Source organism: Pristiophorus japonicus, chromosome 7 (assembly GCF_044704955.1).
Source record: "Pristiophorus japonicus isolate sPriJap1 chromosome 7, sPriJap1.hap1, whole genome shotgun sequence".
Taxonomy (NCBI): domain Eukaryota; kingdom Metazoa; phylum Chordata; class Chondrichthyes; family Pristiophoridae; genus Pristiophorus; species Pristiophorus japonicus.
Window position 1 is genome coordinate 136,535,171 of NC_091983.1, and position 144,179 is coordinate 136,679,349.

Sequence of the window (144,179 nt, forward strand, 5' to 3'; positions counted from 1 at the left end):
ATTCTACTAATGGTAGGTACAGCAGGATGCAGAACAGGTCTGAGAGTCAATACAGAGCAGACAGAGCTACAGAACTGGCTCCGCAAGTTTAACTGGCACAAACATCGAAACTTGATTGGCCATGGAAATGTGTATCCATAGTGCCCGGGGAGGTTCCATGCTTTCTATTTCTCTGTGCTGCTGACAGCAGGAGTACTACGTACCAGCTGTCAATAGCACTCTCAGGAGAGAAATGCCTGGATGCTCATAAATAAAAGGACCAGGATTGTTATGAGTTTCTTTTGGATATTAGTTATACTAGTAGCAATGAACTTTAAATATATCAAGCACAATAGAATTTTGTTTTGAAGGGTAAAGGCTTCTCATAAAACAGTTAAGCATTCACAAGGCATCTTCTCGTGTTTACACTACTAAATCCCATCTATGATTTTGCTGCCAAGATAAAGGAGCTAAATTTAATAGTACTGTTTATTGATAGCGATCTGCTGAAATCTGATCTTAATAAACACTGGTAGAAAAACAGCTGTATTGAGAGAGAGAAAACTTGCACTCCTATAGTGCATCCAAAAGCACTTCATATATAATGTGCCTGAAATTCAGAGGCTTTTTTGGTGCAAAAGTGGTGTAGTTCCGGCATAATGGACCAGAATATGGGGCAAAAGTCAGATGTGCCTGAGTTACACCCATTCTAAAATACATGCTGAAAATGGCCACTGCCAGAAGATGCACCCAACCTCAAAGCTGTTGTCCCAGAAATATCACCGTTCACAGCAGAATTGAACCTGACTTGCATTAAGCTTGTAGAAAAGAGGCATAAATTATCTGCATGATTTGTCAAACCAGGAAGTAGTTGAGCTCACAGGCTATGAATGGCCACAATCTTTCTGAAACATCAGCTTTGATTGAAGCAATTGCAAAAATATTTTCTTCGATATGCTGTTAAGAAAGGATTTTTAACACAGGACACCAATTGTGGTCTTGCCGCTGGCCTCATTAGACCAGAGTTAGAGCTGCATGGCCTAGAATTTCTGATCGTGATGCCGACAGCAACCCACTTATAATTAATGGGTTACCATTGGAATTACAATCTGAAAACCTAGACCATGGTCTACAGGCAGTGCGATGACATGGTTCATAGTAAATTCCTTTTTTTTTTAAATCAAGACTGGAAATAGCCCATCTTGATTGTTATAGAAAGCTCTGTTTTACAACTTCTAGTTCTTCAGAGACCATAAAAGTGAAAGCAGATATTATGAGAGAGTTTTATGTAATGGTCAAGAGTGTACAATATTTATGGCAACATTTATTGTGCTGTGAATGTAACATTACAATCTTAAAAAATAGTCAGAACATAGTGCCTGAAGCTACTGTGTTTTATTTTAAAAACTAAAAAGGAACAACTACAGAACATGCTTAGTGTTTAAAAATTAGATGCTGTAAATTTGTCAGCCATACAAATTTTAATGTGAAACGAAATAGTAGTGTATTACATTTTAAAGAGTAAAGATGATAATATATATACCTCGAGTATGACTTCAGTCATCATGCTGCACATAGGACATTGAAACAAAATCAATACTTGGTGATAGAACTAGTTGCCACAGTGAATTAAAACATTGTTTTAAGAGGGACCTGGGTTACATCCTGCCTGAACTGTTAAGATACACATTTCTTCTCTCTACCAACTGTAGGGGTCATGAAAGGAATTTGAACTGACTCATCGCAGATCCACAACATGAGCATGATCCACAAAACAGAATTTCCCACAATTAATGTATATACATTTTGGAACTCATACCTGAAAAGTTTTATTGAATCATTGCTCACTCCTTGGCCCAAAAGTGACTGAATTTACAATCTATTGAACAAAACACAGATTAGCAGAATGGGATCAGCTCACTTTAAATGCAAGGCATTTGGCACTTGAACAAAAACTGTCACCATTTTTATTTTAAAGATATACTACCACAGAACTAGTAACTCTGGACAGCCCACTACATATTTTCTTATGATGAGAGACTGGAAGCTGTGGAGAAATAAATAAATTATGAAAAAATTAATAGAATGTTAGCCTTTATCTTAAGGAGATTGAAATTCAAAAGTGAGAAAGTGATGATTCAATTGTACAGAGCCTTGGTCAGATCCCATCTGGAGTTCTGTGCTAATTTGTTTGGCACTGAACCTGAGGAAAGATATTTTGGCTTTGGAACAGGTACAGTGCAGGTTCACCAAAATTGTACCAGGGCTTAAAGGGCTAAATTGTGAAGACAGGTTGCATAAACTTGGTTTGTATTCCCTTGAGTTTAGAAGGTTGAGGGGAGATCTAATTGAGGAATTTAAAATGGCTCAGGGATTCAATAGTGTAAGTACAAAGAAAATGGGGCAGGAATCCCAGTCTCCCCAGGTCCGTATGGAGTGTGTACAGACCCGGGAAAGCATTGCAAAAGCCAGTTTTCGGCGCGCGATGTGCATGCACCAAAAAACAGCTTTTCCGATCTGTCAAGCTCTTACCCATCTCTTGCCCAGCGAATGTCTTGCAAGCAGGCATATAGCTTACTTTTACCAGTGTAAGAGTTTTAAAACATACAAAAATATCTAAAAATAACATTTTTAAAACACTTTAATTAAAAAACTTTTTTAAAATATTTTTTTTTCTAAGACATTTATTAACTTTAATTTAAATTAATGTTAAATATGTGATGTATTTTTTCTATTTTTTATTTGTGTTTGGATGTTTGAGGGGATGTTTCTCAATCATAATAATGAGAACTCCCACTTACGGAGTTCCCATTATTATGAATGAGAAAATACTTTACCTGGATTGGCTGCCCAGTGCCATGTGACTCCAGCTCCAGCACACGTCCGTCCAGACGTGCACGCGCTCCGATGCGCAGGGAGAGGAGACCTTAGGACTGGGATCGCTTGTGGGCGCAGCAGGAAAAAGCATCGTTTTAACCATTTTCTGTCGAGCGCCCACGGGAAGCAGAGGGGCGGGATTTCAGGGCCATTATTTCCTCTGGTGGGTGCATCCATAACAAGAGGGCATAATCTTAAAATTAGAGCTAGATCATTCAGGATTGAAATCAGGAAGCACTGCTTCACACAAAGGGTAGTGGAAATCTGGAATTATCGAGCCCCTAAATAGATGATCCTTTAGGCCTCTTCCCCAGTTCCCCACCGTCATGGATACCAGTGCCAGGCCAATTCAGTCATTGGATGGCAAGTCAATTAAAATTTTCAAAACTGAGATTGATCCAAGAGAGAGGAGGTTTTACTCATTTGCATATTTGGCTGCTTATTGGGCAGATCTCCAGTAGGGTGTAGTGTAATACGTGTGTCTGATTGGCTAGTGCAAGTGACGTAACCCGACAGCCAGGAAATGCCTCCTGTTTCACCTCAATGCTATCTGAGAAACACCAGCATAACTTTGTGACAACTGTCCAACGTATGTGTAGATTGTAAAACTATTTTTGAGTTCTCTTCAAATTGGAATGTTTAGTCGAAGAGTGGGAGGAGATGGTTTCCTTTTTAAGGTACGCGGGGTCTTTTGGTTGTACCCAGTGTTGTACCCAGGAATGAAAGTCTCTAGTTATGAAGAAAGGCTTGAAAAATTGTTTTTTTTCCAGTGGAACAGAGAAGGATAAAGTGGGCAGTGATCAAGTAGAGGTTTTATAATAATGAAAGGTTTCGAGTTAGTAACAAGGGGCTCAGACTGATGGTTATTCCTAGTAGAACGAAGGGGGTTGTTAGAAGATTTGCTTTCATACAAAGGATTAATAAATGCTGAAAGCACACACATGGACAGATTAAGGGGGAGGCAGATGGGGTGGTTGCCCGGGGCCAAGCCTAGAGTGGACCCATACAGGGTCGGATTAAGGGTAAGAGTGAACAGTATTGACATAAGTGACGTAGCAAGAGCGGGGCAAAGCCATGAGGGTTCAGGCGCATGTTATTCTCGACTTGATGTAAACAGACTCTAGACGTCTGCAGTGCCTGGCAGGGCGCCAGTCAACGCTGTGTTGTTCTGTAATGACATGATCTAATCTAACACTAATGTTTGTAGAATTATCTAATAAAGCTTTTGTCATTATTTTGTATTGTTATTATCACTGCTTCAGATGCTTTTGTTTACCTATTGGTGAAGAAAGTACATATTACATACATAAGAGGTACGAGCTTAAAGGTCTGGTCCCAGTTCTTGTAGTTAGCATGCTATCTGAGCACCAGAACAAGCGCTGGACTTTCAAGATGAGTAAATTAGTAAAATACGAGTGGGAAATACATTGGTGTCCAAACTATCATCAAAGAGCAATGCCCATATGCGACATTTATACCATGCGCAGCGCACTCACTCAACCTTGTGGGAAGAAACAGGGCCGAATGCAGCCCAGTGATTGTCAGTTTTTTTTGACATTGTACAAAAGTTGTACACTTTTCTCTCTACATTGACATTTCGTTGGTGACTGCTTTATGAAAAACTAAAGCCTTTAAGACTGTCTGTCGTCAAACAGCTTTCTGCCACTCAATGGTCAACAAAGTTTGAAGCAGTGTCAGCCCTGCTCACAGGTTACACTCCCATATGCAAAGTGTTGGAATTCCTGGCAACTGACATGGAACAGAAAGTTGATCAACTAATCAGTACCTTGAAACACCGCCTTGAAGCATATAAGGAAATCAGCTGTAAGTTGTATTCCTGTCCAAGCTAGCCGCTCTCTCGACTCATGAGATCAAGCAAGCTGCAACGAATCTTGCCCGCTCCTATCCCAAAGATCTGGAACCTCTGATTAAAAGTGAATTCATCCAGTTTTCTAGCTTGGTAGCATCCTCAACAGAGCTTCAAACCCCAATTTGTGTCAAACAAACAAAGTCAGTAGAGCTAAGAATGTACCAATTCCTCCATACACACACCCTCACCCAAACCTTTTCTAACATTGAAATAGCTCTTCGGATATATCTGTCAATGATGGTATCAAATTGCAGTGGTGAGCGGTCCTTCTCAAAACTAAAATGCATCAAGGATGAGGTCAGGAAACGAATGGGACAAGATCGACTTAATAGTCTTTCAATCATGAGCATCGAGAGCAAAGTATTGAGAGGACTTGACTTCTCGAAAATCATTGACGAGGTTAACCAACAAAAAGTCTAGGAAACGACCATTGTAATGTTCTACTTGTAGTTGCCTCTGTGGAGAAAATGGAATGCAAATGACAAATGATGGTCTTCCAAAAAAATTGCGCTGTCTTGTTCTAAATTGTTGTCATTGTCGGTTTCATTTCAAAATGTAAGGATTTAAAAAAATTAAAGCGTTGTTCATCAAGGTATCAGTTGGATTGTTTGGAAACATAATAAAATATTACATGAGTGTTGCTATGCTATCAATGCGAACAGAACCTGAGATGTAGACCATACCTGACCTTGACCTGATGCATACTCGGTATAGTACCCTGTAACTTAGCTCACTAGTGTCATTTACTGCAGGATGTGAATGGACCATGGCTATGGTACTGCCTGGGGCCCTGAGGCACCCTTAATCCATCCCTGAGCACACAGTAGGACAGTCAACATCTGTGAAGAGCAGATAGGACAAGGTCTGAGGCAGAGCTCCCTCCCTTCATGTGTAACTCTCAGCTCTTCAAATGCACCTTTGGTCCTCTTCCTCAACCTCACTCCCACTTCCTGCCTCATTATTCCCAGAGTCCCTTGTATAGTGCGAATGAAGTCACTGTTATAAGAGAGGAGGTAAATCAGAAAGTTGTCATTAGGTGATGCTAAGTTTTAATCCTACAGATTTTTGGAGGAGAGGAAGACTGAGGAAGGTAATGAATTTGACAGTTTTGAGATCCTGAGAGAAAATTAGTTAGTATACAATGTTTAACTGCTTTCTTGTTCCTTTTCGTTTCATTGCTTTAAACATCAGATTACACACACACACAGTTGTAGTAGTACAGGATCAGTTCTTTATTGAAACCTCATACTATCCACAACCAGTATGAGTGCACAAGGCTTTTCATACTACACAAAACCAGTATGAGAGCTGCTGAGACATCACACTATCCATGATTCTAGTGTGAGCTAGCTACTAAACAGTGTTCCCCTACATTTCTTATACTGAATTTTACCTGGATGGTGGTGGATGGGGACTGGTTGGGCCTCTGTTCAATGAAGAAGCGGAGTGCCCTCAGGCCATCCTAGTGGGGGATGGAAGTGTAGAGGGATTGGATGTCCATAGTGAAAAGGAGACGATTGGGGCCAAGAAACTGGAAACTGTTAAAGTGGCGGAGGACATCGGAAGAGACTGGTGGAAAGAGACTGGACAAGGGGAGAAAAAATAGAGGTGAGATAGGAAGAAATCAGTTCCATGGGACAAGAACAGGCTGAAACATTGGATCTACCAGGGCACCTTTCACCCCACTAGCCTCTACATTCAACAGATCATCCTTCGCCATTTCCGCCACCTCCAGCGTGATCCCACCACCAAACACCTTCCCCTCCCCTTTCAGCATTCCGAAGGGACCGTTCCCTCCGTGACACCCTGGTCCACTCCTCAATCACCCCCAGCACCCCGTCCCCTTCCCATGGCACGGGAACACCTGCCCTTTTACCTCCTCCCCACTATCGTGGGCCCGAAACATTTCTTCCAGGTGAAACAACGATTTACTTGCACTTCTTTCAATTTTGTATACTGTATTTGCTGCTCACGATGTGGTCTCCTCTACATTGGGGAGACCAAGCGCAGATTGGGTGACCACTTTACAGAACCCCCTCCTTCAGTCCATAAGCGTGAGCCTGAGCTTCCAGTCACTGTTACTTTAATTCTCCACTCCACTCCCACTCTGACCTCTCTGTCCTCGGCCTCCTACACTGATCCAATAAAGCTCGAGGAACAGCACCTCATCTGTCGTTTAGACACTTTACAGCCTTCTGAACTCAACATCGAGTTCAACAATTTCAAACCATAACCTCGGCCCCTATTCTTTTTGGGTTTTTTTCTCCTTCCCTCGGCAGCTATTGATGATTCTGTCATCTCCATTTACACCCTATCTGGACTCATCTTTTGTTTCTTAACTTGTCACATTACCATGTCCTTTTGCCTTGCAAAATAATCCCTTTTATCTTTTAATCTCTTCTGCCTTCGACCCTATCACAGACCTTCCTTTTTGTTCTTTTTTCCCCTCCCCCTTTTCTCAGCCCCTACACTTGCTTAAAAACCTGTTACATCTCTAACATTTTCAGTTCTGACAAAGGGGTCATCGACATGAAACGTTTCTCTCTCCACAGATGTTGCCTGATCTGCTGATTATTTCCAATATTTTCTGTTTTTATCTCAACTCTTCGAATTGATTTACTCTAGCAGTAAAACCTTCCCCTCCTCTAAACAAAGTTATCAGGATGACACATTCAGATATGGCTGAATAACTTTTACACATCCTACTGTGTCAGCTGTGGTAGCACACTCGCCTCGGAGTCATAGAAGCATGCAAATATAGAAAATAGGTGCAGGAGTAGGCCATTCGGCCCTTCAAGCCTGCACCACCATTCAATAAGATCATGGCTGATCATTCACCTCAGTACTCCTTTCCTGCTTTCTCTCCATATCCCTTGATCCCTTTAGCCGTAAGGGCCATATCTAACTCCCTCTTGATTATATCCAACAAACAGGCATCAACAACTCTCTGCGCTAGGGAATTCCACAGGTTAACAACTCTCTGAGTGAAGAAGTTTCTCCTCATCTCAGTCCTAAATGGCTTACCCCTTATCCTAAGACTGTGTCCCCTGGTTCTGGACTTCCCCAACATCGGGAACATTCTTCCGACATCTAACCTGTCCAGTCCCATCAGAATTTTATATGTTTCTATGAGATCCCCTCTCATCCTTCTAAACTCCAGAGAATAAAGGCCCAGTCGATCTAGTCTCTCCTCATATGTCAGTCCTGCCATCCCAGGAATCAGTCTGGTGAACTTTCGCTGCACTCCCTCCCTCAATAGCAAGAACGGCCTTCCTCAGATTAGGAGACCAAAACTGAACACAATATTCCAGGTGAGCCCTTACCAAGGCCGTGTACAACTGCAGTAAGACCTCCCTGCTCCTATACTCAAATCCCCTAGCTATGAAGGCCAACATACCATTTGCCTTCTTCACCGCCTGCTGTACCTGCATGCCCACTTTCAATGACTGATGTACCATGACACCCAGGTCTCATTGCACCTCCTTTTCCTAATCTGCCACCATTCAGATAATATTTTGCCTTCCTGTTTTTGCCCCCTCACATTTATCCACAATATACTGCATCTGTCATGCATTTGCCCACTCACCTAATCTGCCCAAATATCCCTGCAGCCTCTTAGCATCCTCCTCACAGCTCACACCGCCACCCAGTTTAGTGTCATCTGCAAACTTGGAGATATTATACTCAATTCCTTCATCTAAATCATTAATGTATATTGTAAATAGCTGGGGTCCCAGCACTGAGCCCTGCGGCACCCCACTAGTCACTGCCTGCCATTCTAAAAAGGATCCGTTTATCCCAGCTCTCTGCTTCCTGTCTGCCAACCAGTTCTCTATCCACGTCAGTACATTACCCCCAATACCATGTGCTTTAATTTTGCACACCAATCTCTTATGTGGGACCTTGTCAAAAGCCTTTTGAAAGTCCAAATGCACCACATCCACTGGTTCTCGCTTTTAGATTGGTTTAATTGGCAGCGAACTTCTAAGTAGCTGTTTGGTGTTGAAGTAAATTTTAGTAAGTAAATTAATTTAAGGGTTAAGTCATGGCAGGAGAGCTCGGACCCGTGTCATGCTCCTCCTGTGCTATGTGGGAAGTCAGGGACGCTTCCAGTGTCCCTGACTACTATGTGTGTGGAAAGTCAGTCCAGTTGCAGCTCCTGACAGACCGCATGACGGCACTGGAGCTGCGGATGGACTCACTCTGGAGCATGCGCGATGCTGAGAATGTTGTGGATAGCACATTTAGTGAGTTGGTCACACCGCAGGTAAGGGTTAGGACAGATCGTGAATGGGTGACCAAGAGACAAGGCAAGAGCAGGAAGGTAGTGCAGGAGTCCGCTACGGTCATCTCCCTCCAAAACAGATATACCGTTTTGGATACTGTTGGGGGAGATGACTTACCAGGGGAAGGCACCAGCAGCCAGGTTCATGGCACCGTGGGTGGTTCTGCTGCACAGAAGGGCGGGAAAAAGAGTGGGAGAGCTATAGTGATAGAGGACTCTATTGTAAGGGGAATAGATAGGAGTTTCTGCGGCCGCAACCGAGACTCCAGGATGGTATGTTGCCTCCTTGGTGCAAAGGTCAAGAATGTCTCACAGCGGCTGCAGAGCATTCTGGAGAGGGAGGGTGAACAGCCAGTTGTCGTGGTACATGTGGGTACCAACGATATAGGTAAGAAGCGGGAAGAGGTCCTACAAGCTGAATTTAGGGAGCTAGGAGTTAAATTAAAAAGTAGGATCTCAAAGTTAGTAATCTCTGGATTGCTACCAGTGCCACGTGCTAATCAGAGTAGAGGGAGCAGGATAGTTAGAATAAATATGTGGCTGGAGCAGTGGTGCAAGAGGGAGGGATTCAAATTCCTGGGACATTGGAACCAGTTCTGGGGGAAGTGGGACCTGTACAAAAGGGACGGTTTGCACTTGGGCAGGACTGGAACTGATGTCCTGGGGGTAACATTTGCTAATGCAGTTCGGGAGTGTTTAAACTAATATGGCAGAGGGATGGGAACCGATGCAGCGAGATAGGGCGAAGTAATATGGAGTCAGAAACAGATGGTAGAAAGGTAAAAAGGAATAGTGGAAGGCCGAGTAAACAAAGGCAAGAAATAAAAATGGCCACACTACATCATTCTAAAAGGACAAAGAGTGTTAAAAAACAAGCCTGAAGGCTTTGTGTCTTAATGCAAGGAGTATCCGTAATAAGGTGGATGAATTAACTGTGCAAATAGATGTTAACAGATATGATGTGATTGGGATTACAGAGACGTGGCTCCAGGATGATCAGGGCTGGGAACTCAACATCCAGGGGTATTCAACATTTAGGAAGGATAGAATAAAAGGAAAAGGAGGTGGGGTAGCATTGCTGGTGAAAGAGGAGATTAATGCAATAGATAGGAAGGACATTAGCTTGGATGATGTGGAATCTATATGGGTAGAGCTGCAGAACACCAAAGGACAAAAAACGTCAGTGGGAGTTGTGTACAGACCTCCAAACAGTAGTAGTGATGTTGGGGAGGGCATCAAACAGGAAATTAGGGGTGCATGCAATAAAGGTGCAGCAGTTATCATGGGTGACTTTAATATGCATATAGATTGGGCTAACCAAACTGGAAGCAATACGGTGGAGGAGGATTTCCTGGAATGCATAAGGGATGGTTTTCTAGACCAATATGTCGAGGAACCAACCAGGGGGGAGGCCATCTTAGACTGGGTGTTGTGTAATGAGAGAGGATTAATTAGCAATCTCATTGTGCAAGGCCCCTTGGGAAAGAGTGACCATAATATGGTGGAATTCTACATTAGGATGGAGAATGAAACAGTTAATTCAGAGACCATGGTCCAGAACTTAAAGAAGGGTAACTTTGAAGGTATGAGGCGTGAATTGGCTAGGATAGATTGGCGAATGATACTTAAGGGGTTGACTGTGGATGAGCAATGGCAGTCATTTAGAGACCGCATGGATGAACTACAACAATTGTACATCCCTGTCTGGCATAAAAATAAAAAAGGGAAGGTGGCTCAACCATGGCTATCAAGGGGAATCAGGGATAGTATTAAAGCCAAGGAAGTGGCATACAAATTGGCCAGAAATAGCAGTGAACCTGGGGACTGGGAGACATTTAGAACTCAGCAGAGGAGGACAAAGGGTTTGATTAGGGCAGGGAAAATAGAGTACGAGAGGAAGCTTGCAGGGAACATTAAGATGGACTGCAAAAGTTTCTATAGATATGTAAAGAGAAAAAGGTTAGTAAAGACAAACGTAGGTCCTCTGCAGTCAGAATCAGGGGAAGTCATAACGGGGAACAAAGAAATGGCAGACCAATTGAACAAGTACTTTGGTTCGGTACTCAGTAAGGAGGACACAAACAACCTTCCGGATATAAAAGGGGTCAGAGGGTCTAGTAAGAAGGAGGAACTGAGGGAAATCCTTATTAGTCGGGAAATTGTGTTGGGGAAATTGATGGGATTGAAGGCCGATAAATCCCCAGGGCCTGATGGACTGCATCCCAGAGTACTTAAGGAGGTGGCCTTGGAAATAGCGGATGCATTGACAGTCATTTTCCAACATTCCATAGACTCTGGATCAGCTCCTATGGAGTGGAGGGTAGCCAATGTAACCCCACTTTTTAAAAAAGGAGGGAGAGAGAAAACAGGGAATTATAGACCGGTCAGCCTGACATCGGTAGTGGGTAAAATGATGGAATCAATTATTAAGGATATCATCGCAGCGCATTTGGAAAGAGGTGACATGATAGGTCCAAGTCATGTGAGGTTATCCACTTTGGTGGTAAAAACAGAGAGACAGACGATTATCTGAATGGTGACAGATTAGGAAAAGGGGAGGTGCAAAGAGACCTGGGTGTCATGGTACATCAGTCATTGAAGGTTGGCATGCAGGTACAGCAGGCGGTTAAGAAAGCAAATGGCATGTTGGCCTTCATAGCAAGGGGATTTGAGTACAGGGGCAGGGAGGTGTTACTACAGTTGTACAGGGCCTTGGTGAGGCCACACCTGGAGTATTGTGTACAGTTTTGGTCTCCTAACTTGAGGAAGGACATTCTTGCTATTGAGGGAGTGCAGCGAAGATTCACCAGACTGATTCCCGGAATGATATCAAGAAAGACTGGATCAACTGGGCTTGTATTCACTGGAGTTCAGAAGAATGAGAGGGGATCTCATAAAAACGTTTAAAATTCTGATGGGTTTAGACAGGTTAGATGCAGGAAGAATGTTCCCAATGTTGGGGAAGTCCAGAACCAGGGGTCACAGTCTAAGGATAAGGGGTAAGCCATTTAGGACCGAGATGAGGAGGAACTTCTTCACCCAGAGAGTGGTGAACCTGTGGAATTCTCTACCACAGAAAGTTGTTGAGGCCAATTCACTAAATATATTCAAAAAGGAGTTAGATGTAGTCCTTACTACTAGGGGGATCAATGGGTATGGCGAGAAAGCAGGAATGGGGTACTGAAGTTGCATGTTTAGCCATGAACTCATTGAATGGCGGTGCAGGCTCGAAGGGCCGAATGGCCTATTCCTGCACCTATTTTCTATGTTTCTATGTTTCTATGTACAGCTAAGGATTTTCCATCCAATTCCCGGTGCTCCCAGCAATCACAGGGTACACATCCAGTAAATGAGAGGTGCTGCTCACAGTTCAGGAGGTACACTCTCTGTGAGCACCACTGTCTGCTGGGATCGATGAAGCAGCTCTTACATTTCTTCTTTTTTTTTTTAAAAGAACGCTATGGCCTCAGATTATAACATTTACCAACATTAACCTCATATTTCGTTCAGGCACTTTGCAGCCTTCTGGACTCAACATCAAGTTCAGAAATTTCAGACCATAACCTCTGCCCATATTTGGCTCCCTTCCCTCCCCCCATCCCCACGATCGTATGTAATTTTTTTCTCCCCATCTCCCATGAAGCTGGTAATTATTCTGCAATTCACACCCTATCTAGACTAACATTTTTCTAATTTCTGCCATTACCATTTCAGTCGGCCCATCATCCCTTTTGTCTCTCCTGTCTTCCATCCTATCACAGACCTTCCCATTTGTTTTTTCTTCCTCTCCCCCTTTCAGTGCCCCTTAAGAATCTGTTCATTTCAAGCATTCGCCAGTTCTGATGAAGGGTCGTCGACCTGAAATGTTAACTCTGTTTATCTCTCCACAAATGCTGCCTGACCCGCTGAGATTTCCAGCATTTTCTGTTTTTATTTATTATTGATATCAATGCTTAAAAAAATGGTATTTGTATTTTCCCAAATCCCTGTAAATTCCAGGGCATCTAGAAATGTAGCAATAATGTTACATGTTTCTTTATCCCTGGATTTTAATGCTTTTAAAAAGTACAATTACAGTGCATGTGGGGTTTCATTGAGAGTGCTGGATCCCAAAATCAGCCTCCTAGAACAATGTGCAGCCTCGTACGTTGTCATGTTTGCCCGACAGCAAATTTCAATGCCAGTTACCATTCTCCAGATTTTATTTCTTCCATGTAGGCACTATTTCATGTTCAGTTAATATTAATTAGTTCTGAATTGCCCTGGAGTTCTGCTTGTCAGTGTGTACTAATGTGTTTCCTGATAATACCTTGAATACTTCGTACCAGCAATTCCTCCTCCCTAAAGGAATTGAAGGCATTGTACTGCCCAGATGAAATGGTGCCAGAGAATGTCATGAGTCACACTGTGCAACCGCATTCTTTCAGTATTTTTAGCAAGAAAATGTTAACCAGATAAAATTAAATGAGATAGACTGGGAATACAATTTTGACCCACTCGAGAGGAAGGAAGTAAGATGTGGTAGGTTATGTGTATGAGTTTGCAGTTAGGGCTAGTAGGCAACATTGTAGAAGCTAAGTTGCTCACCTGGCCTTGGCAAAATGTCCCCGTATTGCAGACTAGGGAGTTAGTAAGCATGCTTAACCAGAGTGTAGTGTGAAGGGTTAGCTTGTGAGTGTTGCTTTAAGAGGATGAAAAGTGTGTGATGCCAAGCCTGCACTATTGCTACAAACCTCCCCTAATACATAAAAGCTGCCTTGCACATTCCGAAAACATCTTCCTTCACTTGAAGATGTTTACACATCTCTCATTTCATCTCTCCCATCACACTTGCTGCACACTTATCCACTGGCAACATTACTCTATTTACTTACGTCGTTGCAGGAGAAACTGATGCACTACTGTAGTCAGAGGCAGGCCACTGGAGGGAAACATCCCAAAATTGTGCCCCTAACCAGGAGAAGAATATATAAGATATACCTGCAGCCATTTGTTCCATGGTCCCATCAAAAAGAATTGTGGGTTTAGATATAACCTTGTTAGCTACTTAGTCTATTAAGATTGATTCAGATAGCTACCATATCAGTATTATCAGCTGCTGCAATATCAGTGATAGATGACAAATTGATTCGGGATCCATGAATGTTTCCACAACAAAAGCTTGTTATCTACAGAAACAGTTCCCTCTTCGAAATAAATGCAGTCACACATGTCAGAGGCCAATGCCAAGGTTTTGTCTTAAATATAACTTTTAAGCATAAATGCATAGAACGCAACCATGGACCCAAGTGCTGAATGCCAGAGGACAGGCAGTATTCAACCAAGAAGAACATCATTGCAGGAGTTCTTCAAGGCAGCTTTCTCGGCCAAACTATCTGCAGCTGCTTAATGGTGGGCCCTCCCTCCATCGTAAGGCCAGGGTGTGTTTGCTGATAATTTCAATGCAGTCAGAACTCCTCTGGTAATAAAGCAGCCCCTGTCTGCCTACAGCAGACTTGGACAACATCCAGACTTGGATTACATTGTCTGAAACTGCTGCTGCTCTGACTCAAATTAAACACATTTGCAAGATCATTGGTTGCACTTCACTAAATAGTGCTTATCAAAAATACTGTACTTTCAAAGGGGGCATAAGCTGCATAACAGTATTTTTTCTAACAGATGTAATAAAGCAAAAATATGGGCGTTTTCCTGGATTTTTAACATCTATATACTCCAAGCAAGGATAATGATCTGAAAATATGGTCTGGGCAATAGGTATGGATGTCCTTGGCTTTTCTTTCTGAAATTCCACTCTCACCATTTTACAGCAGGTGTTAATACCCGCTTTAAAATAGTGAAGAGAGCAATTTGAGACAAGTACATTAAACATTTGTGCCACAGTATTCCACAGTATCATTTTAAAATTATTGTACAGTAATAAATATGTATCAATATCATCATTTCAATTTTAAAATTACACCATAACATATATCTTTATTAAAAGTGCAAACACAAATTAATTAGAGATTCTACAAAATTTTATGTTCATCACGACAAAGTACATTATTTAAAACAAGATTTATGCAGCACATCAGTTTTGCAGGTTTGCAAACCAATCAATCTATTCATCCTTGAATGTTTTTAGTTTACTTGCAGAAAATGAAAGATGCAATTGGAGGATTCTGCAAAATATACCTATTAAATTCATACTAACAATATCAATGTTACTGAAGTAAGACTGGACCATAAAGAGTTGTGGTGAATGGTGCTATTGTATCTTAAGATGCATCTGCCATACATAAACATTGGTCATTTTAATTTGGTTCACAAGTTAGCAGAGTGGTAGTAGAAAGCTGAAGTTTTGAGTTAACACATAGCAATAAAACATTTTTAAAGTATTTTAAAACTGACATTTCAGGGAACCTAATGACATGATCAGTATTTTTGAATGAAATATACTGAACTGATCTGGAAAATCAAACTTTCTTGTCACATCGATGAGTATTGTTTTTTCCTGAATTGAGAATTTCAAAATGCATTTATATTTATGATATTAATATTCACAGTAGAGAAAATGAGATTATGTGAGATAAATTATTAGTGTAGCTATATAATATCAGATGATCCTTCCTCACATAGAAACTCAAAAGTGAATCCATAATTTATCAATATTTATTCTGTGCCCTTGTTATAAAGATACAGACCATTAAATACATTGTGTTATTCAATAGTGTCTCATTTACAAAATTGATTTGGATTCAAGTGTGCGGATGAACTTTCAGCTGCACCAATTCTCCAAGACTGACTCAGCCAATGTTGCAAGATTATAAATTTGTCTCTCTAATAATCTCAATTTATATTGCTGTGATTATTAACACTGTAAATATGAACATATTTTAAAATTCTTAGTTTAGGAAAGGACTGAAAAGGGAATTTTTCACAAGTTAGCAGCAAAGCTGCTGTCAAGCACCGAGAAAATGTATTTGCGTTGTTGTAATGTTAAGTTTCAAACCATCAGAGAACTACACTTCATAGAATTTGAACGAAAGCAACTTCACATCATGCTGAAGATATTAAAAGCCTCTTCCGTGTTTGTAATAACAGAAAATACAATTCATATGTTAAGAATCCAATAAAATGTATACTTATTATATTTTATAGCATTTGTCGTATACTTGGTATACTTCAGAATATGGAATTTAACTTGTTCATGAGCCCTCAGCAAAACAGCATGAGCACATCAGATATAAAAGCTGCTCATTAAGTGATACTTTGATTTATTAATCTATCCTTTCCTGCATGCCTGTATAATTTTTATAAGTAAATTTTATTTCCTGATCAAAAATCCTTTATTATCATTCAAAATGTCTTGCAGTGAAGGATTAACAACTCAAAACTCTGCCTATATCAATGGATTTGTTCAGTGAATCAGAAATCCTGAGAAGGATGATTGCATTTTATTGGAGGAATATAAACCATTAAATTGTTCTGAAGGCAACTGTAAATATATTGTATCTATTTCCTGTAGCTGTAATACAGCACTCCCTGAGGCTTGATCAATCTTTTTTTCCTTGTAGTCATCATACGTGTATAGAACCGGGTTACCATTTTTATACAATGCAATTTGAATACTTCTGCCTTTGACATGGACATGATATGAGAAATAATAGATGCCTGATACTTGACATGTAAAAATTCCAGTTTCTGGATCATAAATATTGGCTTGATTGTACAGTATTGTGTCAAAAACTATTGGTAATCCTGCTGTAGAATATGGTGTAGAGAGAATGGCTTTAAAAGCTTGACCAGTATTTGACATTCCTGATATTTGTCGTAATTTAGTGTAAGTACTGTATCTGTTTGACTGCATTACAGTTTCTCCTGGTGGACCTGTTGGACCTGGTGGACCTGGTGGGCCAGGGATGCCAGGAAGTCCTGATGATCCCTGTGGTTCTGCATCAATAGATATGTTCATAGCTCCCCTCAACAGAGTTCCAAATACGAAAGAGTTGGATCGGCCTGGTTGACCTGGTTGTCCTGGATCTCCTCTGATTCCTTTATGTCCTGGAGGACCTTGAGGCCCAAATGGACCTCGTTGTCCAACTGCTCCAGCAGGTCCTATCGCTCCATTATTGCCTCGAATCCCGAAGGGCCCTCGAATACCAAAAGAACCTGGTATACCAGCTTCACCATGTGTACCTATGGGTCCTTTATCACCTTGTGGACCAGGTGGTCCTTGTTTTCCTTGTGAACCTGGGATACCTTCCTCTCCTACAATTCCTGATTTTCCTGGAGGACCTGTTGCGCCTTCTTCACCTTGTAATCCAGGAAATCCAGGCAGCCCTATTGCACCAGGTTCTCCTGCAGATCCTGGATTGCCATTTTCACCTAAAAAACCTGATACACCTGCTAGTCCAATTGGTCCTGGTGATCCTTTGGGTCCTGCAGCACCAAATTCGCCATCTATTCCTGGATCTCCTTTCTCCCCAGCATAGCCGTAAAAGCCTCTGGGACCAGTTTCACCTTTAAGGCCTGGCAAACCTGGTTTTCCAACAGCTGGTGGGCCAGGTTTACCCGGCACACCTTTTGCACCCGGAGGACCCTTGATACCAGGAAACCCTGCAAGACCTTGTTTACCATCTACTCCTGGCATTGAAATTGCTATGCCAGATGGACCTTGTGATCCTCTTTCACCAGGTAGACCTGAAGTTCCAGGTATACCAGATTGTCCCATTTCACCTTTCTCTCCCAATGTGCCGAAAATACCAGGAACTCCTGGTAGACCTGAAATTACTTCTCCAGGAGGTCCTGGATTACCTTGTGACCCTGGATAACCCTTTTCTCCTGCAAATCCAGGAAGACCAATTTCAACTTCACCTTTTACCCCACGCAGACCCGGACTTCCTGGTTCTCCGTTTGTTCCATATTCACCTTTTGGCCCTGGGGAACCTGGTGGTCCTTGGGAACCCCACTCACCACTTTCAGATATTGAATTGGCTCCAGGAGCACCTCGAGGTCCTGGAGGTCCTTTTAGTCCCTGTAGCCCATGAGGTCCTATGTCACCATATGGTCCACAAAGTCCTCTTTCACCCTTTTTTCCAGGTATTCCTGGTATTCCTGGTTCTCCCACATAGGATATTCCTGATATTCCTGGCAGTCCAGGTGATCCACACATTCCTGGGGGACCTCTCTTCAAAACACAATTTGCTCCTGGTGGGCCTCTTGGTCCAGGTAATCCCTGTGGACCTCTGATACCTAGGAAAATAAATAAGTACAGTTTACCTTATGGCACCAAGAATATGTATTCCACATGATGCTATATAAATACAAGATGTTGTTGTTGTTTCGTAACAGTATTCTCCTAAAACTTTACTAATTAATCTCTCATTGTATTAAATCCAATAAAGAAATCAGGAGAAACGTCTTGACCCAGATTGTGGTTAGAACCACAAGGAGTAGTTGAGGCGAATAGCATAGATACATTTAAGGGGAAGCTAGATAAACACGAGGGAGAAAGGAATAGAAGGTTATGCTGATAGTGTTCGATGATCTGTTTCTGTGTTGTAAATTCTATGTAATTATATGAAAGAAAAAATTTTTTTAATTGAAATTGAGCAGCTGACACCTTAAACTGGGCTTGCTCATATATTAAATTAGAGATATCCAAGGACCCTGGACTTGACCAGTACCACGCTTGCAACTTAGTTAAATGACGTCAATGGAAAGTACAATCGGGCAGAGTGTAAAACATGTGGCTGATCCGATCCTGTCAATTTCCCACTGAGTGGGTTAAGTTAAAATTACTCCATTATGTTTGTAATAGTTACATTATAGAATCAAACATTAGGATTATAGTGCGTTATAAAATTAGCAAAGCTCCTTATTGCTTCAAACCATAAATAATTTGTATTGTATAATTTTGTATTAAGATTTTAGATCAGACATTGTCAATCTTTGTTGGCTGCTTTCTGCAAGTTCTTTTTCTAGGAGCAAGTGAGACAATACACCCATCTGCCTAGATAGGAGGTGGTGTGGCAGTATTGGTTAAGGAGAATATAACGGTGTTGGAGAGGGAGGGTGTCTTGGAGGGCTCAAGGACAGAATCTATGGGCCCAAATTTCCCCAACCCCTTTTTCTGGCGCACTCTCCTGAGATGTGGCGACTTTGTGCACTCAAAACGGCGCCAAAAAACTTACTAACAATTCTGGCCGCTCTGCTGTGTGTCCCGGGTCCTGGCACGCCATTTCTCATGGAGTGGGGGGCGGAGCTACAGCCCTGCGCCAAAAACAGTGCGGGCAGCTGTCTACATGCGCAGTAGAGCGTTCGCACTTGTGCAGTAGCTCCTCCCATGATGATGATGATGTTGCCTGCAGCATGGAACCCAACGCGTCCCGCCCCTATCCCGAGCCGAGTGGCCTGCCACACAAGCCGGCCACTGCCTTCCCGTGCTGAGGGCTGCAAGAAACAGGTTGGTGGGGGGGAAGAGTTTTAATCGGGGTGGGGGCAGGGGGGGGGAAGAGTTTTGATCGGGTGTGGGGGGGAAGAGTTTTGATGGGGGGTGGAGAGGAAAGAGATTTGATCGGGAGGGGTGGGGGAAGAGTTTTGATCGGGGTGGGGGGGAAGAGTTTTGATCAGGCAGGGAGGGGGGGAAGAAGAATCTTCAAAGATTTTTCAGTACTTTAATATCTAGCTATCTTTACTAAAAATTCCCTATCTGCAGTATTTTACAGCTCACCCACTACTGCATAGAATTCTAAAATATTACTAATTATCAGAGTCACACTACGCAATGCTGAGCACCAAAATTTAAGTTTACATTTTGACATGCTTTTTTTGTTAAGTTTACGTTTTAAACTTCTAAACCTAGTCAGGGCAATTCTTTGGTGCTGCAGAAGTCAAAATCCAATATGGTGTGATGCCGCACACGAATCCATTAGGCGAGAGCTCTTTTTATTATTTACAAAGAAAACCCTCCCATTGCTTAAGTGGCCCCTATACTTCAGCTTTCATTACAAGATCATTTTTATTCTTGTAAAAATCTCACACTCAGTTTAATCAGGCTGATAGCACCTGCACCCTGTCCAGTCTCGCTGCTTGGGATTTAAAAAAAAACTAGCATTCCTATCATAACACTGTCATTTGGAGGCTACCTGCGCTGATTTCTTAATTCTCCGCAAGGGTTTTCTGTGCCACATACGCTGGCCTAAGTTAGTTTGGAGCAACTATTAGCTGTCCAAAGTGGCTTAAATGGCCAAAACAGGTGTAGGTGGCTGGTAACACCCCTTTGGTCCCTATATGGCTAGTGTTAAAAAAATAATAGAGGTGCCATTGCACTACTAGGTGTATTCCATAGACCACCAAATAGTGGGAAACATATGGAGGAGCAAATTTGCAGAGAAATTACAGAGAGGTGCAAGAACTATCGAGTAGTAATAATGGGGTACTTCAACTATCCTAATATAGGCTGGGATCATAGTAGTGTAAAGGGCAAAGAAGGGGAAGAACTTTTTGAAGCGTTCTAAGGAGAACTTTCTTGAGCAGTATGTTTCCAGCCCGATGAGGGAGGAGGCATTGCTGGATCTGATTTTGGGGAATGAGGTAGGTCAAGTGGAGTAAGTATTAGTAGGTGAACATTTAAGGAACAGTAATCATAGTATCATAAGGATTAGATTAACTATGGAAAAGGACAAGGAACAATCTAAAGTAAAAATGTTTAACTGGGGAAAGGCCAATTTCAGTAAGATGTGAACTGATCTGGCCTGGGTAAACTGGAATCAAAGATTGGCAGGCAAAACTGTAGTGGATCAATGGGCTACCTTTAAAGAGGAAATAGTTCGGGTACAGTCGAGGTACATTCTCATGAATGGGAAAGACAGGACAACTAAAGTCAAAGCTCCCTGGATGACGAAACAGATAGAGAATATGATGAAGCAGAAAAAGAGTGTGTATTACAGAGGTCAGGTTGCAAATACATCTGAGAATCAGACTATATATGTAGAAAGGTCAGTGAAAATGAAAATGAAAATAAGAGGGGTGAAGAAAGAGTATGAGAATAGAATGGCAGCCAACTTAAAAGGTAATCCAAAAGTCTTCTATAGGCATATAAATAGTATTCTTCTTCTTAGGTCGTCCCTTGGAGTCGAGGATGACTTGCTTCCACACTAATATGAGTTCTTAGGTGTCTGATGAGTCCAATGCGAGACCTATAGCCTCTGTCACAGGTGAGGAAGACAGTGGTTGAAGGAAAGGGTGGGTGGGGTGCTTGGGTTGTTGTGCAATCCTTCTGCTGTTTGTAAAAGTAAGTAGTAAAACGTAAGTAAGAGGAGGGGTGGGGCCGATTAGGGACCAAAAAGGAGACCTACGCATGGAAGCAGAGGTTATGGCTGAGGTACTAAATGAGTATTTTGCATCTGTCTTCACCAAGGAAGAGGATGCTGCCATAGACATGGTGAAGTTGGAGGTAGTGGAGACACTTGATAGGATAAAAATTGATGAAGAAGAGGTATTAGAAAGGCTGGCTGTATTTAAAGTACATAAATCACCAGATGCAGATGGGTTGCATCTGTGGATGCTGAGGGAATTGAGGGCGGAAATCGCAGACGTACTGGCCATAATATTCTATTCCTCCATAGATATAGGGGTGGTGCCAGAGGACTGGAGAATTGCAAATGTTACAACATTATTCAAAAAAAAGAGTAAAATAAACCCAGCAACCTCATGCCAGTCAGTTTAACCTCGGTAGTGGGGAAGCTTTTAGAAATAGTAATCAGGGACAAAATTAATAGTCACTTGGATAGGTGAGGATTAATTAAGGAAAGCCAGCATGGATTCGTTAAAGACAAATCGTGTTTAACCAACTTGATCTAGTTTTTGGATGAGGTAACAGAGAGCGATGATGAGCGTAATGCGGTTGATGTAGTGTACATGGATTTCCAAATGGTGTTCGACACATAATAGGCTTGCCAGCAAGATTGAAGCCCATGGGATAAAAGGGAAAGGGGCAGCCTGGATACAAAATTGGCCAGGTCACAGGAAACAGAGTGTAGTGGTGAACGGTTGTTTTTCGGACTGGAGCAAGGTATACAGTGGTGTTCCCCAGGAGTCGGTTCTAGGACCACTGCTTTTCATTATATATATTAATAACTTGGATATGGGTGTACAGGGCAACATTTCAAAATTTGTAGGTGACACAAAATTTGGAAGTATAATAAACAGTGAGGAGGAGAGTGATAGACTTCAGAAAGACATAGACAAGCTGGTGAAATGGGAGAGCACATGGCAGATGAAGTTTAACGCAGAAATGTGTGAAGTGATACATTTTGATGGAAAGAATGAGGAGAGGACATATAAACTCAATGATACAATCCTAAAGCAGGTGCATGAACAGAGAGGTTTGTGTGCACAAATTGATGAGCATGGCAGGGCAGGTTAAGAAAGCAGTTAAAAAGGCTTATGGGATCCTGGTATAGAGGTATAGAGTACAAAAGTGTGAAAATTATGATGAACCTTATAAAACACTGGTTTGGCCTCAACTGGAGTATTGTGTCCAATTCTGGGCACCACACTAGGAAGGATGTGAAGACCTTAGAGAGGGTGCAGAATAGATTTAAGAGAATGATTCCAGGAATGAGGGACTTCAGTTACATTGATAGACTGGAGAAGCTGGGGATGTTCTCCTTGGAGCAGAGAAGATTTGATAGAGGTCTTCAAAATTATGAGTAGATAGAGAGAAACTGTTCCCATTGCAGAAGTGTTGAGAACCAGAGGACACAGATTTAAGGTGATTGGCAAAAGAACCAAAGGCGATGTAAGAAAAAACTTTTTTATGCAGCAAGTGGTTAAGATCTGGAATGCACTGCCTGAAAGGGTGATGGAGGCAGATTCAATTTTATCTTTCAAAATGGAGTTGGATAAGTATCTGAAGGGAAAAAATTTCAGGGCTACAGGGAAAGAACAGGTAAATGGGACTAGCTGAGAGTTGGCATGGGTTCGACGGGGCAAATGGCTTTCTTCCGTGCTGTGACCAGTCTATGATTCTATGATTCTTTGATAGCTCTCAGTTTAGAGGGTCAGGCCAGCAATTTTCTGATGTGCATTCATGTCACGTGAGGTAAATCACCAAGTGTGAGGACTCAGAAATTCTATCCTCACCATTAAACATTTAAGAGTTAGTCTTGATTTAATGGTAGCATTCTCACCACTGTCTCAAAAGATTGATAGTTCAAATCCCATTCAAGAGATCACCTGTGACTGTAACTGTGGTGTATTTTCCCTCCTTGTCCACCTTGACCTCTCTGTAGTCTTCGACGCAGTCAACCACATCATTTTCCTCCAACACCTTTCCTCCATTGTCCAGCTTAGTAGGACCACCCTCATTTACCTCCATTCTTACCTATCCAATAATAACCAGAGAATCTCCAACAATGGCTTTCCTGCCCACTCCCAAGGATCTATCCTTGGCCCCCTCCTGTTCCTCATCAACATCCCGCTCCTTGGCAACATTATCTAAATGCAGTATCCACATGTATGATGACAACACCCAAGTCTACCTCTCCACCACATCTCTCAACCTCACACACCATCTGTGTGGTCAAGCTTGTCTGATACCCAGTCGTGATGAGCTACAATTTACTCCAGTTAAACATTGGGTAGATCAAAGCCGTTGTCTTCAGCCCCCACCACAAATACCTGTAGATTTACCACTGATTCCATCATCCTTCCAGCTACTGTATCAGGTTGAACTAGATTATCACTAAATCAACATCCTATCTGACCCTGAGCTGAGCTTCTGACCCCATAGCCTCTCCATCATAAAGAACACCTATCTTCACCTTCATAATATTGCGTGGTTCTGCCCCTGCATCAATCCATTTGCTGCTGATATACTCATCCATCATATACTCATGCCTGTCACATCCAGACTCAGCTGTTTCAATGCTCTCTTGGCCAGCCTCCCATTCTCCAAACTTTTGTAAACTTCAGCTCATCCAAAACTCTGCTGCTCATATCCAATCCCGCAACCAAATTTTGCTCACCCAGTCCTTGTTTATCTCTTTTGACTTCCCATCCCCACCACATTTGATTTAAAATTCTTATCATTGTGTTTAAATTTCTTCAAAGCCTTGTCTTCCTGTCTCTGTAACCTCCTCCAGACCTACAACCCCCTCCCATGAACACTGACTCTAGCCTCTTGTATGTTCCCCCTTTCTTACACCCCACTATTGCCATTGGTGGCTTCAGCTGTTTGAGCACCAAAGTCTGGAATTCCTTCTCTATGCATCTCCACTTCTTCTTCTCCCTCTCTTCCTTTAAGACCCTCCTTAAAATTTTTGACCAGGTTTTGGTCACTTCTCCTAATGTCTCCTTCTTTGGCTCAATATCTATTTTTGCTTCATTACTGCAACAATAACAAAAATTGCATTTATATGGTGTCTTTAAGACAGCTAAATGTCCCAAGGTGCTTTACAGGAGAGCCTCACACAAAATTTGTGGGAGACACTCCTAACCTGGATTTTCAGGTATAAAAGGGGAAGCTCCACCCACCTTCATCACTTGAGGTCTTGGTAATAAAGGTAACTGGTCACAGAGTGACCTTCTCTCAAGTATGGGCCTCGTGTGCATTTATATTGTATAGTAAGGACATATCAACCACCCTCACCAAGATGGTGCCCAGCGCAGACGCCATTTTGTCACAAAACAGCACCCGTAGCACTGGAAAATCAGGCGCTACAGAGCCAAATTTCGAGCCCACAGAGTCTAAAACTGGAAGTAAAAAACAGGAAATCGAATTTAGATTTAAATCACGTACAAGAAGTGAAATAAAGATTGTGAAATTCAGATAGTATTAAGGGAGAGCGATTAAAGAGACAAACATGAAAAGTAAAAAAAACTTTTTAAAAATCTGCCACATTCATTTTCTTCTGAGGCAATGAGATACCACGCTTATACTTACTCCTAAATTTACCAGCACTAACTTTTTCAGCCGTTTTTAGTGCGGAAATAATGGGTAAGTAGCACCAGTTCACACCATTGCATTCAATAAGTCGAGCTGCGAAGGCTGCAACAGCAGACCCTGTGGAGGAGCAGAGTATCTCTGATAGCAACTTCTGGATTTCCGTGTTTAACAGCACACGTCCAGATGCCAGAAGTTACTGCCAGATTTACCCTGCTGTAATGGTGAGCGCTGATAGCCTCACCGTTATTAATACAGCCACATGTAGGCCAATATCTCCTTCTTCGGCGAATATCAATTTTTTTGTCTGATTACACTCCTGTGAGGCACCTTGGGATGTTTTACTGTATTAAAGGTGCTATATAAATGTAATTTGCTGTTGTTGTTCAATATGCTAAATATATAAAAATTGATATATTATATTTCCTTCAAAATTTTAGAAGGTGCAATGATGTCAATATTCTTGAATGTTTTTATGATTATATTTGCTTGGATCGAACAACACTAAAGGCATGGGAGTGAGCAGGAGAGTGGGATTGGATTATGTGGTCCATGTGGGCACCAACACAGGCACAGACTTGTTGGGCTAAATGGCCTGCTATTTTCTGCAACATTCTAAGTATGATTCCTTTTCTGATATAGATTTTGAAAGCGCAACAAAAATCAGAAATTGAAAAATAGAGATGTCAAAAATGCAAAAATTAGAGCAAAAACCAAATCATACAAACATAAGAACATAAGAAATAGAGCAAGAGTAGAATATTCAGTCCCTCGAGCCTGCTCCGCCATTCAATAACCTCAACTCCACTTTCCTGCACTATCCCCATATCCCTTGATTCCCTTAATATCGAAAAATCTATCGATCTCTGTCTTGAATATACAAAGACTGAGCATCCATAGCCCTTTGAAGTAGAGAATTCCAAAGATATACCACCCTCTGAGTGAAGAAATTTCTTCTCATCGTCCTAAATGGCCGACCCCATATTCTGAGATTATGATGCCTGGTTCTAGACTCCCCAGCCAGGGGAAACATCCTCCCTGCATCTACCCTGTCAAGCTCTGTAAGAATTCTGTATGTTTCAATGAGATTACCTCTCATTCTTCTAAACTTTACCGAATATAGGCCTAGTCAATTCAATCTCTCCTCATAGTATAATCCACCCATCGAGGAATCACTGTGATGAACCTTCGTTTCACTCCTTCTATGACAAGTATATTTTTCCTTAGGTAAGGAGACCAAAACTGTACACAATACTCCAGGTGTGGTCTCACCAGAGCCCTATATAATTGTAGTAAGACGTCATTACTCTTATACTCAAATTGTCTTATAATAATGGCCAACATACCATTTGCATTTCTATCTGCATGTTAAATTTCAGTGATTTGTGTACATGGACACCCAGGTCCCTCTGAACACCAACATTTCCCAGCCTCTCACCATTTAAAAAATAATCTACTTTTCTATTTTTCCTACCAAAGTGAATAACTTCAGATTTCTCCACATTATATTCCATTTACCATGTTCTTGCCCACTCACTTAGCCTGTCTATATCCCCTTGAAGCCTATTTGCATCCTCCTCACAACTTACATTCCCACCTAGCTTTGCATCATCAGCAAACATGGATATATTACATTTAGTCCCCTCATCCAAATCATTGATATAGATTGTGAATAGCTGAGACCCAATCACTGATCCTACTGGTACCCCACTAGTTACAGCCCGCCAACCCAAACATTATCCGTTTATTCCTTCTCTCTGTTTTCTGTCTGTTAACCCTCAATCCATGCTAGTATATTACCCCAATCCCATGAGCCCTAATTTTGTTTAATAATCTCTTGTGTGGCACCTTATTGAATGCCTTCTGAAAATCCAAATACACCACAGCTACTGGTTCCCCTTATCTATTCTGTTAGTTACAACCACAAAAAACTGTAACAGATTTGCCAAACATGATTTCCCTTTCTTAAATCCTTGTTGACTCTGCCCAATCCTGTCATTATTTTTAAGTGCCCTGTTACCATGTCCTTAACAATACATTCTAGCATTTTCCCTACCACTGATGTCAGGCTAACTGGTCTGTAGTTCCCCGTTTTCTCTCTCCCTCCTTTCTTAAATAACAGGGTTACATTAGCTACCTTACAATCCGCAGGAACCGTTCCAGAATCTATGGAATTTTTGAAGATGATAACCAATGCATCTACTATTTCTATAGCCACCTCTTTCAAAATCCTAGGATGTAGGCCATCAGGTCCAGGGGATTTATCGGCTTTCAGTCCCATTAATTTTTCCAATAATATTATTTTACTAATACTAATTTCTTTCAGTTCCTCATTCTTGCTAGACCTTTGGTTCCTTACTATTTTCAGGATGTTTTTTGCATCTTCTTCCACGAGGATAGACAGTATTTGTTTAATTTCTCTGCCATTTCCTTATTCCTCATTATAATTTCTCCTGTCTCAGCCTGTGAGGGACCCACATTTATTTTCGCGAATCTTTTCCTTTTACATACCTATAGAAGCATTTATAGTCTGTTTTTATATCTCTTGCTAGTTTACTCTCATATTCTATCACCCTTTTTTTTAATCAATTTCTTGGTCCTCCTTTGTTGAATTCTAAAATCATCCCAATCCTCAGACTGACTACTCTTTTTGGCAACATTATGAGCCTCTTCCTTTGATCTAATGCTTTGATCTAATATAACATTTCTCGTTAGCCATGGTTGGACCACCTCTCCTATGGGGTTTTTGTGTCTTCAAGGAATGTATGTTTGTTGTAAATTATGTATTAATTCTTCAAATGCTAGCCATTGCTTGTCTATCGTCATACCTTTTAATGTAATTTCCCAATCTACCTTAGCCAACTCACCCCTCATACCTACGTAGTTTGCTTTGGTTAGATTTAAGACCCTAGTTTTGAATTCAATAAATCACTTTCAAACTCAATGTAATATTCTATCATATTATGGTCACTCTTCCCTAAAAGCCCCTTTACTACAAGGTTATTAATGAACCCTTTCTCATTGCACAATACTGCTTTGAAAATAGCCTGTTCCCTAGTTGGTTCTTCAACATCTGATCGAGAAAACTGCCGTGTATACATTCCATGAATTCATCCTCCACACTATTACTGCAAATTTGGTTTGTCCAGTCTATATGTAGATTAAAATTTCCCATGATTACTGTATTACCCTTGTTACATGCATTTCTAATTTCCTGATTTATACATTACAACTACTGTTTGGAAGCCAATAAACAACTCCCACCAATGTTTTCTTCTCCTTGCTGTTTCTTAGCTCCACCCAAACTGATTCTACTTCACGATTTTCAGAGCTTAGATCCTTTCTCTCAACTGTCTTAATCCCATCCTTTATTATCAGGGCTACCCCTCCTCCTTTTCCATTTTCCCTCTCTCTTCTAAAAGTTAAATATCCTGGAATATTTAGTTCCCAACCTTGGACACTTTGCAACCATGTCTCCATAATGGCTATTCGATCAAACCTATTAATTTCTATCTGCGCTATTAATTCATCTATTTTGTTGCAAATGCCTTGCGCATTCAGATATAATGCCTATAGCTTTGACATATTTCTATTTTTCCCTGATGTCACCTTAAGTCACTGATACATTACCCATGTTACTCTCTCTGTCCCTTCCTGACCCACACGTCTTATTTTTACTCAAAAAACTCTACTTTGCTCTAGAGCCTTGACCTTTCTCTTGCTTCTTTTAAATTTACTCTTTCCTCAATCCGCTTCCCCCCACCCCCCCGCCCCCCGCCAACCACTGTCCACCCCTTCAGTGGTTTAAAGCTCTGTCCACTGCCCTAGTTATTTAGTTCACCAGGACACTGGTACCAGCCGGTTTAAGTGGAGCCCGTCCCAAAGGAACAGCTCCCTCTTTCTCCAATACTGGTGCCAGTGCCCCATGAACTGAAACCCCTTCCTCCCACACCACTCTTTGAGCCTTGCATTTAAATCTCTAATCTGTTTGTCCCTATGCTAATTTGCGTGTGGCTCAAGTAACAATCCAGAGATTATTACCTTTGAGGTTTTGCTTTTTAAATTGGATATTAGCTCCTCAAATTCCCTCAGTAGTACCTCATTCCTAGTTCTACCTATGTCGTTGGTTCCTACGTGAACCACGACATCTGAATCCTCCCCCCACCCCCGCCACTCCAAATTCTTCTCCAGCTGTGAGGCTGTAGCCTTAACCCTGACACTAGGCAGGCAACACAGCCTTCGGAACACCTGGCTGTGGCTGCAGCAAACAGTATCTATCCCCCTGACTATACTGTCCCCTACCACTACAACATTCCTTTTCACTGCCACCCGCCACCTCCCCCTCCCTCCCTCCCTCCCCCCCCACCCCACCTCCCCCTCCCTCCCTCCCTCCCCCCCCCCCCCCCCCCCCCCGCCATTTGAATGATTTCCTGTACCTCGGTGCCCCCCCCCCCCCCCCGCCATTTGAATGATTTCCTGTACCTCGGTGCCATGCTCAGTTTGCTCATCCAGCCTTGTGCTGCAATGGAAGCTGAGACATCAGCCAGCAGATACTGCATCAAGGTTGGGCCCACAAGTGCGCTAATGGAGTTGCCCATCACTTCCGTGCTGGAAATCATGGGCTCCAAGCTCTGTGCAAGGTTGGTGCCTGACTCCTCCATGCTCCTTGACATTGCACTCAGGTTTTCTAGCAGGCCTGCCAATGCACCAAGCATTTCATTATGCACACCCATCAGCCTACTTCTGTGGGTCGCACCCCCCCCCCATTGAAGTCCTCATCTGAGTCCTCTGCAGCAGATTTCATGTGCGACCTCGCCTTCCGGGGAGCTGGTACCTGCGCTACCCTTTCCCCCTGTGCTGGCTGTAGGCCAATTGTGCCTGGTGTCTCACCACATACAGATTCCGCCTCTAACCTATCCTCTTAACAACACGGAGTTTCAGCATCTGAGCTGGTGGCTGCGAGTGTGAAATGAGTGATGGTGCTGTGTCTTTATCAGTGCCTTGGTGTTCTTCTATTTCCTGCTCCTCCAGCAGTGCCTGGCCAGGTATCAGTTCTTGGCCATCTGAAAGGGGAAAGGCACAAGGGTAAGGTTGTGGTGTGGGGAGCGGGAAAAGCAAGAAGTGCACTCTTATATCATGTGCAGCTTGTAAGTCAGAGGATATTGTGGGATGAGGGCAAAGTGGGATGTGAGAAGGAGGATTATGTATGACATTTTGTAGGGCATTATACATTCTTTTAGTCCTGCCGCTGTCCATGGGCTCAGCGATGCCGCTTTAAATAATGGCCAGCAGCGTCTCCTCCACTGGGGTCAGGTTATGCAGGCACGCCTGTCACCCACAGTTAAGTCCTACTTGCGCTGGTTGTGAGCTACCTTTTCCTGCAAGAGAAAGGGAAGTGTATCAATGAATGTGGTGCAATGTGTTTGGATGATATACCTATCACGGTTGAATAGCTGACAGTGTGTGCAAGCTGTGAGATGTGGGTATGAAGCTTGAAGCAATTGTAAGTGTGTGAGGATGAGGTGAAGCTATGACTGTGAGGTATGAATCATGTTTCGTCGAGATTGTTGGTAGGTGAGTGATGGGGTTGTGGTGCATTGAGCAGTGTGTGGTGCAGATAGTGGGATATGGCATTTGAAGACGAATTCACTGACCTTGACCACTCGTGAGGTCATTAAACTTTTTCCTGCATTGTTTCTAGGTCCTTGGGGCTATAATGCTGGCATTCATCACGACGGCTATTTGGTCCCATTGCATTTGCCTGGAGGGCCTCTTGGCCCCCTATGGGAATAGGACCTCTCTCCTCATATTGACCTACTGCACCAAGGCCTCCAGTGCTGCATCAGAGAACCTTGTAGCATGCTCTCCCTGCTGTTGTGGTTCTTTGCTACTCTAACTCTCTTCCCCAGCCAGTTGAATGAGCTGCTGCAAGCCGCATGCAACTCCCCTTTAAGAGGGGCAGACTGCCTTTAAGAAGTGTAGGCTAGCTTTAATTGGTGCTCACCTTGCATGAACTTGTGTGACTAAGCATTTAGTCACTCAGCAGCACATTCAGCACTGAGCTGAATGCCACAATCATGTTAATCAGCAGGTTGCATTCAGTTTGCATGCTGCCTCCATTCCTTTCAACGGGCCAAGGGTGATCATGCATCGCGTTCCCTGCGTCAGTTTTCAGAGACAAATACATATTTAGCCCTGCTTGTCTCAATCCCTGTTGCTTGACCTGTTCACAGATGCCACGGTTCCCCTGTAGAGGGTGCCATGCTGAAATAGCCCGCGGATTAGTGGAAATGCCCACTGACAAGCTGCGGAAAGTCTGCAGGAATTTGTACACTAGGTGAATAGTAAGCGTGTTCCTTTGTCGCTGAGAGCAAAATCCAGGCTAGAAGGACAGGTGACCAAAACCTTGGTTCAAGAGGTAGGTTTTAAGGAGTGCCTTAAAGGAGGAGATAGAGGCAGAGAGGTTTGAGGAGGGAATTCTAGAGCTTAGGGCCTAAGCAGCTGAAGGCACGGCCGCCAATGGTGGAGCGAAGGAAGTCAGGGATGTCTAATTTCTAGATGTCCTAAGAAATCCCAGCCATCCCATTAAAATGGTTCTTCAAGTGAACTCCAATTAAAAAGACAGAATAAAGAAAAATTCAGGTCCAAGCACACCTTGTGACCAATAATATGAGGATATTGTGTGCTCTGACCTGAATTGGGGCACTTTTTCTAGTCGCTCCCCAGAAAATTGGGCATGGAGGCAGAGGTCCATAACATGTCAATGGTGTTTAGCATAGGTCAATGCGGGCAACCCTGGCCTTCTGACACCAGTGGCACATTGTCTAGTCCAGTGTCCTCTGTGACCCATCAACATCGGGAACATTCTTCTTGCATCTAACCTGTCCAGTCCCGTCAGAATCTTATACGTTTCTATGAGATCCCCTCTCATCCTTCTAAACTCCAGTGAATTGGGCCTTTATACACTGGAGTTTAGAAGGATGAGAGGGGACCTCATAGAAACGTATAAAATTCTGACGGGACTGGACAGGTTAGATGCGGGAAGAATGTTCCCGATGTTGGGGAAGTCCAGAACCAGGGGACATAGTCTTCGGATAAGTGGTAGGCCATTTAGGACTGAGATGAGGAGAAACTTCTTCGCTCAGAGAGTTGTTAACCTGTGGAATTCCCTGCCGCAGAGATTTGTTGATGCCAGTTCATTGGATATATTCAAGAAGGAGTTAGATATGGCCCTTACGGCTAAGGGGATCAAGGGGTATGGAGAGAAAGCAGGAAAGGGGTACTGAGGGAATATCAGCCATGATCTTATTGAATGGCGGTGCAGGCTCGAAGGGCCGAATGGCCTACTCCTGCACCTATTTTCTATGTTTCTATGTTTCTAACCCCATGCCCCTTTCCCACACTCCCTTGCACTCATACCCCAACTACACCCCAACACTATCCCTGGAAAGTACTAATGTACAGGCTTGGGAGGCACCAACTCTTCAATGGTTGCTGGTGCCTCCCCATGCAGCCTGGGATTCCAGGCATATCATGAGAGGGGTACCGTCATCACCATTAAATTATGCATTAAAACCAAAGCAAAATATTGCAGATGCTGGAAATATAAAATAAAAACTGAAAATGGTGGAAACAGCTTTAAATTGTGCATTATCTGGTGAGGTCTTCTATTGTCACAGTCTCTGCTCAATTTGTCAGCCCCATTGAGTATTGCAGCTAGTTCTGGTCACTGAGACACAAAGTGCACATTCAAGCTCTCGCACCTGTCACAAAGTAGCCACAAGGTTGATCTGCAATGCCAGAGGACTGGGTTACGAGGAAGGACTGGAGAGACTTGGGCTTTTCAGCTTTGATCGGAAAGAACTGAATAGTGATCGGATTGCGGTATGTTGACAGAAATGGTGTGGAAAAGGCACACCCAGAATGCTACTTCAAACTGAACTCATATAATAGGGCAAGAGGACATACGTTCAAACTAGTAAATGACAAATTCAGGACTGATGTTGGGAAATTCTTTTTGATGCAAATAGTAACTAACATAACAAATGGACTAAAAACAGAAAATATTGGAAATACTCAGCAGGTCAGGCAGCATCTGTGGACAGAGAAACAGAGTTAGTGTTTCAGGTCAATGACCTTTCATCAGAACTGGAAAAAGTTAGAGATGTAACAGATTTTAAGCAAGTGCAAGGAAAGGGGGGATGGGTGGAAAGAATAAAAGGGACGGTCTGTGATAGGCGGAAGGTAGGAGTGATTAAATGACAGAAGGTGTGATCATACAAAGCAAAAGGGGATGGCAATGGGACAAGTATTGAAACAAAAGATAGGTCTGGTAGAGGTGTAAATGGGAATGGCAAAATCATCAACAGCTGCCATGTGAAAAAACAGGATCTGAGGTTATGGTCTGAAATTGTTGAACTCTGTGTGGAGTCCAGAAGGCTGTAACGTGTCTAATCGGAGGATGAGGTGTTGTTCCTCGAGCTTACGTTGAGCTGTGTTGGAACAGTGTAAGAGGATGAAAACGGAGAGGTCAGAGTGGATGTGGAGCGGAAAATTAAGGTGACTGGAAGCTCAGGGTCAGACTTACGGACTGAACGGAGGTGTTCCACAAAACCAGTCACCCAATCTGCATTTGGTCTCCCCAATGTAGAGGAGACCACATCGTGAGCAGCGAATACAGTATACTAAATTGCAAGAAGTAAAAGTAAATCTTCCGCCCTCACACAGACCTTCCCTTTTGTTCTTTCCTTCCCTCCCCGCTTTCCCTGCCCCTGCACTTGATAAAAATCTGTTGCATCTCTAACTTTTTCCAGTTCTGATGAAAGGTCATCGACCTGAAACATTAACTCTCTTTCTCTCTCCACAGATTCTGCCTGACCTGCTGAGTATACATAGTATTTTCTGTTTTTATTTCAGATTTCCAGCATCCACAGTATTTTTGTATAACAAATGGACTTCAGGGTAGAATAATAGAGGCAAATTCCTAAAATTATTGGGGAAAGAGTTAGACCGTGATGGATCAACTAAGATGGTTCTTGTTGTGTATGCAAAAACTGTTAGACTGAGTACTATTTAACTCCAAGAGTACTATTTAACTCCATGACCATGGCTCTGCTTTATTAAGGCCCAAAGTGAATAATATACAAAATGGCTGGCCTTTTATACTTGGGCTGCACACACATGCGTGCAGCCCAATGGCCTCCAACAGTGACGCCATCTAGTGGCTAGTAATCCCAAAAGTACATACATGACAATTCTAAAGCCCCTTTCTGAATTTGCCTTGGGAACTTGGATTTTTTTTCCAGATACAGTGACAAATCCCCCCCCCCGCCCTCCGACCACCCCCAATAAAAAGAGGAGCCAGATTCCCTGATGGATTGAAGGGAATTAAACTGGGATTTTCATTGTTGCTCCTATAAGTCTAAATGCAGGACAACAATCCCAATGTACTAGGAAGGGCTTTATGTGGAGGGGACATGGGAGAATATTCTTTGTGCCTTTGTTTGGATTTTTTGGGCTTTTGAATGATGTGGGCCTACTTAAGAAAATAAGAACATAAGAAATAGGAGCAGGAGTAGGTCATTTGGACCCTCGAGCCTGCTCCGCCATTTAATAACATCATGTCTGATCTGATCATGGACTCAGCTCCACTTCCCTGCCTGCTCCCCATAACCCTTTATTCCTTTATCGCTCAAAAATCTGTCTCTCTCCACCTTAAATATATTCAATGACTCAACCTCCACAGCTCTCTGGGGCAGAGAATTCCACAGATTTACAACCCTCTGAGAGAAGAAATTCTTACTCATATCAGTTTTAAATGGGCAGCCCCTTATTCGGAGACTATGCCCGCTAGTTTTAGTTTCCCCTATGAGTGGAAATATCCTCTCTGCATTGACCTTGTTGAGCCCCCTCATTATCTTATATGTTTCATAGAAACATAGAAAATAGGTGCAGGAGCAGGCCATTCAGCCCTTCTAGCCTGCACCGCCATTCAATGAGTTCATGGCTGAACATGAAACTTCAGTACCCCCTTCCTGCTTTCTCACCATAACCCTTGATCCCCCGAGTAGTAAGGACTTCATCTAACTCCCTTTTGAATATATTTAGTGAATTGGCCTCAACTACTTTCTGTGGTAGAGAATTCCACAGGTTCACCACTCTCTGGGTGAAGAAGTTTCTCCTCATCTCGGTCCTAAATGGCTTATCCCTTATCCTCAGACTGTGACCCCTGGTTCTGGACTTCCCCAACATTGGGAACATTCTTCCTGCATCCAACCTGTCTAAACCCGTCAGAATCTTAAACGTTTCTATGAGGTCCCCTCTCATTCCTCCCGAACTTCGATAAGATCACCTCTCATTCTTCTGAACTCCAATGAGTATAGACCCAATCTACTCAACCAATCCTCATAAGTCAACCACCTCATCTCCGGAATCAACCTAGTGAACCTTCTCTGAAAAGCCTCCAATGCAAGTATATCCTTCCTTTAAAAACTGTATGCAGTACTCTAGGTTTGGCCTCACCAATACCCTGTACAGTTGTAGCAGGACTTCTCTGCTTTTGTACTCTATCCCCCTTGCAATAAAGGCCAACATTCCATTTGCCTTCCTGATTACTTGCTGTACCTGCATACTAACTTTCTGTATTTCATGCATAAGGACCCCCAGGTCCCTCTGTACTGCAGCATTTTGCAATTTTTCTCTATTTAAATTATAATTAGCTTTTCTATTTTTTCCGCCAAAGTTGATAACCTCACATTTTCCCACATTATAATCCATCTACCAAATTTGCTTTCGCACCCAACTTTGTATCATCAGCAAACTTAGCTACGTTACCCTTGGTCCCTTCATTCAAGTCATTAATATAGATTGTAAATAGTTGAGGACCCAGCACTGATCCCTGCGGCACCCCACTAGTTACTGTTTTCCAACCAGAAAATTACCCATTTATCCGACTCTCTGTTTTCTGTTAGTTAGCCAATCCTCTATCCAAGCTAATATATTACCCCCAACTCCATAAACGTTTATCTTGTGCAGTGACCTTTTATGTGGCACCTGACTGAATGCCTTCTGGAAATCCAAATACACCACATCCACTGGTTCCCCCTTATCCACCCTGCTCGTTACATCCTCAAGGAACTCCAGCAAATTTGTCAAACATGATTTCCCTTTCATAAAACCATGCTGACTCTGCTTGATTGAATTATGCTTTTCCAAATGTCCTGCTACTGCTTCCTTAATAATGGACTTTTTCCCAACGACAGATGTTAGGCTAACTGGTCTATAGTTTACTGCTTTCTGTCTGCCTCCTTTTTTAAATAGGGGCATTACATTTGCAGTTTTCCAATCCGTTGGGACCTCCCCAGAATCCAGGAAATTTTGACAGCTAAACCAATGCAACTACTATCTCTGCAGCCCCTTCCTTTAAGACCCTGGGATGTAAGCCATCAGGTCCAGGGCACTTGTCTGTCTTTAGTCCCATTATTTTACCGAGTACTACTACTTTAGTGATAGTGATTGTATTAAGTTCCTCCCTCCCTATAGCCCCTTGATTATCCACTATTGGGATGTTTTTAGTGTCTTCTACTGTGAAGACCGAAACAAAATATTTGTTCAAAGTCTCTGACATTTCCCTGTTCCCCATTATTAATTCCCCAGTCTCATCCCTTAAGGGACCAACATTTACTTTAACCACTCTTTTCCTGTAGAAACTCTTACTACAGTATCTGTTTTTATATTTTATGCTAGTTTACTTTCATAATCTATCTTCCTTTTCTTTATTATTTTTTTAGTCGTTCTTTGCTGGCCTTTAAAAGTTTCCCAATCCTCTACCCTCCCACGAGTCTTGGCCACATTGTATGCCCTTGTTTTCAATTTGATACCATCCCTTATTTATTTAGTTAGCCATGGATGGTTACACGATCAAGTGAAATATTTTAAAGTCATATGATAGATAGTTATTCGTACACCACCATGAAAAATAAGAACATAAAAAGATAATTCGGCAGAGAAAAGAACTGATAAAAATGAGTAAAACAGAAGAGAAGGCAGGAAGATTTTGATCAAATCAATGTCGGAACAGTACCAGCGTTTTACCAGCAGATGATGCTGTTGAGCTTTATTAAAAATCAATTGACAGATTGTTTTACGTGTGCAGTGAGATTCTTCAATCTTAGAGGAGATTGAAATTTTTTTTTGCTAGTTCCCACAAATCACTGTCCACTCTGCTTTGAATCAGCAGTGTGGATTTGTTACTAATTGCACTCCAGCCCCAGAGTGTGCCCAACACTACTTATCTGTGGTATATGGAAACCTTTCCTAGTCCTATACCTGCCGTATGAGATCAACAGGGCACAGAAAATACAGAAAAATCGATGGGTTGGAGCTAACACTCCCTAAGGGACACCACCCAAATTTCTGTTATTCGCTCTGCTCAGGCAATCCAGTATACCAACATGCAGGAACAGGAAAATGCTCCTAATATATATTAATAAAATTATGGCAGACTTAGTTTTCTGAAGCATGACTCTGGGTCCTAAAGTTGCAAAAATAATTTCTTCTTTAATAAAATGTTATACGACAGAGTCCTAGGCTTAAACTTTCTGTGTGGAGCTCAGAGGAACATGCTTCTCCTCCTGGCCCAACAGGAAAATCAAAAAAAGTCAACTCACTTACCTTTTTGAGCCTCTTCCTGCCCAACTCCTCTTCCCGTGAGGTTAGCCTAGTGGGAAAACCACAGCAGCTTCTCCACACAGGCCTCTTATTCAAATAGCAGTCGGTCCCCAGTGACATAATCAGAGCCTGACTGGCTTATTTAAAGAAGGAGGTCACCGGTTTCTGGTGGGTACCCCTCTCACTTGTTCAGAAAAGCAGGTTAAAATCGGAACCTGTATAAAGAGAGCGGGGTCTCAGAGGGTAAGTCCCACGAGTGATTTTAACTGCCCACACGCCTCTTTCTGCCAGGCAGGTACGGTTAAAATTGCCCTTTTACTGTTACAATATAACAAAGTTTAATCTTTTTGCATACACAAAAAAGTTTGATACATTCTTCATCTGTTTTGTGCAGAATGGGCAATTTAAGTTTCAGTATCAACTGCAAAATATATACCATATTTATGTTGTAAACTATGGTTGGCACAGCAAAGGGAGATTGTATACAAGAGCTGAACAAGCTATCTTGTCCGGCATGTGTATCAGAACTTGGTACAATGGAGTGGCAACGTCAACAGAATAACGGCCCAATCTTGAGTAGATTGCCTTGCGAAGGTTTTGGCCAGTTTCTGAAACATTTGAGGGTTGCTCCTGCGAATTTCCTGTTGACAGTTATATAGCAGCATTAGCAGAGGTCTCCCACATATTAACCATGAGGGGGGAGTAATATCTAACAGAAACATAGAAACATAGAAACATAGAAAATAGGTGCAGGAGTACGCCATTCGGCCCTTCGAGCCTGCACCGCCATTCAATAAGATCATGGCTGATCATTCCCTCAGTACCCCTTTCCTGCTTTCTCTCCATACCCCTTGATCACTTTAGCCGTAAGGGCCATATCTAACTCCCTCTTGAATATATCCAATGAACTGGCATCAACAACTCTCTGCGGCAGGGAATTCCACAGGTTAACAACTCTCTGAGTGAAGAAGTTTCTCCTCATCTCAGTCCTAAATGGCCTACCCCGTATCCTAAGACTATGTCCCCTGGTTCTGGACTTCCCCAACATCGGGAACATTCTTCCCGCATCTAACCTCTCCAGTCCCGTCAGAATTTTATATGTTTCTATGAGATTCCCTCTGATCCTTTTAAACTCCAATGTATAAAGGCCCAATTGATCCAATCTCTCCTCATATGTCAGACCAGCCATCCCGGGAATCAGTTTGGTGAACCTTCACTGCACTCCCTCAATAGCAAGAACGTCCTTCCTCAGATTAGGAGACCAAAACTGAACACAATATTCCAGGTGAGGCCTCACTAAGGCCCTGTACAACTGCAGTAAGACCTCCCTGCTCCTATACTCAAATCCTCAAGCTATGAAGACCAACATACCATTTGCCTTCTTCACCGCCTGCTGTACCTGCATGCCAACTTTCAATGACTGATGAACCATGACACCCAGGTCTCGTTGCAACTCTCCTTTTCCTAATCTGCCGACATTCAGATAATATTCTGCCTTCGTGTTTTTGCCCCCAAAATGGATAACCTCACATTTATCCATATTATACTGCATCTGCCATCCATTTGCCCACTCACCTAACCTGTCCAATCACCCTACAGCCTCTTGACATCCTCCTCACAGCTCACACCGCCACCCAGTTTAGTATCATCTGCAAACTTGGAGATATTACACTCAATTCCTTCATCTAAATCGTTGATGTATATTGGAAAGAGCTGGGGTCCCAGCACTGAGCCCTGTGGCACTCCACTAGTCACTGCCTGCCATTCTGAAAAGGACCCGTTTATCCCGACTCTCTGCTTCCTGTCTGCCAACCAGTTCTCTATCCATGCCTGTACATTACCCACAATACCATGCGCTTTGATTTTGCACACCAATCTCTTGTGTGGGACCTTGTCAAAAGCCTTTTGAAAGTCCAAATACACCACATCCACTGGTTCTCCCTTGTCCACTCTGCTAGTTACATCCTCAAAAAATTCCAGAAGATTTGTCAAACATGATTTCCCTTTCATAAATCCATGCTGACTTGGACCGATCCTGTCACTGCTTTCCAAATGCGCTGCTATTTCGTCCTTAATGATTGATTCCAACATTTTCCCCACTACTGATGTCGGGCTAACCAGTCTATAATTACCCGTTTTCTCTCTCCCTCCTTTTTAAAAAAAGTGGTGTTGCATTAGCTTTCCTCCAGTCCATAGGAACTGATCCAGGGTCGATAGAACTGTTGGAAAATGACCACTAATGCATCCATTATTTCTAGGGCCACTTCCTTAAGTACTCTGGGATGCAGACTATCAGGCCCCGGGGATTTATTGGCCTTCAATCCCATCAATTTCCCTAACAAAATGTCACACCTAATAATGATATCCTTCAGTTCCTCCCTCTCACTGGACCCATTGACCCCAGTACATTCGGAAGGTTATTTGTGTCTTCCTTCGTGAGGACTGAACCAAAGTATTTGTTCAATTCGTCTGCCATTTCTTTGTTCCCCATTATAAATTCACCTGAATCCGACTGCAAGGGACCTATGTTTGTCTTTACTAATCTTTTTCTCTTCACATATTTATAGAAGCTTTTGCAGTCAGTTTTTATGTTCCCTGCAAGCTTCCTCTCGTACTCTATTTTCCCCCTCTTAATTAAACCCTTAATCCTCCTCTGTTGAATTCTAAATTTCTCCCAGTCCTCAGGTTTGTTGCTTTTTCTAACCAATCTGTATGCCTCTTCCTTGGCTTTAACACTATCCTTAATTTCCCTTGTTAGCCACGGTTGAGCCACCTTCCCCGTTTTATTTTTACTCCAGACAGGGATGTACAATTGCTGAAGTTCATCCATATGATCTTTAAATGTTTGCCACTGCTTATCCACTGTCAACTCTTTAAGTGTCCTTTGCCAGTCTATTCTAGCCAATTCACGCCTCATACCATCGAAGTTACCTTTCCTTAAGTTCAGGACCCTAGTTTCTGAATTAACTGTGTCACTCTCCATCTTAATAAAGAATTCAACCATATTATGGTCACTCTTCCCCAAGGGGCCTCGCACAACAAGATTGCTAATTAGTCCCTTCTCGTTACACATCATCAAGTCTAGGATGGCCAGCTCTCTAGTTGGTTCCTCGACATATTGGTCGAGAAAACCATCCATAATACACTCGAGGAAATCCTCTTCCACCGCATTGCTACCAGTTTGGTTAGCCCAATCTATATATAGATTAAAGTCGTCCGTGATAACTGCTGTACCTTTATTGCACACATCCCTTATTTCTTGTTTGATGCTGTCCCCAACCTCACTACTACTGTTTGGTGGTCTGTACACAACTCCCACTGGCATTTTCTGCCCTTTGGTATTCCGCAGCTCCACCCATACCGATTCTGCATCATCCAGGCTAATGACCCTCCTTACTATTGCATTAATTTCCTCTTTAGCCAGCAACGCCACCCCGCCTCCTTTTCCTCTCTGCCTATCCTTCCTAAATGCTGAATACCCCTGGATGTTGAGTTCCCAGCCTTGGTCACCCTGGAGCCATATCTCCATGATGCCAATTACATCATATCCATTAACTGCTGTCTGTGCAGTTAATTCACCCACCTTATTTCGAATACTCCTCGCATTGAGGCACAGAGCCTTCAGGCTTGTCTTTTTAACACTCTTTGCCCCTTTAGAATTTTGCTGTAATGTGGCCCTTTTTGTTTTTTGCCTTGGGTTTCTCTGCTCTCCACTTTTACTATTCTCCTTTCTATCTTTTGCTCCTGCCTCCATTTTATTTCCCTCTGTCTCCCTGCATAGGTTCCCATCCCCCTGCCATGTTAGTTTAACTCCTCCCCAACAGCACCAGCAAACACTTCCCCTCGGACATTTGTTCCGGTCCTGCCCAGGTGCAGACCGTCCAGTTTGTACTGGTCCCACCTCCCCCAAAACCGGTTCCAATGTCCCAGGAATTTGAATCCCTCCCTTCTGCACCACTCCTAAGGCATTAAATAACTTAAAAGAAAGAGATTCAAAAAGCAAAATGCTCTACTTTCCACTTTTTCATTTTTTTTCTGGTCAGTTTGTCTCAACCAATTATTCTCCTTCTTCTGATTTGATTGGATATGAATTAACAGTTGCCTTCTTAAACCTTACCCACGTGAACATTCGTCACGTGTGAGTTTTGACATTGAGTGTCAGTTGGTTATTCAACCACAGGGAGCATTGTGGGAGTGAAAGCCCATATTTCCCGAATACCTCACTTTCGGCGCAGTCTGAGATGGGTTCAAAGTTCAAGCTGCTTTTATGATGAGCATGGATTGTAAATTAGGTGCAAGATCAAAGGATAGGATGTCTCCACAGGAAAGCCAGTCGAATGTGTCCAATTGGTACAGTAATAAAATTCATGGCAACAGTCGATTGCGGCAATAAACCAATTTCAGGACGTTGAATGGCTGATTGTTTAGTTTACATTGTCATTCTGTTAGTAAATTTATGTACTTTTGATGTACCATGATTTATTGATAGTATGTATGGAATATAGAGTTCAAAGACTTGATTTTGTATAAGAGATGTGAGTGAACGGAACAAACAATGGAAAACGGAACGTGTGTGTCTCAAGAGCAGGAAGCATAAGAACATAGAACAGGAGGAGTATGCCATTTGGCCCCTCGAGCCTGCTCCACCATTTAATAAGATAATTGCTGATCTGATCATGAACTCAGCTCCACTTCCCTGCTCGCTCCCCATAACCCATATCGCTCAAAAATCTGTCTAACTCTGTCTTAAATATATTCAATGACCCAGCCTCCACAACTCTCTGGGGCAGAGAATTGCACAGATTTATAACCCAACGAGAGAGGAAATTCCTCCTCATCTCAGTTTTAAATGGGCGGCCCCTTATTCTGAGACTAGTTTCCCCTATGAGTGGAAATATCCTCTCTGCATCCACCTTGTCGAGCCCCCTCATTATCTTATATGTTTCGATAAGATCACCTCATTCTTCTGAACTCCAAAGAGTAAAGACCCAACCTACTCAACCTATCTTCATAAGTCAACCACCTCATCTCCGGAATCAACCTAGTGAACCTTCTCCGAACAGCCTCCAATGCAAGTATATCCTTCTTTAGATACGGAGACCAAAAATGTACGCAGTACTCCAGGTGTGGCCTCACCAATACCCTGTACAGTTGTAGCAGGACTTCCCTGCTTTTTACTCTATCCCACTTGCAATAAAGGCCAACATTTCATTTGTCTTCCTGATTAATTGCTGCACCTGTATACTAACTTTTTGTGTTTCATGCACAAGGGACCCCAGGTCCCTCTGTACTGCAGCACTTTGCAATTTTTCTCCATTTAAATTATAAGTTGCTTTTCTATTTTTTCTGCCAAAGTGGATAACCTCACATTTTTTCACATTATACTCGATCTGTCAAATTTTTATCCACTCACTTAACCTGTCGATATCCCTTTGCAGATTTCTTGTGTCCTCCTCATAATTTGCTTTCCCACCCATCTTTGTATCATCAGCAAACTTGGCTACATTACACACGGTCCCTTCATCCAAGTTATTAATATGGATTGTAAATAGTTGAGGACCCAGCACCGATCCCTGCGACACCCCACTAGTCACTGTTTGCCAACTGGAAAATTACCCATTTATCCCGACTCTCTGTATTCTGTTAGTTAATCAATCCTCTATCCATGTTACTATATTACCCCAACCCCGTGAACTTTTATCTTGTGCAGTAACCTTTTATGTTGCACCTTAATGAATGCCTTCTGAAAATCCAAATACACCACATCCACTGGTTCCCTCTGATCCACCCTGCTCGTTACATCCTCAAAGACCTCCAACAAATTTGTCAAACATGATTTCTCTTTCATAAAACCATGCTGACTCTGCTTGATTGAATTATACTTTTTCAAATGTCCTGCTACTGCTTCCTTAATAATGGACTCCAGCATTTTCTCAATGACAGATGTTAGGCCAACTGGTCTATAGTTTCCTGCTTTCTGTCTGCCTCCTTTTTTAAATTGAGGCGTTACATTTGCGGTTTGCCAATCCGCTGGGATCTCCCAGAAACAGGGAATTTTGGTAGATTACAACCAATGCATCCATTATCTCTGCAGCCCCTTCCTTTAAGACCCTAGGATGTAAGCCATCAGGTCCAGGGGACTTATCTGCCTTTAGTCCCATTATTTTACCGAGTACTACTTCTTTAGTGATAGTGATTGTATTAAGTTCCTCCCTCCCTATAGCCCCTTGATTATCCACTATTGGGATGTTTTTAGTGTCTTCTACTGTGAAGACCAATACAAAATATTTCTTCAAAGTCTCTCCCATTTCCCTGTTCCCCATTATTAATTCCCCAGTCTCATCCTCTAAATGCACTGATTTTGTGAAGTGCATGTCTCAGTAACTTTCATACTGTTTTTTGTGTCGTATGCAGTTTAAATAAAGACCTGATACTGCCATTGCTACAACTGAGTGAGTGTGTAATCTGGCGTTTAAAGCAATGAAAGGAAAAAGAGCAAGAAAGCAGTCCAACAAGCATCGCAGCTGAGCTTGATCCTTTCCTCCCCTACATTCATACACATGCAATTCCAACTGGGGCCTCCGGTTACTGATCAGATGCAGAATCCCTGATCAACTTCTTTATCTCTCTAACCCAGGGGCACAAAGCTCAATATCATAGGGCTGCTATTCCTATCCTAGCAAAGATAAGCAAATTAAACATGAGACCTTCCTTATCTGCATGGACTTCCAATTTTCTTCCACCCACTATAATATGGCAAGGTTAAAATACCAGGAGCATGTTCACTGCTTGCTTTATATGGGTTTCAGAAACAGCTTATACACACTTTTTAATAATCAGATCGATGTTCCATGTCAATAAATCTGTCACAGAATCAGTGTAAAATTAAGAAAAATAAAATCTATTTTAAAACTTTAAATGAACGAAAAGCATGTATTCTGTGGTCAAAGAAACTAGCAGAGTTTCTATAAAAGATTAGCAACAGCTTCTATTTCTTTTTTTTTTAATTATCACAAAATACAGTTTTCCCTAATCTGTTATTTGGGAATAAAAATGAGCTTGCAAACTCTTTTCTGATTACCCTTGTCATAACTTACATGATGTAATTCTATCCAATGGTTGCATTTACATGGGGAACATAGGAACAGGAGTAGACCATTCAGCCCCTCGAGTCTGTTCCACCATTCAATTAAATCATGGCCGATTTATACCTCAACTCCATTTACTCGCCTTTGTTCCATATCCCATGATACTGTTACCTAACAAAAATCTCTCAATTTCAGTCTTGAATGTTTCACTTGACGTTGCATCTACAGCTTTTTGGGGAGGGAGTTCTAGATTTTCACTACGTGGAAAAAAATGCTTTCTGATTATCAAAAGGATGTGGAGCAGGGGTGGGTAAAATACTGCCCACAGGCCGTATCCGACCCGTCAGTTCATTCTATCCAGCCCGCAGGAGCTCGATCTGCACAGTCTTCCAGTCTTGCCACCCACCAGAGGAGAGCTCGCTCACGGTTACTACAGGCTGGGAGTAGACTGCGACCCTGAACCAGAACAATAAAAAAAATAAAGCTGCCAGGACTGCCTGATGCAGGTTTACTTCCCTTTTGTGTCTCGGAGCTGGCCTAACATCTGTCTGCGGCTCTGTCCCGCTCTGACTCTGTGAACCACTTTTCAAAATCCCGCCAAATCCGCCACTCATCACTGGCTGGTGGGGATGCTGCTGTGCGTGCACACTGGATGCTCCTCCTCTGTCGAGTCATGGCTGTTCATCTCGATGACTCTTAGTTTTACCGAAGAAAGAGACCGGCATTGTTTCTTTATGTGTATAAACCCCCGACAAATTAATCCAATGAAATAGTAAACTGCAAAAAATTCTATGTTACATAAAAAATCTTGCATCATATTTGCACTGATCATCCAGTCTTTAAAGCTGCAAATGGAAGGCAATAATTGCCAATTGCGAGTAATCCGTTCTTTTTTCAAATGTGAATAAAATGACATTTTATGGTCAGTTTACACTTTAAACATTATGATCTAAACCTACAAATGAGACACACTCAGAATCACTAGGACATGGTATTGGTGGTAATGTATTGATGTGGATAGAGAACTGGTTGGCAGACAGGAAGCAGGGAGTAGGAATAAACGGGTCCTTTTCCGAATGGCAGGCAGTGACTATTGGGGTACCACAAGTGCTGGGAACCCAGCTATTTACAATATACATCAATGATTTAGACGAAGGAATTGAATGTAATATCTCCAAGTTTGCAGATGACTCTAAGCTGGGTGGCAGTGTGAACTGTGAGGGGATGCTAAGAGGCTGCAGGGTGACTTGGACAGGTTAGGTGAGTGGGTCAAATGCATGGCATATGCAGTATAATGTGGATAAATGTGAGGTTATCCACTTTGGTGGCAAAAACAGGAAGGCAGAATATTATCTGAATGGTGACAGATTAGGAAAAGGGGAGGTGCAATGAGACCTGGGTGTCATGGTACATCAGTCACTGAAAGTTGGCATGCAGGTACAGCAGGTGGTGAAGAAGGCAAATAGTATGTTGGCCTTCATAGTGAGAGGATTTGAGTATAGGAGCAGGGAGGTCTTACTGCAGTTGTACAGGGCCTTGGTGAGGCCACACCTTGAATATTGTGTGCAGTTTTGGTCTCCTAATCTGAGGAAGGACATTCTTGCTTTTGAGGGAGTGCAGCGAAGGTTCACCAGACTGATTCCCGGGATGGCAGGACTGACATATGAAGAAAGACTAGATCGACTAGGCTTATATTCATTGGAATTTAGAAGAATGAGAGGGGATCTCATAGAAACCTATAAAATTCTGATGGGATTGGACAGGTTAGATGCAGGAAGAATGTTCCCGATGTTGGGGAAGTCCAGAACCAGGGGTCACAGTCTAAGGATAAGGGGTAAGCTATTTAGGACTGAGATGAGGAGAAACTTCTTCACCCAGACAGTGGTGAACCTGTGGAATTCTCTACTACAGAAAGTTGTTGAGCCCAGTTTGTTAGATATATTCAAAAGGGAGTTAGATGTGGCCCTTACGGCTAAGGGGATCAAGGGGTATGGAGAGAAAGCAGGAATGGGGTACTGAAGTTGCATGATCAGCCATGATCATATTGAATGGCGGTGCAGGCTCGAAGGGCCGAATGGCCTACTCCTGCACCTATTTTCTATGTTTCTATGTTTCTATTCATCCTGGCACCCTGGTTACTATCACACATAATGCTAGTTCTATTACTGCAGGAGGTTTTTAAATATATACTTGTCAGACAACATGTTCAAAATATTATTTCTATTAATAATTATATATACAATACTATGTATATAGCAATACTAATGGTTTGCTCCATTCCCGGTACCCAGAGTATGATGGCAAGGAAGTTCTCATGGCTGTTTTAGACACAGGAGTGGATCTCAGAGCACAAGGATTCCAGGTAATGGAACGTGATTCTCGTTCAGGCCTTGTGAAGCCTCGAGCTCATGTGGTCAGCACACTAAAATGAGAACAATGCTCGCATCGGAGGCCCTGCAGACTAGAGCCATGTCAACTTTCAGCCCAACATGTAATCGATAAATCAGTTATTTCATTCATTTAATAATGGAAGATTTTATTATTTTACACAGCATTTTGTGTATTTAAGATAGTATCTGACTACTATCTCAATTTATGCTTATGTTTATGCGATGTTTATGTGAAATGATGTGCCTTCATTTTTTTTAGTGCATGGTCCTTTTAAATTTTCACGCGCAGTGTCTCTTCCAGCGGCAGAAGCTGGTGAGGGCAGCCTGTGCGGGACCTCGAGATTGGTGAGTGACCGTGCACCTTAGGGTGTGCGGCCCTCAGCAGCTCACCAGAACTTGCTAAATGGCCCTCCAGCCCAAATAATTGCCCATCCCTGATATAGAGGCACTATAGAAGGTGAAAAAAAGATTTACTAGAATAATATCAGAACTGAGAGGTTATACCTATCAGGAAAGATTGAACAGGCTGGGACTCTTTTTTTCTCGAAAAGAGAAGACTGAAGGGTGACCTGATAGATGACTTTAAGGTTATGAAAGGGTTTGAAAGGGTAGACATAGAGAAGGAGTTTCTACTTGCGGGCGAGACCAAAACTAGGGACCATAAATATAAGATACTAATAAATCCAATAGAGAATTCAGGAGAAAGTTCTGTATCCAGGGAGTGATTAGAATGTAGAACTCACTCCCAATAGGAGTAGTTGAGGGAAATAACATAGATGCGTTCAAGGAGAAACTTGATAAACACATGAGGGAGAAAGGAATAGAAGGATATGTTGATGGGATTAGATGAAGAGGAGTGGGAGGAGGCTCGTGTAGAGCTTAAACACTGGCTTCAACCCATTGGTCCAAATGGCCTGTTACTGTGCAGTAAATAATTTATAATACTTTGATTTCACTCCTAAATGGCCTAGCTCTAATTTTAAGATTATGCATTCTTGTCTGGATTGCCCCACTGGAGGATATAGATTATCTCTGGCTACCTGATCGAATTCTTTAGATCACCCTTCAACCTTCTAAACTCAGAGGTATACAAGCCAAGTTTACGCAATTTGTCCTCATAATTTAACCCTTTAAGCCATGGTATAATTCTGGTGAATCTGTGCTGTACCACTTCAAAGGTCAGTTTCTATTTCTTGAGGTTCAGTGCCCAAAACTGAACACAGCATTCCAGTTACTGTCATCATCGGCAATCCATCGGATTCGAGGAAGACTTGCTTCCGCTCTAAAAATGAGTCCTTAGGTGGCTGTACAGTCCAATACGAGAACCACAGTCCCTGTCACAGGTGGGACAGATAGTCGATGAGGGTAAGGGAGGGTGGGACTGGTTTGCTGCACACTCCTTCCGCTGCCTGCACTTTATTTCTGCATGTTCTCGGCGATGAGTCTCAAAGTGCTCAGCGCCCTCCTGGATGCACTTCCTCCATTTAGGGCGGTCTTTGGCCAGGGACTCCCAGGTGTCAGTGGGGATGTTGCATTTTATCAGGGAGGCTTTGAGGGTGTCCTTGTAATGTTTCCTCTGCCCACCTTTGGCTTGTTTGCCGTGAAGAAGTTCCGAGTACAGTGTTTGCTTTGGGAGTCACGTGTCTGACATGCGAACTAAGTGGCCTGCCCAGCGGAGCTGATCAAGTATGGTCAGTGCTTCAATGCTGGGGATGTTGGCCTGGACGAGGACGCTAACGTTGGTGCGTCTGTCCTCCCAGGGGATTTGTAGGATCTTGCGGTTACTAATATATATGCTAAAAAGCTAAGACCCCAGTTTTGATCCCTGGGGAACACCATTTGTCATATCCCACAAATCAGAGAATGGTCACATTATCCCTACTCTCTGTCTCCTAACCTCCCAAACAATTACCAACTAATGTCCCCCGTAAGGTGCGCAGGCGCGCAGCCATGCATCAATCGGAAGGTCCCACACAGGCCACTCACCAGCTGCTGCCACTGGAAAAGATACCACACATGTGCGGTCTTTTAAAGGAACTGTTCCCGCCCGCCACCCCCCCCCACCACCCAAAAATTAGAGGGAACATTGTTACCAACCCATGTCACAAGGTTACCTCCAATTCCATGCACTTTTATGTTCACTAATAATCTGCAAAAATGGTACTTGCAATTCCTCCCAAACCCATGACCTCTATCACCTTGAGGGACAAGGGCAGCAGGCGCATGGGAACACCATCACCTCCACGTTCCCCTCCAAGTCACACACCATCCTGACTTAGAAATATATCACTGTTTCTTCATAGTCGCTGGGTCAAAATCCTGGAACTCCCTCCCTAACAGCGCTGTGGGAGTAGCTTCACCATCCGGACTGCAGCAGTTCAAGATGGAAGCTCACCACCACATTCTCAAGAGCAGTTAGGGATGGGCAATAAATGCTGGCCTTGCCAGCGGCACCCACATCCCAGGAACTAAAAAAAAAGATTATTTTTGGTATTTGTTAAATACAGAAATAATCATTGGTAACTTAAAATTTACAGTCACTTAATTATATTGGAAGATCAAAATCTTAAATTTCAGCAATACAGGCTATCACTGAAATTGTAATTATATTGTTAAGCTGCATTTACATGGCAGCGACCAGTTCAACACCAGTCAAGAATAGAATCAATTTCACCCTGGCAGAATCTAATTAACACTGCCTGGCTGAATGGCAAATTGTATGTTGAGACAGGAAAGGGAGCAGCCATACTTTCAAAAACATTAAGAGATTTAAAACAACAATACGATTATTAAGTGTTCAAGAGAGCTCCTGCGTAGTTTTTAAAACAAGCTTGAGACCCACAAGAAGAGTCACATTCTATGTGGTGTCAAAGCCAAGCAAAGGAAGCCACCTTCCCTCAGGGGAATTTCACACTGCTGTCCCCTAGTCACGCTGTCAATTTTGCTTTGCTGCAGCATAAAAATATTATTCATTTCATGGGAAGAATTGGCAGAGAGGTGGAATCAAAGAGTGAGGGCAAAGTGACAGACATCAGGAAAGTAAAGATAAACCAGAGCCGAGCTGTCTTATCTTCTCTCCAGAGCAAAGCCTGGGACAGAGAGAGAAGATAAACATAATACTAAGTAAATAACAAAAGGAAGCAATGGAGAAATACACAGATTACAGAGGCAAATAAGGTTCAGCTTTCCTAAATCTGTGCTGCACAAGGCAATAATGGATCACCGAGAAGTAACAAATATCAGAAAATCAGGTAATTCGGAGCAAGTGTTTTGAAAGGAACCCACCAATATTCCTCCAGGGGAATCCAGTGTGTCTGGGTACAGACCCAAGAAAATCTCCCCTATTAGTTTTAAAAAGCAAATGTTTAATATCAACGGCAGCAGAAAAAGGAAACTGTTTCTTAAGATTTGAGAAACAATGAGAGGAGACAATGTTTATTTTACCTCTATGATGTGGTTCTAAAATAATCTCAGTTCCATGATATCATTCCTTTCCTTCATCGTTTGGATTTTGTTTTGTACACCACTCCTGACTTTATTGTTACAGTTTGTCTTTTATCTCTTATTGTTTTTCCCACTATCTCTCCCAGCTCGGTGAAACTGTAATATCCCCACATTATAGATTTTAGAATTGGATTATTATTATGGTGCAGCCAACTAATGCCTGCCATCAGGGAAGCCCAGCTGAATGTTTTTTTCAGAAAGACAGGGCTCCTTTAAGCAACACATTTTCTCCTATAAAGTAGTTGTTGAAATTGAGATTGACATTGTAGAACATGATTACTTGGCTGTCAGTTTATATTTAATTAAGCAGCAAATAATTTCTTTTCACTGCTGTCCCATTTATCTTTTCACTTTAGTGGATGCATTTCTGTCGACTTGCTCCTTGTTTCCAGAATAGATATACCAAAGAAACAAATTATTCATATTCTGTTTTCCAGTATTATTTTCATATAATTTTGCAGCACTTTCAAGGTAGGAAAATCATCAAAAGCTCATATGAGTTGCATGATTATTTTATAACAATAACTAAACATACCGTAAAAATGTGTTCCTGTGATGATGTTCACAGAAAGCAGCAGTAGAAGTGAACTGACGTCTCTCTGTGCCATGTTCACAGCATCAGCTCCTTAAAGGATTAATAGACATTGTCACAACACACTAAAAAAATATATATTTTAGACAAAAAGAGGTACTGGTCAAATACACCGAAAATTGCGTAAGTGTAAGACTGTAAGAAAGAAAAGTGAACCACACGATATTAGTACCTGTGTAAGAATGAATAAAATACTTCCCACTTCTGGGTGGAGGACCATACAGATCACACTCAGCAGGAATGTTGTGTCTGATGGAGTGGCAGGCTGATGTATTTATACGCAGCTGATTTAACAAGTAATTTAAAATGTAAATCACAAGGAATTTTCTTTCTCATGTAATTATGAATGTGCTGAATGTGTTTCTTTTATGGGCAAGTCAGGTCAGGTGAGTATACATTTGACAAAGTTGACTTACCTTCTTGGCAGCAATCTCCAGGTTGTGCAAACTCCAACCTAAAGAATGTGTCTTCACTACAATCATGTCTGGCTGCGCCCTGTCGCGAGTAATTTAATATACTGTGGCATTGCTCAAGGTAAGATTGAGGTCATGCTACTTTATAATTATGAGTATTATACCATGGGTGTCCAAGCTTCTGCCCCAAAACCCTTGCAATTTGGTCTTCAAAACCTGGGTATTCAGTCCTATTTGCACTTCTATTTCTTATTTGATGGTATTATTAATTCATGGGGATGTGGACATCACTGGCAAGGCCAGCATTTATTGCCCATCACTAATTGCCCTTGAGAAGGTGGTGAGCTGCCTTCTTGGATCGCTGCCGTCCTTGTAGTGAAGCTACTCCCACAGTCCTGTTGGGAGGGAGTTCCAGGATTTTGACCGAGCGACGATGAAGGAACGGCGATATACTTCCAAGTCAGGATGGTGTGTGACTTGGAGGGTGTTATGTCTCAAATAAAGCAATGTGACTGAATACTATGGACTTAAGTAAGCTTGACCTTAGTCTTTTTATTCTGACTCCAGAGTGCTTGCACAGCATGGGAGGCGTGCTTATATGCAGTGCTCCCAAGGGATGCTGGGATCCCTTGGGACTCCAACAGATGCGCCCTCTAGTGGCGGTAGAATGCTGGTTACAAGGTGTTGTATACATAACATTCCCCCCGTGCCCCTCGCCCCCCCTCCCCCCACCCCGCCAAAGTCAATAGAACACTTATTTACAGGGTAAGATGATCTGGGGCTTTCCACTCCCTAGTCGATCGTCTCGGTACAAACACAGTTGCAGGTGAGTTGGTTGGGCCTTCGCTGGGCTGTTGCGCAGCTGGCCTTGCTGGACTGCTGGGGATGATGAGTTCAGCTTTGTGTTCAACCGTGATGTCGGTTGCTACTTGTGTGTTATCGGAGGGTCGAAGTTGGTGGTGTCCTCTTCAGGTTGCTCGTGGCTGTCTGTGAATCGCAGTTTGGTTTGGTCCAAATGCTTTCTGCAAGTTGGTCCATTTGCAAGTTACACCTCAAACACCCTACTCCCTTCTTTGGCTACGACAGTGCCAGCAAGACATTTGGGACCATGTCCATAGTTAAATACAAATACAGGGTCATTGACTTCAATATCGCATGACAAATTTGCGCGATCAATGGTAGATGCTTTGTTGATGCCGCCTGCCCTCAACATGATCATGGAGATCAGGGTGGACTAGCGAGAGCCTTGTTTTGAATGCCGTTTTCATGAGCAGTTCAGCAGGGGGAACCCCGGTGAGCAAGTGGGGTCTTATGCAGTAGCTGAGCAGGACTCGGGACAGGAGAGTCTGCAGGGAGCCTTCCGACACATGTTTCAAGCTTTGCTTGATGGTTTGGACTGCCCGTTCTGCCTGGCCGTTAGATGCGGGCTTGAACGGGGCAGATGTGACGTGATGGATCCCATTGCGGGTCATGAATTCCTTGAATTCAGCGCTGGTGAAGCACGGCCCAATGTCGCTGACAATGACATCAGGCAGGCCGTGCGTGGCAAACATGGCTCGTAGGCTTTCGATGGTGGCAGTGGACAAGCTTACAGACATTATTACACATTCAATCCATTTTGAATAAGCATCCACAACAACCAAAAACATTTTGCATAGAAACAGGCCAGCGAAGTCAACGGTTTGGAGGGCCATGATGACAAACTTAGCGGTGCCTCCCTGGGTGCATTGCTCAGTTGAGTGCAAGTGTTGCATTGGCGCACGCAATACTCCAAATCTGAGTCGATGCCGGACCATCACACATGGGATCTGGCTATAGCTTTCATCATTAATATGTCTGGGTGGGTACAGTGTAGGTCGCGTATGAACGTTTCCTTGCCTTTCTTAGGCAAAACCAAGCGATTACCCTACTAAAGACAGTCCTCCTGTATGGACATTTAGTCTTTGCGCCGCTGGAACGGCTTGATCTCTTCATGCATAGAAACATAGAAACATAGAAAATAGGTGCAGGAGTAGGCCATTCGGCCCCTCGAGCCTGCACCACCATTCAATAAGATCATGGATGATCATTCACCTCAGTATCCCTTTCCTGCTTTCTCTCCATACCCCTTGATCCCTTTAGCCGTAAGGGCCACATCCAACTCTCTCTTGAATATATCTAATCAACTGGCATCAACAACTCTCCGCGGAAGAGAATTCCACAGGTTAACAACTCTCTGAGTGAGGAAGTTTCTCCTCAACTCGGTCCTAAATGGCTTACCACTTATCCTTAGACTGTGACCCCTGATTCTGGACTCCCCCAACATCGGGAACATTGTTCCTGCATCTAACCTGTCCAGCCCTGTCAAAATTTTATATGTTTCTATTAGATCCCCTCTCATTCTTCTAAACTCCAGTGAATACAGGCCCAGTCGATTCGGTCTCTCCTCATATGTCAGTTCTACCATCCCGGGAATCAGTCTGGTGAACCTTCGCTGTACTCCCTCAATAGCAAGAACATCCTTCCTCAGATTAGGAGACCAAAACTGAACACAATATTCCAGGTGAGCCCTTACCAAGACCCTGTACAGCTGCAGCAAGTCCACCCTGCTCCTATACTCAAACCCCTAGTTATGAAGGCCAACATGCCATTTGCCTTCTTCACCGCCTGCTGCACCTGTATGCCAACCTTCAATGACTGATGTACCATGACACCCAGGTCTCGTTGCACCTCCCCTTTTCCTAATCTACCGCCATTCAGATAATATTCTGCCTTCGTGTTTTTGCCACCAAAGTGGATAACCTCACATTTGTCCACATTATACTGCATCTGCCATACATTTGCTCACTCACCTAACCTGTCCAAATCACCCTGCAGCCTCTTAGCATTCTCCTTACAGCTCACACCGCCACCCAGCTTAGTGTCATCTGCAAACTTGGAGATATTACTCTCAATTCCTTCATCTAAATCATTAATGTATATTGTAAATAGCTGTGGCCCCAGCGCTGAGCCCTGCGGCACACCACTAGTCACTGCCTGCCATTCTGAAAAGGACACGTTTATCCCGACTCTCTGCTTCCTGTCTGCCAACCAGTTCTCTATCCACATCAGTACATTACCCCCAATACCATGTGCTTTAATTATGCACACCAATCTCTTGTGTGGGTCCTTTTAAAAAGCCGTTTGAAAGTCCAAATACACCACATCCATTGGTTCTCCCTTATTCACTCTACTAGTTACATCCTCAAAAAATTCCAGAAGATTTGTCAAGCATGATTTTCCTTTCATAAATCCATGCTGACTTGGACCGATCCTATCACTGCTTTCCAAATGCGCTACTATTTCACCTTTAATAATTGATTCCAACATTTTCCCCACTACTGATGTCACGCTAACCTGTCTATAATTACCTATATTCTCTCTCCCTCCCGTTTTAAAATGTAGTGTTACATTAGCTACCCTCCAGTCCATAGGAACTGATCCAGAGTCGATAGACTGTTGGAAAATGATCACCAATCATCCACTATTTCTTGGACCACTTCCTTAAGTACTCTGGGATACAGATTATCAGGCCCCAGAGATTTATCGGCCTTCAATCCCATCAATTTCCCCAACACAATTTCCTGACTAATAAGGATTTCCTTCAGTTCCTCCTTCTCTCTAACCCTCGGTTCCCTCATATTTCCGGAAGGTTATTTGTGTCTTCCTTCGTGAAGACAGAACCAAAGTATTTGTTCAATTGGTCTGCCATTTCTTTGTTCCCCATTATAAATTCACCTGGTTCTGACTGCAGGGGACCTACGTTTGTCTACACTAATCTTTTTCCCTTCACATATCTATAGACGCTTTTGCAGTCAGTTTTTATGTTCCCAGCAAGCTTTCTCTCATACTCTATTTTCCCCCTCCTAATTAAACCCTTTGTCCTCCTCTGCTGAATTCTAAATTTCTCCCAGTCCTCAGGTTTGCTGCTTTTTCTGGCGAATTTTTGTGCATCTTCCTTGGATTTAACACTATCCTTAATTTCCCTTGTTAGCCACGGTTGAGAAACCTTCCCCGTTTTACTTTTATTCCAGACAGGGATGTACAATTGCTGAAGTTCATCCATGTGATCTTTAAATGTTTGCCATTGCCTATCCACCATCAACCCTTTAAGTATCATTCGCCAGTCTATACTCGCCAATTCACGTCTCATACCATCAAAGTTACCTTCCCTTAAGTTCAGGACCCTAGTTTCTGAATTAACTATGTCACTCTCCATCTTAATAAAGAATTCTACCATATTATGGTCACTCTTCCCCCAAGGGACCTCGCACAACAAGATTGCTAATTAGTCCTTTCTCGTTACACATCACCCAGTCTAGGATGGCCAACCCTCTAGTTGGTTCCTCGACATATTGGTCTAGAAAACCATCCCTAATACACTCCAGGAAATCCTCCTCCACCGTACTGCTACCAGTTTGGTTAGCTTAATCTATATGTAGATTAAAGTCGCCCATGATAACTGCTATACCTTTATTGCACGCATCCCTAATTTCTTGCGTGATGCTGTCCCCAACCTCACTACTACTATTTGGTGGTCTGTACACAATTCCCACTAGCGTTTTCTGCCCTTTGGTATTCCGCAGCTCCACCCATAAAGATTCCACATCATCCAAGCTAATATCCTTCCTTACTATTGCGTTAATTTCTTCTCTCACCAGCAATGCTACCCCACCTCCTTTTCCTTTCTGTCTATCCTTCCTGAATGTTGAATACCCCTGGATGTTGAGTTCCCAGCCTTGGTCACCCTGGAGCCATGTCTCCCTAATCCCAATTAATTCATATTTGTTAATAGCTGCCTGCGCAGTTAATTCGTCCACCTTATTACGAATACTCCTCGCATTGAGGCACAGAGCCTTCAGGCCTGTCTTTCAAACACACTTTGTCCCTTTAGACTTTTGCTGTAATGTGGCCCTTTTTGATTTTTGCCTTGGGTTTCTCTGCTGTCCACTTTTACTTTTCTTCTTTCTATCTTTTGCTTCTGCCCCCATTTTACTTCCCTGTGTCTCCCTGCATAGTTCCCATCCCCCTGCCATATTAGTTTATCCCCTCCCCAACAGCACTGGAAAACACTCCCCCGAGGACATTGGTTCCGGTCCTGCCCAGGTGCAGACCGTCTGGTTTGTACTGGTCCCACCTCCCCCAAAACCGGTTCCAATGTCCCAGGAATTTGAATCCCTCCCTGCTGCACCACTCCTCAAGCCACGTATTCATCTTAGCTATCCTGCAATTCCTACTCTGACTCGCACGTGGCATTGGTAGCAATCCTGAGATTACTACCTTTGAGGTCCTACTTTTTAATTTAACTCCGAGCTCCCTAAATTCAGCTTATAGGACCTCATTCCATTTTTTTACCTATATCATTGGTACCTATATGCACCACGACAATTGGCTATTTGCCCTCCCCCTCCAAAATGTCCTGCAGTCGCTCCGAGACATCCTTGACCCTTGCACCAGGGAGGCAACATACCATCCTGGAGTCTCGATTGCGGCCGCAGAAATGCATATCTATTCCCCTTACAATAGAATCTTCTACCACTATAGCTCTCCCACTCTTCTTCCTGCCCTCCTGTGCAGCAGAGCCACCCATGGTGCCATGAACTTGGCTGCTGCTGCCTTCCCCTGATGAGTCATCCCCACCAACAGTACCCAAAACGGTGTATCTGTTTTGGATGGGGATGACCGCAGGGGACCCCTGCACTACCTTCCTTCCACTCCTCTGCCTGATGGTCACTCATTCCTTATCTGCCTGAGTAACCTTTGCCTGCGGTGTGACCAACTCACTAAACGTGCTATTCACGACATCCTCAGCATCGCGGATGCTCCAGAGTGAATCCATGCGCAGCTCCAGTGCCGCAATGCAGTCTTTCAGGTGCTGCAGCAGGATACACTTCCTGCACATGTAGTCGTCAGGGACACTGGAAGCGTCTTTGACTTCCCACATAGCACAGGAGGAGCATGGCACATGTCTGAGCTCTCCTGCCATGACTTAACCCTTAGATTAACTTCATTTGGCAAAAATGTCAAAGGTTATCTACTGTTAAGGAAATAAAAAGAAAAAAAGATTAAATACTCACCAATCCACCAGCCAATCACTTACCCGCTTGGCTATGATGTCGCCCTTCGATTTCTTTCTACTTCTTTGTTTACCTTCTGCCCCTGCACCTGCAACGGCTGGCTGCTCCTCGACAGTCATGCCCTTTAATGGGCTGCTCCTCCTTGATCTCCCGCTGCCTGCTCCTCGACAGTCGTGCCCTTTAATGGGCTGCTCCTCCTCGATCTCCCGCTGGGACGCTGGCCCAGCTCCCATGGAGGACACAGTTTTTTACAAGGGACAGTAAAGGATTCTGGCTGGTCTAGATCCTGATCTGGCGGGCCATAACGGGTGACTTTTCCTTTTCAAATGCATCCATCACCAAGAGCAAGTTTGCAGGCTGTGCCATTTCCACCCCGGTGGTGGACAATGGTAGCCGACTGAGAACATCAGCGCAGTTCTCTGTGCCTGGTCTGTGGCGAATTACATAGTTATATGCAGACAGCATGAGCTTTGGATGCGAGCCAAGGCATTGGTATTAATACCTTTGCTCTCTGAGAATAGCGATATGAGCGGCTTATGGTGAAGGAATGCAAAATTCACAAGAAACTACCCCTGTGTTTGGGCTCATTCAAAAGGAAATTTAATTTGAGATTATCTACCGAAAAGTTTGGAACTCTAAAGTGCTTATGGAAGAAACTGCGAACTTTAATAGAATTTTGGATTTTAAAAAACAAACTCAAGGACTTGGGCGGACCTATGGAGCTAGCAAGAGACAGTCTAATTAAGTAAAGCTGCCTGGGTGTGAGAACTGAGTTAACCTGTCTGGAAGAATGAGTACTCTAAAATCCTTCCCCCACAAGAGACATTAACATCACAAAATCACCCAGAGGTAGCTCCCCATCAACATGGGTATGGGCAACCATTTCAGCATATACATCACAAAGAGGCCCAATCCAGCCTGTATGCGAAAGACTAAGCAAAAGGACATTGCAATTACCAAACTAATATTTCCATCAGGAAACAGTTTTCGAACATCAACCCACCCAAGACATATCAACTTTTAACGAGCTCGACAAAATATTACAAAGAAGAACCAAGCCCGCCAAAATTATACAAATGATTTTGAACAAGATTTGGTGCTAAGATTAGAACACTGAAATCGTATAACTGGCCACTGTTTTCAACAGAGGTTAGAGGTGGTTGCTAGGTAGCTACAAGGCTGCTACTGCCTCATCAAGACAAGGAGAGAAACCAACGCGACAGTTGTAAACTAACTTCTCCAGCCTCGAAGTCCTGAAGTCCTGTAGGAAGGAAGAACATCACCATCGCAGCAGTGACCGACCATAGTCAACGTGGTATCAAGGGAAAAACAACCGCGATCTACCGTTAACTATCAAAAGGATTGGTAAGCATAAGTCCCTGCCTGCCCTGGAGTCTAACCTGGCTAGAATTAGATATTGGGAGGTGGGAGGTATAATTTACTGTAACCCCCTTTGAATGTGAAATGTACGGTTCTTTATTAGAGTGATTTGTGATTTTAAGTTTGACCTTGTACCTTTCCTTGTACTGTCCTTTATTAGAGTGATTGTAAGTTTGGCCTTCTATTTTCTAAGTGGAGTAATAAGCATGTATTACTTTGAGTGTAATAAAACCAAAGTTCTTTGCATCAAATCAGTGTCCTCTGCACTTTTGTCACACCTCCCAAATAAATCCAGAGTACAGAACCCAAGGGAGTGGGAGCAATTCGAACTGCTCAAGTTGGTCAGAAGGGAACCTGACCCCCTCATAGAGACCACAAACCCCCCGTTTACAATGGTCAGTTTCTAACTCGAATTTAAGCCGAAACAGATACTGGTGCATTTTTTTCACCCCGTAAGCGCATGCCAGAGCTTCTTTTTTAAGCCTGCTGTCGGCCCTTTCAGCCTTGGACAAACTCCTGGAAGCATAAGCGACCGGTTGCAATGTTCCCGATTCGTTTGCTTGTTGTAACACGCACCCGACCCAGTACGAAGATGCATCGCAAGCGAGCACTAAACGTTTACATGGGTCATACAGAACAAGCAGTTTGTTGGAACATAACAGATTTCTGGCTTTCTCAAAAGCAGTCTCTTGTGATTTCCCCCATACCCAGTCATCTCCCTTGCGTAGCAACACATGTAAAGGTTCTAGCAAGGTGCTTAACCCAGGTAGGAAATTACCAAAATAATTGAGGAGCCCCAGGGACGACCACAGCTCCGTCACATTCTGTGGTCTCGGCACGTTCTCGATGGCCTCCGTCTTGGCGTCGGTGGGTCTGATGCCATCTGCCGTGATTCTTTTCCCTAAGAACTTGACCTCTGGCTCCAGGAAAACACACTTCGAGCGTTTCGACCAGAGTTCCACACAATCTAGCCGACTTAGAACCTCTTCCAGGTTCTGCAAGTGTTCGATAGTGTCCTGTCCGGTGATCGATATGTCGTCCTGGAAAATCATGGTGCGCGGAACCGACTTTTGCAGACTCTCCATGTTCCTTTGAAAAATAGCCGCGGCCGATCAAATCCCAAACGGGCATCTATTGTAGATGAACAGACCTTTGTGTGTGTTGATGCAGGTGAGGCCTTTCGAAGATTCCACAACTCCTGTATCATGTAGGCCGAGGTCAGGTCCAACTTGGTGAACGTCTTCCCTCCTGCCAGCGTCGCAAATAGATTGTCTGCCTTGGGTAGCGGGTACTGGGCTTGCAGCGAAAAACGGTTAATCATTACTTTATAGTCCCCACAAATTCTGACCGTGCCATTGCCCTTGAGAACTGGAACAATCGGACTGGCCCACTCATTGAACTCAACTAGCACGATGATGCCCTCTCGTTGCAGCCTGTCCAGCACGATCTCCACTTTCTCTGCATCATGTATGGCACCGCACGTGCCTTGTGATGGATGGATCGTGTACAGGGAACCAAGTGGATCTGCACCTTCGCCCCAGAAAAATTTTCGATGCTTGGTTCAAACAACGATGGGAACTGGCTCAAAACCTGAGCACATGAGGCGTCGTCAACGGACGAAAGCGCTCGGATGTCATCCCAGTTCCAGCGGATTTTTCCCAGCCGGCTTCTGCCGAACAGTGTGGGGCCATGTCCTGGTACAATCCATTGTGGTAGTTTGTGCACCGCTCCATCTTAGGAGACTTTTACTGCTGCATTGCCAATTACAGGGATCAGCTCTTTAGTGTAAGTTCTCAGCTTGGTATGAATAGGGCTCAGCTTGGACCTTTGTGCCTTGTTGCACCACAGCCTCTCGAAGGCCTTTTTGCTCATGATAGACTGACTCGCACCCGTGTCAAATTCCATGGATCCTGGAATTCCGTTCAGTTCAACATTTAACATGATCGGTGGACATTTCGTGGTGAAGGTGTGTACCCTGTACACTTCTGCCTCCTCGGTTCGAGTCTCTAGTTCAGTTTGATCTGCCATGGGTCTTCCTCTGCAACATGGTGGTTTGCAGGATTTGCAGCTCGTCTGCACATTCGCTGGAGGTGTCCCATTGTTCCACAGCCTTTGCACACATAATGTTTGAAGCGGCATTGCTGGGATCGATGATCACCTCCGCAGCGCTAACAAGGTGTTAATTGCCTCGCATTCACACTTGATGATGGACTCTGAGTTATCTGAAGTTGTGCAGTTGCAGGCATGTACGTTCTGCCATATGCATTCCTGCCTGAAAACTACATTACTTTGTGTACAGTACTTGCCGATGCATCTTTATGCTGCAAAATGTGTTTGGTGTTATCGCTGGTGGACATAAATGCCTGGGCTATCGTTATGGCTTTAGAAATATAGAAACATAGAAAATAGGTGCAGGAGTAGACCATTCGTCCCTTCGAGCCTGCACCGCCATTCAATGAGTTCATGGCTGAACATGTAACTTCAGTACCCCATTCCTGCTTTCTCGCCATATCCCTTCATCCCCCTAGTAGTAAGGACTACATCTAACTCCTTTTTGAATATATTTAGTGAACTGGCCTCAACAACTTTCTGTGGTAGAGAATTCCACAGGTTCACCACTATCTGGGTGAAGAAGTTTCTCCTCATCTCGGTCCTAAATGGCTTACCCCTTATCCTTAGACTGTAACCCCTGGTTCTGGACTTCCCCAACATTGGGAACATTCTTCCTGCATCTAACCTGTCGAAACCCATCAGAATTTTAAACGTTTCTATGAGATCTCCTTTCATTCTTCTGAACTCCAGTGAATACGAGCCCAGTTGATCCAGTCTTTCTTGATATGTCAGTCCCGCCATCCCGGGAATCAGTCTGGTGAACCTTCGCTGCACTCCCTCAATAGCAAGAATGTCCTTCCTCAAGTTAGGAGACCAAAACTGTACACAATACTCCAGGTGTGGCCTCACCAAGGCCCTGTACAACTGTAGTAACACTTCCCTGCCCTTGTACTCAAATCCCCTCGCTATGAAGGCCAACATGCCATTTTCTTTCTTAACCGTCTGCTGTACCTGCATGCCAACCTTCAATGACTGATGTACCATGACACCCAGGTCTTGTTGCACTTCCCCTTTTCCTAATCTGCCACCATTCAGATAATAGTCTGTCTCTCTGTTTTTACCACCAAAGTGGATAACCTCACATTTATCCACATTATACTTCATCTGCCATGCCCACTCACCTAACCTATCCTCCTCACTCTGCAGCAACAACCTCCTCATGAAGATCAGCTTTGCTCAGGTTCGGTGTTTCAACAGTCAATAGTTTGCAAGGATAACCTCATGCCAATGCCAAGAGACATTCTGATGGCAAGGTTCTTAGATTTAGCTCAGGAATCCAGAATTCGCAATGTCCTGCAAGGCGCCTTAGTTCGGCAACGTAGCTCGCCACTTCCTGGCCTTCAGACAGTTGACATGTGTAAAATCAATACCTTGCCATCAGAATGCTCTCCTTCGGATTTAGGTGCTCCCAGACCAGTGTATACAGTTCTTCATATGATTTGGTTGTTGGTTTCACCGGAGCAAGAAGATTCTTCATGAGGCCATAGGTTGTTGCCCCGCAGACAGTGAGGAGGATCGCCCTTCGTTTGGCAGCATTCTCATTCCCTTCCAGTTCGTTGGCCACGAAGTATTGGTCGAGTCGCTCCATCAAGGCTTCCCAATTGTCACCTTCTGAGAATTTCTCCAGGATACCAACAGTTTTCTGCATTTTCATGTGATGGTTCGTTATCTATTACTCGTCACCAGTTGTTATGTCTCAAATAAAGCAATGTGACTGAGTACTGTGGACTTGAGTAAGTGTGACCTTAGTCTCTTTAATCTGACTCCAGAGTGCTGGCACAGCATGTGAGGCCTGCTTATATGCATTGCACCCAAGGGATGCTGGGATCCCTTGGGACTCCAAAAGATGCACCCTCTGGTGGCGGTAGAGTGCTGGTTACAAGGTGTTGCATACATAACAGAGGGGAACTTGCAGGTGGTGGTGTTCCCATGCACCTTCTGCTCTTGTCCTTCTAGGTGGTAGATGTCGTGGGTTTGGGAGGTGCTGTCAAAGAAGCCTTGGTGAGTTTTTGCAGTGCATCTTGTAGATGGTACACATTGCAGCCATAGTATGCTGGTGGTGGAGGGAGTGAATGTTTAAGGTGGTGGATGGGGTGCCAATCATCAGCAAGCATCCCCACTTCTGACCTTATGATGAGGTAATTGACCTCCAACAACCACAGCCATCTTCCTTTCTGCTGGGTATGACGCCAGCCAGTAGAGAGTTTCCCCCTGATTCCCATTGACTGGGGCTCCTTGATGCTACACTAATTCAAATGCTGCCTTCATGTCAAGGGCAGTCACTCTCCTCACCTCTAGGATTCAGCTCTTTTGTGCATGTTTAGACCAAGGCTGTACTGAGGTCTGGAGTCAGGTGGAACCCAAGCTAAGCATTGGTGAGCAGGTTATTGGTGAGTAAGTGCCGCTTAATACCACTGTCGACGACATGTTCCACTACTTTGCTCATGATTGAGAGTCGACTGATGGGGCGGTAATTGGCCGGATTGGATTTGTTATGCTTTTGGTGGACAGGCTATACCTAGGAAGTTTTGCACTTTATGGGTAGATGCCAGTGTTGTAGCTGTACTGGAACAGCTTGGCTAGAGGTGCGGCTAGTTCTGGAGCACAACACTTCAGTACAACAGCCAGGATATTGTCGGGTCCCATAGCCTTTGCTGTATTCAGTGTGCTCAGCTATTTCTTGCTATCATGTGGAGTGAATTGAATTGGCTGAAGACTGGCTTCTGTGCTAGTAGGGATTTCAGGAGGATGCCAAGATGGGTCACCCCCTTGGCACTTCTGGCTGAAGATGGTTGCGAACACTTCAGCCTTGTCTTTTGCACTCACTCAAAAGTATAACCGTGACTATACTTCAAAAGTACTTCATTGGCTGTAAAGTGCTTTGGGGTGCCCCGAGGTTGTGAAAGGCGCTATATAAATGCAATTCTTTAATTTTCTTCCTTCGGAGATCTGTTGGTATCAGTGGCTTCAACTCTGCACAACTTACTGATAACATGGATTTGAACTTTACAGCCTAGTGGGAATGAGGCGAAAATGATAATGCACCGTTTACCACCCTATTCCCACTCCCAATACAGTCTCTGTAATTTCCAACACTTGGTGGAAATGAATAGCCAGATCACCTGCCTGTTTCAGATGGGAGCCCATTTTTAATATGCAATGCTCTACACTGATTTGCATAGTTTGAGTCACCAACTGGCAGAGTGCGCACATGAATGTTTCTCCTGGGTCTACATAAATATTCCAGCCTGCTGCTGGCCTGTCCACAACCCTTCCCCCCCCTCCTCCCTCACCCCCACAATTACCTCCTCCCCTTTCACATGCAACTTCCAGTACCCCTTCCACCCGCAAACCTGTGAGTTGTCTGTGAGCACCTCACCAGCAATACCAAATGAGGCCCGTTCCTGAACATGGCTCACGCCTCTGCTCAGATATTGGGTGGGCAGTGCAAGTGCCTCTCCCACCGCTCGCCCAAAATCTGACCAATGTGAAAGCCACCTCCTATATGTAGGGAACGGTAAACATAGTGGCTATCTTACTGGACTAGTAATCAGAGGCTTGAAGCCATGAGTTCAAATGTCATCATGACAGCTGTGGAATTTAATTCAGTTAATTAAAGAAAATCTGGAATAAAAAGCTACTGTCAATTATGGTGACCATGGGCTCAAGTTTCGGACCGCCACTAGAACGGCGCACATCGGAGGGGCCCGCCTAATTTGTAGAACAAAAATTGCGCTGAATACTTACCTCACGATTCTCCGATAGCTGTAGGCCCATTTCCAGCTCGGCGCTGTGCAGCAGGAGCTGTTGGGGGCGGAGCTACAGCCCTGCGCCAAAAACAGGGCCGGCAGCTGTGTGCGTGTGCAGTAGCTCCCGGCCATCCCAGCGCGTCCTGTCTCCGGGTGAAGACCCTATCCCCAGCCGAGTGGCCTGATACCGCTTACCTCATCAGCAACGGGGCCCGCCCACCTGGCCTCTCGCTGGGTCGTCTGCATCGGCGGCCCGGAATCGGTTGCGTGCGGGCCCCGCCCGAAGTCCTCAGCGGGAGCCCGGCTTCTTCGTCGGCGGCGGGGCCCGCCCGGCATCTCGCTGGGGGCGGGTCTCGCCCAAAGAGTCGGCGGCGGCGGCAGGCCGGCATCTCGCTGGGGGCGGGTCTCGCCCAAAGAGTCGGCGGCGGCGGCAGGCCGGCATCGGCTGCGTGCGGGCCCCACCCGAAGTCCTCAGCGGGGCCCAGCTTCTTCATCTTCTTCTCCCCCCTACCCCTCGTTCATCTTCTCCCCCCTTTTCTTCTCTCTCCTTTCTCTTCTCCCCCCTTCTCTTCTCTCCCCCTTCTCTTCTCCCCCCCTTCTCTTCTCCCCCCTTCTCTTCTCCCCCCCTTCTCTTCTCCCCCCTTCTCTTCTCCCCCTTCTCTTCTCCCCCCTCTCTTCTCCCCCCTTCTCTTCTCCCCCTTCTCTTCTCCCCCTTCTCTTCTCCCCCCTTCTCTTCTCCCCCCTTCTCTTCTCCCCCCTTCTCTTCTCCCCCCTTCTCTTCTCCCCCCCTCTCTTCTCCCCCCCTTCTCTTCTCCCCCCCTTCTCTTCTCCCCCTTCTCTTCTCCCCCCTTCTCTTCTCCCCCTTCTCTTCTCCCCCCTTCTCTTCTCCCCCCCTTCTCTTCTCCCCCCCTTCTCTTCTCCCCCTTCTCTTCTCCCTCTTCTCTTCTTCCCCCCTTTCTCTCCCCTCCTCCCTCTCTTCTCCCCCCTCTCTTCTGCCCCCCTCTTCTCCACAGTGCTGTAGTAGGTGAGTATAAATAATTTTTTATTTATTGAGTGATTTTTTTATTTTTAATTTTTTAATTTTTTGTCATTGATTTATTGGTTGATTCATTGATTTATTTATCATTTATTATTGATGATGGATCTTTATTTGTAAAAGTGAAGTGTTTAATGTTTGTAAACCCCCCTTCCACCACACCCCCCCCCAAATCTCTCGATCCCTACGCCTGATTTCTAAGTGTAGGCAAGGTTTTTCTGAGCGTACAAAAATCTACACTTACTCCATTCTAAGTTAGTTTGGAGAAAGCTTTTGCTGCCTAAACTTGCAAAATAGGCATAAGTGGCTGGACACGCCCCCTTTTGGAAAAAAAAATCTGTTCTAAAATGGAACTATTCTAACTCACTAGAACTGGAGCAAACTAAATGCCGAGAATTACAATTTCTAAGATGCTCCATTCTAAACTAGTTGCTTCAAAAAAATAGGAGCAACTCAGACCGAAACTTGAGCCCCATGAAACTACCGGATAAAAACCCATCTGGTTCACTAATGTCCTTTAAGGAAGGAAATCTGCTGCCCATACCCAGTCTGGCCTATATGTGACTCGAGACCCACAGCAATGTGGTTGACTCTTAGCTGCCCTCTGAAATGGCCTCGCAAGCCAGTCAGTTATATCAAACCGCAAGGACCTCATGGACCACAGCGGTTCAAAAAGGCGGCTCACCGCAACCTTCTCAAGAGCAATTAGGGATGAGCAATAAATGCTGTACTTGCCAGTGATGCCCACATCCCTTGAATTATTTTTTTTTAAATGTGATCCCAAGGCTCCATAGTACCCACAATATAGTCCATGAAGACAAAACCTTGACAATTCTTGTGATAATCATAGAACTATAGGCATTTTCAGAAAGGAGGCCATTCAGCCCATCATGTCCATGCTGAAATAAGCTTTCCAGCCTAATCGCACTGTCCAACTCTTGGTCCCCAGACTTGTAGGTTACAGCACTTCAAGTGTCTCTCCAAGTACTTTTTAAATGCAATGAGGATTTCTGCCTCTACCATTCTTTCAGACAGTGAGTTCACCCTCTGGTGAAAAATTTCTCCTCAACTCTCCTCTAATCCTTCTACCAACTACTTGAAATCTATGCCCCCTGGTTATTGACCTCTGTGCTAAGGGAAATAGGTCCTTCCTATCCACTCTATCAAGGCCCCTCATAATTTTATAGATCTCAATCAAAGGGGCTCTAGATTTGGGAGTCCAACCCTTTTTCTTAGTGGGAACATTTTTGTTCTGAATCTTCACTGTTTTGTTCTGAACCTTCTTGAATGCCTCCCACTGCTCTGGCACTGATTTACCTTTAAGTAGCTGTTTCTAGTTGACTTTGGCGAAATCGCATCTCAGCTGAGTAAAATTGGCCTTTCCCCAATCAAGAACTTTTAGTCCTCATCTATTTTTGTCCTGTTCTATAACTACCCTAAATCTAACTGAATTGTGATCACTACCGCCAAAATGCTCTCCCATTGATACCCCTTCCACCTGCCCAGCTTCATTCGGTAAAACTAAGTCCAGAACAGCCCCTTCTCTTGTTGGGCTTGCTATGTACAGGCTGTAAAAGTTTTCCTGAATGCCTTTTAAGATTTCTGGGCCATCTATGCCTTTTACACTGTTTCTATCCCAGTTAATATTAGGGTAGTTGAAATCTCCTGCCATTACTCGTGTCAAATATTGTAAATGCCTTCCATTCATTTATCACCCAGATAATAATCAGGTAGTGCTTTTCTTTAAAGAAGATATCTTAACTCTACTACAAGGTGCTGCCCTCGTGACCTGAGCACAGCTGGTGGCCTGGCAATTTATCTACTTTCAAAGATGATAAACCCCTTCCTCTTATACTTCCTCTTTCCCGATATTAAGCTCATCTAATTTCACAATGCTCCTCCTTAACTACAATGTCTGCATCATCCCTCTCTTTTGTGAAGACAGACGCAAAGTATTCATTAAGAACTATACTCACCTCTTCCACCTCCACACACAAGTTATCTTTTTGTTCTCTACTCGGTGCTACTGTTTCTTTAGTTCATAGAATCATAGAATCATAGAACAGTTGCAGCACATGTGGAGCCCATGTTGGCTCTCTGCAAGAGCACTTCAGCGAGTCCCACTCACCTGCCCTTTCCCCGTAGCCCTGCAAATTGTTTTTCTTCAGGTACTTAACCAATTTCCCTTTGAAAGCCACGATTGAATCTGCCTCTGCCACCCTTTCAGGCCGTGCATTCCAGATCCTAACCACTTGCTGCGTAAAAAAGTTTTTCCTCATGTCACCTTTGGGTCTCCTGACAATCACCTTAAATCTGTGTCCTCTGGTTCTCAACCCTTCCGCCATTGGGAACGGTTTCTCTCTATCTACTCTGTCTAGACCCCTCATGATTTTTGAACACCTCTATCAAATCTCCTCTCACCCTTCTCTGCTCTAAGGAGAACAGGCCCAGCTTCTCCAATCTATCCACGTAACTGAAGTCCCTCATCCTTGGAACAATTCTTGTAAATCTTTTCTGCATCCTCTCTAAAACCTTCACATCCTTCCGAAAGTGTGGTGCCCAGAATTGGACACAATACTCCAGTTGAGGTTGAACCAGTGTTTTATAAAGGCTTTTGTAGTCAATGCTTCGATATATGAAGCCCAGGATCCCATAAGCTTTTTTAACCGCTATCTCAACCTGCTGTGCCACCTCCAATGATTTGTGGATATACACGCCCAGGTCTCTTTGTTCATGCACCCCCTTTAGAATTGTATCCTTTATTTATATTGCCTCTCCTCATTCTTCCTACCTAAATGTACCACTTTGCACTTTTCTAAATAAAATTTCATATGCCATGCATCCGTCCATTCCACCAGTCTTCTTGAAGTCTATTACTATCCTCCTCACTGTTCACTATAAATGTTGAGGCGAAATCTTCTTTTCTCCCTAGAGGATCCACTGAAATAATGGATCGATGCTCTCGATGTAGACAGACACAAAGAGATAGGTTCGAAACAATTTATTCCAGCAAATGCAGGGGAAGGTCTGTTCCTAGTTACCCAAGACAGAACTCTTCAAAAATCAAAAAGTCTCACTGGCCTTTATACAGATTTTAGTGGGTCGGTCTATAACGAATCTTTTGAAGTGACAGTGATCGAGAATGCTATCCATGACAATAACACAGATGTCTCTACAATCTTTAAAATGACAATTTAACTGCTACAAATAACACAGATGTAAGGCAAAGACAAATAATGGAGAAAACATTCAATTCACAAAGCACAAAAATATTTGTTAGCATGAAAGACGGGAACTTCGTTCTGTCACAGCACAGCATTATTTGTTAACACACTTGTTAACATAAAAGATGGGAATTTAGTTTGATCTCAGCACAGAAACATTTGTTAACCCTTATCAGACTGCCTGCTGTGTGAGCTGATCCCTTCATCTTCCTGAACATTTGGTTCCCCTCTTGACTTCTTTGAATGTGTTATCTCTGCCTCTCGAAATGTGTTTGTTTCTACAGGTTTCATTTTATGGGCTCTTCTCAGCGTGCTCCACATGCTTTAAGAGTTAAACACATAAACTGTTCTATATATTCCTTCAAAATCTAAGATTCATTTTCCTATCATAATTTTACATATAATTCCAATAATTCCTTAACCTACAACAACTATACTTCCAAATTTTGTATCACCTGCAGATTTTGAAATTGTGCCCTGTACTCCCAAGACCAAGTCATTAATATAAGAGTTAACCTCTTTGCTCTTTATGTATTTACAAAACATCTTTGGGTTTTCTTTGATTTGACTTGCCAATATTTTTTCATGCCCTCTCTTTGGTTTCCTAATTTCCGTTTTAATTTCACCGCTGCACTTTCTGTACTCCTCTAGGCTTTCTGCAGTGTTTAGCTCTCAATATCTGACATAAACTTCCCTTTTTTGCATTATCCTAGCCTGTATGCCTTTGACATACAGGGGGCTCCAGATTTGGGAGTTCCACCCTTTGATACAATGATCTCCTATGATATGGCTCACAGAAAAAAGTGTCTCTGTCATTGTATTTCAGATTCTTTCCTCTATAATTCTTCTTGTGTCATACTATCTATGTTTTCCATCTCACATTCACTCTTTCTTTCTCTGTCTGGCTGCCACAGACTTTTCTTGTTGTGATGCAAGTGTCACTTTATGCAATTCTTTGTTCATTGTTTCTATCTTAGTGTTTCTATAAGTTTCTCCTGTTATCTGTCTTTTCTCTTTTGTATCTCCCCAGTGTTTCTGCATGGTTCTCACATGTGTTCCTTACTGGTGTACACAATATTTATGTTTTTCCTTTTTTAATGTGTAGGATATGTAAGAAGCAATGGGAATCAGGGGGAAAACTATCCCTAACAAAAAGGAAGATGGTTATTGTGGTGTATGTAGCACACAAATCACTGACTCCACATGGTCTGGTGTTAATCTAACTGCTGTGACCTTCGTTCTTTATTGAATAGCCTCAGAGTGACTCTCAGGTGTCGTGGTCAGCCTTTTATACTGCCTCTTGTAGGTACTTTCAGGTTTCCCACCAAAGCGCCCTCTGTGGTGTACCATTGTGCTTATATTACATTTAAGGTACCAGAACGATACACACATCAATACATAACATCACACTTCCCCCCACCAGGACGCAGGATGGCGATACACACATCAATACATAACATCTCACTTCCCCCCCCCCAGTCCCGAAGCCGTTACTGGGGATCTCAACCTTGTTTGTCCAATGGAAGGCAGGTAGGCATAGACAGTGTGTTAGTATGGTACATGTTATCTGGTACATTAACTAGTTATTGACTGGTAACAGATTCCTGATTTCCTTGTTCGCTCTTATCAATAATTGTACTTTATATCCATTATTTTACACAAATACAGTGGCCATTCAGCATTAAAATATTAATTTTTATTATAAATCCGCCATCTCACATTAACATAGCTCATTTTAGACTCGCTCTGCCTTACAGAAGTCCTTTGTGAGGACCACCACATGGTAAGGCCCTTTTAAGACTCCCGGGTGCATTTCCCTTTAAAGGCGCCATCTTTGATGCAGGAGAATTCCACGAGGCTTCTCCTTGGGCGCCGCCATCTTTGATGCTCTGCTGCTCTGGACACGAGGCCGCTGCCATCTTGCTCTCCGCCGCTCCGGATGCCCTCCGCCGCCGCAGCGTCCGCTGCCACCTGACTTGCCGCCTCTCCTGCGGCCATCGTCATCGCTTCTCCGGCGGCCACCGTAGCCGCCTCCTCTGCGGCCGTCGTGGCCTCTCCAGCCGCCGCACTTGCCGCCTCCCCCGCGGCCTCTGTAGCGGCCTCCTCTGCGGCCGTCGTGGCCTCTCCAGCCGCCGCACTTGCCGCCTCCCCCACGGCCTCCGTAGTGGCCTCCCCTGCGGCCTCCGTAGCAGCCGCCGACCGCCAGCTGCTGCCGCCGCCCGACTCTCCCTCTGCGTGGGCCCCTCCGATCCGCCGGCCATCCTGGATCCCTCGCACCCCACTCGCAGCACCCCACCGGCTCACCAACCTCCCCCACACGAGGCCTGCCTCTGCAAGGCTGCTTGCCTGTGGGGGCTGAGACCGCAGGATCTCTATGTGAGGTCCGGGCCTGGGACTTGCCTGTGGGTGGATTGAGGCTGCAGCTCCAGCTCGGTCGGCGCTGCTCTCTGAGGACCCGGGGCACGGCAGCACCCCGGGGAGCAGCAGCCTGTGGAGTGGTGAAGTCTTCCCAGCTCCCACGGACCGTCCCCATCCACCTCCGACCGAGGAGTATCGGCCCATCGCCTGCAATGATCCACAAAGGTAAACCGTGCGTCTCGTCCCGGTGGGATACCTGCACCATCGCTCTGCCAAGAACAGATATTAAATCCCTGGTGTAGGTACGCAGCTTCGCCATGACCGGGACCAGCTTGGGTTGTGCAGCTGGGTTAATCCACAGTTTATCAAAAGTTCTCCGACTCATCAACGACGGACCCGAGCCCATGTCCACTTCCATACTCACTGGGACTCTGTTGATTTTTGCTTTCCTTATCACTGGGGGCAAATCGTCGGTTCACGTGTACAGTCCCAACACCTCATCTTCTTCTGCCTGCTCCTGGTGTACCATTGTGCTTATATTACATTTAAGGTACCAGGACGATACACACATCAATACATAACAATTATGGTTGTTGGAGGTCAATCATCCCAGCTCCAGGACATCGCTGCAGGAGTTCCTCAGGGCAATGTCCCAGGCTCAACCATCTGTAGCTGATTCATCAATGAACTTCCCTCCATCATAAAGTCAGAAGTGGGGATGTTCGCTGATGTTCAATTCCATTTGCAACGCCTCAGATAATGAAGCAGTCCATGCCCGCATGCAGCAAGACCTGGATGACATTCAGGCTTGGGCTGATAAGTGGCAAGTAACATTCACGCCATACAAGTACCAGGCAGACCCAATTCATGTCCGGACCGGGGTCAAGCAGGGCTGCGTCATCGCCCCAACCCTCTTCTCAATCTTCCTCGCTGCCATGCTCCACCTCACAGCTGATAAGCTCCCCGCTGGAGTGGAGCTAAACTACAGAACCAATGGGAAGCTGTTCAACCTTCGCCGTCTCCAGGCCAGGTCCAAGATCACTCCAACTTCTGTCGTTGAGCTACAGTACGCGGACGACACCTGCGTCTGTGCACACACAGAGGCTGAACTCCAGGACATAGTCGATGTATTTACCGAGACCTTACGCTAAACATTAGGAAGACAAAGTTCCTCCATCAGCCTGTCCTCGCCGCACATTACTGCCCCCCAAACATCAAGATCCACGGCATGGCCCTGGACAACGTGGACCACTTCCCCTATCTCGGGAGCCTCCTATCAACAAGAGCAGGCATTGATGATGAGATCCAACACCGCCTCCAGTGCGCCAGTGCAGCCTTCGGCTGCCTGAGGAAAAGAGTGTTTGAAGATCAGTCCCTGAAAACTGTCACCAAGCTCATGGTCTACAGGGCCATAGTAATACCCGCCCTCCTGTATGGCTCAGAGATGTGGACCATGTATAGTAGACACCTCAAGTCGCTGGAGAAATATCACCAGCGATGTCGCCGCAAGATCCTACAAATCCCCTGGGAGGACAGACGCACAAACATCAGTGTCCTCAGTCAGGCTAACATTCCCAGCATTGAAGCACTGACCACACTTGATCAGCTCCGCTGGGCAGGCCACATAGTTCACATGCCAGACACAAGACTCCCAAAGCAAGTACTCTACTCAGAACTCGTCCACGGCAAACGAGCCAAAGGCGGGCAGAGGAAACCCTCAAAGCCTCCCTGATAAAGTGTGACATCCCCACTGACACCTGGGAGTCCTTGGCCATAGACCGCCCTAAGTGGAGGAAGTGCATTCGGGAGGGCGCTGAGCTCCTCGAGTATCGTCGCCGAGAGCATGCAGAAATCAAGCGCAAGCAGCAAAAGGAGCGTGCGGCAAACCAGGCTCCCTGCCCACTCTTTCCCTCAACGACTATCTGTCCCACCTGTGACAGAGACTGTGATTCTCGTATTGGACTGTACAACCACCTAAGTACTCATGCTAAGAGTGGAAGCAAGTCTTCCTCGCTCCCGAGGGACTGCCTATGATGATGAATTACCATCTCCAACAAGCAAGAGTCTAACCACCTCCCCTTGATATTCAATGGCATTACCATCACCAAATCCCCCAAATCAATATCCTAGGGGTCACCATTGACCAGAAACTTAACTGGACCAGCCACATAAATATTGTGGCAACAAGAGCAGGTCAGAGGCTGGGTATTCTGCAACGAGTGTCTCACCTCTTGACTCCACAAAGCCTTTCCACCATTTACAAGGCACAAGTCAGGAGTGTGGTGGAATACTCTCCACTTGCCTAGATGAGTGCAGTTCCAACAACACTCAAGAAGCTTGACACCATCCAGGACAAAGCAGCCCACTTGATTGGCACCCCATCCACCAACTTCAACAATTACTCCCTCCACCATCGTCGCACCGTGACTGCAGTGTGTACCACCTACAAGATACACTGCAGCAACTCGCCAAGGCTTCTTCGGCAGCACCTCCCAAACCCCCAGCCTTTGCCATCTAGAAGGACAAGGGCAGCAGATGCATGGGAGCACCATCACCTGCAACTTCCCCTCTAAGTTACACACCACCCTGACTTGGAAATATATCACCGTTCCTTTATCGTCGCTCGGTCAAAATCTATCCCTAACAGCACTCTCTGAGTTCCTTCGCCACAAGGACTATAGCGGTTCAAGAAGACGGCTCACCACCACCTTCTCAAGGGTAATTAGGGGTGGGCAATAAATGCTGGCCTTGCCAGTATCTCCCACATCCCAGAATGAACACAAAAAAAAAACATATATCTTGTTTTAGGTAAGGGTGGGGAAAGGCTTTTTGAAAGCTGTTGCAACAAGGATGATTTAAACAAAAGGTGGGCTGAGGATCAAGCCACAGGGGACTGAGGGGGAAGAATAGGGCTGTGGTCAGGACAAGCTTTGGGATTTGGGATGGAGCCTCAGAAGAAGAGTTTGGAGGAGGCCACAGCTGCAAGGTTGGGTTGACCGGGAATAATAATGGAGGACAATGTCGGAGTACTAGAGTCTGAATACATATTGTGTTTGGAGACTGTTGTGTATGCATGCCTGTTTACTGTGTGATGTCTGTAACACTGTTATGCCACATTGAATGTACACTTATACTGCACACACCTTCCCGGTACACCAGAGGGTACTGCTGCTGGAGACCTAGGGGTTGCCTGCACACGGCAGGTAACCCAGTATTAAAAGGAACTCACAGTTTGTTGTCTGCATTCAGGAGCTGCAAATAAAGGACTACAGGTCTACACAGTTTAAGTATCATACCCTGCCTCGTGGAGTCATTGCTAAAGGTGCCTATATACACTACTACATACACTATAACAGGCGACGAGAATACGAGGTCACGAACTACACGCTTAACATGTCTAACCTCAGCAACCTTCAGCAATTTACAGAGGGAGAAGATTGGGATGCTTTTGTGGAAAGATTGGAACACTTCTTTATAGGCAACGACCTGGATGGGGACACACCGGTTACACTACCGAACAAACGCAGGGCCATCCTGCTTAGCAGTTGTGGGCCCACCATCTACGGTCACGTCAGGAACTTACTAGCCCCGAAGAAGACAACCACCAAGAGCTATGAGAAACTTGTAATAATCATACAGGAACAACTAAAACCGAAAGAAAGCATCCTCACAGCCAGGCACTGGTTCTACGCTTACCGGCGACCTGAGGGCCAAGAAATTGGCAAGTATGCTGCACACTTAAGACAAGCTGCACCGTGTGATTTTGGTGACCACCTTAATGAAGCACTAAGGGACATATTTGTTATCGGAATCAGCCACGAAGGCCTCCGACACGAATTGCTCTCGGCTGACATCACGGTCACCCTGCAGAAAGCAATTCAAGTGAGCCAGGCCTACATGGTTTCGGCCAGCGACTCCAGGCAAATACTGACCCAGGACTCTAAACTGGCGAGCGCAATGCACCGCGTGGATACTTCTAAAGGCAGAAATGCTGCCCCGTGTCCCGCAACCCTGAGTCCGCCATATGGGGCAAACTGGATGGCCCGTGCTGGCGCTGTGGAGGAAACCACAGGGCCCACTCGTGCCGCTACAAAGACTATGCATGCAAAGGCTGCAAAGAGAAAGGGCACCTTCAGAGAATGTGCAGAAAAAGCTTTACTCAACGCGTCTCTGATGAGTTGGCTGATCACCGGGGCTCCGACACAGAGGAAGGTGAAGTTGCTCAACCCCTGGAAGAAGAGTATGGAACTCATACCTGCTCCACTGAAAGTTCTCCGTGGGCGATGAAAGTAGACGTCGACGGGGTCCCAGTTTCTATGGAGAGCGACACAGGGGCCAGCCAGTCTGTGATGAGCCAAGCGACCTTTGAAGAACTTTGGATGAATCCCGCCAATCGACCACAACGGCAGCCTGTCCAAGCGAAGCTGCTCCCAGGCCTCTGGGCTCCAGCAATCGACCTCGAACATGGATCCATTGCAGCATCTGGAGATTCCACTGTCCAACTCGACTGCCCACAGCACCCCGGCAAAATCTCCGAGACTGAGGATCCAAACTCCACTTTCCGGGCCGGGGCAGCACTCCAAGAGGTGAACATCGACAAAAGAAATGGATTCCCAACATCCAGGATCGAACCTGTGGAAGAAAAGAGCACCACAGCCTATCTGCAGCAAGACCAGAAAATGGCTACAGCACCACAAGCAGCAGAATCTGTAATCAAAATGGCCTCCGCCATGCCACGAGTGAACATGGAGGAGCATCACGTGACACCGATCGGCCAATCGGATTTGAAGGCTCCCTTAAAGGAGACCGGTAAACAAAAAAATTTAAAGGGGAAGTTTCAACTATTTGAGTACACGGACTTTAAAGCTAAAGATGCAATTAAAGGGTGCAAGTATGAAAATGTATGCAATGTAACCATGAATTGTGATGCTGGTTTAACTAATGTGACTAATGAGATGAATGCAGGTGTCAGTAAGGTTAAGAACAAGTTTATTATGCTTAACAATAATGATAAAGAATGTGAAATGCCTAATGTAACCATGTCTGTTGAAACCAGGACACCCAAAAGTGATGCAAATGCTAGAATGTATAATGCAAGCTTGACTATGTGTGATCAGAGCCAAGGTGTCATGTATACCGATAGGACACTGCCAAAGGACATTGGGTCCTACAGGGACCATGCTGATGCCAATGGAATCCCCCTGTGGGAGACCCCCAAGTCCAGCAGGCTACCTGACCATGTAACCTGGACCTTTGGAACAAATGTGATGCCCCTTGCAGGCAGTGGGAGCAGACCCACTACAGGGACAGTGGTCAATGGGCAGCCCAGCCACCACCAATGGCAACCTGCACAAGACCAGCCCTACAGCCCCTGGCCACCAGGGCCAACACCAGGAGCATGAGGCCAATACCCTCCAGCTTCCCTGGCAAACCCTGGGATGACCTGACCCTCATCCCAATTGGTGGACAAGGAGCCCACCCAGTCTTGTGGCCCTGCCCACCACCCCACAACAGATACTGCGAAGAATTTGGAATACGATGGATTCAGGCAGCATGCATGGGGAAGGGTGTTGATGGAGCTTGGAAGTACATATTGGGTGGGTTGTTGTAAGAACACTGAGATCAGTATCCCAACAAATATTTGTCAAGGAACCAGGCAAATTCTTGACTCCTTCACCTTAACTCTGCACTAAGGAACTGTCGAGGGTTTACAGCCCAGCCTATGGCTAGAAATGAATGATGCCTAAGTTTGGTTTGCTGAACTCTCTCACATCAGCCAGTTTGGACTGTATTTACGTTTACCTTACAAACCCTCAATTAGGATACCAACAAGCTACTGAGTGAATGAATTAACCTGTTCTTTTCAAATCATCAAGAAAGTCAGACAAGTCATGCACTGACAATTGTTTATTAACTTTAAAACTTAAACACTGAGTATGCGAATAATTAGTAGATAGTGTTAACTAACAAAATGAAAAATAGGTTGTAAAGGAGTCATTTCACAGTAAATAAGGATTATGCAGATCACCAATTATCAAACTATAGTTGAGATCAGTATCTGAGATTAATGTAAATTGGGGAGATTAATTTAAGTTTAAACTCCTTTGATAGCTGATAAATTACCATCATTAGATAGTTGGTCAAGAGGTGATCCAAAACTCAGCTGCCCTTGTCCGAACTCGCACCAAGTCCCACTTCCGCTCATCGCCCCTGTGCTCGCTGACCCACATTGGCTTCCGGTTAAGCAAAGCCTCGATTTCAAAATTCTCATCTTTATTTTCAAATCCCTCCATGGCCTCGCCCCCTCTCTATCTCTGTAATCTCCTCAGCCCCACAACACCCCGAGATGTCTGCACTTCTCTAATTCTGCCCTCCTGAGCATCCCTCATTATAATCGCTCAACCATTGGCCGCCATTGTAATAGAGCTCCACCTAGTGGACTACTGCTCCACCTAGTGGACTACTGTGATAATGCAACTGCTGATGTAATTACATTAAAGGATCATGTGACAAGGTCATATGACAAGTTCCTGTAGAGCCATCTTGTGTATGTGTGTGTTTGTGATGTCGTAAAGAATATATCACATTGGTGACGAGAACAGGATAATCGGATTCCCTTGCTGAAATTTTGTTGGTGGATCATCCAGCCAAACAACAGAGAGACTTTGAGAGGTTCTTTGTTTTGCAGCACAGCTAAAAATCCACGGTAAATTACAAGCACACTGTTAACATTGCCAGAGTCCAGATGGCCATGCCTATGGAAATAGGGCACTTGGATGAGTTCCATTGCAACCGAGAAACCTTCGGAGCATATGTGGAGCAGTAATAAATGGTTTTCACCATGAATAGTATCGTCGAACTCCCCGATGATGAAAACCATAACCAGTTGGTGTTAGAAAGGATACGGGTTATTTTCTTGACTGAAGCAGGCCCCGTGGTGTATGAAACCGTGAAAAATTTGCTTGTTCACATCAAGCCAAAGGACACGCCACTGACGGAGAACAGCACTACAGTCCTGAGCCCCTGGAAATTGCTAAAAGTTATCATTTTTGAATATGAAATCAATTAACTGATGAGAGTATCACTGAGTACATTGTAGCAGTTAAAAAGCTATCTATTCACTGTCATTTCAGAAACTTTCAGGACTAAGTATTGCGTGACCGCTTTGTTTGTGGGATGAAAAATAAAGCAATCAGAAGAAAGTTGCTGACAACCCCTAACTTGACTTTTGATTTAGTTCGTCAGATAGCTGTGTCGATGGATATGACCAACCAATACGCTCGAGAATTTTGTGCCATTTCCAGTCATCAAATAACCAAGATTAATCGCCTGCAGGTTAAAAGTAAAAGGCAGTTGGGCCCCAAGGCTTCAGCAACTGGCCAAGGTAACAGTGCATTGAAGTCGTGCTATCAGTGTGTGGAGTGTGAGATCCAGAAAAAAATGGTAAAAGAACAAATTTAAAAGCTCCTTATCTGAATGCATGCAGCATTCGTAACAAAATAGATGAGTTCGAGCATAAGAACATAAGAATTAGGAACAGGAGTAGGCCATCTAGCCCCTCGAGCCTGCTCCGCCATTCAATAAGATCATGGCTGATCTGGCCGTGGACTCAGCTCCACTTACCCGCCCGCTCCCCGTAACCCTTAATTCCCTTATTCGTTAAAAATCTATCTATCTGTGACTTGAATACATTCAATGAGCTAGCCTCAACTGCTTCCTTGGGCAGAGAATTCCACAGATTCACAACCCTCTGGGAGAAGAAATTCTTTCTCAACTCGGTTTTAAATTGGCTCCCCCGTATTTTGAGGCTGTGCCCCCTAGTTCTAGTCTCCCCGACCAGTGGAAACAACCTCTCTGCCTCTATCTTGTCTATCCCTTTCATTATTTTAAATGTTTCTATAAGATCACCCCTCATCGTTCTGAACTCCAACGAGTAAAGACCCAGTCTACTCAATCTATCAAAGAAGAGTGGAGAATGCGGGGAGTTGACGGCACAAATAGATAGATATGGGTATGATCTGATAGCCATTACAGAGACGTGGTTGCAAGGTGACCAAAGCTGGGAACTAAATATTCAAGTGTATTTGACAATTCGGAAGGACAGACAGAAAGGAAAAGGAGGTGGGGTAGCTCTGTTAATAAATGATGAGGTTGGTGCGTTAGTGAGAAATAATATTGGCTCAGAAGATCAAGATGTTGAATCAGTTTGGGTGGAGATAAGGAATAATAAGGGGAAAATCACTGGTGGGCATAGTCTATAGGTACCCTAACAGTAGTTGGACGGAATATAAATCAAGAAATAATGGAGGCTTGTAAAAAAAAAACGGCAATAATCATGGGCGATTTTAACCTTCATATAGATTGAACAAAGCAAATTGGCCAGGGTAGCCTTGAGGAAGGATTCATGGAAACATAGAAACATAGAAAATAGGTGCAGGAGTAGGCCATTCAGCCCTTCTAGCCTGCACCACCATTCAATAAGATCATGGCTGATCATTCACCTCAGTACCCCTTTCCTGCTTTCTCTCCATACCCCTTGATCCCTTTAGCCGTAAGGGCCATATCTAACTCCCTCTTGAATATATCCAATGAACTGATGAACTGGCATCAACAACTCTCTGCGGTAGGGAATTCCACAGGTTAACAACTCTCTGAGTGAAGAAGTTTCTCCTCATCTCAGTCCTAAATGGCTTACCCCTTATCCTTAGACTATGTCCCCTGGTTCTGGACTTCCCCAACATCGGAGACATTCTTCCTGCATCTAACCTGTTCAGTCCCGTCAGAATTTTATATGTTTCTATGAGATCCCCTCTCATCCTTCTAAACTCCAGTGAATACAGGCCCAGTCGATCCAGTCTCTCCTCATATGTCAGTCCTGCCACCCCGGGAATCAATCTGGTGAACCTTCGCTGCATTCCCTCAATAGCAAGAACGTCCTTCCTCAGATTAGGAGACCAAAACTGAACACAATATTCCAGGTGAGGCCTCACCAAGACCCTGTACAACTGCAGTAAGACCTCTCTGCTCCTATACACAAATCCCCTAGCTATGAAGGCCAACATACCATTTGCCTTCTTCACCGCCTGCTGTACCTGCATGCCAACTTTCAATGACTGATGTATCATGACACCCAGGTCTCATGGCACCTCCCCTTTTCCTAATCTGCCGCCATTCAGATAATATTCTGCCTTCGTGTTTATGCCACCAAAGTGGATAACCTCACATTTATCCACATTGTACTGCATCTGTCATGCACTTGCCCACTCACCTGAAGGGTTCCCAAAAATTCCCATGAGTCCCTCTCCCTGAAAATTAAAGAAAAGCCCCTCTTGGACTGTTAAAAATGAGCTTTGGATTTTTCAAGTGGAGATCTAAGTTTTAAAAGGAAAAAGGCAAAAGGGGGCCAACCTCATGGAACCCCGCCCCCCCCCCCCAAGTGTTTGGACTGTTTGAAAAAAGAATTCAAGATGGACCTAAATACAGAAGCCTGAGATCCCCTAGACATCTATGGGAAGGAGCATATCAATTTTAAGATTCTACAACATTTAGGCTGCGAAAAAGAGTTACAGAATACAGGAGGTGGGGCAAACCTCTGTGAAGCAAATTCGTGTATTAAGGATCCCAGACTGTCTGGGGGAGCTATGCAGCACCAATTCACCCCCTAAGAGATAATCAAATTACCAGCCATTATCTAAACTACAGAACTCATCCAAAATATGCAAGAAGCCAATTACCCAAACAACCATTATGGTAATCATGGGCTCAACTAGATGGCCAGGTAACTGGACAATCCTAAAACAATGCAAAACCAGTGATAGCACATTATCACACCCTAATTGAGTTACTGCTGACTAGCCCACCAAAAACACTGACAAAGGAGACATTTGAAAATCAATGGACAGAACAGTTTGAACAAAGCCCAAGAACTGATTTGGCGCAAAGATAAGGAAGCCTGTTTTAGTATAATTGAAGGCCTATTCTGGCAGTTAGGTGTGCTTCTAGAGACACTATTGAGGTAACAGTCTCGTTGCATAAGGTTAACACCAGCCTCGAAAAGTGGGACCCCGAAACATTGGCGAAAGGAATCTCTAAAACCCAGAAGGACAGCACCACAACAGCAAACAGGCTTTAAAAACAACTATCGGAACGTTTCAGACCATTGCGACCAATCAAACAGTCAAACGGAACCAATCCGACAAAACCGAAGAAAAACTGAAGATTTTTCCACTCTACAAGCTGGTCCTACGCTACCAAGGGGTACAGTCTACAGAACCTGGACAACTAAGGCAAACTCCAGAGTTTGGAACTGTCAAAAGGGAATTGGTGAGCATGGTCCCTGAAACCCGAGAGTTCTAACCTAGCTAGATAGTGGGTCTGGGAGGTTGGGTTTTTCTTATGGTTCCTACCTGTTGTTGACTTATGTGTTTTTCCCTTCCAGGTTTAGTGCATAAGTATTTTGGGAGGTGGGAGGACTGTGTTCTTTTAATCTGTTATATGTGTTATGTGTTCTTCCCAAATATAGAGCATTTGAGTTGCCATTTCTCCCTATTTGTACCTGATTACTGTGATTATTAAAAATGTGCCCTTTTACTTGTTTGAACACAATAAAACCAGTTTTGCATCCCACCCAACAGACTCTGCCTCAGTTTCTCACAACCCCCAAATCAGTCCACAGTCTAGAATCCAGGGTGTGGGGCGCCTTGAAAACGCCAAGGAGTCAGAGAAACCTGACCAAAACACCACACCCTACATAATGGCGACCACGAAGGGACTGTGGCAAAAGGGATGTGAGGAGACAGACTTTGGTTGTGAGAAAAGAAGTAAAATAGAAGAGAGGATTGCCTCCTATGTGGTCAAAAGAGTGAATGTAACAAAGAAGTGGGTACGCAATCTGTTGCGCGTTGAGCGTCCAGGGGATGCTGCAGCCCAGTGGACAGAGGGTAAAACTCACAAAAAGACAGTGGAAAAGGCAATTTGGCTAGTATGTCTGCATAAACAGGTCCAACTCTTAGATTCGCGAGTGGAGAAACTAAGGGCTGAACTGAGAGAGGTTGAGGAACAGTCTCGTGCACAAACCATCATCGGGGAAAGGTTAATGAGAGAGTTACATGAGCACAACGAGGAAAGGCTTTACACAGGGAAGAAGTTCAGAAATAGGTTGGATTATATGCAATGTTAGGTCTCCGAGGCTAAGAAAAATGAATTGGTACTGCAATAAGAGAACGCTCGCCTTAATAGACAAATTAAAGAGCAGGAGGAGAGAGTCAAAGACATCCAGGCAGCCTGTTAGCGTGAATGTTTTCTCAGAAGAATCACTCAACACTCAGAGTCGGTTCCAACGCCAATGCGGCCTTTATTAACGCTCAGCGGGGAGGAAGTCTCAGGACTGGATCCAGGCTTCCAGGCTTCTCTCCACAGAACAAAGGGTTTCATGGATTTTTATATGTTTCACAACAGTTTACTACAGTTACTCAGCCCATTACGGCTGGACACAATCCAATCATAACGATTATAGATTACATATAGGTTCTTTTAACCCAATAGAATTCCCCTGGTACCTCAGAAACTGCATGTTCGGTTTTTGTCAGCTCGGGCTGATTAATGACCTTGTTATAGGAGATAGGTTCTCTCCTTATCTCTCTCTTCCTGGGGAAATAACTGGTTCATTATTCTTATCTTGTATCCAAGGCATTCCTGGTAGTGGGCCTCACAGGGTCATTGCTCGGTCATTGCTAGGTCAGTCCCAGTTCATTACTTGACTAACGGGGTTCCCATCATGCTTGGGCAGCCATTTTATATGTGGCCATATTCAACTTATATGAGTTTAGATATATTCAGCAGGTGCCTAATGCCTAGTGTTTTATATATTCAGCAGGTGCCTAATTCCTATAACACAGCCTACAGAGTAACCAGCACTAATGGGTTTGAGTCGGGAGATCACGGCCCCTGCCAGCAGCAAATTGAAAGTTTAAACCGCGCTCTGTCCAGGGCAAGAGGCATGGTGTGCCTCATAAGTCCGGGTACGACCCGGGCAGACCTGGAAGAGCAGGAGAAAACTGTTCCATCATTCCCTGTGGCGCCAGGGAACAACCCAGTTGGGCAGCAGGAGGGAGGGACAATTGCTCAGGCAGGCAGGGAGTACGGACCACCACTACCTGTGGCGCCAGGGTTTAACTCAGTTTGGCAGCAGGGAGAGAAGGGTGAGCCAGAACTGAAAGGGCCGGAGCCGGGACCAATGTGTCCGGTCCGGCAGCAAAAGTTCAGCGCGCCTGTGGGTGCAGCACCGGGGGTTCTTGAGAGCCACACTACCCAACAGTTGAGGGCTATGGTAAGCCACCTGAGTAAGCTTACACATAAGGGAGACCCCTCCGTCCACTTCATGGAAGTGGAACAGGCAGCTGAGATTAGCAGATGTGATGACTCAGAGCAGGTAAAACTGCTCCTTTTCTCCCTGGACAGCAAGCTGTACCAGTTCCTTTCGGCGGAGTGCAGAAAGGGCAGGGGTACATATGATGATGTCCGGTATAAAGTTCTGGAGGCCATGGGTCTAAATGAGGGAAGTCCCTTCTCCCGAGTGGAGAGGACAGTGCAGCTCGTGGGAGAAATCCCTCAGGCTTTCGCTGACAGGCTGTGGCCTTTGTATCAGCGAGCCTGCAGTATGGCTCTCAACCGGGCAAACCTTACACCGGGCGAACGGGCACAATGGCTCCGGAGCATAGTGGCGAACAGCCTGCCCCGGATCAAAGCCAGAGTACAGCTTTGGTTTGACCCAAGGGACCCCCAAGCCACCGAGGAAACGGTGATCAGGCAACTGACCATAGCATATCGGAACTGCAGGGGGGAAGAGCACCCACCCAAGGGAAAGGTACATGAGTTAAAACCCAGTCAGGGAAAGAAAGTGTGGCACCAGGAAGGGGGTACCCTTCCAAAACCAAGCGTAACTGCTTTGGGTGCGGAAAGAACGGGCATTTGAGGAAGGACTGTAGGAATCCCTGGAAGGACAGGGTAGGAAAGAATCCTACAGTCCCAGCCCAAAAGACTGAGCAGTCGGTCTCTCCCCAAACATTTGAGACAGCGGTGGCTGCACTCTGAACCACACTAATGGGTCCGGGGAAGGTAGCCACGGCCACCGGTACAGTGATACCATCTGTCCCATCTCACCCAGATTCATGACTAAAACCAGCACAGCCTGTCTATCCGTGTCCCCGAGTGTACGATGCCTGGAAGCGACCGTATGTCGAGATGGAGGTGCAGAGAGTAAAGGGGACTTATTTGCTGGGCACTGGAGCATCATGCACCATAGTCTATGCAGATGACGCCACAGCCTCACCTCTATCAAATGGGATCCCGTACAGCCTAGTGGGATTCATGGGCAATGAATGGGCTGGCTCATTCTCCATCCCGCTGTCCATTCAATTAGGAACACTGCACACTAAGTGGACGTGTGTCCTGATGAAGTGGGAGCAGGAGGGAAAAGAATCCTGAGGGCCGACTTTATTCTAGGTCACCAGATTCTAGTGGATTTAAGAAACCATTATCTGTGGGGGGCAGCTTGTACCGGTAAAGAAAGTGAAGTAGCAGTCATCCTAGAGAAACAGGGAAAGGAGACCCTGTGTACAATGAAGCCAAAGGAGGGTTACAACCTTGAATTACTTGTCAGTAACACTCCAATGGAGTACCAGGCTGTTGTGCGAGCACACCTCGCCGCGTTTGTCACTCACAAACATGATTGTGGGAGAGCAAACGGGGTCGAGGTCAGTGTGAGTGGGGACCCCATGACTCGACCACAAAAGCAGTACAATTTCCCCAGGGAAGCAGAGGCAGACATGGAAACGGCCATGAGTTCTTTGGTTAAACAGGGGGTATTGAGACCGATAGCCACCCATGTGAACTCTGCACTGGGGCCGGTTAAGAAACCGGACAATTCCTGGAGAGCCACGGTGGATTACCGGGTACTCAACTGTAACATCCTCGCCTGTGTACCCACGGTCGCAGCTGTCGCTGACCTCATTGGAAGTGTCCCAACATCCGCAACCACCTTCACGGTGCTGGATATTTCCAACGGGTTTTGGTCCATTCCGTTGCGAAGGGAGGACCAGTACAAGTTGACTTTTACATTTAAAGGCCAACAGTACTCTTGGAACTGCCTGCCCCAGGGTTTTCACAACAGCCCCAGCATTTTTCATCAATGCATGGCTAACTGCTTGAAGGGTTTTAGCAGACCCCGGCAGCTGGTCCAATATGTGGACGATCTGCTCCTATTCACCGATGAGGGTGAGGAGCATGGCCCACTGCTGGCCGAGCTGCTGGAGCTACTTAGGGAGGAAGGTTTTAAAGTTAATCCCAAGAAGGCGCAGATCGGCCAAAAGGAAGTAAAGTTCCTGGGACTAACGTTGCACGCTGAGAAAGAGCCATTGACAAGGCTAGAAGGGAGGCAGTACAGGAATTACCAGCCCCAACACAGTAACCAAAACACCACCCTCGACACACCTAACCTGTCCAAGTCACCCTGCAGCCTCTTAGCGTCCTCCTCACAGCTCACACCGCCACCCAGTTTAGTGCCATTTGCAAACTTGGAGATATTACACTCAATTCCTTCATCTAAATCATTAATGCATATTGTAAATAGCTGGGGTCCCAGCACTGAGCCCTGTGGCACCCCACTAGTCACTGCCTGCCATTCTGAAAAGGACCCGTTTATCCCGATTCTCTGCTTCCTGTCTGCCAACCAGTTCTCTATCCACGTCAGTACAAATACCATGTGCTTTGATTTTGCACACCAATCTCTTGTGTGGGACCTTGTCAAGAGCCTTGTGAAAGTCCAAATACATCACATCCACTGGTTCTCCCTTGTCCACTCTACTGTTACATCCTCAAAAAATTCCAGAAGATTTGTCAAGCATGATTTCCCTTTCATAAATCCATGCTGACTTGGATTGATCTTGTCACTGCTTTCCAAATGCGCTGCTATTTCATCTTTAATAATTGATTACAACATTTTCCCCATGACTGATCTCAGGCTAACCAGTCCATAATTACCTGTTTTTTCTCTCCCTCCCTTTTTGAAAAGTGGTGTTACATTAGCTACCCTCCAGTCCATAGGAACTGATCCAGAGTCGATAGACTGTTGGAAAATGATCACCAATGAAGCCACTATTTCTGGAGCCACTTCCTTAAATACTCTGGGTTGCAGACTATCAGGCCCCGGGGATTTATCGGCCTTCAATCCCATCAATTTCCCTAACACAATTTCCCGCCTAATAAGGATTTCCTTCAGTTCCTCCTTCTCACTAGACCCTCAGTCCCTTAGTATTTACAGAAGGTTATTTGTGTCTTCCTTCGTGAAGACAGTATCAAAGTATTTGTTCAACTGGTCTGCCATGTCTTTGTTCCTCATTATAAATTCACCTGAATCTGACTGCAAGGGACCTATGTTTGTCTTCACTAATCTTTTTCTCTTCACATATCTATCGAAGCTTTTGAAGTCAGTTTTTATGTCCCCAGCAAGCTTCCTCTCATACTCTATTTTCCTCCTCCTAATTAAACCCTTTGTCCTCCTCTGCTGAATTCTAAAATTCTCCCAGTCCTCAGGTTTGCTGCTTTTTTTGGACAATTTATATGCCTCTTCCTTGGATTTAACACTATCTTTAATTTCCCTTGTTAGGCACGGTTGAGCCACCTTCCCCGTTTTATTTTTATTCCAGACAGGGATGTACAATTGTTGAAGTTCATCCATGTGATCTTTAAATGTTTGCCATTGCCTATCCACCGTCAACCCTTTAAGTATCACTCACCAGTCTATTCCAGCCAATTCACGTCTCATACCATCGAAGTTACCTTTCCTTAAGTTCAGGACGCTAGTCTCTGAATTAACTGTGTCACTCTCCATCTTAATAAAGAATTCTACGATATTATGGTCACTGTTCCCTAAGGGGCCTCGCACAACAAGATTGCTAATTAGTCCTTTCTCATTATACATCACCCAGTCTCGGATGGCCAGCCCTCTAGTTGGTTCCTCAACATATTGGTCTAGAAAACCATCCCTAATACACTCCAGGAAATCTTTCTCCACTGCTTTGCTACCGGTTTGGTTAGCCCAATCAATATGTAGATTAAAGTCGCCCATGTTAACTGCTGTACCTTTATTGTACGCATCCCTTATTTATTTTTTGATACTGTCCCCAATCTCACTACTACTGTTTGGTGGTATGTGCACAACTCCCACTAGCATTTTCTGCCCATATCGATTCCACATCATCCAAGCTAATGTCCTTCCTTACAATTGCGTTAATTTCCTCTTTAACCAGCAACGCCACCCCACCTTCTTTTCCTTTCTGTCTATCTTTCCTGAATGTTGAATATCCCTGGTTATTGAGTTCCCAGCCTTGGTCACGCTGGAGTCATGTCTCCGTGATGCCAATTACATCATACCCATTAACAGCTATCTGCGCAGTTAATTCATCCACCTTATTACGAATACTCCTCGCATTGAGGCACAGAGCCTTCAGGCTTGTCTTTTTAACACACTTTGCCCTTTTAGAATTTTGCTGTAATGTGGCTCTTTTTGCTTTTTGCCTTAGGTTTCTCTGCCCTCCACTTTTACTTTTCTTCTTTCTATCTTTTGCTTCTGCCCCCATTCTACTTCCCTCTGTCTCTCTGCATAGGTTTCCATCCCCCTGCCATATTAGTTTAACCCCTCCCCAACAGCACTAGCAAACACTCCTCCTAGAACATTGGTTCGGGTCCTGCCCAGGTGCAAACCATCCGACTTGTACTGGTCCCACTTCCTCCAGAACCGGTTCCAATGTCCCAGGAATTTGAATCCCTCCCTTCTGCACCATTCCTCAAGCCACATATTCATCTGAGCTATCCTGCGATTCCTACTCTGACTAGCACGTGGCACTGGTAGCAATCCTGAGATTACTACTTTTGAGGTCCTACTTTTTAATTTAGCTCCTACCTCCCTAAATTCATATTGTAGGACCTCATCCCGTTTTTTACCTATATCGTTGGTACCTATGTGTACCACAACAACAGGCTGTTCACTCTCCCCATTCAAAATGTCCTGCAGCCGCTCCGAGACATCCTTGACCCTTGCACCAGGGAGGCAACATACCATCCTGGAGTCTCAATTGCGGCCGCAGAAACGTCTATCTATTCCCCTTACAATAGAATCCCCTACCACCATAGCTCTCCCACTCTTTTTCCTGTCCTCCTGTGCAGCAGAGCCACCCACAGTGCCATGAACCTGGCTACTGCTGCTCTCCCTTGATGAGTCATCCCCCTCAACAGTACCCAAAGCGGTGTATATGTTTTGCAGTGGGATGACCGCAGGGGACCCCTGCACTACTTTCCTTCCACTGCACTTCCTGTTGGTCACCCATCCCCTATCTAGCTGTGTGACCTATACCTGCAGTGTGGCCAACTCGCTTATCGTGCTATTCATGACATCCTCAGCATCGTGGATGCTCCAGAGTAAATCTACCCACAGTTCTAGTGCCGCAATGCAGTCTTTCAGGTGCTTCAGCTGAATACACTTCCTGTGTCCGAGCTCTCCTGCCATGACTTAACCCTTAGATTAACTTAATTGGGCAACAACAATGCTAAAGATTACCAACTGATGAAGAAAAAGAAAAGGAAAAAATACTCACCAATCACTAGTGTATGCAAGACAGTTTCCTTGAACAGTAAATTGCGGAACCAACCAGGGAGATCTGGTACTGTGTAATGAGACAGGATTAATAAATGATCTTCTAGTAAAGGATCCTCTAGGAAAGAGTGATCATAGCATGGTTGAATTTCAAACTCAGCTGGAGGATGAGAATGTTGGATCTCAAACTAGTGTCTTAAGCTTAAATAAAGGAGACTATGAAGCTATGAAGGTAGAGTTGGCTAAAATGGACTGGGAAAATAGATTAAAGTGTGGAACGGTTGATGAGCAATGGCAGACATTTAGGAGATATTTAATAACTCTCAACAGAAGTATATTCCAATGAGAAGGAAAGACTTTAAGAGAAGGGATAACCATCCATGGCTAACTGAGGAAATAAGGGATGGTGTCAAATTAAAAACAAGAGCATACAAAGTGGCCAAGACTAGTGAGGAGGCCAGATGATTGGGAAACTTCTAAAAGCCAACAAAGAATGAGAAAAAAAATAATAAAGCGAGGGAAGTTAGATTATGAAAGTAAATTAGCACGAAATATTTAAAAAAAAATAAGAGTTTCTACAGGTACATAAAAAGGAAAAGAATGGCTGAAGTAAATGTTGGTCCCTTAGAGGATGAGACTGGGGAATTAATAATGGGGAACAGGGAAATGGCAGAGACTTTGAACAAATATTTTGTATCGGTCTTCACGGTAGACGACACTAAAAATCCCAAAAGTGGATAATCAAGGGGCTCTAGGGAGGGAGGAACTTAATACAATCACTATCACTATCACTAAAGTACTTGGTAAAATAATGGGATTAACGGCAGACAAGCCCCCTGGACCTGATGGCTTGCATCCTAGGGTCCTAAAGGAAGCGGCTGCAGAGATAGTAGATGCATTGGTTTTGCAATCAAAATTCCCTGGATTCTGGGGAGATCTAAGCGGATTGGAAAACTGCAAATATAACATCTCTATTTAAAAAAGGAGGCAGACAGAAAGCAGGAAACTATAGACCAGTTAGCCTAACATCTGTCATTGGGAAAATGCTGGAGTCCATTATTAAGGAAGCAGTAGCAGGACATTTGGAAAAACATAATTCAATCAAGCAGAGTCAGCATGATTTTATGAAAGGGAAATCATGTTTGACAAATTTGCTGGAGTTCTTTGAGGATGTAACGAGCAGGGTGGATAAGGGGAAACGAGTGGATGTGGTGTATTTGGATTTACAGGAGGCATTCGATAAAGTGCCACATGAAAGGTTACTGAAGATAAGAGCTCACCGGGTTGGGAGTAATATATTAGCATGGATAGAAGATTGGCTAACTAACAGAAAACAGAGAGACGGGATAAATGGGTCATTTTCCAGTTGGCAAACAGTAACTAATGGGGTGCCGCAGGGATCAGTGCTGGGTCCTCAACTATTTACAATCTATATTAATGACTTGGATGAAGGGACCGAGTGTAATGTCGCCAAGATTGCTAATGATATAAAGATGGGTGGGAAAGCAAATTGTGAGGAGGATACAAAAAAGCTGCAAAGGGACATGGACAGGCTAAGTGAGTGAGCAGAACTTTGGCAGATGGAGTATAATATGGGAAAATGCGAGGTTATCCACTTTGGCAGAAAAACATAGAAAAGTAAATTATAATTTAAATGGAGAAAAATTGCGAAGTGCTGCAGTACAGAGGGACCTGGGGGTCCTTGTGCATGGAACACAAAAGGTTCGTATGCAGTGTTACATATGTAAACTTGTATATACTCTGTACAGCCACCAGAGGGCTCATCCCCTGGAGTCCCAAGGGATCCCATAGGTTGGAAAGGCACTCTGGAGATCAGCAATAAAAGACTGTCACACTTTACTTTGATCTCACAGTGTTCAATCTGACTCTTTCTCCATACATAACAACTGGTGACAAGATACAGATAACGAACCCAAAGAGAACAGTGGGCATCCTGGAGAAATTCTTAGAGGGAGATGATTGGAAAACCTTTGTGGAGTGACTCGACCAATACTTCGTAACCAACGAGCTGGATGGAGAGGAGAACGCTGCCAAACGAAGGGCGATCATCCTCACCGTCTGTGGGGCACCAACGTATGGCCTCATGAAAAATCTGCTTACTCCTGCAAAACCCACGGAGAAATCGTACGATGATTTGTATACACTGGTCCGGGAGCATTTGAACCCGAAGGAAAGCGTTCTGATGGCGAGGTACCGGTTCTACACCTACAAGAAGACTGAAGGCAAGGAAATGTCGAGTTATGTCGCTGAGCAAAGACACCTTGCAGGACTTTGCGGATTTGAAAGACATTTGGAGCACATGCTCAGAGACTTTTTCGTACTTGGCATTGGCTATGAAACCATACTTCGCAAACTTTTGACTGTAGAGACCCCAACCTTTAGTAAAGCCATAGCGATAACCCAGGCGTTCATTGCCACCAGTGACAATACGAAGCAAATCTCTCAGCGCACAAGTGCTGCTACCAGTACTGTGAACAAAGTGATGTTGTTTGCAAATCGCAACATACAGGACAGGTCACACATGCCTGCATCTGCACGTCTGCAGATGTCTCAGAGTCCACCATCAAGGGTGATGAATGCAAGGCCATTAACACCTTGTTGGCACTGCGGGGGTGATCATCGTTTCCATTCATGCTGCTTCAAAGCGTACGTTTGCAAGGGCTGTGGAGCAATGGGACACCTCCAACGTATGTGCAGGCGAGTTGCAAATCCTGTTAAACCTGCAAATCACCATGTTGCAGAGGAGGACAGATCCACGGAGGATCATGACGAACCAGAGCCTCAGACTGAGGAGGCAGAGGTACATGGGGTGCCCCGATGATGTTGAATGTTGAACTAAATGGACTCTCGATGTCAATGGAGCTGGACACGGGCACGAGCCGGTCGATCATGGGCAAAAAGACTTTCGAGAAAGCCAGTCTTAACTCCCGAAACTAAGAACCTACACAAAGGAACTGATTCCTGTAATCGGCAGTGCTACAGTAAAGGTCTCCCATGATGGAGCGGTGCACAAGCTACCACTCTGGGTGGTTCTGGGCAATGGTCCCATGCTGCTCGGCAGGAGCTGGCTGGGAAAGATTTGCTGGAACTGGGACGACGACCGAGCGCAATCGCCCACTAACGACACTTCGTGTGCCCATGTCTTAAACAAGTTCCCTTCGCTGTTCGAACCAGGCATCGGGAAATTCCAAGGAGCAAAAGTGCAGATCCACCTAATTCCAGAGGCGCGACCCATCCATCATGTCAAGGCTGGGAACTCAACATCCAAGGGTATTCAACATTTTGGAAGGAAAAGGAGGTGGGGTGGCGTTGCTGGTTAAAGAGGAAATTAATGCAATTGTAAGGAAAGAGATTAGCTTGGATGATGTGGAATCGGTATGGGTGGAGCTACGGAATACCAAAGGGCAGAAAACGCTAGTGGGAGTTGTGTACAGACCTCCAAACAGTAGTAGTGATGTTGGGGAGGGCATCAAACAGGAAATTAGGGGTGCATGCAATAAAGGTGCAGCAGTTATCATGGGTGACTTTAATATGCATATAGATTGGGCTAACCAAACTGGAAACAATACGGTGGAGGAGGATTTCCTGGAGTGCATAAGGGATGGTTTTTTAGACCAATATGTCGAGAGACCAACTAGGAGGGAGGCCATCTTAGACTGGGTGTTGTGGAATGAGAGAGGATTAATTAGCAATCTCGTTGTGCGAGGCCCCTTGGGGAAGAGTGACCATAATATGGTGGAATTCGACATTAGGATGGAGAATGAAACAGTTAATTCAGAGACCATGGTCCAGAACTTAAAGAAGGGTAACTTTGAAGGTATGAGGCGTGAATTGGCTAGGATAGATTAACGAATGATACTTAAGGGGTTGACAGTTGATGGGCAATGGCAGACATTTAGAGACCGCATGGATGAACTACAACAATTGTACATCCCTGTCTGGCATAAAAATAAAAAAGGGAAGGTGGCTCAATCGTGGCTATCATGGGAAATCAGGGATAGTATTAAAGTCAAGGAAGTGGCATACAAATTGGCCAGAAATAGCAGCGTACCCGAGGACTGGGAGAAATTTAGAACTCAGCAGAGGAGGACAAGGGGTTTGCTTTGGGTAGGGAAAATAGAGTACGAGAGGAAGCTTGCAGGGAACATTAAAATGGACTGCAAAAGCTTCTATAGATATGTAAAGAGAAAAAGGTTAGTCAAGACAAACGTAGGTCCCCTGCAGTCAGAATCAGGGGAAGTCATAACTGGGAACAAAGAAATGGCAGACCAATTGAACAAGTACTTTAGTTCGGTATTCACTAAGGAGGACACAAACAACCTTCCGGATATAAAAGGGGTCAGAGGGTCTAGTAAGAAGGAGGAACTGAGGGAAATCCTTATTCATCAGGAAATTGTGTTGGGGAAATTGATGGGATTGAAGGCCGATAAATCTCCAGAGCCTGATGGTCTGCATCCCAGAGTACTTAAGGAGATGGCCTTGGAAATAGCGGATGCATTGACAGTCCTTTTCCAACATTCCATAGACTCTGGATCAGTTCCTATGGAGTGGAGGGTAGCCAATGTAACCCCACTTTTTAAAAAAGGAGGGAGAGAGAAAACAGGGAATTATAGACTGGTCAGCCTGACATTGGTAGTGGGTAAAATGATGGAATCAATTATTAAGGATGTCATAGCAGCGCATTTGGAAAGAGGTGACATGATAGATCCAAGTCAGCATGGATTTGTGAAAGGGAAATCATGCTTGACAAATCTTCTGGAATTTTTTGAGGATGTTTCCAGTCGAGTGGACAAGGGAGAACCAGTTGATGTGGTGTTATTTGGACTTTCAGAAGGCTATCGACAAGGTCCCACACAAGAGATTAAAGTGCAAAGTTAAAGCACATGGGATTGGGGGTAGTGTGCTGACGTGGATTGAGAACTGGTTGGCAGACAGGAAGCAAAGAGTAGGAGTAAATGGGTACTTTTTAGAATGGCAGGCAGTGACTAGGGGGTACCGCAAGGCTTTGTGCTGGGGCCCCAGCTGTTTACATTGTACATTAATGATTTAGACAAGGGGATTAAATGTAGTATCCCCAAATTTGCGGATGACAGTAAGTTGGGTGGCAGTGTGAGCTGCGAGGAGGATGCTATGAGGTTGCAGAGAGACTTGGATAGGTTAGGTGAGTGGGCAAATGCATGGCAGATGAAGTATAATGTGGATAAGTGTGAGGTTATCCACTTTGGTTGTAAAAACAGAGAAACAGACTATTATCTGAATGGTGACAGGTTAGGAAAAGGGGAGGTGCAACGAGACCTGAGTGTCATGGTACATCAGTCATTGAAGGTTGGCATGCAGGTACAGCAGGCAGTGAAGAAAGCAAATGGCATGTTGGCCTTCATAGCGAGGGGATTTGAGTACAGGGGCAGGGAGGTGTTATTTCAGTTGTCCAGGGCCTTGGTGAGGCCACACCTGGAGTATTGTGTACGGTTTTGGTCTCCGAACTTGAGGAAGGACATTTTTGCTATTGAGGGAGTGCAGTGAAGGTTCACTAGACTGATTCCTGGGATGGTGGGACTGACATATCAAGAAAGACTGGATCAACTGGGCTTGTATTCACTGGAGTTCAGAAGAAACGTTTCAAATTCTGACGGGTTTAGACAGGTTAGATGCAGGAAGAATGTTCCCAATGTTGGGGAAGTCCAGAACCAGGGGTCACAGTCTGAGGATAAGGGGTAAGCCATTTAGGACCGAGATGAGGAGAAACTTCTTCACCCAGAGAGTGGTGAACCTGTGGAATTCTCTGCCACAGAAAGTTGTTGAGGCCAATTCACTAAATATATTCAAGAAGGAGTTAGATGTAGTCCTTACTACGAGGGGGATGAAGGGGTATGGCGAGAAAGCAGAAATGGGGTACTGAAGTTGCATGTTCAGCCATGAACTCATTGAATGACGGTGCAGATTCGAAGGGCCGAATGGCCTACTCCTGCACCTATTTTCTATGTTTCTATGTTTCTATTCAACTGACATTGTAACCCATGTATAAACTGACCTAATTGTACACCGTGAGAACACTGACCACTAGGTGGTGAACTTGTGGGAGACACTCCTAACCTGGACTTTCAGGTATAAAAGGGGAAGCTCCACCCATCTTCTTCACTTCATTGCTGGCTAATAAAGGACTGGTCACAGAGTGACCTTCTCTCTAGTATGGGCCTCGTGTGCATTTGTACTGTATAGTAAGGACATATTATTGGCGATGAAAAACTGGGATTTAAACAACGCGAGCATGGCCACTAGCAGCACAGACGAGAGGTACTGTGTTGGTGACGATTGGGACGATTTTATTGAGAGACTACAGCAAAGTTTCATCTCTAAGGAATGGCTGGGTCAGGATTCGGCCGACAAACGCAGGGCTCATCTCCTGACGGTTTGTGAATCCAGGACGTACTCCCTGATGAAGAACCTTTTAGCGCCAGAGAAGCCGGTGGACAAGACTTTTGAACAGCTCAGTAAGTTGATCGGGGAACACTTACTACGAGCGGCATGCACATGGCGAGACACCACTTTTACACGCACCGGTGGCGAGAAGGGCAAAGCGTTCCCGACTTCGTGGCAGACCTCCGGCGACTGGCGAGCCTATGTAAGTTCCCAGATGCATGCAGAGCGCAGATGCTGCGAGACTTTTTAATTGAGGGCATCGGGCACGCTGGGGTTTTCAGGAAACTGATTGAAACCAAAGACTTGACCCTGGAAACGGCGGCTTTGATGGCCCAGACATTTATCTCAGGGGAGGAAGAGACCAGAATGATGTTTGACAAAAATCTTGGTTTAAATGCAGCAAATGGACAGGGAGTCAACATTGTTAACGCGGCACACAGTTCTCCAGGCAGACAGGGACAATTGGACATGCCCCAACATGTAGTTGAACCCAGAGGGGGAATTCAACAGAGACAATGGCTAGCTGAACGGCGATTCATGTCCTCGCAAGGGAAAATGCGGCCAGTAATGGGGCCATCAACACCTGTCAATGGTGTGTTTAAGGACAGTTACAGAGACAGTCAGAGACGATCGACTGGTAATGGACCTTTTGTTTCCAACAACGGCTCATGTTGGAGGTGTGGAGGCAAACACACAGCCAGAGCTTGCACGTATCAGCAATATACCTGCAGAAACTGCAACGTCAGCGGTCACTTGGCACGTATTTGCAGGAGGCCTGCAGCCAGGTTGATGTACGAGGAGGGCAGGCCCGATGTAAGCCCTACGAGTCCAAATGGACACTGGGGGAAATTGCTAGAAGCTGAAGTTCAGCGAGTTCATGTGGAGCACATATACAGTTCATATACCAGGACGCCACCGATAATGATGTAAGTGCTCCTCAATGGCATCTCAGTATCATTGGAGCTAGACATGGGGGCCAGCCAGTCCCTGATGAGTATCAAACAGTTCAACAAGCTGTGGGCGTCCAAGGCCAGGAGGCCAAAATTAGTGCTGATTGATGCACAGCTACGGACATATAAAAAGATCATTCTGGTGCTAGGCAGCGCCATGGTAGTCGTGACCCACAAAGATTCGGAGAACAGGTTGCCACTCTGGATTGTCCTGGGGGACGGTTCTGCACTACTGGGGAGGATTTGGCTTGCTGTCATGAACTGGAAATGGGGCAATGTCAATGCAATTTCTTCTGTGGAGCGAATATCATGCTAACAGGTACTGGACAAATTTGACTCACTATTTCAACCCGGCATTGGCACTTTCATGGGGACCAAGGTTGTGATTCACATAAACCCGGACGCCAGGCCAGTACACCACAAGGCCAGAGCGGTGTCGTACGTGATGCAGGAAAAGATAGAAGGCAAATTGGACCGCCTGCTGAGGGAAAGCATCATCTCGCCAGTCGAATTCAGTGACTGGGCGAGCTTGATTGTGCCGGTGCTCAAGGTGGATGGGTCGGTCAGGATGTGTGGTGATTAAAAGACCACCATCAATCGGGTGTCACTCCAAGACCAGTACCCACTACCGAGAGTGGAGAACCTCTTTGCGACACTATCCGGTGGCAAACCTTTTTCAAAATTGGACCTGGCCTCAGCTTACATGACCAAGGAGCTGGCGAGTGAGTTGAAGAAGCTAACCACTATCACGTTACATAAGGGGTTGTTTGAGCACAACAGATGTCCGTTCGGGATTCGCTCGGCCGCCGCGATCTTTCAATGAAAGCCTCCTCAAGTCGATTCCAAGGACGGTGGTTTTTCAAGCCGACATCCTCATCACGGGTTGCAATACTGAAGAACACCTCCACAACCTGGAGGAGGTGCTACGCAGACTGGACCAGGTAGGTCTGCGACTGAAATAGGCGAAGTGCGTCTTCCTAGCTCCAGAGGTAGAATTCCTGGGGATGAGGTAGCAGCAGATGGGATCAGACTTACTGCGTCTAAAACGGAAGCTATCCAGAGAGCACCCAGACCCCGTAACACGACGGAGCTGCGTTCGTTCCTAGGGCTCCTGAACTATTTTGGTAACTTTCTTCACAAATTGAGCACGCTGTTAGAGCCACTACACGTGCTCCTCCGCAAAGATCGTGAATGGGTCTGGGGGGACAGCCAGGAAAGGGCTTTTGATGGAGCATAACAAATTGCGTGCTGTAACAATCTGTTAGCGCTATATGACCCATGTAAGAAACTTGTTTGAACGTGCAATGCCTCGTCCTATGGGGTCGGGTGTGTGTTGCAACATGTTAATGCCAAAGGTCAGTTACAGCCGGTAGCTTATGCCTTCAGAAGTCTGTCCCAGGCAGAAAGGGGCTACGGGATGGTAGAAAAGGAAGCGCTTGCATGTGTATATGCAGTAAAAAAAATGCACCAGTACCTGTTTGGCAGGAAATTTGAGCTGGAGACAGATCACAAACCCCTAACGTCCCTTTTGGCTGACAAGGCCATAAATGCAAATGCGTCGGCCCGCATACAGTGGTGGGCACTGACGTTAGCCGCTTATGACTATACAATTCGGCTCAGACCGGGCACTGAAAACTGCACCAATGCACTCAGCAGGCTTCCACTAGCCACCACCGAGGGGGCAACCAAGCATGCGACTGAGATGGTCATGGCTGTTGAAGCTTTCGAAAGCGAAGGCTCACCCGTGACAGCCCGTCAGATCAAAGTCTGGATAAATAGAGACCCGTTACTGTCTTTAGTCAAGAAATGTGTCCTGAATGGGGACTGGGCAGCCACGTACGGGGCATGCCCTGAGGAATTCAAACCATTTCACAGGCGCAAGGATGAACTCTCAATTCAGGCCGATTGCCTACTATGGGGAAACCGAGTAGTCATGCCCCAGATGGGCAGAGAGGCGTTCATCCGAGAACTCCACAATGAGCACCCGGGCATTGTCATGATGAAGGCAATTGCCAGGTCACACGTTTGGTGGCCAGGGATAGTTGCTGACCTAGAACTTTGTGTTCGCAGGTGCAACACGTGTGCCCAGCTGGGCAATGCGCCCAGGGAAGCCCCCCTTAGCCCCTGGTCCTGGCCCGCCAAGCCATGGTCACGCATCCATGTGGACTACGCAGGTCCTTTCATGGGAAAAATGTTTTTGATTGTGGTAGACGCCTACTCCAAATGGATCGAGTGTGACATTCTCAATTCAAGCACATTCTCTGCCACGGTAGAAAGTCTACGGGCAATGTGGTCACAGGTTGGGACACAGTCGAGCATCTGCAGAACCTGGAGGAAGTCCTTAGTCGACTCAACCGCGTGGGGCTCAGGTTAAAATGCCCGAAGTGCGTTTTCCTGGTGCCTGAAGTGGAGTTCTTGAGGAGGAGGATCGCAGTGGATGGCATCAGGCCCACCGATTCGAAGACGGAGGCAATCGAGAACACATCGAGGCCACAGAACGTGACGGAGCTGTGGTCGTTTCGAAGACTCCTGAATTACTTTGGTAACTTCTTACTGGGTCTCGGCACACTGTTAGTGCCACTGCACGTCTTACTGCGTAAAGGGGACAAATGGGCATGGGGCAAAAGCCAAGAAAATGCCTTTGTAAAAGCTAGAAAATTGTTATGCTCAAACAAATTGCTTGTGTTGTATGATCCATGTAAGCGTTTGGTACTCGCATGTGATGCGTCGTCATATGGCGTCGGGTGTGTATTGCAATGATTTTGGGAAAATGCAACCGGTTGCTTTTGCATCCAGGAGTCTGTCTAAGGCTGAGGCAGCCTACAGCATGATTGAAAAAGAAGCGTTAGCGTGTGTCTATGGGGTAAAGAAAATGCATCAACACCTGTTTGGGCTAAAATTCGAATTGGAAACTGACCATAAGCCACTTATATCCCTGTTTTCCGAGAGTCAGTGGATAAATACCAATGCAACAGCCCGCATCCAGAGATGGGCGCTCATGTTGTCTGCAAACAACTACGCCATCCGCCACAAGCCAGGCACAGAAAACTGCAACGATGCTCTCAGTAGGCTGCCATTGCCCACCACGGGGGTGGAAATGGCACAGCCTGCAGATTTAGCCATGGTTATGGAAGCATTTGGGAGTGAGCAATCACCCGTCACTGCCCGGCAGATCAAAACCTGGACGAGCCAGGACCCCTTTTTGTCCCTAATCAAAAACTGCATGCTTCATGGGAGCTGGTCCAGCGTCCCAGTGGAAATGCAGGAAGAGATAAAGCCGTTCCAGCGGCGCAAAGTTGAAATGTCTATACAGACAGTCTGCCTTCTGTGGGGAAATCGTGTAGTGGTTCCCAAGAAGGACAGAGACCTCCACAGTACCCACCCAGTCATCGTAACGATGAAAGCGATAGCCAGATCCTACGTGTGGTGGCCCGGTATCAATGTGGACTTAGAGTCCCGCATGCATAGATGTAATACATGCTTGCAGTTAAGCAATGCACCCAGGGAGGCGCCGCTAAGTTTATGGTCTTGGCCCTCCAAACCGTGGTCTAGGGTACATATTGACTATGCAGGCCATTCTTGGGTAACATGTTCCTTGTGGTTGTAGATGCATACTCCAAATGGATTGAATGTGATATAATGTCGGCTAGCACGTCCACTGCCATTATCGAAAGCCTGCGGGCCATGTTTGCCACACACGGCCTACCTGATGCCCTGGTGAGCGACAACGGGCCATGTTTTACCAGTGCTGAGTTCAAAGAATTCATGACCCGCAACGGGATCAAACATGTCACATCTGGCCCGTTTAAACCAGCGTCCAATGGTCAGGCAGAGAGAGCAGTGCAAACCATCAAGCAGAGCTTGAAGAGGGTAACGGAAGGCTCACTGCAGACTCGCCTATCCCGAGTCCTGCTTAGCTACTGCATGAGACCCCATTCGCTCACGGGGATCCCACCTGCTGAACTGCTCATGAAAAGAGCACTTAAGACAAGACTCTCATTCATTCACCCTGATCTACATGAACAGGTAGAGAGCAGGCGGCTTCAACAAAGTACATAGCATGATAGCGCAAATGTGTCACGCGAGATTGCAATCAATGATCCTGTATTTGTATTGAATTATGGATAAGGTCCCAAGTGGCTTCCTGGCAATGTCGTGGTTAAAGAGGGGAGCAGGGTGTTTTGGGTCAAACTTTCAAATGGACTTATTCACCGAAAACACTTGGACCAAATCAAACTCAGATTCATGGACTATCCTGAGCAACCCACTTTGGATGCTACCTTCTTTGACCCCCCCAACATACGCACCAGTGGCAACCGGCACCACGGTACGCCACGAAGCAGAACCTATCATCCACAACAGCCCAGCAGCACCCACCACACCAGGCAGCCCAGCAAAACCAGGTGCACAGCAGCCCAGCGAGGGCCCAACAATTGACTCACCATAGAATTATTTTCTATGTTTCTATAGGAATGGGGTACTGAAGTTGCATGTTCAGCCATGAACTCATTGAATGGCGGTGCAGGCTAGAAGGGCTGAATGGCCTACTCCTGCACCTATTTTCTATGTTTTTTTTCTATATTTCTAATACCAGCTTTCACACCGAGACAATCAACTAGGGCAAGAAGGGCCCCAGATCGACTCACAATGTAAATCGTTACACTATTGACTTTGCGGGGGAGTGTTGTTATATATGTAAACTTGTATATACTCTGTACAGCCACCAGAGGGCTCATCCCCTGGAGTCCTAAGGGATCCCATAATCCCTTGGGAGCACAGGTATTTAAGGAGGCCTCACAGGTTGGAGAGGCACTCTGGAGACCTGCAATAAAAGACTGAGGTCACACTTTCCTTTGAGCTCACAGTGTTCAGTCTGACTCTTTCTCCATACGTAACATTCAGGTATAGCAAGTAATCAGGAAGGCAAATGGAATGTTGGCCTTCATTATAAGAGGGATAGAGTATAAAAGTAGAGAAGTCCTGCTAAAACTGTACAGGGTATTGGTGAGGCCACACCTCGAGTACTACGTACAGTTTTGGTCTCCGTATTTAAGGAAGGATATACTTGCATTGGAGGCTGTTCAGAGAAGGTTCACTTGGTTGATTCCAGAGATGAGGGGTTTGATTATGAAGATATGTTGAGTAGGTTGGACCTATATTCACTGGAGTTCAGAAGAATGAGAGGTGATCTTATTGAAACATATAAGATAATGAGGGGGTTCGACAAGGTGGATGCAGAGAAGATATTTCCACTCATAGCGGAAACTAAAACTAGGGGACAGAGTCTCTGAATCAGGGGCCGCCCATTTAAAACTGAGATGAGGAGGAATTTCTTCTCTCAGAGCGTTGTAAATCTATGGAATTCTCTGCCCCAGAGAGCTGTGGAGGCTGGTTCATTGAGTATATTTAAGGCAGAGATAGGGAATAAGGGAATAAAGGGTTATGGGGAGTGGGCAGGGAAGTGGAGCTGAGTTCATGATCAGATCAGTCATGATGTCATTAAATGGCGGAGCAGGCTCGAGGGGACAAATGGCCTACTCCTGCTCCTAGTTCTTATGTTCTTATCGTTGGAGGCTGCCAGAATGTGGAACGGGATTGGTAGCTGCCCTGAAAGGAAATTGGATCACAAGAGCACTTGGGGGAAACAGGAAGCAGCAAGAATTGGGACTAAAATTCCTCAAACCTGTAGGAAATTAGATGGCATTGGACTTTTGGTCACCAGGGTGGCCCAGCTTGACCCTATCCCAAATCTATCCCAAGGACAGGGTTATCTACACTGACACCCAAGCCATTGACAGTGCTTCCTGCGTATATGTCCCACAGGCAGAGGAGTGGACATCGAACCTTTGTGGTGATTGAAGAGCAGTCCCTAAAGCTTTGGTCAAGCAGCTTGGTTGTTCACGGATGTCTAAAGGTAGAGACAGAAGTAGAGAAGCAGAATGGGTTCACTGAGGGTAGGGCCAAGACTGATGAAGACTTGCTACCAGTGGTGAAGCAGTGGTGGGATACACAGAAGTCAGACTCAGAGGAGCAAAGGACTTGAGAGCAGATGTAAGGCTCGATAGGGATGAAGGAATAAAACGTGATGAGCACATGTTTGTAGAAGAGGACAAGGATTGTACATTTTATGCACTGGGGGACAGCGAGGATGAGAACAATACAATGAGAAGATGTGGGCAGCAGTTTTAGTCAAGTTAGAGTTTATGGAGATTGGAGGGCAGGAAGTTAGAGATTAGGGCAGTGGAGAAAACACTGACAATGATGAGTTGCTCAATGAAGAGTTTTACGGAGTAGCGATGGGAAGAGATCTCCGTGAGGAAGTTGCCATTGGACTTGACTGGATAAGAGACAAAGACCAAGACATTTGATAGCACCGGCCAGCTGCATTCAGGAAATTGTGGTTTCCATTCCCTTTGATGCCCCTCCCCAGGTGCAGAGGCCCCTCCCCCAGGTGGTGATGCTGCTACCCTAGATGCAGTGGCCCTGCCACCAAGTGCATAAGCTCATCCTCCAGGTGCAGAGGCCACACCTCCAGGTGCAGAATGCCCTCCCCCAGGTGCAAACCCCTTCCACCCAGGTGCATAGCCCCCCCCATCCCCAGGTCTGAGGCCCCACCCACAGGTGATGTAGACCCTACCCCTGGTGCAAAGGCACCACCCCCAGGTGAAGCCTCTCCGACAGAGGGTGAGGCCCTCCCCCAGGTGCTGAAGGCTCACCCCCAGGTGGTGACACCTCTCCCCCAGGTAGTGACATACCTCCCTAAGTGGTGTAGCCCCTCCTCAGGTAGTGATGCCCTGCCTCCAGTTGCAGTGGCTCCTCCCCAGCTGGTGATGCCCCTCCTCCAAGTGATGTGGCCCCTCCACCAGGTAATGAAACGCCTTCCCCAGCTGCAGAGCCACCTCCCCCAGATGGGGAAGCCCCTCCCCAGGGGGCAAGGCCCCTCCCCCAGGTGCAGAGCCCCACCCCAAGGTCGTGAGACCACTCCCCCAGGTAGAGGAGCTCCCTCCAGGTGGTGAGGCCACACCCCCAGGTGCAGGGGCTCCACCCTCAGGTGGAGGAGCCCCTTCCCCAGTTGGAGAAGCCCCTGCCAAGGTCGGGCACCCTACCCTCAGGAGAGGCCCCTCTTCCAGGTGGTGAAGCCCCTCCCCCAGATGGTGAAGCCTCTCCCCCAGGTGGTGAAGCCTCTCCCCCAGGTGCAGAGGATCCTCCCCAGGTGGTGAAGCCCCTCCCCCAGATGCAGAGCCCCCCCCTCCCCCCAAGGGCCGATACCCCTCCCCCATGTAATGCCCCTCCCCAAATGCAGAGGCCCCTCCCCCAGGTGGTGAAGTCCCTCCACCAGGTGGTGAAGCCCCTCCCCAGGGGCAGAAGCCTCTCCCCAGGTGCAGAGGCCCCTCCCCAGGTGGTGAAACCCTTTCCACAGGTGTAGAGGCCCCTCCCCAAGTGGTGAAGCCCCTTCCCCAGATGCAGAGGCACCCAAAGGTGCAGAGCCCCCCCCCCCTCAGGTGAAGACCCTCACCAGGTATAGAGGCCCCTCCCCCAGGTGCAGAGACCACTGCCCCAGGTGAAGGCCCTCCCCCAGGTGGAGATGCCCCTCTCCCAGGTGGTGAAGCCCCTCCCCCAGGTGGAGATGCCGCCCCCCACGTGAAGCCCCTCCCCCAGGTGAAGCCCCTCCCCCAGGTGCTGTGGCCCCTCCGCCAAGTGACGCCCCTACCCCAGGTGGAGATGCCCCCCACAGATGGTGAAGCCCCTCCCACAGGTGGTGAAGCCCATCCCCCAGATGGAGCACCTTCACCAGGTGGTGAAGCCCCTTCCCCAGGTGAAGCCCCTCCCCCAGGTGAAGCCCCTCCCCCCAGGTGCAGACACCCCTCCCCCAGGTGAAGCCCCTCCCCCCACGTGAAACGCCTCCCCAGGTGAAGACCCTCTCTCCTGGTGAACCCCCCACCAGGTGGAGCCCCCCCCAAGTGGAGATGCACCCCCCCCAGGTGGAGCCCCTTCCCCAGGTGGGACCTCTCCCCCCAGGTGAAGCCCCCTCCCAGGTGGAGACCCACCCAGGTGAGATCCCCTCCTCCAGGTAAAGCCACCCCCCAGGTGGAGAACCTCCCCAGGTGAAGCCCCAAACCCCCAGGTGAAGCCCCCTCAGGTGGAGACGCCCCTCCCCAGGTGTAGACTGCCCTTAGGTGGAGACCTTCTCCAGGTGAAGCCCCTCCGGCAAGTGGAGACCCCCCCAGGTGAAGCACCATCCCTCAGGTGACCCCACCCCCCAGGTGAAGCCCCCCCATGAAGCCACACCCCCAGATGAAGCCCTCCCCTAGGTTAAAACCCCTCCCCGAGGTGGAGAGCCTCCCAGGTGAAGACCCCTCCCTCAGATGAAGCCCCTTCCCCAGGTGAAGACGCCCCTCTCCTAGGTGAAGCCCCACACCCAGGTGAAGCCCCCTCCCCCAGGTGGAGACCCCCCAGATGAAGCCCCCACCCCCAGGTGAACCCCCCCCAGTTGGAAACCCCCCCAGGTGAAGCACCCTCCCCTAGGTGGAGACGCCCCCAGGTGAAGCCCCCTCCCCCAGGTGAAACCCCGTCCACCATGTGAAGCCACCTTCCCCAGGTGAAACCCTCACCACACGTGAAGCCCCCCCAGGTGTAGACCCCCCCATGTGGACCCCTCCCAGATTGAGCCCCCTCCTCCAGATGGAGATCCCCCGTGATGCCCCCATCCCCAGATGAATCCCCCTCCCTCAGTTGGCGACCCCCCCCCCCCCAGGTGAAGCGCCCTCCCCCAGGTGGAAGCCCCCGCCAGGTGAAGCCCCTCCACAAGATGAAGCCCCTCCCCAGGTGAAGCCCCCCCCATGTGGAGAACACCCCCAGGTGAAGCTCCCACCCCCCAGGTAAAGCCCCCCCCAGGTGGAGACTCCCCCAGGTGGAGACCCCCCAGGTGAAGCACCCCCCCCAGTAAAGCCCCCCCCAGGAGGAGACCCCCAGGTGAAGCCCCTCCCCCGAGGAAGCCACCCCAGGTGGAGCCCGTCCCCCAGGTGAGGCCCCCCCGGGTGGAGACCCCACCAGGTGAAGCCCCACCGGGTGAAGCCACCGTCAGGTGGAGCCTCTCCTCCAGGTGAAGCCCCTCCCCAGGTGAATGCACCCATGAAGCCCCACCGCCAGGTGAAGCCCTCCTCCAGGTGAAGCCCCTCCAGGTGAAGCCCCCCACAAGTGAAGACCCTTCCCTAGGTGGGCCCCCCTGGTGAAGCCCCCAACCCCCAGGTGAAGCCCCCCAGGTGAACCCCCTCCCAGGTGAAGCCCCCCCAGGTGAAGCCCTCCCCCAGATGAAGCCCCCCCGCAGGTGAAGCCCCCCCAGGTGGAGACGCCCCTCCCCCAGATGGGCCCGCACCAGGTGAAGCCCCTCCCCCAGGCGGAGACCCCCCAGGGTGAAGCCCTCCCCCCAGGTGCCCCCCACAGGTGAAGCCCCTCCTCCGACTGGACGCCCCACCTCGTGAAGCTCCCCACCCCAGGTGAAGCCCCCCCTAGGTGAAGTCCCCTCCCCCAGGTGGAGATCCCCCCAGGTGAAGCCACGTCCCCCAGATGGAGAACCCCTCAGGTGACGCCCCTCCCCCAGGTAGAGATGCCCAGCCACAGGTGGTGAAGCCCCTCCCCCAGTTGAAGCCCCCTCCCCCAGGTGGAGACCCCCCCACCTGGTGGTGAAGCCCCTCTCCCAGGTGGCCGAGCCCCTGCCCCGCCTTCTCCCCGTGTTGACGCGCTCCTGCGTGCGTTGCTGTGTTGCCGCAGACGGCAGGGCGGGCGGACGGACGGACCGAGGGAGCCGCGGTCCTCACGCTGACATGGCCGAACACTTCTCGCTCGCCGACTGCGATGTGATCGGCTTTGACCTGGACCACACTCTCTGCCGCTACAACGTCAGCAGCACCTTCGCGGTGAGTGAGCAGCGGGCCCGGCATCGCGCTTCATCCCCCGCCCAGAATGTGAGATCACATCGCGGCCCGGGCACCAAGGCTCCGTGGAGCCGGAGAGGGCGAGGGGGCTCCCCCGTGAGCAGGCCGCGGAAACCGGGCTTCCCAGGTCACCCGCTCCGCCCCGAGGCCCGTCTCAACACCGCGGCTGTCGGGGAAGCGCCAGCCTTCCTGCAGCTCGCGGCGCAAGTCAGTCTGCGAGGGATATTGGTGGCCCGTTATTCCTCTCCCTCCCCTCCCCTCTCCCTCCTCCCCCCTCTCCCTCCTCCCCTCCTCCTTCCCCTCCCCTCTCCCTCCTCCCCTCTCCCTCCTCCCTTCCCCTCCCCTCTCCCTCCTCCCTTCCCCTCCCCTCCCCTCTCCCTTCCCCTCCCCTCCCCTCTCCCTCCTCCCTTCCCCTCCCCTCTCCCTCCTCCCTTCCCTCTCCCTCCTCCCTTCCCCTCCCCTCTCCCTCGCTCCCCCCCCCTCTCCCCGTCGCCCTGAGCAGGCCTTTCGGCCCTTTGAACCTGCACCGCAATTCAATAAGATTATAGCTGATCATTCAACCTCAGTACCCCTTTGCTGCTTTCTCTCTGTACCCCTTGATCCCTTTGGCCATAAGGGCCATATCTTAACTCGCTTTTGAATATATCTAACGAACTGGCCGTAACAACTTTCTGCGGTAGAGAATTCCACAGATTAACCACTCTCTGAGTGAAGAAGTTTCTCTTCATCTCGGCCCTAAATGGCTTACCCCTTATTCTTAGGTTGTGACCCCTGGTTCTGGAACTCCCCAGCAATGAGGACATTCTTCATGCCTCTAATCTGTCCAATCCCGTCAGGATTTGATATGTTTCTATGAGATCCCCTTTCATTCTTCTCAACTCCAGTTGATCCAGTCTCTCCTCATATGTCAGTCCTGACATCCCGGAAATCAACCTGGTTAACCTTCGCTGTAATCCCTCAATAGCAAGAACGTCCTTCCTCAGATTAGGAGACAAAAACTGAACACAATATTCCAGGTGTGGCCTCACCAAGGCTCTGTGCAACTGCAGTAAGACCTCCCTGCTCCTATACTCAAATCCTCTAGCTATGAAGGCCAACATGCCATTTGCCTTCTTCACCGCCTGCTGTACCTGCATGCCGAACTTCAATGACTGATGTACCATGACACCTAGGTCTCGTTGCACCTCCCCTTTTCCGAATCTGTCACCATTCAGATAATCTGTCTTCCTGTTTTTGCCACCAAAGTGGATAACCTCACATTTATTTACATTATACTGCATCTGCCATGCATTTGCCCACCCACCTAACCTGTCCAAGTCACCCTGCAGTCTCTTAGCATCTTCCTCACAGCTCAGACTGCCACCTCGCTTAGTGTCATCTGCAAACTTGGAGATATTACATTCAATTCCTTCATCTAAATCATTGATGTATATTGTAAATAGCTGGGGTCCCAGCACTGAACCCTGCGGCACCCACTGGTCACTGCCTGCCATTCGGAAAAGGACCCGTTTATTCCGACTCTCTGCTTCCTGTCTGCCAACCAGTTCTCTATCCACGTCAATACATTACCCCTAATACCATGTGCTTCAATTTTGCACACTAATCTTTTGAAAGTCAAAGTTCTCCCTTGTCCACTCTACCAGTTACATCCTCAAAAAATTCTAGAAGTTTTGTCAAGCATGATTTCCCTTTCATTTATCCATGCAGACTTGGACCGATCCTATCATTGCTTTCTAAATGCGGTGCTATTTCATCTTTAATAATTGATTCCGACATTTTCCCCACCACCGATGTCAGGCTAACCGGTCTATAATTCCCTGTTTTCTCTCTCCCTCTTTTTAAAAGTGGTGTTACATTTGCTACCCTCCAGCCCATAGGAACTGATCCAGAGTCAATAGAATGTTGGAAAATGATCACCAATGCATCCACTAGTTCTAGGGCCACTTCCTTAAGTACTCTGGGATGCAGCCTATCAGACCCTGGGGATTTAAGGGCCTTCAATCCCATCAATTTCCCGAACACAATTTCCTGACTAATAAGGATTTCCTTCAGTTCCTCCTTTTCGCTACACCCTCAAACCCTTAGTATTTCCGGAAGGTTATTTGTGTTTTCCTTAGTGAAGACCGATCCAAAGTATTGTTCAATTGGTCTGCCATTTCTTTGTTCCCCATTATAAAACAGTTTAAGAATAACAAGGCTACGGGTGCTGTTGGAATCCCTGCTGAGGCGCTAAAATATGGCGGAGAGGCGCTAAAATATGGCGGAGAGGCGCTTTTGGTGCGGATACACGACCTCATCTCTCTCATCTGGAGGGAGGAGAGCATGCTGGGAGATCTGAGAGATGCGGTGATTGTGACCATTTTTAAAAAGGGAGACAAGTCCGACTGCAGCAACGACAGGGGAATCTCCCTGCTTTCAGCCACTGGGAAAGTTGTCGCTTGAGTTCTCCTCAATCGTCTTCTCCCTGTGGCCGAAGAGCTCCTCCCGGAATCACAATGCGGATTTCATCCCCTACGGGGCACAACAGACATGATCTTTGCAGCACGACAGTTGCAGGAAAAATGCAGGGAGCAGTGCCATCCCTTATACATGGCTTTTTTCGTTCTTACAAAGGCCTTTGACACCATCAACCGTGAGGGTCTATGGAGCATTCTCCCCCGTTTCGGATGCCCCCAAAAATTTGTCAACATCCTTCGCCTGCTTAATGATGACATGCAGGCCGTGATCCTTACCAACGGATCCATTACAGACCCAATCCACGTCCGGACCGGGGTCAAACAGGGCTGCGTTATCGCTCCAACCCTCTTCTCAATCTTTCTCGCCACCATTCTCCACCTCACAATCAACAAGCTCCCCGCTGGAGTGGAACTGAACTACAGAACCAGTGGGAAGCTGTTTAACCTACGCCGCTTCCAGGCCAGGTCCAAGATCACCCCAACCTCTGGCGTTGAGCTGCAGTATGCGGACGATGCCTGCGTCTGTGCACATTCAGAGGCTGAACTCCAGGATATCGTCAATGTGTTCACTGAGGCATATAAGGCATGGGCCTTACCCTTAACAACCGTAAGACAAAGGTCCTTCATCAACCTGTCACCGCCGCACAGCACTGCCCTCCAATCATCAAGATCCACGGCGCGGCCCTGGAGAACGTGGACCATTTCCCATATCTCGGGAGCCTCTTATCAACAAAGGCAGACATTGATGCGGAGATTCAGCATCGCCTCCAGTGCGCCAGCGCAGCCCTCGGCCGCCTGAGGAAAAGAGTGTTCGAAGACCAGGCCCTCAAATCTACCACCAAGCTCATGGTGTACAGGGCTGTAGTAATACCCGCCCTCCTGTATGGACCTGAGGCATGGACGATGTATAGAAGGCACCTCAAGTCGCTGGAGATATATCACCAACAATGTCTCCGCAAGATCCTGCAAATCCCCTGGGAGGACAGGCGCGCCAACATCCGCAGTATTGATGCACTGACCACACTCGATCAGCTTCGCTGGGCAGGCCACATAGTACGCATGGCAGATACGAGACACTCTCAGCAAATGCTTTATGCGGAGCTCCTTCATGGTAAACGAGCCAAAGGAGGACAGTGGAAACGATATAAGGACACCCTCAAAGCCTTGCTGGTAAAGTGATACCTGGGAGACCCTGGCCGCAGACCGCCCGAGGTGGAGAAAGTCCATCCGGGAGGGCGTTGAGCCTTTCGAGCCTCAACGCAAAGAGCATGAAGAGGCCAAGCGCAGGCAGCGGTAGGAGTGCGTGGCAAACCAGCCCCACCAACCCCTTCCCTCGACGAATGTCTGTCCCACCTGTAACAGGGTCTGTGGCTCTCGTATCGGACTGTTCAACCATCAAAGAACTCACTTTGGGAGTTGAGGCAAGTCCTCCTCGATTCCGAGGGACTGCCTATGATGCTTATAAATTCACCTGATTCTGTCTGCAAAGGACTTACATTGGTCTTCACTAATCTTTTTCTCTTCACATATCTATTGAAGCTTTTGCAGTCAGTTTTTATGTTCCCAGCAGGCTTCTTTCATACTTTATTTTCCCCCTCCTAATTAGACCCTTTGTCCTCCTCTGCTGAATTCTAAATTTCTCCCAGTCCTCAGGTTTGCTGCTTTTTCTTGCCAATTTATATGCCTCTTCCTTGGATTTAACACTATCCCTAATTTCCCTTGCTAGCCACGGTTGAGCTGCCTTCCCCTTTTTATTTTTACTCCAGACAGGGATGTACAATTGTTGAAGTTCATCCATGTCATCTATAAATGTCTGCCATTGCCTATTCACTGTCAATCATTTGCCAGTCTATCCTAGCCAATTCATGTCTCATACCATCGAAGTTACCTTTCCTTAAGTTTAGGACCCTAGTCTCAGAATTAACACTGTCACGGTCCATCTTAATAAAGAATGCTACCATATTATGGTCACTCTTCCCCGGGGGGCTTCGCACAACAAGATTGCAGATTAGTCCTCTCTCATTACGCAACACCCAGTCTAGGATGGCCAGCTCTCCAGTTGGTTCCTCGACATATTGGTCGAGAAAGCCAACCCAAATACACTCCAGGAAATACTCCTCCACCGCATTGCTACCAACTTGGTTAACCCAATCTATATGTAGATTAAAGGTGCCCATGATAACTGCTGTACCTTTATTGCACGCATGCCTAATTTCTTGTTTGATGCCATCCCCAACCTCATTACTACTGTTTGGTGGTCTGTACACAACTCCCACTAGCGTTTTCTGCCCTTTGGTATTCTGCATCTCTACCCATACAGATTCCACATCATCCAAGCTAATGTCCTTTCTTAGTATAACATTAACTTCCTCTTTATCCAGCAACGCTACCCCACCTCCTTTTCCATTCTGTCTATCCTTCCTGAATGTTGAAGACCCCTGGATGTTGAGTCCCGCACCGTCGCCCCCCCCTCCCGTCCCCCCGCCTTGGGACATTTTACTGCATTTTTTTCCTGAAGATTACTTTTATATATACAACAGATCTCTTGCAAAATTAGTTATTGTGTCAATTTAACAACAACAAAATCTTGGAGTGAAATGTTCCGAGGCGCTTCAAAGGAATATTATGAGATAAAAGATTTGACACCGAGCTGCTTCTGGAAATCAGCGTAGGTGACCAAAAGCTTATAAACCCCCCCCCCCCCCCTCAGATGGATATTTGATTAGCAGGACCATTACTCTATGGTACTTGAATATCTCAAGTTATTGCTTTTATTACATGGAATTTTGATATTCCATCCAGTTGCAATTGGGTCCATTGGTTTGTGAGGATATGGGATTTTTGGGTGTTTGATTGCATCCATTTCTCAGTGAAGGCTGCGAATTGAGCGGGGTGGGGGATGGATGTTGCTTTTTTGAGCAGGAATGTGATTGAAGGTTATAAATAGTCCAAATGGCTTGTTGCAGCAATTGATTTGTTGAAATCTGTTCAGAAACTTGCATTTTCAATGACCTTTGAGACATTTTATTCAAAATTGCGATACTCATCTGCAAATTGCTCTACAAATGTTTTGTGTAGAATTTTGTGGGAGTTATCATGGTATATTGTGCCTCAACAAATTGCTTGTCCTGGTTGTACAGATAATTCTAGGCTAAGATTATTAGTATAAACAAATCACTGAAAGTTAACATGTAGGTACAGCACGCAACTAAGAAAGCAAGTGGTATGTTGGCCTTCATTACAAGAGGATTTGAGTATAAGAGTAAAGACGTCTTACTGCAATTATATAGGGCCCTGGTGAGACCACACCTGGAGTATTGTGTACAGTTTTGGTCTCCTTACCTAAGGAAGGAGATACTTGCCATTGAGGGAGTGCAACAAAGGTTTACCAGGCTGATTCCTGGAATTGTCCTATGAGGAGAGATTGAGCAAACTCGGCCTACATTCTCTAGAGTTTAGAAGAATGGGAGGTAATCTCATTGAAACATACAACATTCTTACAGGGCTTGACAGGGTAGATGCAGAGAGGATGTTTCCTCTGGCTGAGGAGACTAGAACCAGGGGTCACAGTCTCAGAATAAGGGGACGGCCATATACAACTGAGATGAGGAGAAATTTCTTCACTCAGAGGGTGTTGTATCTCTGGAATTCTCTACCCCAGAGAGCTCTATCGGCTCAGTTTTTCAGTATTTTCAAGACCGAGATCGATAGAATTTTGGATATTAAGGGAATCAAGGGATATGGAGATAGTGGAGTTGAGGTAGAAGATCAGCCGTGATCTCATTGAATGGCGGAGCACACTCGAGGGGCTGAATTGCCTACTCCGGCTCCTAATTCTTGTGTTCTTTTTAGATATTCCATAGGGGAGAATGCTGTTGTAGACTAGGAAGTGGCACCTACAGGGAAACTGCCGGGATTAAATAGTGAACATGTTGGGAAAGGTAGATAACCTGAATTTTTGCTTCATTGTAAGATATAATCGCCTCTTTTTGATTTATTGCATTTGAAATAATCATTGACAGAAATACTGTACGATTGATATAGGATTCATACCTCAGGCAGATATCCTGTATGTCTGCACATAATTAGTAGCCAGAAAGGTACTACCGGTACATCATTTATGGATTATTGTTTGGGGTCAGGATAGGAAGAAAACATACTTGGCTTTTCTAAAGTGCTATCAATTTTCAAAGAAAATATCCAGAATATCACATCGTTTAATATGTGTGTTGTTGAATTCCTGTTTTCATAATGGCTGCATCAGTGGGAGTTGTTTCTAGGCAACACAGTCAGCAGAATTTATGGAAGAGAATATGAAACCCTTCCAAACACTGGCAGTAATTATGGACTGGTGCATATGAACATATTATTTAGAGATGCCCCACAAGCTATATGAAAAGTATATGTGATGTCCAACCATATTTTAAGATCATTATTATGGTATTATACTCTTGCATATCTGAAGTTGTTTTGTAGGAAATGTGCCATGTATCATTAAGGGGTATTAACCTTGAGCTGCCTATTACATTACTGAGCTTTTGCCTTGTGTAGGATTTGGAGGTGGGACTGCCAAGTTAGAATTGTCTCCTTCGGGATTACACAGCTGTACGATTCATAAATCACGAGCATTAAAATTTAACTTTAGTTTCTTCCGACATTTAGCCAAATTTCTGTTTAAGGTTTCCTAAATATCTTGTATGTTGGCAAAAGCAGCTTAAAAGGGCACTGCGATCCTGAAATTTTCTGCAAAAAAAGTTCAATGCCATGTGTGGTTCATAAACCTAAATGCAAGTTAGCCATTCAATGACTGTTATTTAATTGGTATGATGTACATATAGAAGATTTAATGTGAACATTTGTATTATCTAGATCTTCAAAAGTAGTGGTATTGGTAAAAAATTGCAGTTGACTCATGTGTGTTGGATACCAACGTCACTGTGGTAACAGCTAAGGCTGTTCATACTATGGTACTATAATTGTTTGCTGCCCTAAGCTTCCTGAGTGGAGATGTACCTTTAATTAGAAATAAAGGAGATTGAAGTTTGCATTTTTAAAATCTTATTTAAAAGAAGAATATTATACACGTGTTGGTACAGTAGATAGATTTTCTTCCTGACAACTTTCCTTTCAATTTCCAATAAAGTAAATGAGTTGACGCACAAATCATTACAAATGGGTATGATTTGGCGGCCATTACAGAAACGTGGTTGCAGGGGGGCCAAGACTGGGAATTAAATGTACAGGGGTATCTGACAATTCGGAAAGATAGATAAGAAGGGAAAGGAGGTGCGGTAGCTCTGTTAATAAAGGATGATATCAGGGCAGTTGTGAGAGACGATATTGGCTCTAATGAACAAAATGTTGAATCATTGTGGGTGGAGATTAGAGATAGTAAGGGGAAAAAGTCACTGGTGGGCGTAGTTTATAGGCCTCCAAATAATAACTTCACGGTGGGGCGGGCAATAATCAAGGGAATAATGGAGACCTGTGAAAAAGGAACAGCAGTAATCATGGGGGATTTTAACCTACATATCGATTGGTCAAATCAAATCGCACGGGGTAGCCTTGAGGAGGAATTCACAGAATGCATACGAGATTGTTTCTTAAAACAGTATGTTACAGAACCTGCAAGGGAGCAAGCTATCTTAGATCTGGTCCTGTGTAATGAGAGGAGTAATAAACTATCTCCTAGTAAAAGATCCTCTCGGAATGATTGAATTTGTAATACAGATTGAGGGTGAGGAAATAGTGTCTCAAATGAGCGTACCGTGCTTAAACAAAGGGGACTACAGTGGGATGAGGGCAGAGTTGGCTCAAGTAGACTGGAAACACAGACTAAACGGTGGCACAATTGAAGAACAGTGGAGGACTTTTAAGGAGTTCTTTCATAGTGCTCAACAAAAATATATTCCAGTGAAAAAGAAGGGCGGTAAGAGAAGGGATAACCAGCCGTGGATAACCAAGGAAATAAAGGAGAGTATCAAATTAAAAACCAATGCGTATAAGGTGGGCAAGGTTAGTGGGAAACTAGAAGATTGGGAAAATTTTAAACGACAGCAAAGAATGACTAAGAAAACAATAAAGAAAGGAAAGATAGATTACGAAGGTAAACTTGCACAAAACATGAAAACAGATAGTAAAAGCTTTTACAGATATATAAAACGGAAAAGAGTGACTAAAGTAAATGTTGGTCTCTTAGAAGATGAGAAGGGGGATTTAATAATGGGAAATGTGGAAATGGCTGAGACCTTAAACAATTATTTTGCTTCGGTCTTCACAGTGGAAGACACAAAAACCATGCCAAAAATTGCTGGTCACGGGAATGTGGGAAGGGAGGACCTTGAGATAATTGCTATCACTCGGGGGGTAGTGCTGGACAGGCTAATGGGACTCAAGGTAGACAAGTCCCCTGGTCCTGATGAAATGCATCCCAGGGTATTAAAAGAGATGGCGGAAGTTATAGCAGATGCATTCGTTATAATCTACCAAAATTCTCTGGACTCTGGGGAGGTACCGTCGGATTGGAAAGCAGCTAATGTAACGCCTCTGTTTAAAAAAAAAAAAGGGGGCAGACAAAAGGCAGGTAACTATAGGCTGGTTAGTTTAACATCTGTAGTGGGGAAAATGCTTGAAGCTATCATTAAGGAAGAAATAGCGGGACATCTGTATAGGAATAGTACAATCAAGCAGATGCAACATGGATTCATGAAGGGGAAATCATGTTTAACTAATTTACTGGAATTCTTTGAGGATATAACGAGCATGGTGGATAGAGGTGTACCGATGGATGTGGTGTGTTTAGATTTCCAAAAGGCATTCGATAAGGTGCCACACAAAAGGTTACTGCAGAAGATAAAGGTACGCGGAGTCAGAGGAAATGTATCAGCATGAATAGAGAATTGGCTGGCTAACAGAAAGCAGAGAGTTGGGATAAATGGGTCCTTTTCGGGTTGGAAATCAGTGGTTAGTGGTGTGCCACAGGGATCGGTGCTGGGACCACAACTGTTTACAATATACATAGATGACCTGGAAGAGGGGACAGAGTGTAGTGTAACAAAATTTGCAGATGACACAAAGATTAGTGGGAAAGCGGGTTGTGTAGAAGACACGGAGCGGCTGCAAAGAGATTTAGACAGGTTAAGCGAATGGGCTAAGGTTTGGCAGATGGAATACAATGTCGGAAAATGTGAGGTCATCCACCTTGGGGGGGGGGGGGGGGGGGAACAATAAAAGGGAATATTATTTGAATGGGGAGAAATTACAACATGCTGCGGTGCAGAGGGACCTGGGGGTCCTTGTGCATGAAACCCAAAAAGTGAGTTTGCAGGTGCAGCAGGTAATCAGGAAGGCGAATGGAATGTTGGCCTTCATTGCGAGAGGGATGGAGTACAAAAGCAGGGAGGTCCTGCTGCAACTGTACAGGGTATTGGTGAGACCGCACCTGGAGTACTGCGTGCAGTTTTGGTCACCTTACTTAAGGAAGGCTATAATGGCTTTGGAGGGGGTACAGAGACGATTCACTCGGCTGATTCCGGAGATGAGGGGGGTTACCTTATGATGATAGATTGAGTAGACTGGGTCTTTACTCGTTGGAGTTCAGAAGGATGAGGGGTGATCTCATAGAAACTTTTAAAATAATGAAAGGGATAGACAAGATAGAGGCAGAGAGGTTGTTTCCACTGGTCGGGGAGACTAGAACTAGGGGGCACAGCCTCAAAATACGGGGGAGCCAATTTAAAACCGAGTTGAGAAGGAATTTCTTCTCCCAGAGGGTTGTGAATCTGTGGAATTCTCTGCCCAAGGAAGCAGTTGAGGCTAGCTCATTGAATGTATTCAAATCACAGATAGATAGATTTTTAACGAATAAGGGAATTAAGGGTTACGGGGAGCGGGCGGGTAAGTGGAGCTGAGTCCACGGCCAGATCCGCCATGATCTTATTGAATGGTGGAGCAGGCTCGAGGGGCTAGATGGCCTACTCCTGTTCCTAATTTTTCTGTTCTTATGTTCTTATTTATATTTTCTTTTGTTTTGTTTGTGTTTATCACAATGAGAGATGTCAGTGCTTCATCACTGTTGGCCTGAGTGTGAGAGTTCAGTGTTCCCTGGTGTAGAGTATGACTCACTCTGCTCTGCTTTAGCATTGGCCTGACACTGACACCTCAGAAGACAACCCACTACTGTAGCAGCTTGAATTTTCAATATTCCACACTATCCTTCCTTAAGTTCTTTCTGAGTGAGATTGCCATTCAGTGGCAGTTTAACACTGAGGCCCCATACAATACCAAAAGTTCATTCCAGACCCTTGCAGCAGACAGAGAGGGAAATGTCTCATCTAAGTGGTCTGAGCTGGATTTGAATAAATACAGGTTCCAGGAATGAAAGAACTGCGAGCCACCTTACTGTGATGCCGAGTTGCACATTATGATTTTTGTTTAGATTTCAAAGACCTGTTGATATGTGTGATCAGAGATCTGTAGCTTGTTGTAGATCTTGGCAGTGCTGTGGCAAAGTGCATCTGCGCTTCGGCATGCTTTGCCACAGAAGATATAGGGTTAGAATTTCGACAGATTTGCGACTGTTTTTCCGTCTGGGCGAAGTGATATATTTTTTGTTGCTAAACGAGTCGCACAACATTTTGCGCCCGGGCGGAAATTTCGGCAGTAGTTATCGCCCGCCTGATTTTTTTTAAAGCGTTCTGATGACGTCAATCGGCATGCAACACTATGCTATTGCCACAGGCGGTAAATTCTGCGATATTGCCTGCCTGGAAAAAAACAATTGGACCCAAGGCGCACCCGGCACTAATGGCACCATCTTGTAAACAGAGCAGCAGTTCAGTGGAGAAGGACGACTGCGTTTTACACAGTCAAGTTTTACGTAAGTTTATAGTTTGTTTTAAAAGATATTTAAGGACATTTAAAAAATGGTGGTTATACTATGTCAGACATTATTCCCGGCTGCTTTTTGTATGCAGTATCGAGCTGGAAGAAGACTTGTTGATGAGCATTATGAGCATAATCAAAGAGCTCGCAGACTGATAGAATAGATAAGGGAGAACCAGTGGATGTAGTGTATTTGGATTTTCAGAAGGCCTTTGATAAAGTCCCACATAAGAGGTTAGTGTATAAAATTAAAGCACATAGGATTGGGGGTAATGTATTGGCATGGATTGAAAATTGGTTAACTGACGGGAAACAGTTGGAATAAACGGGTCTTTTTCGGGGTGGCGGGCAGTGACTCGTGGGGTACCACAGGGATCAGTGCTTGGGGCCCCAGCTATTCGCAATATATACAAATGATTTGGATGAGGGAACCAAATGTAATATTTCCAAGTTTGCTAACAACACAAAACTAGGTGGGGTTGTGAGGAGGATGCAATGACGCAGCAGGATGATTTAGATAGGTTGAGTGAGTGGGCAAACACATGGCTGATGCAGTATAACGTGGATAAATGTGAAGTTATCCATTTTGGTCTGAAAAACATAAGGATAAAGTATTATTTAAATGGTGATGGCTTGGGAAGTGTTGATGTACAGAGGGACCTAGGTGTCCTTGTACACCAGTCATTGAAAGCAAACATGCAGGTGCAGCAAGCAGTTAGGAAGGCAAATTGTATGTTGGCCTTCATTGCAAGAGGATTTGAGTACAGGAGCAAGGATGTCTTACTACAGTTATACAGGGCCTTTGTGAGACCGCACCTGGAGTATTGTGTACAGTTTTGGTCTCCTTACCAAAGAAAGGATATACTTGCCATAGAGGAAGTGCAGCGAAGGTTCACCAGACTGATTCCTGGGATGGCAGGATTGTCGTATGAGGAGAAATTGGGTCGACTGGAAACATAAAAGATAGGTGCAGGAGTAGGCCATTCGGCCCTTCGAGCCTGCACCACCATTCAATAAGATCATGGCTGATCGTTCCCTCAGTACCCCTTTCCTGCTTTCTCTCCATACCCTTGATCCCTTTAGCCGTAAGGGCCATATCTAACTCCCTCTTGAATATATCCAATGACCTGGCATCAACAACTCTCTGCGGCAGGGAATTCTACAGGTTAACAATTCTCTGAGTGAAGAAGTTTCTCCTCATCTCGGTCCTAAATGGCCTGCCCCTTTTCCTAAGACTGTGTCCCCTGGTTCTGGACTTCCCAACATCGGGAACATTCTTCCTGCATCTAACATGTCCAGTCCCGTCAGAATTTTATATGTTTCTATGAGATCCCCTCTCATCCTTCTAAACTCCAGTGTATAAAGGCCAGTTGCTCCAGTCTCTCCTCAAATGTCAGTCCTGCCATCCCTGGAATCAGTCTGGTGAACCTTTGCTGCACTCCCTCAATAGCAAGAACGTCCTCCTTCAGGTTAGGAGACCAAAACTGAACACAATATTTCAGGTGGGGCCTCACCAAGGCCCTGTACAACTGCAGTAAGACTTCCCTGCTCCTATACTCAAATCCCCTTGCTCTGAAGGCCAACATACCATTTGCCTTCTTCACGGTTTGCTGTACCTGCATGCCAACTTTCAATGACTGATGAACCATGACACCCAGGTCCCGCTGCACCTCCCCTTTTCCTATTCTGCCGCCATTCAGATAATATTCTGCCTTTGTGTTTTTGCCCCCAAAGTGGATAATCTCTCATTTATCCACATTATACGGCATCTGCCATGTATTTGCCCATTCGCCTAACCTATCTAAGTCACCCTGCAGCCTCTTAGCGTCCTCCTCACAGCTCACACCGCCACCCAGTTTAGTATCATCTGCAAACTTGGAGATATTACACTCAATTCCATCATCTAAATCATTAATATATATTGTAAAGAGCTGAGGTCCCAGCACTGAGCCCTGCAGCACTCCACTAGTCACTGCCTGCCATTCTGAAAAGGACCCGTTAATCCCGACTCTCTGCTTCCTGTCTGCCAGCCAGTTCTCTATCCACGCCAGTATATTACCCCCAATACCATGTGCTTTGATTTTTGCACACCAATCTCTTGTGTGGGACCTTGTCAAAAGTCTTTTGAAAGTCCAAATACACCACATCCACTGGTTCTCCCTTGTCAACTCTACTAGTTACATCCTCAAAAGATTCCAGGAGATTTGTCAAGCATGATTTCCCCTTTCATAAATCCATGCTGACTTGGACCAATCCTATCACTGCTTTCCAAATGCTATGCTATTTCATCCTTAATGATTGATTCCAACATTTTCCCCACTACTGATGTCGGACTAACCAGTCTATAATTACCCGTTTTCTCTCTCCCTCCTTTTTTAAAAAGTGGTGTTACATTAGCTACCCTCCAGTCCATGGGAACTGATCCAGAGTCGATAGATTGTTGGAAAATAATCACCAATGCATCCACTATTTCTCGGGCCACTTCCTTAAGTACCCTGGGACGTAGACTATCAGTCCCTGGGGAATTATCGGCCTTCAATCCTGTCAATTTCCCTAACACAATTTCCCGCCTAATAAGGATATCCTTCAGTTCCTCCTTCTCACTACATCCTTGGTCCCCTAGTACAACCGGAAGGTTATTTGTGTCTTCCTTTGTGAAGACAGAACCAAAGTACTTGTTCAATTGGTCTGCCATTTCTTTGTTCCCCATTATAAATTCACCCGAATTCGACTGCAAGGGACCTACGTTTGTCTTCACTAATCTTTTTCTCTTCACATATCTATAGAAGCTTTTGCAGTCAGTTTTTATGTTTCCGGCAAGCTTCCTCTCATACTCTATTTTCCCCTTCTTAATTAAACCCTTTGTCCTCCTCTGCTGAATCCTAAATTTCTCCAGTCCTCCGGTTTGCTGCTTTTTCTGGCTAATTTGTATGCCTCTACCTTGGATTTGACACTATCCTTAATTTCCTTTGTTAGCCACGGTTGAGCCACCTTTCCCATTTTATTTTTACTCCAGACAGGGATGTACAATTATTGAAGTTCGTCCATATGATCTTTAAAGGTTTGCCATTGCATATCCACCGTCAACCCTTTAAGTATCATTAGCCAATCTACGCTAGCCAATTTGCGCCTCATACCGTCAAAGTTACCTTTCCTTAAGTTCAGGGCCCTAGTTTCTGAATTAGCTTTGTCACTCTCCATCTTAATAAAGAATTCTACCATATTTAATTTGCACGGAGAAAGATTCATGTGATATCCATCGTGTCTTTTTAAATGTGCAGGAGATGAGTGTGCTTCCTGAAAATGTGAATCTGATTTACAAATTAATGCCACCTCTGCAAGAGGCCTCGCACAACAAGATTGCTAATTAATCCCTTCTCATTGCACATCACCCATTCTAGGATGGCCAGCTCTCTGGTTGGTTCCTCAACATATTGGTGTAGAAAACCATCCCTAACACACTCCAGGAAATCCTCCTCCACCGCATTGCTCCCAGTTAGGTTAGCCCAATCAATATGTCGATTAAAGTCGCCCATGATTACTGCTGTACCTCTATTGCACACATCCCTTATTTCTTGTTTGATGCTGTCCCCAACCTCACTACTACTATTTGGTGGCCTGTACATAACTCCCACTAGCGTTTTCTGCCCTTTGGTACTCCGTAGCTCCACCCATACCGATTCCATATCATCCAAGCTAATGTCCTTCCTTACAATTGCATTAATTTCCTCTTTAACCAGCAACGCCACCCTGCCTCCTTTTCCTTTCTGTCTATCCTTCCTAAGTGTTGAATACCCTTGGATGTTGAGTTCCCAGCCTTGGTCACCCTGGAGCCATGTCTCCGTGATGCCAATTAACTGCTATCTGCACAGTTAATTTGTCCACCTTATTCCGAATACTCCTCGCATTGAGGCATAGAGCCTTCAGGCTTGCCTTTTTAACACACTTTGACCCTTTAGAATTTTGCTGTAAAGTGGCCCTTTTTGTTTTTTGCCTTGGGTTTCTCTGCCCCTCCACTTTTACTCTTCTCCTTTCTATCTTTTGCTCATGTCTCCATTTTGTTTCCCTCTGTCTCCCTGCATTGATTCCCATCCCCCTGCCATATTAGTTTAACTCCTCCCAAACAGCACTAGCAAACACTCCCCCTTGGACATTGGTTCCGGTCCTGCCCAGGTGCAGACCGTCCGGTTTGTACTGGTCCCACCTCTCCCAGAACCGGTTCCAATGCCTCAGGAATTTGAATCCCTCCCTGCTGCACCACTGCTCAAGTCACTTATTCATCTGAGCTATCCTGCGATTCCTACTCTGACTAGCACGTGGCACTGATAGCAATCCTGAGATTACTACTTTTGAGGTCATAACTTTTAATTTAACTCCTAGCTCCCTAAATTCGTCTCGTAGGACCTCATCCCGTTTTTTACCTATATCGTTGGTACCTATGTGTACCACGACAACTGGCTGTTCACCCTCCCTTTTTAGAATGTCCATCACCCGCTCCGAGACATCCTTGATCCTTGCACCAGGGAGGCAACATACCATCCTGGAATCTCGGTTGCGGCCATAGAAACGTCTATCTATTCCCCTTACAATTGAATCCCCTATCACTATCGTTCTCCCACTCTTTTTCCTGCCCTCCTGTGCAGCAGAGCTACCCACAGTGCCTGGACTTGGCTGCTGCTGCTCTCCCTTGATGAGTCATCCCCCTCAACAGTACCCAAAGCGGTGTATCTGTTTTGCAGGGGGATGACTGCAGAGGACCCTTGCACTACCTTCCTTGCACTGCTCTTCCTGTTGATCTTCCATTCCCTGTCTGGCTGTGTACCCTTTTCCTGCGGTAAGACCAACTCATTAAACGTGCTATTCATGTCATTCTCAGCATCCTGCATGCTCCAGAGTGAATCCACCTGCAGCTCCAGTGCCGCAATGCAGTCCGTTAGGAGCTGGAGGCGGATACACTTCCCGCACACTTAGTCGTCAGGGACTTCCCACATAGTACAGGAGGAGCATAACTCGTATCCGACCTGTCCTGCCATGACTTAACCCTTAGATAAACTTAATTTGACAACAACAATGCTAAATGTTACTTACTGATCAAGAAAAGAAAAAGAAAAGCTACTTACCAATCACTTACCCCCTTGGCTGTGACATCACCTTTCGATTTCTTTCTCCTTTTTTGCCCTCTCACCCTGCTTCAGCTGCACAAGCACTGGCCTTTTGTAGGCCTCACCAACGCTGCCACCGGAACTCTCGCCGACTCCCCGAGCTCCTGGTTGCACTGGCCTTTTGTAGGCCTCACCAACGCTGCCGCCGGAACTCCCGACTCCCCGAGCTCTTGGTCGCACTGGCCTTTTGTCGGCCTCACCAACGCTGCCGCCGGAACCCACGCCTCTTGCCGACTCCCCGAGCTCCTGGTTGCACTGGCCTTTTGTAGGCCTCACCAACGCTGCCGCCGGAACTCCCGACTCCCCGAGCTCTTGGTCGCACTGGCCTTTTGTCGGCCTCACCAACGCTGCCGCGGAACTCCCGCCTCTCGCCGACTCCCTGAGCTCCTGGTCGCACTGGCCTTTTGTCGGCCTCACCAACGCTGCCGCCGGAACTCCCGCCTCTTGCCGACTCCCCGAGCTCCTGGTCGCACTGGCCTTTTGTAGGCCTCACCAACGCTGCCGCGGAACTCCCGCCTCTCGCCGACTCCCTGAGCTCCTGGTCGCACTGGCCTTTTGTAGGCCTCACCAACGCTGGATAGATTGGATGCGGGGAGGATGTTTTCCCTGGCTGGGAAGTCTAGAACAAGGGGTCACTGTCTCAGGATACGGGGTAGGAAATTTAGGACCGAGATGAAGAGAAATTTTTTCACTGAGGGTGGTGAATCTGTGGAATTCTCTACCACAGAAGACTGGAGACCAAGTCACTGAATATATTTAAGACGGAGATAGATAGATTTCGAGAAACAAAAGGCATCAAGGGGTATGGGGAAAAAGCGGGTATATGGTGTTGAGATAAAGGATCAGCCATGATCATATTGAATGGCGGTGCAGTCTTGAAGAGCCGAATGGCCTACTACTGCAACTATTTTCAATGTTTCTATGTATGGGGAGGAGGCCTTACCCCCCCACGAGTTTACAGGGAACAGCGCTCATATTTTCAGCTCTCTGCGGCACAGTGCATTAGAAGGCTGCGCTTCCGAAAAGAGGTGGTCACAGAGGTATGCCAGCTCATAAAAGCAGACCTATAGCCTACCAGCGACAACAGGACTGCACTGCCCGTCGAGGTGAAGGTGACTGCGGCACTTTCCTTCTGTGCTTCCAGCTCCTTTCAGGCATTAGCAGGGGACATATGCTCCATCATCATCATAGGCAGTCCCTCGGAATCGAGGAAGACTTGCTTCCATTCCTGAAGTGAGTTCTTTGGTGGCTGAATAGTCCAATACGAGAGCCACAGACTCTGTTACAGGCGGTACAGACAATCGTTGAGGGAAGGGGTAGGTGGGACTGGTTTGCAGCACGCTCTTTCCGCTGTCTGCGCTTGATTTCTGCACGCTCTCGGCATTGAGACTCGAAGTGCTCAGCGCCCTCCCGGATGCACTTTCTCCACTTAGGGCCAGGGACTCCCAGGTATCAGTGGGGATGTCACACTTTATCAGGGAGGCTTTAAGGGTGTCCTTGTAACGTTTCCGCTGCCCACCTTTGGCTCGTTTACTGTGATGGAACTCTGCATAGAGCACTTGCTTTGGGAGTCTCGTGTCTGGCATGCGAACTATGTGGCCTGCCTAGCGGAGCTGATCGAGTGTGGTCAGTGCTTCAATGTTGGGGATGTTAGCCTGGGCGAGAACACTGATGTTGGTGCGCCTGTCCTCCCAGGGGATTTGTAGGATCTTGCGGCGACATCGTTGGTGATATATCCCCAGCGACTTGAGGTGTCTACTGTACATGGTCCATGCCCCTGAGCCATACAGGAGGGCGGGTATTACTACAGCCCTGTAGACCATGAGCTTGGTGGTAGATTTGAGGGCCTGGTCTTCGAACACTCTTTTCCTCAGGCCGCTGAAGGCTACACTGGCGCACTGGAGGCGATGTTGAATCTCCGCATCAATGTCTGCCCTTGTTGATCAGAGGCTCCCGAGGTATGGGAAATGGTCCACGTTGTCCAGGGCCATGCCTTGAATCTTGATGACTGGGCGGCAATGCTGTGCAGCGAGGACAGGCTGGTGGAGGACCTTTGTTTTCGGGATGTTGAGCGTAAGGCCCATGCTTTCGTATGCCTCAGTAAATACATCGACTATATCCTGGAGTTCAGCCTCAGAATGTGCACAGATGCAGGCGTCGTCCACATATTGCAGCTCAACGACTGAGGTTGGGGTGATCTTGGACATGGCCTGGAGGTGACGTGGGTTAAATGGCTTCCCACTGTTAGTTCCACTCCAGCGGGGAGCTTGTTGACTGTGAGGTGGAGCATGGCAGTGAGGAAGATTGAGAAGAGGGTTGGGGCAATGACGCAGCCCTCTTTGATCCCAGTCCGGACGTGGATTGGGTCTGTAATGGATCCGTTGGTAAGGATCATGGCCTGCATGCCGTCGCCACTAACCTTTGGGGGCATCCGAAACGGAGGAGGATGCTCCATAGACCCTCGCGGTTGACAGTGTCAAAGGCCTTTGTAAGGTCGAAGAAGGCCATGTATAAGGGCTGGCGCTGCTCCCTGCATTTTTCCTGCAGCTGTTGTGCTGCGAAGAACATGTCTGTTGTGCCCCATAGGGGACGAAATCTGCACTGTGGCTCCGGAAGGAGCTCCTCGGCCACAGGGTGCAGGAGGAGTACTCTAGCGACAGCTTTCCCAGTGGCTGATAGCAGGGAGATTCCCCTGTAATTGCCGCAATTGGACTTGTCCCCTTTTTTAAAGTTGGTCACGATCACTGCATCGCTCAGATCTCCTGACATGCTCTCCTCCCTCCAGATGAAGGAGATGAGGTCATGTATCTGCACCAACGGCGCCTCTCCGCCATACTGTAGCACCTCAGCATTCCATCCGCTCCTGTAGCCTTGTTGTTATTGAGCTGTTTTATGGCTTTTCCTACCTCGTGCAATGTTGGAGTTTCATTGAGTTGGTGGTGGGTCGCATGCTGCGGGATGGAGTCGAGAACACTCGAGTCAAAGGCAGAGTCTTGATTGAGGAGATCTTCGAAGTGCTCCTTCCATCGGGCCCTGACAGCCTCGGTGTCCTTGATGAGTGTTTCCCCGTTCTTGGCCATCAGTGGGGTGGGGCCTTTGGAGTTTGGATCGTAGGTGGCCTTGGCCTTGAAGAATCCTCGCGCATCATGGCTGTCGGCCAATTGTTGTATCTCCTGTGCTTTCTCCATCCACCACCTGTTCTTTAGGCCCCGGGTTTTATGTTGGACCTCGGCCTTGAGCCGTCTGTAACGTTGCTTTGCTGCTCCCGAGTTGGGGTGTTGCTTGAGGCTCAGAAATGCTCTGCGCTTGCGATCTATTAGTTCTTGGATCTCCTGATCATTCTCATCAAACCAGTCCTGGTGTTTTCTGGTTGAGTGACCAAGTGTCTCTTCGCAGGCGCTAGTTATGGAGGCCTGGAGGGCAGACCAAGTGCTGTGGACATTCAGCATCTCGGGGTCATCAAGGCACGCCAGGTTAGCTGTGAGGCGCTGGCTGTATAGGGTTCTCTTAGCTGGGCCTTTAAATGCCCCGGCATTGACTTTTTTGCGGCACTGCTTCTGCTGTCCCCTCCGCTTTGGGGCTATGTTAATGTTGATGATGGATCGGATTAGGCGATGGTTCATCCAGCAGTCGTCAGCTCCTGTCATGGCGTGGGTGATACGCACATCCTTGTGATCCCTGGCTCGGACGATGACATAGTCCAGCAGGTTTGGAGCGAGGGTGTTGTCATGACGCCTTGTATTTGTCTCTCTGGCGAAACAGGGTATTGGTAATGAGTTCGTGGTCTAGACATTTTGTCAGGAGTAGGGTACCGTTGGAGTTAGATTTCCCTACCCCTTCTCTGCCAATCATGCCTCCCTGGCATTAAAGTCACCTAGGAGATCAATTTGCCATCCTTGGAGACGCCGGACAGTGATGTCTCGAGGTTGGAATAAAAGCCCTCTTTAGCCTCATCCGTTGCATCGAGTGTTGGGGCATACGCAATGTTGACCTGTGGCGCATTGGTTCCGGGATAGGGTAAGGCGAAGGGTCTTGAGGCGTTCGTTAACCCTGCAGGGGAAGTCTTTGAGGCGGCCAACCAGTTCATTTTTGACGGCGAGGCGGACTCTTATGAAAGCGGCGTTCTTCCTCTGGTTTTCCTTTCCAGCAAAAGGTATAATCTCCTTGAGCTGGCCTTCCCCTGCCCGCCGGGTCTCGCTTAGGGCGGCGATGTCGATGTCGATGTCAAAGCGCTTTACGTTCCCGGGCAACTATGGCAGTGCGGCGATCCGGCCTGTCGCTGTTGGAATTGTCTATTAGGGTTCTGACGTTCCAGATCTCGAACTTCATATTAGATGAGTGGAAATTGCATGTGTGTGAGTTCTTTTAATGTGGGTGGTCGTTGCACACCAACTACCACATGGGCTTAGCTGAGCAAGGTCTTGGTCCAAGACGACTGGAGACCAGGCATTGCTGTATGAGCCTAATTGTCTACGGCGAGATGTTGGCCGCAAGCTCGGCACCGAGTATTGCCCTTGATGATGGGTAGCCCGAGCCTTGGTTGGGGGCAGGCATTAGGAAGGTCAGTTGTCCGCTGGAGTTCAGGGTGGGAGGTCAGCAAGGAGTGGGCGGGTGGCAAAGTCATAGCCGTGATGCTCGCCAGTCGACGAGGCTAGGTCACCAGTGGGGAAGGAGAGGTCCAACCGTCGACGAGGAGAAGGATGTAGGTCCGCTGCTGGAGGGATGAGAGCCCGCCACTGGAGGGATGTAGGCCCACAGCAGGAGGCGGTGGGGGGGCGATGTCCCGGTTGTCTGGTCAGAGGCATACCTGCTCGCCGGGCATCGCCGTGAGTAACCCGGTTTCAGATGACTGAAAATACTGCTAATAAAACACACCAAACTATTTTCTAGTTAGGTTGGGGTACAGTATTCAATTCCTTAATAAAAACTTTTAAAAGAAAATAATTCTTGAAAGTTCCTCCACGTTGTTTAAAGGTTTCTCCTGAAATGTTAAAAGTTTCTCCCGAAGTTTTAAAAAAGTTTTCCCAAGTTGTTTAAATGTTGCCAAAGTCGATTTAAAAGTTTAAAATGAAAGTAGTAAGCTCCCTCCCTTGGAACTGTTCCATGGGCGCTGCCAGCCCTCTGCAGCTGCACAAAGCCCTGGCTAGATCGCACCTGGAGCACTGCAGGGAAGTAGAGGCCCAATCGTCTCCGAAGGGGGCCCGAATGCCTGGATGCCACTGGGGAGGGGTCTGTATGCCGCCGGGGAGAGGTCCCCTTGGGATCTTTGATGAAGTAGCTGGCGCTCAACCACTGCGAGATCTGCTGCAGGTAGACGCCGCTCTCGATGGCCTGCTTGACCCGCAGGACGATGTCGGTGAACTCGGAGTCCTCCGAGAAGTGGTTGAGGTCAGGTCCTTGGCAGCCGGAGCTCTGCGGGTGCTCGCATATGCTCCATCTCGCAGCACGCTACACATTACTGCATTTGCCAGGTGACTGCTGCACTGTGCGCACACTGAATGGACTTCATAAACTTCGCAATGACCAAGGAGGCACAGAATGAGAGGGCGATAGGTTTTGGACTAATTGCTGGCTTCCCCAAAGTTCAGGGTGCCATTGACTACGCTCATCGCCCTGCGAGCACCTTTACTCAATTCAGAGGTTTACCGAAACCGAAAGGGATTCCACTCCATGAACGTACAGATCGTCTGCGACCATACTGAGCGCATCAGAGCAGTAAATGCCCAATTTCCAAGGAGCACCGTGATGCTTTCATCTTGCGTGAGAGCAGTGTCCCATGCCTGTTCAAGTGTCAGCCACAAGGCTATAGAGCTGGATGCAGGGCGACAAAGGTTATGGCCTCGCCACCTGGCTCATGACCCCCCTCCGGAACCTTCAGCCAGAAGCCAAGCATCGCTATAATGACAGCCATATAGCGACACGCAACATCGTCAAAAAGACAATTGGAGTGCTGAAACAGCGCTTCCGATGCCCCTGGACCACTCTGGAGGCTGCCTGCAATACTCCTCTCAGCAGGTCTCTGAGTTCATTGTGGTGTGCTGCATGCTACACAACTTAGTCATTATTAGGGCACAGGATTTGCCTCTGGGGATTGCAGGACCACCTCGGGAGTAGGAGGAGGATGAGGAGCCTGACGATGAACCCATGCCACCACCTCCACCACAAACACGGGAGGCCTCGTGCAGCTTTCACCACTGCAAAAGCCTTGCATCAGCAGTTCATAATTCAATGTTTGCTTGAAGAATGAACGGCACATTTGACCGTTGCCTGGCCACTCGATTCCACCACGTTGACTATTCCCCCTCTTATTCTGAACAAAATAATTTATTAAACATTGTAACTTGAATAAGATTTAACTTGAATAAAATTTATTAATCATTTCAAAAGTGGAATAAAATTTATTGAACATTGTGAATTGGGAAACTTTAAAAACTTTAATAAAATATCAACAAGAACAAAACAACAATCCCTGCACCGCATGTATTTTACCTTTGGCCCCTCCTCCTCCCCCCCCACCCCCCCCCCCCCCTCGCATCATGACCCTCCCCAAGGTGACACCATGACGTTGTGCATCAAATCAGCCAGGATCCTGCTGTATTGCGGGGGGAGAGACAATGGAGACGCCATGTGTGGATCCCCTGGAGAAGCTCGGGGTATGGAAAGCCTGGCTTCTGAGTGGCAATCCTCTTGCTCGGCCTTACCACTCACAGGGGATGTGGGTCTGAGTGTGAACCTGGGGACTATAGTGTCAAAGATCGAGACCATCAATCGCACATGGGCATTGACAGCTTCGGTGGTTTCGTGGCTCGCACGGACAATCTGCGACCCGACCTCCATGTTTGTGGGTAGTACTGCAATGCTAGTGGGAAAAGCACCCAAGACCTCCAGGAGCTGTCAGGTGAGCGGATGCTCTCCCTGGACAGTCCCACCATGTCCAGTTGTGCGCCTGCCTGTCTGTCAGCAGACCGGCTTTGCCGACTTCCCTTCCGGAGAGACGGCATACGGGATTCGACCCCGGTGGTACGTTGCTGCACGCCACTTGTACCCGGGGCCTCGGATGACTTAAAGCCCGAGAATGTATCTTCCACGGACGAGCTGGTTGGTGCAACAAAAAGAGGTGTCGAGTGCATCGGCCCCCTGACCCCCTTGTAATAGATTGATCAGTTTGCTCCTTTCGTGGAGGTTCTTTGTCCTCTGCATCGCCTTTGTCCCCCTCCTCCACCCCCACATGACGGGCTGAGGTGGAGGCTTGCATTCGAGGATGTGGTGCATGCGACTCCTCATCTGGAAATCGAAAATAACAGACAAGTGGTCAGCAGCAGGGGAGGGAACAGGATGACATGAGTAAGGTCACATAGAACAGGCTCATTTGAAGGACCGCCACTACTCCATTATATGTAGTCCAGAGACAGCGCATCACATTGCCCCAACCCGAGTCCACAGACAGTCCATCACATTGCCCCAACCCAGCCCCGGGATTTTGCAGGACTTACCCTCACTTTTGAACGGGGGCTCAGCACCCCCACGGGTAGTTGACCTCCCTGTGACAACGATCAGACCGGCCACTCGATCCTCCAGGTCTGTTAGAGGCATGGTTCTCGGTGAATCGCCTCCTGTCCGTCGCCGCTCCGAGTGGTTGTGAGATATTTTTCCCTGCAAAGATGACAACAGGAATGGTTACCAGAGGGGCCCATCTGCTCTTGTGGCACACACACATAGCCATCAAAGCACTTATACCATACTATGTGCATTTAATACAGTCCTCTGTTTAATGGCCCTGGAAGTTGCACGTGGTTCATGAGGAAGACATCGAAGTGCAGAAACATCTTTTAAGATCTCAGAAAGCAGTCTTGATAATGTATAACGATCATTCATAGCACATAAGGTGCAAAATTAAGCCTACCAATACCAAAATGTGTCAGATTTATAATTTAAGCAATGAAGGAGTGCATCAATAAAAGTATTACTTTGATGATCCTGCACTGGGTATAGATCCTTCTGATGTCATCCACACAAGACACCACCTCAGCAATGCAATTCCAAAGATGCCTAAAAACCGCTGGGAGAGTTTTACTCATTAGTAAATTTTTTCACTCTCTACCTGCTCCCATCTCATTCCATCGTGACTGCAATCTAAAATTGGCTGATTCAGCCCTGGGTGTACTGTGCATGCGCGGGCGCTCCCTGACAGTTGACCAGAAGCGTGGGAAGAAGAAAAAAATGGGGGAAAAAATGGAAATAAAAATTTGCACGTGCGCAGATGGTCCAATTTTTTTTTTTCGATTGCAAGTTTTGGCTCTGCCGCAAAAATTCTGTTGTGCAGCACCGGATTGAATGCTATTGCTCTTCACCAAATTTTGCAAGGTCCGGCAAACTTTCCGCCGCGATTATCACCCATAAACAGGCGAAATCGCTAAAAGCTGAATTTCCAGCCCATAGTTTCTAACCCATGATTCCATAAATGTTGAGTTCGTGATCTCACAAATGTGGTGAATAGGGGCAGATTTTAGAATTCTTTGTTACTTTGGGGGCTGTGAGGGAGAATCAAGTATGGTGACTTCAGAAAATCTGTTTGGAAATCTAAGGATACTATGGTAACGTGGTTAATATTCCTAATAGAGCTGCATGTTCATACAATAAAAGAACAAATATTTTGTCAGAATAATTGCTAAACTGGAGTATATTTCTAGACACATGAAGTGCCAAATGAGAAGGTATTGTAGTGACATTGCACATGTTACTCTCAAAATTCCATTCAGATAAATGAGAACTACAAACTACTTCACAAAAAAATTCTAAATAAATTTCTTAATTCTGATCGTGCTGCTGTGCACTTCATATTTATTGCCAATAATTTGAGGCATTGAAACTGCATGAAGCTTGTCCGTAAAGGGTTATCATAAATAGAAAGCAACATATGTTCATGGAGATTCAGGTTCGTGCTTCCTCTGTTGAATAGCACATTTGCACTGTGCACTTTGTTACATTGTAGAGCACACATATAATATTGCTCTCATTTGTTGTGAACCAATATTGTATTTCCCTTTGAATTTTTCAGCTGATATATGATAGCTTTGCTCAGTTCTTAGTTGAACAGAAAGGCTACGATGGGGAACTGATGACCGTGAGTCCTGACAGTTGGGATTTTTGGTGAGTTCTTTTCTATTTGATATTTCTTGGTGCAAAAAGGCATTTGTTTTTAATATTGTAGTGGACAAACAGAACTTGGCTAATGTAAAAAAAAAATACCAAAGCTCAGTTAGACCTTTTCCCCTTGCCCTTCAGCTCTCAAATCTTCTGTGCCGCAAATTGCTGGATAGTTGATAACGCGAGGTCAGCGGGGCATCTGGGACCTTAGTGTACAAAGGGGCCAGCGGTCTATCTTAACAAATTTAAGCAAAGAAAGAAACAGAAAAAAGCACAGGAGGAGGAAATCTGGTGAATTGGAGTCAATTTTGGTACAACAAGAGAAATAATGAGAAGGAAAGAAAGACTGGATTACGAGAACGTAAGAACACAAGAAATAGGAGCAGGGGTAGGCCATTTGGCCCCTCGAGCCTGCTCCACCATTCAATATCATGGCTGATCTGATCTTGGGCTCAGCTCCACTTCCCTGCCCGCTCCCCATAACCCTTCACTCCCCTTTCGTTCAAAAATCTGTCTATTTTCATATTAAATATATTCAATGACCTAGCCTCCACAGCTCTCTGGGGCAGAGAATTCCACAGATTTACAACCCTCTGAGAGAAGAAATTTCTCCTCATCTCAGTTCTAAATGGGCAACCCCTTATTCTAAAACTATGTCCCCGAGTTCTAGATTCCCGCACGAGTGGAAACATCCTCTCTGCAGCTACCTTGTCGAGCCCCCTCAGTATCTTTTATGTTTCAGTAAGATCACCTCTCATTCTTCTAAACTCCAGTGAGTATAGGCCCAATCTACTAAACCTTTCTTCATAAGTCAATCCCTTCATCTCAGGAATCAACCGAGTGAACCTTCTCTGAACTGCCTCCAATGCAAGTATATCCCTCCTTAAATAAGGAGACCAAAACTGTACTCTAGGTATAGTCTCACCAATACCCTGTACAGTTGTAGCAGGATTTCCCTGCTTTTATACTCCATCCCCCTTTGCAATAAATACCAACATTTCATTTGCCTTCCTGATTACTTGATGTACCTGCATATAAACTTTTGTGTTTCATGCTCAAGGACCCCCCAGGTCCCTCTTGCACTGCAGCATTTTGTAATCTCTCTCCATTTCAATAATAATTTGCTTTTTTTTTCGTGACAAAGTGGATAACCTCACACTTGGCCACGTTATATTCCATCTGCCAAATGTTTGCCCGCTCACTTAGCCTGTCTATATCTCTTTGCAGAGTTTTTGTGTCCTCCTCACAACTTGCTTTCCCACCCATCTTTGTATCTTCAGCAAACTTGGCTACATTATACTTGGTCCCTTCATCTAAGTCATTAATACAGATTGTAAATAGTTGAGGCCCCAGCACCGATCCCTGTGGCACCCACTAAGTTACAGTTTGCCAACTGGAAAATGAGAAAGGAAGAGTAAGAAAAAGATTAAAAATAAAAAAAAACCTCTTGGAACAATTTATTACCTGCAAGAATGAGACTTGACATCAATTGTTTCCTTTTTGGGCCAGAGAGGTTGAGTGGCATTGCAGGAACATAAATCATGTTGTTTAAAAGCATCCTTGCGCTGTTGAGGACCAGCCGTAACGTTCTGCGGTGAATTTAATTCATATTTACTGCGCTAATGCCTCAATTTCTTGAAACTCACAGGGAGCTTGACAGCGAGTTGCCACTTTTGCACGGTTAACGATGGAGCGATGCAAATCGTCCACCAATTTGTGCAGATTTGCAACTTACAGGGTATGTCTTCCTCCTCACAAATTGTAGGATGATTAACACAGTAAAATAACAGTGTGTGCACTAAATGCAACGTTATTTTCCCAGCAACTTCTGGGCCCAGCTTTTGCTCTGTGGTGAACCACATATATTTTGAAGTTTAAAGCTTTTTATTTGGGTTTTGTGATAAAAACTTCGTATAAATTTTTAAACCTTTACTAATTTTAGCAAAAAAGTTAGATTCAACCCGCTTTATACCTGCCTCTAGTTTTCATTAAAATTAATGAATTTTCTAAAAATATATGAATATATTAGTATGGTTTTGGATGCTAAACACGTTTTTATTTTTGTTTGCACTGTTGGTTGCAAGTCAAGAATAGAGTTAACAAATGCATAGATGAAGGTTTCAGCAGCAGATGAGCTGAGGCAGAGGCGGAGACGGGCGTTGTTACGGAGGTGGAAGTAGGTGGTCTTGTGATGGAGCGGGTATGTGGTCGAAAGTTCAACTCGGGGTCAAATACGACACCAAGGTGTCGCGAATGGTCTGGTTTAGTCTCAGACAGTTTCCAGGGAGATGGATGATTTCGGCCAGTACTTGGATGTTGGACAAGCAGTAAGATGAATTAGAGACAATGAAGGGGTTCAGAGAGGTGGTGCTGAGGTAGAGCTGGATTTCGGATAATGTCGCTGAGGGGCAGTATGTAGATGAGAGATAGGAGGGGCCCAAGGATAGAATCTTGGGGACTCCAGAGGTAATGGAGTGGGTTGAGAAGGGAGGGGGCAGAAATATTGCTCAGTGGGGTGGCCGGATTGGGTAGAACTGTATACCTACTTAATGGTTGGGAGATGGGGCGGAGGCATAGGAGTTGGGGGGACAGACCTGGGTGGGGGAGGGGCTTGGGGTGCGGAGGGGGGTGGGAGGAGGAGGAGGAGGAGGAGGAGGAGGAGTGACTTCTGCTTCATGGATGGGTGCTAGTTTCTCGGCCTTGGGCTTTCTATCCACGATCTCAGATCGGCTGCTTTTCAGCTGTATTTTTCCATTAAGGTACATTTCCTTAATAGCAGTGGAGGGATGTGGTCTAAAGTTGTAATCTAGATCAGCAGGGTTAGGACGTCTCGTTATCTAGTTCAGTGAGTGGGGTGGGGTTGGGTGGTATCTGTGCTCGACACAATAGTTCAGTGATAAATTTCTCCTGCTTTCTAGGAAAATTCATGAGCTCCTGGCGCCACAATGTTTGCCTGATGCTTGGAAATCCTGTGTGCTCAGTGAGGGGATATCACATAAGATTAGTCTGACCACTGTAATAAGTTGGTCATATTTACAGTGCTACCTACAGGTGCAATATGTTTATAATCTTGCGACCACTCAACATTTGTAATGTATAATTAGCGGCCTTCCCGTGTTGCCGATGGAAAGTATGATTTTCATGGAAAAATGGAGTAGCTGACTCCGATCCCCAAAATGTAGGTATAAGGGGTATGTATCATCTAATAAAAATAGAATTTGACTTATTCAGTCATGGTAAATTAGTGGCCCCGTTAACGCAATCTATGCTATCTGTACGTTTATAAACACATTCTGAAATTCACTCAGCAGTGCTTCAGGAGTTCTGACGAAGGGTCCATCGACCTGAAACGTTAACTCTTTTTCTCTCCACAGATGCTGCCTGACCTGCTGAGATTTCCAGCATTTTCTGTTTTTACTTCAGATTTCAGCATCTGCAGTATTTTGCTTTTGTATTAATACTTCAAACATAGAAACATAGAAAATAGGTGCAGGAGTAGGCCATTCGGCCCTTCGAGCCTGCACCACCATTCAATAAGATCATGGCTGATCATTCCCTCAGTACCCCTTTCCTGCTTTCTCTCCATACCCCTTGATCCCCTTAGCCGTAAGGGCCATATCCAATGAACTGGCATCAACAACTCTGCGGCAGGGAATTCCACAGGTTAACAACTCTCTGAGTGAAGAAGTTTCTCCTCATCTCAGTCCTAAATGGCTTACCCCTTATCCTTAGACCGTGACCCCTGGTTCTGGACTTCCCCAACACCAGGAACATTCTTCCCACATTTGACCTGTCCCGTCCCGTCAGAATCTATGTTTCTATGAGATCCCCTCTCATCCTTCTAAACTCCAGTGAAGGAATTGAGTGTACTATCTCCAAGTTTGCAGATGACACTAGATTGGGTGGTGGCGTGAGCTGTGAGGGCGACGCTAGGAGGCTGCAGGGTGATTTGGACAGGTTAGGTGAGTGGGCCAGTCTCTCCTCATATGTCAGTCCTGCCATCCCGGGAATCATTCTGGTGAACCTTCGCTGCACTCCCTCCATAGCAAGAACGTCCTTCCTCAGATTAGGAGAGCAAAACTGAACACAATATTCCAACTGAGGCCTCACCAAGGCCCTGTACAACTGCAGTAAGACCTCCCTGCTCCTATACTCAAAACCCCCAGCTATGAAGACCAACATACTATTTGCCGTCTTCACTGCCTGCTGTACTTGTATGCCAACTTTCAATGACTGATGAACCATGACACCCAGGTCTCATTGCACCTCCCCTTTTCCTAATCTGCCGCCATTCAGATAATATTCTGTCTTCACGGTTTTGCCCCCAAAGTGGATAACCTCACATTTATTCACATTATACTGCATCTGCCATGCATTTGCCCATTCACCTAACCTGTCCAATTCACCCTGCGTCCTCCTCACAGCTTACACCGCCACCCAGTTTAGTGTCATCTGCAAACTTGGAGATATTACACTCAATTCCTTCATCCAAATCATTAATGTATATTGTAAAGAGCTGGGGCCCCAGCACTGAACCCTGCGGCACTCCACTAGTCACTGCCTGCCATTCTGAAAAGGACCCGTTTATCCCGACTCTCTGCTTCCTGTCTGCCAACCAGTTCTCTATATATACCCCCAATACCATGTGCTTTGATTTTGCACACCAATCTCTTGTGTGGGACCTTGTCAAAAGCCTTTTGAAAGTCCAAATACACCAGATCTACTGGTTCTCCCTTGTCCACTCTACTAGTTACATCCTCAAAAAATCCAGAAGATTTGTCAAGCATGATTTTCCCCTTCATAAATCCATGCTGACTTGGACCGATCTTGTCACTACTTTCCAAATGAACTGCTATTTCAGAATAATTGATTCCAACATTTTCCCCACTACTGATGTCAGGCTAACCGGTCGAAAATAACCTGCTTTCTCTCTCCCTCCCTTTTTAAAAAGTGGTGTTACATTAGCTACCTTCCAGTCCATAGGAACTGATCCCGAGTCGATAGACTGTTGGAAAATGATCACCAATGCATCCACTATTTCTAATGCCACTTCCTTACGTACTCTGGGATGCAGACTATCAGGCCCCGAGGATTTATCGACCTTCAATCCCATCAATTTCCCTAACACAATTTCCCGCCTAATAAGGATATCCTTCAGTTCCTCCTTCTCACTACACCCTCGGTCCCCTAGTACTTCCGGAAGGTTATTTGTGTCTTCCTTCGTGAAGACAGAACCAAAGTATTTGTTCAACTGGTCTGCCATTTCTTTGTTCCCCATTATAAATTCACCTGAATCCGACTGCAAGGGACCTACGTTTGCCTTCACTAATCTTTTTCTCTTCACATATCTATAGAAGCTTTTGCAGTCAGTTTTTATGTTCCCGGCAAGCTTCTTCTCGTACTCTATTTTCCCCCTCTTAATTAAACCCTTTGTCCTCTGCTGAATTCTAAATTTCTCCCAGTCCTCAGGTTTGTTGCTTTTTCTTGCCAATTTATATACCTCTTCCTTGGATTTAACACTATCCTTAATTTCCCTTGTTAGCCACAGTTGAACCATCTTCCCCATTTTATTTTTACTCCAGACAGGGATGTACAATTGCTGAAATTCATCCATGTGATCCTTAAATGTTTGCCATTGCCTATCTACCGTCAACCCTTTAAGTATCATTTGCCAGTCTATTCTAGCCAATTCACACCTGAAACCATCGAAGTTACCTTTCCTTAAGTTCAGGATCCTAGTTTCTGAATTAACTGTGTCACGCTCCACCTTAATAAAGAATTCTACCGTGTTATGGTCACTCTTCCCCAAGGGGCTTCACACAACAAGATTGCTAATTAGTCCTTTCTCATTAAACATCACCCAGTCTAGGATGGCCAGCTCCCTAGTTGGTTCCTCGACATATTGATCTAAAAAATCATCCCTAATATACTCCAGGAAGTCCTCCTCCACCGCATTGCTACCAGTTTGGTTAGCCCAATCAATATGTAGATTAAAGTCACCCATGATAATTGCTGTACCTTTATTGCATGCATCCCTAATTTCTTGTTTGATGCTATCCCCACCTACTACTGTTTGGTGGTCTGTACACAACTCCCACTAGCGTTTTCTGCCCCTTGGCACTCCGTAGCTCCACCCATACAGATTCCACATCATCCATGCTCATGTCCTTTCTTACTATTGCATTAATTTCCTCTTTAACCAGCAATACCACTCCACCTCCTTTTCCTTTCTGTCTATCCTTCCTAAATGTTGAATACCCCTGGATGTTGAGTTCCCAGCCTTGGTCACCCTGGAGCCATGTCTCCGTCATGCCAATTACATCATACCCGTGAACTGCTATTTGCGCAGTTAATTCCTCCACCTTATTCCGAATACCCCTTGCATTGAGGCACAGAGCCTTCAGGCTTGTCTTTCTAACACACTTTGCCCTTTTAGAATTTTGGTGTAATGTGGCCCTTTTTGCTTTTTGCCTTAGGTTTTTCTGCCCTCTACTTTTATTTTTCTTCTTTCTATCTTTTGCTGCTTTCCCCATTCTACTTCACTCTATCTCCCTGCATAGGTTCCCACCCCCCTGTCATATTAGTTTAACTCCTCCCCAACAGCACTAGCAAGCACTCCCCCTAGGACATTGGTCCCGGTCCTGCCCAGGTGCAGACGGTCCGGTTTGTACTGGTCCCACCTTCCCCAGAAACGGTTCCAATGTCCCAGGAATTTGAATCCCTCCCTTGTGCACCACTCCTCAAGCCACGTATTCATCTGAGCTATCCTGCGATTCCTACTCTGACTAGCACGTGGCACTGGTAGCAATCCTGAGATTACTACTTTTGAGGTCCTACTTTTTAATTAATTTAGCTCCGAGCTCCCTAAATTCGTTTTGTCGGACCTCACCCTGTTTTTTACCTATATCGTTGGTACCTATATGTACTACAACAACTGGCTGTTCCCCCTCTCTTTTCAGAATGCTCTGCACCCGCTCCGAGACATCCTTGACCCTTGCATCAGGGAGGCAACATACCATCCTGGAGTCTCGGTTGCGGCTGCAGAAACGTCTTATCTATTCCCCTTACAATTGAATCCCCTATCACTATAGCTCTCCCACTCTTTTTCCTGCCCTCCTATGCAGCAGAGGCACCCACGGTGCCATGAACTTGGCTGCTGTTGCCCTCCCCTAATGAGTCATCCCCCTCAACAGTACCCAAAGCGGTGTATCTGTTTTGCAGGGGGATCTCAAGAGATCTGTTAGTAGAACAGTCAATGTATAGCGCACACAAGTGTTGCACTCAAATTTCTGTGTCACACTTCAAAAGAAAATATTTAATAAAAGGTAGCCATTTGACATGAGCTAATATGCCTGTAACCTGAGTGACCTTACTATTCATACATTTATTTTTAAGATTTTAAAAAAAGCCACCGTTGTGACTTGCAACCTGAAGACCAATTAAACTGACTTACCCTGTGTTTACTTAACAGCATTTATACTTAGTGGCCTTAAAAGGGCACAAGTATGGCTCAACAGTGGAATAACAGTCTTCATTACTAATATAATAGGGTCCTTCTGAAGCAATGATTCACCTAACTTCCTTGTGAGCAATGACACTGGAGATTCTGTAGTAATTTAGTAAAAGTGGTACTATTGGTGTTGCAAAACCATCTTAAAATGCTTTGTGCTTCTGAACTCCAGCCTGATACTGATGATCATATTCCAGTCTGCAAAGTTCCCTTAAAAAAAACAACGGCTAAACTCAGGCTGAACATTGTAGCCACAGACAAGTGAGCTTAAACACAGCTCCTTAGCAGCAGAATAATATGTCATGTATTACTTGTGATAAAACAGTTTATCCAACTTAGTGTGAGCAACGCCACAGTGAAACAAAAATGGAAAATGTGGGAGTTGTTCAGCTGTGACTCTTCACCGGAACTCAAGGAGCACACTCAAAATGCTAATCTATCTGTTCTTTCAAATGCTGACCACCATGTTGTGCATTTCCAAAGTTTTGTATTTTCTATTTCTGGCATTCATGTATTTTTTAGCACCATACAGAGATTACAACTGTACAGTTGTAGAAGAGAATAACTGAAAAAATTGGGCAAGTTGGTGATTTTTGGCAGTTTGTAAGACGCAGCGTAGCTCTTTGTTATTTGTGATTTCAAACCTGGATATTTGCAAAGACAACAAATTCCATCATAGAATTTATTGTAGCTAAACATAAACAAAGACAACAAGGAAGCAGATGGAACATTAACCTCTTGTGGAGGAGTGGAAGCCAAGAACAATTGTTTTTTAAAAAGTTACAAAACCACCAACTTGCAAAAAAGAAAAACAGTAATGACTATTAGTTTATTGATTTGATAAACAAAGTAGTGGGGGAAAAAACAAAACCAGAAAATAGAGGAGAATAATAACACGTTACAGCTGAAATGGAATCAGGCAATCCTGACTCTGATTTAAACAAATTTCAGAAATGAAATACAGGTTAAGCGTCCGAAATCTGGAGTTCCGACATTCGGAATGTTCCGGAATCTGGGCCGATCTGTGGTGGGGTCGTCCGGAAAATGTTCCGGAATCCAGACCCGCTGCTGCTCCCCCCTCGGGCTGCCGCCGACCTCGCGCCCCCCCCCCCTCCCCCGCCTTGGACCTCTGCTTTGGGCTGACTTCACCTCTGCCTCGGGCCGACCTCTCCTCCTCCTCCCCCCCCCCCCCTCGGGCCGACCTCACCTCTGCCTCGGGCCAACACCCCCCCCCCCCCCCAAAAATGAAATGCCTCGGGCAGACCTCTCCTCCACCCCCTCCCCCTCCCCCCCAATGCCTCGGGCTTACCTCACCTCTGCCTCGGGCCAACCTCTCTCCCCTCTCTCTTTCCCCCCCCCCCCCCCAATGCCTCTGCCTTGGGCCTACCTCTCCTCCTCCTCCCCCCCCCCCCCCCCCCCGGCCTTGGGCTGACTCGCCCGCACTCTACCACCTGACCCCTCCCCCTTCCCCTCCCCTACCTACTTACCTTGTCCCAGGGGTTTTCGGACTCGGGACGTTGGAAAGATGTTCCGAAGTCCGGAAATACCCGAACCTGGGCTCGGGCGTTTCTGGATTTGGCACGTCAGAAAGACGATCTGAAGTTCGGAAATACCCAGAATCCAGAACAATCTTCATCCCGAGACTTCCGGATTTTTGATGCTGTACTTGTACTTTGCAGTAATGTTATAATTGTACAAATGTTGCTTCATTGTCTCAAAACTTATAAGAATGTGGTTTGCTGGCCAAAAAGAGATTGTGAGTGAATACATGATGTAGCTCTTCAAAATGTTGAGCAATCATAATAATAGGAAACTAGGCAGATATAAACTAACAAATTTCAACTTTGTTTGTCCGTCTTCAACGTGTTTTGTTCTAATGGCAGTTTCAAAGGCTTGGTTTTGGACCTGGAAGATGGAAATTTACTGAAACTGGGTGAAGATGGGACAGTTCTGAGGTAAGTATTTAGTTTTGTCATTTGTACTACATTAAATAACAACCACAAGTATCATGGAGATGTAGGGTGCCATTATACTTTCACTTTTGTGCCACTGTCATGCGATTTTAATTTCCCAGCAACACAAAAATTGGAATATAACTTCTTTTCAATGTAATTGCACTTGGTATATGGGAGGTGCTGGCAAAACTGTAATTTATTTATTTATTACCAATTCCTATTTTCCCAGAGAAGGTGGTGGTGGTCCTCCACCTTGAATCGCTGCAGTTTTTGTGCTGATGGTACGCCCACCATGGTGTTAGGGAATTCCAGGATTTTGACCCAGTTATGGCAAAGGAACAACAGAATATGTTCAAGTTAGGATGTTGTGTCTCTTGGAGATGGTGGTGTTCCCATGATAGTGTAGTTCTTGTCTTTCTTGGTAGTATAGACTTGTAGAGCTGGCGATGCTGTTGAACTAAGCTTGGTGAGTTGCGTCCTGCAGGTGCACATATTGCAGCCACAGTGCACTGGCAGTGGAGAGAATGGATATTCAGTCCATTGGCAGAGCTGCCAGTCAAGTGGACTGCTTTGTCCTGGATGTTGCTGAGCTTCTTGAGTATTGTTGCTACTCCATCCAACCAGAGTGTTGTCAGGACCTAGAGCCTTAACTGTGCCCTCTTTTTAATGTTTCTTGGTGTCATTTGAAATGACCCAAATTGGCTCGACCCTGGCATCTATGATGATGGAAACCTTGGGAGGAGGCGAATTGGCCACTTGGCACTTTTGACTAAAGACATTTTTAAATGTCTCCTGAGTCAGGTTCAGATTTGAAAAAGTGGAATATTAGACCCTCAAGAGAAGTCCATCTTGCATTACTTCAGTTTACCATGCAAGTCATAATATGAATGCAGGCAAATTGTATTTGTTCACTTGTGAGTTCTTTTGGTACTAAACTAAACTACATTTGCAGATTTAAATTACACTTGTTCCCCTCCTCCCAAGGTTTCCATCATCAGGGGTCAGGGTCAGAGATGCCAGGGTATGGCCAATTTGGTTCACTTCAAATTACATCAAGAAACATTAAGCTCATTAGCTTAGCCCGGCATGGGTTTGACGGGCCGAATGGCCTCTTTCTGTGCTGTCATCATTCTATGATTCTGTGATTAATTTTTGTGACAAACGATCTAGTTAGGGCTGAACCATGTTAACTTCAGCCAGACAGATTGTTCAATGCTGCTAAATTGTAAATGATTAAAGTGGATGACAGAATATTTGTTACTGCTATAAATATTTGTAAGTTAGTTCCTGAAACCATTGCCAACACAACCACAATCCTGTAAAATCAAAAATTTTGAAAGATTTGTTCTATTTAATAACTTAGTAAATAAATAGCATGCAATATGCTTTGCTTTTTTGTATCATCGTTAACTTAAGAAATATTCTCAAAACAAGTGATCACAGAACTTGTAGTAAACTGTTTTTTAGCTAAGTGTAAATTAATGGATCACCAACATTTTATATTTCAATTAGGGCTAGTCATGGCACTAGAATTTTGACAGTAGAAGAGATATTGGAAACTTATGGAAAGAAAAGAAAATGGAAACACTTCAAAACTATCAATGGAACATTTGCACGTTCAGGTATGGAGCAAAAGACAAGTAAAAGCATTAATGTGTGTTACTTAATTACATTTTTTAAAGAGTGTTTACTTCTGTGCAAGCTCCTCAAATGTTGAAATACAATTTTAAAAACAATGCTGTTGAATGGAAGAAAATACATTTACCTTAACATACAATTTTGGAATAATCTTCAAAATGTTGAAATTATTCATTGAATTGTAAAAGTTAATTCGAAATAGCACTCTATCATAGTTATTTAATCGAATGAAACAAATTCTAAATATATAAATTATCTTTTGTAATAGAAATACAATATGTAATATTTCAAAGAACTATTACTTCAACTTTTATCTCTTTGCCAGGCAAATATCATTTCTATGACAATTATTTTGACCTGCCAGGAGCTTTGCTGTGTGCTCGGGTAGTGGATTTATTAGATCAGGTAAGACAACATTATTTTTAATTCTGTTGTATTTTGCTTTTCCACATAGAATCATAGAAATTGCAGCACAGCAGAGGCCATTTATCCCATTGCACTTATTCTGGTTGCTAACTCTAACTGGAATGATCTACTCCAATTTTAATCCCCTGTTATCCCTGTATAACATTTTCTTTTGGAGAGAGCAGAAAGTTTACTTTGCATGAAAGAGTGTTTTATTTGCTGTAATGGTTTGTTCTATTTTGGTTACAGCAGAAATTCACTCAGCTCCAGGAGTAATCCTCAAAGTGAAACATTTTGTCTGGAAGATTCTTTTTTCCATGAACTTATGAGCGATGTTAAATTTTGGAGCATAAAGAAAAAGCAAAAAAAACTGCAAGCTGAAAAACAAAACAAAAACAAAGTACTGGAAACACTAAGCAGGTCAGGTCCATGCCTGAAATGTTAACTCCACAAATGCTGCCTGACCGGCTGAGTATTCCCAGCATTTTCTGT

At 45.6% G+C, this 144,179-nt stretch overlaps 2 protein-coding genes across 2 annotated transcripts in view; one reads left to right on the forward strand and one right to left on the reverse strand.

The window, feature by feature from the left end:
* Positions 1-16,413: 16,413 nt before the first annotated feature.
* LOC139267280 (collagen alpha-1(X) chain-like) lies at positions 16,414-45,245 on the reverse strand. Its single transcript, XM_070885334.1, has 2 exons — positions 45,109-45,245; positions 16,414-18,248 (listed from the first exon to the last, which is right to left on the reverse strand). Exon 2 carries the CDS (start codon positions 18,166-18,168, stop codon positions 16,414-16,416), a length of 1,755 nt encoding a protein of 584 aa, XP_070741435.1. The 5' UTR covers positions 18,169-18,248; positions 45,109-45,245.
* Positions 45,246-106,302: 61,057 nt separating this feature from the next.
* Positions 106,303-144,179, forward strand: part of nt5dc1 (5'-nucleotidase domain containing 1) — a 796,921-nt gene continuing 759,044 nt past the window's right edge. Inside the window, exons 1-5 of the mRNA XM_070885335.1 lie at positions 106,303-106,513; positions 132,091-132,182; positions 141,573-141,644; positions 143,157-143,266; positions 143,608-143,687. Of these exons, the coding sequence (XP_070741436.1) occupies positions 106,421-106,513; positions 132,091-132,182; positions 141,573-141,644; positions 143,157-143,266; positions 143,608-143,687 (447 nt within the window). The 5' untranslated portion in view covers positions 106,303-106,420. The remainder of the gene's footprint in view (positions 106,514-132,090; positions 132,183-141,572; positions 141,645-143,156; positions 143,267-143,607; positions 143,688-144,179) is intronic.

What these genes read in the sequence shown, in the direction of transcription:
- LOC139267280 (XM_070885334.1), bottom strand. Translation starts at nt 18,168, where the DNA reads ATGTGTGGATCACCTGGACTGCCAGGAATATCAGGAATATCCTATGTG.